General features: G+C 35.0%; 2 protein-coding genes across 3 annotated transcripts; both read left to right on the top strand.

Moving 5' to 3' along the window:
• Positions 1 to 9,692: 9,692 nt before the first annotated feature.
• On the top strand, positions 9,693 to 51,088 carry LOC143252295 (O-acyltransferase like protein-like). 2 transcript variants are annotated; one of them, XM_076504207.1, is made up of 10 exons: positions 21,959 to 22,123; positions 24,383 to 24,476; positions 25,155 to 25,247; positions 29,483 to 29,648; positions 33,638 to 33,717; positions 35,488 to 35,610; positions 39,877 to 40,003; positions 42,608 to 42,794; positions 49,560 to 49,702; positions 50,640 to 51,088. In XM_076504207.1, exons 1-10 carry the CDS (start codon positions 22,054 to 22,056, stop codon positions 50,940 to 50,942), a joined length of 1,386 nt encoding a protein of 461 aa, XP_076360322.1. In that variant the 5' UTR covers positions 21,959 to 22,053; the 3' UTR covers positions 50,943 to 51,088. The 2 variants fall into 2 exon arrangements, 1 of the variants encoding a protein (XP_076360322.1); XR_013028927.1 differs by lacking the exons at positions 29,483 to 29,648; positions 33,638 to 33,717; positions 35,488 to 35,610; ... (2 more) ...; positions 49,560 to 49,702; positions 50,640 to 51,088 and adding exons at positions 9,693 to 10,915; positions 12,628 to 12,827; positions 14,372 to 14,483; positions 15,663 to 15,750; positions 20,566 to 20,680 and having other exon boundaries at positions 21,953 to 22,123; positions 25,155 to 25,196.
• A 27,107-nt stretch (positions 51,089 to 78,195) lies between these two features.
• Positions 78,196 to 138,072, top strand: LOC143252294 (uncharacterized). The gene is made up of 4 exons (XM_076504206.1): positions 78,196 to 78,353; positions 85,737 to 86,483; positions 122,439 to 122,656; positions 135,845 to 138,072. The coding sequence occupies exons 2-4, from the start codon at positions 85,745 to 85,747 to the stop codon at positions 135,959 to 135,961; spliced, it is 1,074 nt and encodes a 357-aa protein (XP_076360321.1). The 5' UTR covers positions 78,196 to 78,353; positions 85,737 to 85,744; the 3' UTR covers positions 135,962 to 138,072.
• The last annotated feature ends 6,107 nt before the right edge of the window (positions 138,073 to 144,179 follow it).

Raw genomic sequence — 144,179 nt, 5'->3', positions numbered from 1 at the left:
AAATAAATACATTGTTAATGTTTTCGTAAAGGGTTAATTTCCTTCACTTAAATAAAAAAATGATTAAATATAAAAAATAAATGTTTTAAGTAAGATTAGTTGCTATATAATCTTTGTCTGCGCAATAATATGTATTTTATGAACAAATATGATCAGCTTGTTTAAAGTTAAGCACAAAGCTACATAATGGGCTATCTGTGCTCTGCCCAGCACGAGTATCTGAACCCAATTTCTAGAGTTGTAAGTCCGCAAACATTCTGCTGTTATATTGGAGTGCTAAGTGTCATCAGAACAAAGTTTCGAAACTCTTTTGTTTTAAACTTAATAAAATAGACTTTGAAGAAAAAATTGTCTTCGCTTGTGATTAAAGTTGAATATTAATCTGTAAAAGTCCCCCGCTAGTACAGCGGTTAGTCTACGGATTTACAACACTAAAATCAAGGGGTCGATTCTCCTCAGTGGGCTCAGCAGATAACTTAATGTGTCTTTGCTATAAGAAAAACACACGCACTCTAATCTAAGAGGCAGTAAAATCATAGTAATATTAGGAAACGTGACTGTACAACTCAGCAAAGAGTGTCCTCTGTAGGTAACTGTGTATTTTTCGAGTATGTCATTTTATTTTCAAATAAAAAATGCATTAGTGTAATATAAGTTATATTTTAAAATTCAAGTCATCAATAAGTGCTATTGTATAAAACTGTGCATTCTTCTCTACATTTGTCCTTCTATTAAACCAGCAAATCTAACGAGAGGAGATATTTGACAAAATATTGTTCTTTTCTTGCACTAATTTGTGTGAAATTATATTTGGAGATAATTGTGAAAATGGATAAACAATAAGAACAAATGATAATCAAATAATCTCTAAAGGTCGATAATTATGTCCGATGATTATTAGTGCTAAAATAAATATATTTAAAACAAAACAGTGAAATGATTTTTGATTTTCAAATAATATTCGATCTTAAATTCTGCATTAAAAATTAAAGATTGGAGAAAAATTTCTCGAACGTGAACTTATGCAAAATTAATTGTCTTCCGGTGAGTTAGCGATAATTTACGGACTCAGAAAACTAATATCCAAGGTTTGATTCCCCGAGCTGGAGAAGAGCTTTGCGCTGAAAACTGACAACAAGAACGAAATGAATTTCAGTTGTTAAACATTAATGTCAGAGTTTCAAAATGAAATAAAACTAAACGCAAATAGTTGCACAAAATGAGATACGTTGTTTCAGAAAACTCTTCAAATATCTTTATTGTACGCCGTGTTTCGAAGTTGTTTTGGAAAGATTAAGTAATCATTAATGGCCAGGTGGTTGAGGTACTCGACTCGTAATCTGAGGGTCGCGGGTTTGGATCCCCGTCGCACCAAACATGTTCGCCCTTTCAGCCATAGGGGCGTTATAATGTGACAGTCAATCCCACTATTCGTTAGTAAAAATAGCCGAAGAGTTGACGGTGGGTGGTGATTACTAGCTGCATTCCTTCTAGTCTTACACTGCTAAATTAGGGATGGCTAGCGCAGATAGCCCTCTAGTAGCTTTGCGCAAAATTAAAAACAAACAAACAAACAATCTAGTTTGGAGACCATTGAAAGCAGAATCAAGCCTTCTTTGGAATGCTTAACTGAGAATAAGGTGTTTCTGTCCTGCGGGTAAACCACATTTATTAGATAGTATATTGCGAAAATAAAAACCACATGGCCTAGTTAAGCAACAACTAGTAACTGTGTTTCGATATTTGACGATCACCTTCTCTATAGTATTTTGTTTCAACACGATGTGTACACCATAAAGGTGTTCAACATGAGAGCATGGGAACAGCAAGACGCATTATCAAGGTCGCGGGTTCGGACCTCCATCCTACCAAACATGCTCGCCATTTCGTTAGTGGGGGCATTGTAATGTGATGGTCAACCCCACTGTTCCTTGGTAAAGGAGTAGCCTAACAGTTGGCAGTGGATGGAGATGACTAGCTGTCTTCCCTTTAGTCTTTCACTGATAAATTAGAGACGACTAGCGCAGACAGCTCTTGTGTAGCTTTGCGCGAAAATTCGAAACAAATAAATAAACAAGAAATTAAAAAAATGTTTAGACACGTTGGCAGAGAATAACAAAACCAAGTTTATCAAGAAGTGAGAGCACTCTTTAAAACGTTTAGCCACCAAACTTAACGTGGTTAAAACTACTTGTAAATAAATAATTATTCGTACTCTTCTTCCCCTCAACCCCAGTGACACGGCACTATGTCTGCAGGCTTATATGTTAAAAAGTGTGTTCCAGTACCAGTGGTGAGCATGACACAACCCTTCTTCCCCTCAACCCCAGTGACACGGCACTATGTCTGCAGGCTTATATGTTGAAAAGTGTGTTCCAGTACCAGTGGTGAGCATGACACAACCCTTCTTCCCCTCAACCCCAGTGACACGGCACTATGTCTGCAGGCTTATATGTTGAAAAGTATGTTCCAGTACCAGTGGTGAGCACGACACAACCGGTTATCTAATTTTGTGCTCAACTATAAACAAACGAACAAGCCTTACAAAAAAGGGGGATATTCTTCTGAGCTTTTCATTAAATATGCTAATTCATAGATCCAAAAAGAAAGTAATGTAATTGTACTATACATAGAAGATCTTAGTGAAACGCTCGCAAGAATTTCGAGGGTCGCTGATATCAACGTGTTTTTCAAAACAGTTTTGCTTCAAGTTTTGCTACCACTTCCTTTTCCGGTGGTATAAAAGTGTTATATTTGTGAAACATACAGAATTTTAGGCGTAAGAATAATATTTCTCCCACACTAACATCCATTATCGACAACGAATTCCGCTCAATCCTTAGCATTTCAGGGCGTCTGGAGTGCAACAAACACAGTAACGGACGGAATGCTATTTATGTAGGCCAGTTGAAATGAGAACAGTTGTTATGACGTGTACGCCTTTTACACTTTTAATTCGTGAAAATCCCTGAGGAATTAGACTAAGAACACAGGGCTTAAAAAACTTAATAGGACTAATATTAAGGTGTTATGAATTTTGGGAATACTTTTTTATTGCCGTTCCAGTTGTAATTTCATATTATTTTCTATTTCTTTTTAATCATGCCATGTGCAATCTTATACGCATGCGCATGATATGCATACCTTTAAGATGTCGTAGTTATTTTTCATAAACTGGTTGTAAGTGGAGTGCTTTAATTCAAAATTCTCAGTGGCTCAGCGGAATGTTTCCAGATTTACAACACTCAAAACCGGGTTTCGATACTCCTGGTGAATACAGCACAGATAACTCATGTAGTATATGGCCGTATGCTTAATCTTAAACAATTGTAAATTAAGTGTTTGATAAAGTCACTCCTTTTGCACGTTTATCGTATAAAATAATAATAATAGCAATAAACAAAAATAAGTACATTTTCTTATTTATTAAAGTGAGTCAAAGAAAGCTGACATTTCATGCTGAAATGTCTACATGTTTTGCGTTATAGCACTTGGCGAGTTTCCAAGGTCCTAGAGTTCGACCAAGGATATTCATAATTGGGTTTATGCAAATCCACTTGTTAAGGTTGGGAGCTCCTAGAAAGTTACCCCACTGTCTTCAGTACTTGAAAACACAACTAAGATAAAATATTACATTCCCTTAATTTTCTATTCGAGTCACTCTACCTGTTTTGTACATTTGCGTTTAGAAATAAATTTCTCACCTCTCACCCCTTATCAGTGGTACAGCAGTATGTTTGCAGGTTCACGCTGCTAGAAACCGGGTTTCGATACTCTTGGTGGGCAGCGCATAAATAGTTCATGGCGTAGTTTCGTGCTTAGTTCCAAACAAACAGAACATAAATTTTTTTATAAGTCTATGAATACGTTGATTGAGTGTGATTCCGAGATTACAAACAGTATTCTTTAGAGATCGAGTTATATGTAATGTAAGAGCATTAATGAAAAGAAATGAAAAATGATTGAATCTTCATAATGAGATGTAAAAAGACATCATCCAGTACAACAGAACTTCTACTGATAACGTACAAGTTACACATGTGCCATTAAAACTTCCAGAACATAGATCTATTAGTTGTGTAAGATTATATTAAACCACATATGTTCGAATAAACATATATAAAATGTCGTTTTCTTTCTAAAAATATATTTAACTACAACTATTATATGTTATTAGTGTTAGTAATCATACTAATATGAATGGGAATGGGGTGAGGCTATTTGTGCTTAAGGTACGGCCACCATATTGTTTATGTTAGGCTTAACCATAATCTCCAAGCCTCAAACCAGGACAGTTTTCAATCTATATTATAGGTACCGACTTGGTATAATAAAGATGTGTTTTCATAACCTAACTTCCCTTAAGCTTTAATCCTGCCACAAATAAAGTAATACTGATAGTTTATATCTCTAACATTTATTTAAATTCAGCGAGGCAAGAAACATCAAAATTTTATTAATTTTTCACTGAACACTTTTTTTTGTGACCATTCATATTTTTCACTTGAATGAACTTCCTAGGCCTTCCTCTACCCATAAACTAATAAAACGAAAACTTAAATATTATTTTTTGTCGACACCAAGTCAGGACTCTATGTAGATTTTAACGTTTTACTTTTGTCCTTTTTGGAGTTTATGTCTTTTCATCAAAAACTGGAACATTTCGAGACAATTCAGTCAATCAGGACAAATTAGTAAACCGGACGGGACAGACTCCTCAAACCGGGACGTATGGTAAGTCTTTTTATGTATGAGGTTGACTGTGCCTTAAGTTTTCGCTTCGACCCTGGTGTGGTTACAACGAAGTAAGTTAAACGTAAGTAATGGGTCTATATTTTTGAGTGTTGAATTTCATACTGGTGTTGCTATAGTAATGGTGTGGATATAATAGGGTTATCTTCACTTTAACTGTTAAATACCATACTGGTGTGGATAGAATGAGGCTTCCTGTGTTTTAAGTTTTGGTTGTTATACCATTGCGAATACATATTGAAGTAATACTCGATTTTGAAGGATATACAAACTCTTATGTAGACGATATAGACGTGTAACATCTATAGAACAGACGATTAACTTATTTACTAAGACATTTTATTCACGGACAAACATCACAACGACTCTAGAAAACACTGCAGTAATGTCCAACAACACTTAACTGTTGTTAAATTACACATCACCAATTTACACAAGTCCACTTCGTAACAGTTGTCATCAAGTGTTTGTTTTTTGTAAAGTAACGCCTCCTCGACTACCATGTCTGTTGCATAGCAACCGGCGTCAGAAGACTCATGGTGTTGATGAAAGGCCAAGAGGGCATTGATTATAGATGATACAGTATGGTTGACATGTCATTTTACTGTTTTCTTTAGTTTCTATCCGTAGTAGTTATTAATGACTTCTTTTTGGAAGTAAATCTGCAATATTTGACGATAGAAATGAATTTAAAACAGAGAAAAAAATCAAATAAAAATATTTGCACAAATAACAGAAAGCAAAAAATATAGAGGTTTTCACCCATCACAAGAAATAAAATTATTATTTCTCATTTTAAAAATAATCCTAGAAAGTCCACTTCAGTACTCAGTTGCAGCCAAATAACAGAACAAGAACACAGAAAAGAATATTAGCGGACATTAGAGAAATGTTGCATTCTTAATATATTAAGGTGGGCGTTTATAGGCAGGTTATTTCTGGAAATATTGAATGATATAAAACCAGTAAATGCAAATAAGTTATTTTTTTTTAGCCAGGACTACCGCGCACGTAAAGCTACGAAATATTGCGGTTTGTCTGATGAGACTGAGAAATGGACAAACACTATTAATTTCCATCTGCCAAATATTTAAACACATAAGCTATTTTTTCGTGAAGTGGCTTCACACCTCTCTAAAACAAAGCAGAATGTAGTGATATTTAATGAAATCATTTTACATGTACAAAAACAACCTATTCAGAATAAAGAATTGATAACCTTATATAGATGTATTACGAAAGAAGATAAGTTAAATATTACAAAATGAGTGAGGACTTCTTGTCCACCATATTTTATTACAACTGGTACAAGCAGCAACATATAACAATAACATATAACATTAATATAACAAAAAACCAAGTTTCCTCTTTAATTTACTCACATTTATACATTTGCGTGATTTATATGGTCCGGCATGACCATGCAGTTAAGGCACAATTATTGTTGAACAATAATGTCAGATTTTCAAAATAAAATAGAAATAAACACAAATAGTTGTACAATATGGGACACCTTGTTTTATAAAACACTTCAAATTTTTTTATTGTACGCTGTGTTTCGAAGTTGTTTTGGAAATATTAAGTAATCTATTAATGGTCTGGGGGTTAAGGTGCTCGACTCGTAATCCGAGGGTCGCGGGTTTGAATCCCCGTCGCACCAAACATGCTCGCACTTTCAGCCACATCGGCGTTATAATGTTACGGTCAATCCCAGTATTCGTTGGTAAAAGAATAGCCCAAAGGTTGGCGGTAGGTGGTGAGGACTAGCTGCTTTTCCACTAGTCTTACACTGTGAAATTAGGGACGGCTAGCGCAGATAGCCCACGAGTAGCTTTGCACGAAATTCCAAAACAAACAAACAAACCTTTTATATATTTTGGTTGTTTTTTGACATCAAATCTTTTCATGGCTGACGTCGTTACTGATATAAATAACAGAATAAATCAGAGACTCGTCCGAGATAAAGTATAATACTTATAATAAAGTATCCTACAGAAATATATTTTCCTTTAACTTATAAATAGATTTTTCACTAAAGCAACAGCACTCAGCGACATTTCCGCTGTATTTGGCTTTTTATTTGTATCTACATCTATATATATATATAATTGAAAAACATACGTTGTAACTGTGTTCATCTGATCCACTTAAATTATACATTACACATAAACATCACACCAACTCGCTAAAACGGTCAAACACATCAAAATAAGATAAGTCGATAACTCTTCAAGGTAGAAACAGTGGTGTGTTTTTTGAATTTCGCACAAAGCTACTCGAGGGCTATCTGTGCTAGCCGTCCCTAATTTAGCAGTGTAAGACTAGAGGGAGAGCAGCTAGTCATCACCACCCATCGCCAACTCTTGGGCTACTCTTTTACCAACGAATAGTGGGATTGATCGTCACATTATAACGCCCCCACGGCTGAAAGGGCAAGCATGTTTGGTGTTACGGGGATGCGAACCCGCGACCCTCGGATTACGAGTCGCTTGGCCATGCCGGACCACCTCGAAGAGATATAAGTAAAATTAATTTTACCATACAGGGTTACTTGATATATAATTATAATAAACCTATCAGGCGAAAAACGGTGAGAGGTGACCTACATTGCTCAAGATTTGTGTCGCAAAGCGAGAATACTTAGTACTGATTTATGGGAGACCTTGAGTAAAGGGTCACCTTATATATACAAGAATCACGTCACTTTTCTAGCGATTAAAGTTTCGCTTCGTCGAACTTTTCAAGAAGATAATACCTCAGGAAAGCTGACGAGGACATTTGATAATTTCCGTTGTCCTTTGCTTGTTTGTTTGTTTGTTTGTTTGTTTGTTTTTGAAATTTCGAGCAAAACTACCCAAGGGCTATCTGCGCTAGCTGTCCATAATTTAGCAGTGTAAAACTAGAGTGAAGGCAACTAGTCGTCATCACCCACTGCCAACTCTTGGACTATTCTTTTACCAACGAATAACGGGACTGACCGTGACATAATAACGTCTCCACGAGTGAAAGGGCGAGCATGTTTGGCGTGACGGGGATTCGAACCTGTGACCCTCAGATTACGAGTCAAGTGCCCTAACCACCTGTCTATGCTTGGGCCACCATTTGTCATTACCAGCTGTTTCAGTTCTCGTGTTAGTTTGCATTGGGTTAAATTCTTTCACGTTATTTTCAGCCGCGGCACATCGGCTCATAAAATGGCTCTGAGTTATTTTGCAAGTACAAACCTTTACCTCACAGCTTCACCTCTTATCCGATTTGAAATATTGTTATAGCCGCAAATACTGAGGATTGCCTCTTGTTAAATAATCATTGATTCAATGAAAATTATCTAAGTAATCTCTTGCTTCCAGTTATTGAACACAAATATCCTTTCTGAAACAGGAGTATAAGCCAATAAATAATATGATTTCACAAGAACAGTCTTTAATAGGTGTGTTAAATATGGAAAATTAGGTTGTTTGAGTATCATTTTACTGGGACAGGAGTATAATTATTCGAATAATGCATACCAAATTTGTTGGTTTATCAGTAGTTTTTTTCAGATATGATATACAGTAAATATTATGATATACAGTAAATATCTTTTATAATTTCTCGGTAGTTGCTTTCTTAATAGTATATTCCCAGCTTTTTTTTACTGTTTTATATTACAGTTAAATCAAGTGGTTTCGATTTGTTTGTTTGTTATTTGTTTCAGTGATTTGACTCAAAAGTGCACAAAGAACTGCGCATAACAGTTCGTAATTTCGAATTTAATCAAAACTCGATCAAAATAGATGAATTTTACAGCGTATTCACTTTTCCAACGTGAATCACACGTGTTTGTGATAACAACATATGAACCATGAATCCTTGAATTCACAGTCCAAGCACGGTGGTCACTAGTCCATGACCAGCTCGGTCCAGCTGCACTGAGAAGGAACGACTAGCTGTTAGGGGCAATTGTGCACACCAATAATCATCGTATCATACTTGCAAGAGAAAATGAAATTTGAATAAAAATTAAGTGATATGATACATTACTATAACACCAGAGATATTCTGAATCGCAGACCTGAGTAGCACATCTATTGGTATCAATAATAATAATCTGAAATTGTAATAAATATGCACACCATGGTATTTTGCTAAGTACTGAAGCTCGACAGACAAATTATGAGAAAAGTATTGGAAAATCACCAGCTGGTTACGTATGCTTATTGATTTCACTCTTACGTGTTGTATAATCTATGTTGTCATGACGATGTCGATATCAAAGATTTGTTTTGATTTGTTTTGAATTTCGTGCAAAGCTACATGAGGGCTATCTGCGCTAGCCGTCTTTAATTTAACAGTGTAAGGCTAGAGGGAAGGCATTTAGTCATCACCACCCCTCGCCAACTCTTGGGCTACTCTTTTACTAACGAATAGCGCGATTGAACCTCACATTATAAACGCCCCCACGGCTGAAAGGGCGAGTATGTTTGGTGTGATGGGGATTCGAACCCGCGACCCTATGATTACGAGTCGAGCGCCTTAACCACCGCCTGGTCATGCCCGGCTGATATAAAAGGACTAACACTTGAATTCGGCGTATAAAGTAGAACAAAATACAAAATATTTTGTTTGATGTAGAGGAAAAAGATCGGTATTAAAATGTGAGAAAGCTGTAAAAAATTCATAGGAAATTATGTCAAACTTTGTTTCATGTGTTCTTGGGAAGGACTCAGTGCAGAGTTGCCGTGTATACCAGTCGGCTGTGATAGGCTGATACTGAGTATGTGATTTATACCAGCCATCTTGTTTCCCTTTATACGTACTTATAAATCTCTTGGATATGATATAGGTCGCGTCTACGACAATTGTGAGGTGGTCGGAGTTAGATTTCGTTCAGAATGTCTTGTTGTGTTGCATGAGGATGCTCGAATCCTTTCAGATTGGGAATGTTCAAGAAACGTCGATCTGCTCAAACTATGGAAAATAAAGTTTGGCAGGTTGATTGATATTCTACAGACAATTTTTATTTCATTAATTTGTGTGTGGGGGAACTAGCTAGCATAAAGTTAGATCTAACGTTATTGCAATGTAGTTTGTCTTTTACGCTAGGATGTATGATAAATCTAAGCTAGTGAAAGGCTCACACTCGAGGCCAGTAGCATCAGTTTGATCTATTTAAAGAAGCTTAGTCTGATAAATTCATCAGTTGTGAATGTCATACATATATGTTTACTCAGCGAAAACATTAGCGGTATTCAAGGATATGCACAAACATGTCTCAGTAAAAATACCCTCGAGGGTTATAGTTTTCTCCACACTGAATGGTTAGTTCTCAAGGTCTGGTTCCAAGCCTTTTAGCTACATTTCGTGCTCGTCTAAACGTTGACTCTACAATCTGAATGAAAAACGTTAAATCATACATGGAGCTGTAAAATGTGGGGCTTGTGTGTAATCTTCTGTGTATGTTTTTATGTTTTGGAGATACGGGCAGAAAGAGGAAAGGAGATATTACCACTAGGGATAAGTTCTAATCGACACAAGACACTGCTAACAAAAAGCACATGGAATGGGACAGACAAAGATTTTTTTGTGAAAGGGCAGAACTTTTCAAATACTTCATTCATTCTGCAAGATGGTTTCATAAAGAACACTTCAACAGAAGAGGAATGGTTTCACGCAGAAATTTCCCCCACGGAATTGTTATTTATCGATGCTCCTAGTAGTTCAACAAACGGTTATCTAACAAATATGTCTAAACCTAACATACCAATAAGTACAGCTTCAACAAACATGCTGTCAACCATTAAAACAGTGGCATTAGATTATCTTAAAGTTGAAGATCAGACAGCTAATCCATTAAAGGTAAAGACTAAAAATGTAACGATTAAAATTTCAACGCAACTACCAAACGCAACCATTAATATCACAGAAATCCCAACATTTCACCCTATGAAAACATCCACCGATCTCCCAGTGAAGACAGTAACCCCTAATGCTATTCAGAAAGTTTCTAGAATTTTCAACGACTACAGAAAAAGAGGTCGTCAACTGGTTTCCGCCGCCATGAAGCAGGTTTTACCTTCGTTAATCCGGTACAGTTCTCAGGTTAAGTTATCAGGTGGTTGCTCTTCAAGTATTTTCCATATCATTTTAGGTTTACGAAAGTTAGAGGACTGGGCCTTAAAACGTAAGTACTTTATTTTAATGTGTGTTATACATACTATCAGTTTGTTTTTTCTTACCATTCGGCAAGAGTTTAGAGGAGTGATTCATTTAAATAGTTCAATGTTTGCGTTAATGATTTCACAAAACATCAATGTATTTATTCTATTATTTATAAACATGAATTTATTTCTGTATTGGTTTTACTACCCATGAATAGGAGATTCGCATAGAGCAAATTATTTGGTTTATGCTCAGTTAAATAAAAATAGTGATCCCCCCCCCAACAAACCTTATCATTGTTTGATGCTTATGATAAGTCAGGTAGGTTTAGAAATTGTAAATGAAATACTTTATAATTTAATATAAACAACATTGGTGGAAATATATTGGTATAACTCTTAATGTCATCCAAAGATAAATTATTTTTACCCACACTGGTTTGGTTTGAATTTCATGCAAAGCTACTCGATGGCTATCTGCTCTAGCCGTCCCTAACCTAGCAGTGTAAGACTAGAGAGAAGGTAGCTCGTCATCACCACCCCACGCCAACTCTTAGGCTACTCTTTTACCATCGAAAAGTGGGATTGACCGTTACATTATATCGCCCCCACGGCTGGGAGGGCGAACATGTTTGGCGCGACCGGGATGTGAACCCGCGATTACGAGTCGAGTACCTTAACCACCTGGCCATGCCGGGCCTACCCAAACTGTTTAAATAAAATTGATATGTCAGTCGTGTAGGGAGAGTTTAAGACCAAGCCTAGTTATCAGAGTCTTAGATATCAAAATAATTATTAACATTACTGACTCCACTGACTCACACCACAAGAAATTGGGTTTACGAGTCGCACGCCTTAACACGCTTGGCCATGCCGGGCCATGAAATAAATCGAAAAATAAATTTACTGAATATTTTGACAACTGAACCACATTAAAAATTGCGTTAGAAACAGAGAAGGATACGAACTAATCTGTCGTATCTCCCTCCTAGAGGGAGGGCAACTATTCATCACCACCCACCCCAACTCTTGGACTACTCTTTTACCAACGAATAGTGATTGACCGTCACATTATAACGCTCCCACGGCTGAAATGGCAAGCATGTTTGGTGCGACGGGGATTCGAACCCGCGATTACGAGTCGAGTACCTTAACCACCTGGCCATGCCGGGCCTACCCAAACTGTTTAAATAAAATTGATATGTCAGTCGTGTAGGGAGAGTTTAAGACCAAGCCTAGTTATCAGAGTCTTAGATATCAAAATAATTATTAAAATTACTGACCCCACTGACTCACACCACAAGAAATTGGGTTTCGATACCCGTGGCGGGCAGAGCACAGATAGCCCATTGTTTAGCTTTGTGCTTACTTCAAAACAAACAAATAGTCTTAAACACTGACCACAAAGGTCACAATGTGTAACAACTTAAATATTATATATACATATATCTACAGTATTGAAAACACCTATCTAAACTTTTACTAAAATGTGTATAAAATGCACATTTCATGTAAATATATCTTCCTATAGTAGATACACGAAAACGAATTGCTACAGTTTACAATCACATGCTGACAGTTTACATTGTGAATGGCTGCCATTTAACTAATCAGATAATACCATATTAACATGATATCGTAATTATCCTAGCACTACTGTGCACAGGTCAGATAGAATATTAAGCGTTACTTTTACGTAAATATAAAGACATGGGACTGGATATTTCTTTCCTAGTTTTAGACGCCTCTGGTAAGGTCCCTAGTGGTATGCTACATGGAACAGTCTCAGAAATGGGAGATTATGAAGAGTGCCTTGACATCATGGCGACGAACACTAGAGGGAGAGAGCTGTTTCAAGGGCAGTATTGTTCTGTCAATGTTCAGCCTCTTCTATCAGATCACTTTGAGTACCATGTCTACACAACCAACAAATCGGTGAGAGCTCTTGCGTAGTATTTATGTTTAAACATGCAAAAAAAAAACAACATAGACGTGAAAATATAGCAAAAACAAAAACTGGTTCTGTTACCATACATAGCTTATGGATTTTTTCGTTAACATATTGTGATTTTTTATTTGAAAGTATTAATAATACCCTTGTTTGTTACCATAGATAACACGTTCCTAAGAGCTTAAAAGTATGGATAATTATATCTAATCATATATTTCAAGGTAATCATAGCTCAGTTCTTTGGTTTATTAATAGTTGGTTCTAAAAGATCTGGTTTTTTATATATGCTATTATTAAACTATGGTGATTTTTATAACAAAATCGAACCACCTTTATGATTACTTTAGAAAATAATAAATTTTGTTAGCCACTTCTATATATGTATTAAAAAAAATAGAAAGTTTTTGAGGTTAATAGCCCTGTATTACAACGCTTTGTGTGAGATAGATCGACTCTATAATTCCGTAAATTTTAAGTTTTAATTTTTTTCTACATAAAGCTGAGAAAAAATTAAAATGTTATACATTTTGGGATTATTCAACTCGTGTAACACAGAGGCATGAATATGTTACACTGAAACGATTTTTACTGCAAATCAGCAATTCACGTAATATCCACATTCTGATATAGTGTTGCAGTGGAATACCATGAATAAGAAATACATCTTTACATTATTTGGCCTAGTAGGTAGCATGATGGTACCGAAAATAGATCACTTTTGAGAAAGGTATATAATAGACTCTTCACTCTCGCTTCCCAGTACACACATACATTCGAAATATTCGTATGTTCAAATGAGAAAGATGATTTCATATTTCTTCTATTTTATTGTATTGGAAACAAAATCACATGGATCAACTTGGGGTACCTGAACCATGAAAAAAGCCTTGAGACAAGTCATACTCCAACTATTATCTGAGAATTCACAAACACAAATATCAGTGGCAAGAAACGTTCAGATGTCTGAGGCGATATCATCGAGTATTATCTCGGTCTGGAAATGCGATAGAAGTGCTTACAAGTTGCTTTCACGACATTTCATATCCGTTCAATCTTCTTGTACCTCAAATAGCTGTAGAACGAAAACATATCGGTCATGCCATCTGGTGCGGCACTTCTAAATTTCTATGCGATCGAACTGTTGAAACAGGTGTCGGGAAACAATTGTTCTTATGCACTAGGTGGATTATGAAAAGCAGCAGAAAGTAAGGGTTGCTTTTGGCATGACAGTTGTACAACGGAGCCTCTTGAATTGAAAACTTCGTTGACAAGTTCTAATCTATTCAAAATAACTATAAACAAAAGCTTAGTAACAACAACAACAAATTATTGAGCTAAACAAATTATTGGACATGGGTAATGACGTCTAATTACAAAGCCTTGCAACGTAATTTGAATATTTGCATTACTTTCTACAATAATATTTCAGTGCTAGTATATACACAAAAAGAAAAAGACATCATTTTGAGTTTCGATTCTATGTTGTATACACTTGATGGGATGAGTGATGTTTGTTGTGTTTCTGTAGCTTCACGAAATGGAGGAGCTGCTTGTTCGTATGTACCGTATTAAATTTCGTTTTGGGTTTTGTGTTCCCTCCAAGTGTACAATAGATGACATTCGTAAAATTGCAAAAAAAGGTGAGTTTCCAGATTTTTATTTCCTTAAATGACCATCTTGTAATATCACAACACAACATTTTGATTCGTTAACACGGACATGTTTTTTACTCTGTTATAAGCGGTTAAATTTCCCACAGTATATTACAGATTATTATTACCGTTGAAACATACAGGAACTTGGAGATATGTCTTATTTTCATAGTATGTTGGAATAAACGCACTTATATGTAATATAGAGTATAAAATATTAGCAAAAAACACAGACATAAATAGAAAATAAAATTAATAGCAACCCAAACAAACTTCTTGATGTATTTCACTGCCTGTTAGCCTTTACCTGTATAAAAGTATTACCACACGTTTACTGTCTTGAGATTCCTGTCAAGTAAAATGTCACAGCTACAAGCAGAAACTATTCGGAAATTTAGATAAAATATTCCGTAAATACACTTGAATAAAGGTGTAATTCATACTAATTATGGAAGGGGGAATGAAGTTCATGAGTACCTTAGTCATTAGACAAAAAATACTTTCCCAAAGTTCCAGAGTAATGGGCTTTTTTATATTGTGATTTGTCCACTTCTTAACTTATTATTATTATTAAAAAGGCGTCATATAATTTGATACAACAGCTATAATTATTAACATTTTGGTTTTGATGTGTAAATAGAGATAAAGTTAAAATTTTTTGTTTTTGTTGCGTAAATAGGGGTAAAATTTAAAACGTTTTGTTTTTGATATATAAACAGAGATAAAATTTAAAGCGTTTTGTTTTTGATGTGTACATATATATAAAATTTAAAACGTTTTGTTTTTGATATGTAAATAGATATAAAACTAAATTTTTGTGTTTGATATGTAAATAGAGATGAAATTTAAAATGTTTTGTTTTTTTATATGTAAATATATATAAAAGTTAAAACGTTTTGTTTTTGATATGTAAATAGATATAAAACTAAAAAATTGTGTTTGATATGTAAATAGAGATAAAATTTAAAACGTTTTATTTTTATATGTAAATAGATATAAAACTAAAAAAATTGTGTTTGATATGCAAATAGAGATAAAATTTAAAACGTTTTGTTTTTGATATGTAAATAGAGATAAAATTTCTTAATGGTAAATGGTATTTTTTTATCTACCTAAAAGGAACCTTTCAATGATATACGTTATCTAATGTGTTTTTTTTATCTCAAGTGCAAGAAGAGATTCAGTTGAAGGTAACTGTTCCCTGGTGTGACGTTAAGCAACCATGGAACTGGGATAACGTTGAAAGGAGTGTTCTGTAAGTCTACTTACTTATTGTTTGGGGCCCGGCATAGCCAAGCGTGTTAAGGCGTGCGACTCGTAATCTGAGGGTCGCGGGTTCGCATCCTCTTCGCGCCAAACATGCTCGACCTTTCAGCCGTGGGGCGTTATAATGTGACGGTTAATCCCACTATTCGTTGGTATAAAGAGTAGCCCAAGAATGGTGGTGACTACCTGCCTTCCCTCTAGTCTTACATTGGTAAATTAGGGACGGCTAGCGCTGATAGCCCATGTGTAGCTTTGCGCGAAATTCAAAAACCAAACCGTACGTAGTTTGTCCAAATTTTCAATTAGTGTTTTTTGAGTTTAAAACTAAACTTTTGCAAGTAAATTTAAAAGTCGATTTTGTTGTGACAATTTAATTTTTTCGTAACTGTTTTAATGTAATCTATAATATGTTAAAAATCGGGTTTTATATATGTGTAGGAATATATTTAATGCTATAAAAGCAGGAAACTAAATGTTTGAAAACTTAAGAACCACTGATTTGAACAAACTGATAAGTAACTATTTTCTTAGTACAAATACTGGAGCAAAAGGAAATCTGTTAAATGATTAAATAAATGAATAGAAATAATAAATAAAACTGAACTTGAAATGAATAGTGCATTGAAGTGTGTTATAAGGAGAAGGTTATTTACAAGGGGATTTCCATCACAATAACAGCTGATGAGGTGGACTGAAGCCTTAAAGAAAATAATAACATGGCGATTTTATTCAGGTGGAAAAGGCTTAAGTCACGTGTATTTGTGCGTAATATTCATAAAATTAAAAATAACTATTCAATGTTTTTTTTAATATTTTGTAATTTATCTCAAGATAACCAATACTGCTTAATGAGTTGTCCCCCACAAGTACAGCGTTATGTCTCCGGATTTACACCGGTAAAATCAGGGGTTCGATTCCTCTCGGTGGGTTGAGCAGATAGTCCGATGTGGCTTTGCTATAAGAAAAACACACACTCTTAATGAGCATTTTATTTGTTTTAACACTGAAAGGCTTAAACAACAAAATTATTTATAATTTAAGAAAATAAATACGTTGGCAATTTCTAGCTGAATTGTTGTCTCAAACTGGCTATACTGAATACAATGTTTTACAAAATATCGGTCATTGACTAAAATACTTTCAAATTAAATGATTTATTTGTTTGAAGTTTGCGCAAAGATACATGAGAATTATTTACGCTAGCCGTCCCTAATTTAGCAGTGGGTTTGTTTGTTTGTTTGTTTGTTTTGAATTTCGTGCAAAGCTACTCGAGGGCTGTTTGCGCTAGTCGTCCCTAATTTAGCAGTGTAAGACTAGAGGGAAGGCAGCTAGTCATCACCACCCACCGCCAACTCTTGGGCTATTCTTTTACCAACGAATAGTGGAACTGACCGTCACATTATAACGCCCCCAAGACTGAAAGGGCGAGCATATTTGGTGCGACGGGGATTCAAACCCGCGACCCTCGGATTACGCGTCGAACGCCTTAACACACTTGACCACGCCGGGCCTTTAGCAGTGGGAAGGCCGCTAGTCATTATCACCCATTACCAACTCTTGGTCTACTCTTATACCAACGAAGGTTTGGAGTGCCGGTCACGCAATAATGCCCTCGCGGGTGAAACGGCGAACATGGTTTATACGACAGTTGTTCGAACCCGCGACCCCTCAGATTACGAGTCAAGCACCTTAAATGCATGGCTAGGATGGGTTCCAGATTAAGAGATAAAATGAGATCTAACAAGTGACTTTCACTGGTAAAGTTTTATTCTGTTTTATAATAATAGTAAAATTATTATTGGATGGGTCCGCTGAATATCAGATTTGACAACGTATTATTATTGGATGGGTCCGCTGAATATCAGATTTGACAACATATTTACTACAGAGTAATACTGTGTTTCTTTAAATACCTGAGATAAGGTCACTGAAATAAAGCAACTGGATACAGTTTAAGAAAGAATGGCTCAGTGTTTACTAAATCAGAGACACAAATGCAGTGTGTGATTATCTCTTGTAGTTGATCAGAAACTACTTTCTCTAATCGATGTGGCCGAGATAATCTGTCAGATTGTTTAAATACAACGTTCCTTACTTCACTACCTCACTTATACTATCTGATTTATCTGGTGACTAATGGTATTCACGTGACTGACCTTTCTTTTCCAGCATAAGGTTGGGAGGTTCTAATCTCGAAATACAATCAGATCTACTGAGGATAGACACTGCTGTTGTCATTCATGTACAATGTACATCATTATAACCATCCTCCCAAGGAGTAACAAATGCTACCTCTATAGAATGACAAGAAACAAAGCAGATAAAATGAAATAAGCTTGATGTCTTTCTTGACCATGTGTTATGTGCGTTATTAACATAATTGATAAACTGAGAGCCATAACATACTAAAAAAAAAAAAAAAAAAACATTTGATAAGTTTATATACTGCTTTAATTAAAGGATATTATTATATATATACTTCTCAGATAATTATGTTAGTTTCAAGGTGAGGGGGGGGGATGGATGTCTTTAGTATTTTACTTGACATGCAAACCCGGATGATAAACTCATGTTGGTACAGTTACATTGAGCGAATGACCTCTAGTTCCTGGTGCTTAGGGGCACTTTGTATCCAAATACCCATGTTGTGTTAATTACTTATTAACAAATACATTTGATTAGTACAGTTTAAATAACTTAACGTATGTTAATAAAAGAAGCCTTCAAATGTCAAAACTCATGTGTCGTTTCTAATTGGATTTTTATGTTCATAGGAAGGTCCACCATAACTTAAGTTAAATACACCATGAATCAGGAATGGTTCCTCTCTTACAGTTGCACCAATTTAATTGCCAGGCCAAGGCATCACTCATGTTTTGGAATGGTTATTCTAAATATTATTTTATTCTACCGATGGTGCTCGGAGTAACATTACATCGAGAGAAGTAAAAGATCTGATGAAGATTATAACCTTCAGAATAAAAAATATAATGACGTAAGTAATAGGGGAGAAATGGTAATACAAAGCTATTTTCTAGTTTGACTTGCATTTTTATGTTCAAGCTGTGATACTGGAAAATCAGCGACAAAAATTTTCAAGCTGGTATTCGTGAAAAATTTACTAAATAAAGCCAAACATTCGGCACATGTGGTGAATATTGCAAACTAATTGAATAAAACATTTAGACAAGAATATTTATAGAAATTATAAAATATTCTAGCAACAACTCAACTCAAGCATGATTTCGTACATGAATCCGTCTTACTAATGCAAATTAATGGATGGATATAAGTTTCAAGAAACTCTGAGAAAGAGTAAACATTCACTACAACAAATGATGATGCATTTGGTAATAAATACAATATAAAACTAATATAGGTTAAGTGATGGAAGTTTAAAATCTCTGGCAATGATGAAGACCCATTCCACCTTTATCACTTACTGTCTATTTCAAAATATTTTTACTTTCAAACTAACACTAAATAACGCAGGAACTGATTTACCATACCATTAGACTTACTGTGTGTTTAAACAGAACTCATACAACAGCGACTGATAAGTATTTTGTAATTAATTATATACTTACTGAGCACTAAAACAAGTTGTAATACATAGGGACTTGTTTAAGTAACATAGAATGTTAAACATATTTATCATGAATTATTATTTAAAGTGTAAAGAATCAATATTATCAGTTTTATCAAGTTAGTAACAAAACATGAAACGTTGGCTATAAACTGACTAAAGAATTTAGATCATTCAATTTGGCTGCTTCTGGAGGTTGTAATCTTCGGTCAGAACTCAAACACATCTATTTTCACCACGTCTTCTTGTCTCATCAAACATTTTTCTTTATCGTCCTTATAAGTATCAGACCTGAGCTAAACTTACTTTGAAGTGATATTAACGTATATTCTGTCCAGGTCTACTTCTATCACCAAACATTCTTCTCGATATTCATTATAAGATGTAGACTAGACTTGAAACTTGTTACGAAGTATAATTATACAAGAACTCTCTTTATACAGTGAATAGAAATACAAAAGTGAAAGAACGTTAATTTAACATGTAACTTAGTGTTAAAACTTTAGTTTTTATGAAGCATTACAAGACATTACTGGAGCTTTTAAAGTAAATTACGTCATATCTTAAAAGTTTTACAGTTGTATATGTGTGTGTGTATGAAGTACTAATATATGAGATGCAACTAAAGCAATAGACACTCACATCTTTCAGTGATTTGTTTTGTGTGTTTTTTGCTCGAATATCCTTTCTGCAGACTGAATCTTTATGACTCTACAACCCATCTACATCAAATTGCATCATTCAGGCCTATTTGCTGCTAGTGCGTCCTGAATTCCATGTTAAGAAAATGTACTTAACGCATTGAAACTCAATTGAAGCTATTGGTGTTACCGTCCTTGTTTGCAAATATCTTTTCCGCTTACCATGTACTGGTCAAAACAAATTTTTATTCCAAATGTATTGAAACTTTACATCGAAATTTATTGTGTAAAGTATACGAAGATGAAAGGCGAAAGACTTTCGAAACGTCGTCCTCTACACTTGTGTCTCCACAAAAGGCTGTTGCCGTCCATTCTACGTTTCATCAGTTGGTTTCCAATTCCATATGTCACTTGAAAGATAACTAATATTTATACAGTTTTTAATTGAATTTTTATTCTCAAAAGAGAGAAGAATCTTTTTCATTCATTTATAAAAATAGCTAACATGATAATTTCAACGATAAGTTTCCTGTTTCTCACAATGACGTAATTCACTTTTTAAATTTCAAATTCCTAGATGGTTCAACTTGTTTCTTTTCTCTGTGGTTGTTCTGGCAACTTTGGTGGAGGTTGTTCATAGACATTTCGAACATCATGGGTTGAAGAACTTTTGTCCAAACATCACAGTTTAAGTGAGTATAGAACAGGCACCTTTACTAAATTGTTTAAAGTTTATTATACGTTTTAGTTGCATTTAAATATTTTGGTCGAGGCATGGCATGCATTGTGGGAAGGAAATTTCTCATGACAAGCGTTTAGGGTTATAAGGATAACGTAATGCGATAGATAATATGTGTTGGTATGTGCCATAAACAGGACGTTCTGAACGTTTTGGATTTCTTAGGATACACTCACTGCAAGATAGACGCTTCATTACAGATCTAACCATTAACCTGGCTTTCAAGTATAGATGTATAAGTCATTACGAGGACAATAAGAAAAAACAATATTCGCTGTAGAGAGACACTCAAAAAGAAAGTTGAAAAGGGTAGTGGTAACAAAACAGTAGGACCAACAGGTCTGACACAGGAAACTGTGTATTAGTGAGTCCACTGAGGACAATAACACTGCAACAGCTTTAAAGAAACTTGGAAGTGAATCTATGCAGGTTAAGGACATACATGACAGCAAAGAAATACAGATCTCAGGATACAACACGTCTAACTGGTCATGGGTTTGTGTTTCAAAAGCCTAGCGGCTCTGAGTAAGTGATAAATATGGTGAAACAGGTAGTTGGAACAAAGGCCATACTAACTAGATTAAAGTTCAGATCTGAACATCACTGAGGGATAAATAAGAGCTGAATAGGTAACCAATCAACATATGGTGTTGTGTAACATGTTACAGTGGACATGAAAAAGAAGTAAATTATCAACAAGTGGTATGGTACTATGTGACATGCTACAGTGTACTTAAAGGAACGTTCCATCCACTTTCATAAATAAATTTAAAATAACATATTGACCAGATGTTCTGCTTTGGAAAAAACAAAGAGCTTACACATTAAGTAATAACATACATAGATAGATATCTGTCTTATTCAGCCTATTGTAAGTTTGAAATTAAGCTTATATTCTCATAAGAAACGAGTCTTCTCTTGGTAGGTATTTCCGTGTTAATTTCCTTTCTTGTAGTATATATTATTTATCTTTTACACATAACTGTCTACGTAGAACTGAATTTGATGATTCACAATTAAAACTATTGCGTATTAATTAAATAACTGTTATATGTTTCACGTAAGTAACTATTTATTAGATTAAACTTCGATATTTTATCAAAATCCTAAACGATGTCACATGCACTTGGTTTAGCTCTTTGCGTACAACTAACTTATAAATATTTTTTTTTCTTTGTTATGAACGGATCATGAAAAGGAAACTGTTTTTGTTTGTTTCACTCAGGTGGATTTTTAGAATTCACTAGATGTTTCTCTTTATACACCAACGTGGGAATCACGTTAACCACAAAATCTGGAAATCACGATCTTCCTGTGGTCCATGGAATGAGGGTTTTTAGCATCAATTGGATAATTCTCGGGAATACCTTTTATCTTTTATCTTATAATCAAATGGGTGAGTATGTTGTCTTTTACAGACCCATTTAAAGTATATCATTCTTTACAGACTGATTTAAGGTATTTCATCCTTTACAGGCTGATTTTTCCCCCGGTGGGACAGCGGTAAATCTTCGGATTTACAACGCTAAAATCAGGGGCTCGATTCCCCTCGGTGGATACACCAGATAGCCTGATGTGGCTTTGCTATAAGAACGCACACACACATACAGATTGATTTAAAGTATATCATCCTTTGCAGACCGATTTAAAGTGGGGGCGTTTTAATATGACGGTCAATCACAGTATTCGTTAGTGAAAGAGTAGCCCAAGAGTGGATGGTGTGTGGTGATGACTAGCTGCACTCCTTCTTGTCTTTCTCTGCAAAATTAGGAACGACTATCGCAAATAGCCCTTGTGTGGCTTTGCGCGAAATGCAACTAAATTGTTTTAATTTATATCCAAGTTGATAATAAAATTGAAATTACTTCATTTCTTGTATATATACAGACGAATATTCTAAAAGAAAACTTTCTAATCCTTAATGTTGGATATAATTGTGAAATAAATAAACCGGTGGGGTACCCAACTGCTATCTACACTGTTGTCATTTAACTATGAGATGATAAACTAGGAGGAAGAGAGCGAGTGAACACCCCCTTGTGTCAAGTCTTATACTATTATTTTACCAACGGTTAAAAGGGCAAGTATGTTTGATGAGAGGATTTGAGCTCACAACCCTCAGTTTACTAGTCGTGTGCCTTAACTAGCTTGTCATGTCAGTATTTACATCACAAAAGGTAGAAACAATTTGCTCTTGTGTATCTATAACTGAACTTTATTTCACTATGTAATTCTCCGCTGGAACAACTGTAAGTCTACAGATTTACGACGCTAAAATCAGGGACTCGTTTCCCCTCGGCGGAATGTAAAGCCCGACATGGCTTTACTATAAGAGAAAAACACAAACGCACTCGCATATTTCATTATAAATGACTCACAATTTTAGTGTAACCATTGTTTAACTCAATGGGATGATTCAGTGCAGATATTGTAACTTGGCAATCAACAATTTGTAAACTGTGTGTAAATTATCTTCCAAAATTTCAAGACTTAAGCTTTTTAGAAGCGACAATTTATTTAGTTAATAACATTTACAATAATGAATATTCTATAGTGTTAATTTCATTCATTGCGAGAGTTACTGTTTTATTATCCAAATTTTATTATCTCAAAATTCTACCGGTGCGCCCTCTAGTGGCAAGCAGTATCTCTGCTGACTTTCAGTGCTAGAAACCGGGTTTCGATACCTGTGGTAGGCAAAACAGAGATAGTCCATTGTGTATCTTTGTGGTTAACTACAAACAAATAAATAAACAAACCTCCAGGTGCTCAAATACCAGTCATAATGGAGTAAATAAAAGATGACTTAATATACTTGAAGGTTTGATTTTTTCATAGGAACCTTTCATTGTGTAAAACATTAATTAAAATAGCACGTGACAACTATGTTTTTCTGAATGTTCAGTTTTACAGCAGTGTTAATGACGTTTGTTTGTACATAGTTAAGCAAAAAGCCAAACAATGGGCTATCTTTGCTATACCCACCACTGGTATCTAAACGTGGTTTTTTTAGAGTAACAGTTCGCGGACATATCGTTGTGCCGCTGGGGAAGTTTTTTTTTTTTAATTTCCCACAAAGCTACTCGAGGGCTATCTGTGCTAGCCGTCCCTAATTTAGCAATGTAAGATTAGAGGGAAGGCAGCTAGTCATCACCAACCACCGCCAACTCTTGGGCTACTCTTTTACCAACAAATAGTGGGATTGACCGTAACGTTATAACGCGCCCACGGCTGAAAGGGCGAGCATGTTTGGCGCGACGGGGATGCCAACCCGCGACCCTCGGATTACGAGTCGCACGCCTTAACACGCTTGGCCATGCCGGGCCCGCTGGGGAAGGGAGCATTAGCTACGAATTATAATGTTACAACTTATGTATATTTAACTTCGTTTAAAATTCATGGCTTATTTTAGGAGTGGTAGTCATTGTAAATAATATTGAAAACTAAATAGAAATAACGAATTTACCTGTTAATTGAATGCTGTTAAAGTAAAAAAACTCGTTATTTTTCATTTACTTTAATAAAAACTAAAATTAATACCACAGTTACAAACATTTCAAATGTGTTTCAGTTTACACCTTATGTATGCTACAATAAATAAGCCAACATGTTAGTGGACAATTCTGCACTCATATTGTTAACTTGCATATTCCAGGTGCTCTGACAAAAGTTTTGGATTTAGGAAAAGACTTAGCCTTCCAGTTAGTTATTCAAACTACATTTGCTGTGGACACGTTTTTCTTCATTAGGTTAGTTCTGTATGAATAATTTCATTAAAAACTATAATTATTACATTGAACTGCAATCATACATATTAGTTACTTATAATTATAAACACTAAAATACGATACAAATATTAATGGTTGTGGTAATTAAGATACGTTATACGTGGATGACATATTAATGATATATTTGCACTTTTTCTTCTTCTTTAAATGCTTGGGCGTTTAAGTAAAGTCTACATAAACATCAATAACCTAATAAATAATTTATCCAGTTAATAGGGGAAGTGTATCTTAGTTTTCGAGGTAACTAAAAAATGCATTTTTCTTCTGATTTTTCAGTTGTGAGTCATTGTATATTAAGGAAAAGAAACTTACAGAAAGTAATAGGGGTTGTTAATGGTCAAAACTATTGATATATATATATATATATATATATATGTTGCTGTTTTCTCTCACATCAAAAGGACCAAATATGATAAACATTACTTCTTAATATACGCTAATAAGTGATTAATTAACCATCTGTTACTTTCTAAATTAGTTTTAAATGTATGTTATGAATCTATGGTCAAAACCTAAACATATCTTGTTTTCTCGGACAGTTCATATCTGATTACAATAAATACGTCTGAGATCTGGAACGACATGTTATATTTATTTATTAAATATTTTGTTTGGTTTTAATTATGTACAACATGACAGTGGCTTGTTAGTTACTCACCGAACACTGAGAAAGCTTGGAGAAAACCAAGACCACTTGAATTTACTGAAATTCTACATCCACCGTTATTGGAGGTAAGTGCGGTTTGAAAATATGGAAAAGCACATTTGAGCATAACCGTGTAAGATATATACTTTTTTTAAGCGTACATTAAAAGGTAATTTTATTATTATTCATAGCTAAACAATGGTAATCTTTGTTCTACCAAATGCAGATATCGACATACCATTTTTAACCTTATAATCCTCGAGGTTTATTGCCAGTTCCCTAGTGGGTAAGTTTACGGAGTGAGATCTCTAACATTAAAGGTTCGATTCCTTGCGATGGACAGAGCAGATAGCCCAATGTGGCTTTGTTCTAAAACAAGCAAACAAACAAATTTATCCCTGATCCACCGATAACTATTCTCAGCATTACCTGGTGAACAACGGTTACAAAGAAAACGGGTGATCTTCCTCTTGTGGTAGCTCTGACTTTCTATATCAGAGGTGAGCACAGCAGAGATAGTCCATTGTGCAGCTTTGTGCTTAACAATGAACAAAACATTTACATAACTTCACCGGCAATTTATATTCCTAATGTCTCACAACATTTCTTTCTCTTGTGGTCTTGCATTTATTTTTCCGCTTTCTTTTCCCTTTAAACTCGATTAAATTATTTTTATTGTTTTCCTTGACCAGTCGTCTCAAGACTTTTAAAAAGGGCAATTGAGGCTGTATTTTTTTCTAAGACTGCTAATAGATAGCAACTTCCAACAGTTTTCCACTCAGCAACAATCCCTTTCAACATTTATCAATATTAAGAGGCTTATTTCCTATTTTCTAATTAAAATTCTAAGTTTAGCAGTCAGTGGTTCTCAACCTGGGTTCGGTGAGTCAGTCTGAGGGGTTCAGCGGAGGTGTGTTTTTGTGTGAAATTCATGTTTTGTTGGTTTTGTTTTTTGAACACAGTGATATTGTGTGCAACTGATGCATGGTTCATTTTGTGCACCAATAAAATATCTACTTATAATTTTGAATTTGAAAAAAATCATATTTTATTTTTGCGATTACGAAGGGTTCAGTGAATGCAAGTACGAAACTTCCGGGGTTCAGTACCTCCAACAAGGTTAAGAACCACTGGTCTAGCTAGTCCTATTACATAGTTCCAAATATGTTCCTCTGTTTCAGTGATGACGAGAAAATCCACTTATAGAGAAAAATATATATGTTAAAACGGCTGGTTTGGGTTGAGAAAATTTTTTATGTAGAGGAGAGAACAACGTTTCGACCTTCTTCGGTCATCGTCAGGTTCACAAAGAAAGAAAGAGGTAACTGACCGATAGATGACCACATGTTTGAAGGGGGTTTTGTAACTGAGTGTAGGAATGTAGAGGGCGTGATTAGATGTTTGATTATATTTATTAATATAGGTATAAAGGTGTTCCTTTGTATTGGTTTATTTTGGGCTTGAGTTGTTGTATAAGTAAGGCTTCTTTAATTTGGCGTTTGTTTATGTTTGTTTCTTTATTTAGTATTTGGGTGTTTTTGGAACTCTATATTCGAGACCCTAACCCATCAGCAGACATTCCCAGGAACCAATTAGCAACTCTCATAAAATTCACCACGATGAAGACAAACTTCATGTTCAACAACCACAACTACATACAAACAAATGGCCTAAACATGGGTAATCCAGTATCACCAGTTTTATCCAATATTTTTATGACACAAGATAAAACACAAGCAATTAACACAGCATTACATCCACCACTATACTGGTACAGATATGTAGATGACACGATTGAGGGATTCATATCTACAGAACATACACTTAATTTTTTCAATCACATTAACTCTATATATCCCAACATTAACTTCACATGTGAACAGGAAGAAAGCAATCAAATATCATTTCTTAACCTCAAAATTACAAGGACCGTTACAATTTAAAACAGAAATCCACCGAAAAATCACCCATATTGGACTATACATTCCTTGGGACTCAGCACATGAAACAAAACAAAAACTCAACATACTAAGAAACCAAATAAACACAGCCATAAAACTATGCTTACCAGATAAAATTAACGATGAATTAGACAAAATAAAACAATACTTCATCAACATCAATAAGTTTCCTCCACAAACCGTAAGAAATATTACACGCACACACCTAGACAAAAAGCAAAATCAACTAACAAAAGTAAATATATCCCACTAATTAAAAAATCATGAAACCATATACTGCTGCATACCATATATTCTCGACATCAGCAGAAAAATAACCAACATTTGGCAAAAACTAGTGACAAAATATGACATTCCAGTTAATAATAAATTTATTCAAAAACCTGGCACAAAACAAAGGTCTATACTGTGTAAAAACTACACTGACAAACACCACACTAACATTATTTATTAAATACAATGTGATAAGTGCCACGACTTCTGTATTGGAGAAACAAGTAAAAAAATGAAAACCAGATTCAAAGAACACAAAAAGTCACCTTCACACGTTTTCGAACACTGCAACTCAAATAAACACAACATAACCATAGAAAACACCCAAATACTAAATAAAGAAACAAACATAAACAAGCGCCAAATTAAAGAAGCCTTACTTATACAACAACTCAAGCCCAAAATAAACCAATACAAAGGAACACCTTTATACCTGTATTAATAGATATAATCAAACATATAATCACGTTCTCTACATTCCTACACACAGTTACACAACCCCCTTCAAACATGTGATCAACTATCGGTCAGTTACCTCTTTCTTTCTTTGTGAACCTAACGATGACCGAAGAAGGTCGAAACGTTGTTCTCTCCTCTACATAAAAAATTTTCTCAACCCAAACAAGCCGTTTTTACATATATATGTTCCTCTGTTTGGTTAGGATTGCATTCAGATGTTGTAGAACATTCACAGTTTTCAATACTATTCTGTTTATGTATCCTTATTCACTCCAATATTCTATATTTTTCACAAGATATAAGAGGACAGATGATTCCTTTCTGAATTTCATCGTTTTACACCTAAGTTTGTGCTACAGAATGCACACTCTAACAAACATTACCTAATGAAAGATTGTTGTCATCTTAGTGAAAAGCTACACTGCTTGCATTCTGTGCACCGTGTGTGTGTGTGTGGGGGGAACTGAACGATTTTAGCGCTGTAAGTTCGCCAACTACTTACTCACGGAAGGACCTTAACGAAAGACTTACTTAAAGTTTTAGTATTTATATGCAAATTACCGAGGCAAGTTTTACCATTCTCAACCTTGTACAACTTAGGTACTTCAGTTTGAGTTACGGAACAGTCCAATCATTTAGTTATGTACAAATGTTAGTAACAGCTTCATTGCATCTTTTTATTTTAAGTATCTTTACTATCCCTCTATAAGAAATAGCAGCGGCCAAAACTGAGCATCCTTGAGTTTGTACGTGCAAAAAATTTTCTTTTTGATGATGCTAGTAACCATGGTTGTGGAACAGTAAACAAACTGTTGAACAGTGTTCTAAATGTGGTACATTCTGAAACACGATTTTGGTATAGCACATATCATACACGTGTCCACGTGGATCAACAATATATAGACATCAGCCAAATTTTAGTTGTTTTGATAGCAATATTACATTGGCATATTTGCTGTGTATACTGCATGGAATCAAACCCCGGATTACAGCTTTGTAAGTCCGTAAACTTACATCTGCCAAACCGAGTGACTTGGCCTATTTCTAGTAAAGTAATAGAAAAGAGTCACAACGAGTTGAAAATATTTCAGTTGTGTTTTTAAGTCATTGCCAGTCTTACTGAATAATAGCGATATTTTTCTCATTATTACGGAACAGCATAAGTAAAAATCCAAGATTCACCGACTTAAATTTCTAAAAATTGGGATTCGATTCGACAGCTAGACCAAAGTAACTTCACTACGAAACAAAAGATAAAGCTGATATACCAGAATGTTCAGATTTAGAGATGAGGTTTCACTTTCGATGCTGGAATGTTGTTGTTGCTCAGCAGGTTTTAAACACATTGAATGGGTTGTGCACCGTTTGTAATGCATGAAAAATGTTACAATGTTTGTCACAACGTGATTTTCTGTGTATGTTTTATTACTGCAAAAAATCCTTTGTTTTGATTATTTTAGTAACTGCAGAATTAATCGTTAAAGTACCCAATTATTATAATTAAAAAAAAAACACTTGTGAAGTTTACACAAAATAATTTCTTTTATTTTTTCTGAAAATATTAACAGACAAAGTCTCTCATTCTCGAGAGTGGCTTATAACAATACTCATATTTTATATATATATAGGTTAACACCGGCTTTCATTCTAATATCAGCACTTATTATAATTGCGCCAAACTTTGGAAGTGGACCTCTCTGGCACGATAAACTGGACTCTTCAGCAAAAGTATGCCGCAAAAACTGGTGGACGAACCTACTGTACATAAGTAACTTTTTAAAGCCTGAGGAAATCGTAAGTGAAAACTCTTACACGTAAAACCAATAACGTGCTGAGTAATACCATCACCACATCACAAGCTTACTTAATTTGGTAACCTACAAAAGCAGTGGTAAAATAACTCGCTTATTTATATCCTTAACTAACTTGACAAACTAGAAATAAGTTCAAAGACGAGAATATGTTAATATATATTTGACTAATCACAAATATTCAATGGTTTGATTTACCTAAAGTGGTAATTTTTTGAAGTATATATAGGCAGACAGCCATAACAAAATATTGTGCACATAAAAAATATAGTGTACTGAAACCAATAAGTATCCACACTAATACTGAAAGAGGTAGCAATACAGAAAAGAGAACCTTCAACTAGTCCAGAAACCTCTGAGTCTGAAACACATTGACATCAGGAGCCACCTGACAGCAGTGGAAACTATAGATACCCTTAATAATAGTTTATTTACTGGAGTGAATATTTTAAATATTAACAGAAGTACCAGCCTGATATCGATCAATATTAAAGATACTGAAAATAACAAGTACTAGTCTGATTTACTAGTTTCTGAGATCCATATTTACCAATAATTCTTATAACGGCAACGCCTTTAAAACTGGTTCATAGTCTTAAAAATACAATAACCAGTGACACCATACATATCAATGTGAGTGGGAGTGTGTATAAAGACATATGTTAAAGTTTCTGAAAATCAGAGAATTCCATACGTGTTTTATTACGAAATCATTTATAATTATCATTTTACTTCATGTCGAAGTAATGTATACAAACATCAGTGTGTGTTTCTTACAGCAAAGAAACATTGAGCTATCTGCTGAGCCCACCGAGGGGAATCGAACCTCTGATTTTAGCGTTGTAAATCCGTAGACTTACCGCTGTATTAGCGGTGGGCTACAAACATCAAATTCTGAACTTTGTAACTTATATCTGCATTTAAAATTTTAATATCAAAGTTCATAAAATATCAACATAATTTAATATAAAACTTTGTTCATTTTCTGTATATTCTATAATAAAGCATCGTGAAAATTTTGCTCCAAATACAGGGTGTTCGGAAAGTCACTGTGCACTTATATATTTATTAACAGACATGTTTCAATATAGAATACAGGAGGTAAATATGAATGACAATTACAAACAATGTTGAAAGTGATCCCCGTTGGCATCAATACAGGCCTGGATCCTTCTTATTTTGTTTCTAAACACTGCTATCAGTTGCTGGCTTGAAATAGACTGAATAGACATATGATTACAAAACTGCACAGTGACTTTCCAAACACCCTGTATATCATCAGTGGCGCCCCCAGTTGAAATACCAGTAAGTTTTCGGGCTTAAAACGCTAAAATCATGGGCTCGATTCCTCTCGCTGGACTCAGCAGATAACCCGATGTGGCTTTACTATAAGAAAACAAACACATACACATCATCTTCAGTGCCTTCATACCTGATAGTACACAATACGTGAATATCTACATGTAGGAGGTATTCATTGTCAATGTTATTGTAAGACAAAAAAGCTAATTTTCTTAAATTGTGAAATAGCCAATCGTGTTAGTTTCTTATTTTTTATTTTACTCGTACTTACGATAATTTTCTCAAGTTTACACTTACCTGGGAGTAAAGTGATCGTTTCGCTTTCTGTGTGTAAATTACAATTCAACTTATCTTATACTCTTTGAGTCATACACGTTACGTAATTTCTATAGATATTCCCATTAGTTTTCGATTATTTATTTTATGACCAGAATTACTATATATATTGATAGTTATTGTCAACAAATGTTGTTGTACAATATAAGATAAAACAGTTAAATATACATTGGCATCAAACTTGGAAGGAAAAGGAGCTTTTTAAAGTCCTAACAGTGGAGCGTTTCTGATAAAATACGAACAGTAGCACGTTTCTGAAATACACGAAACTTGGAAATTTTTACACCAGACGGGATAAAATGGTATAGAAACTGGAATTTAAAATAAGTGCTGCATTTTCTAACTATACCTAATTGACTTAAACTTAGCTTGGTACAGATCAGACCTCAAGAAAGCATGTAGTATGTTCCACCATTAATAAAACTTTACCTTATGCTGATAAATTGTTATTTGTTTACCTGTCATTATATTAGTATAGTATACTATCTTACTCAAGTAGGAAACTAATACAAAATAACGTGTGCAATAGTGTGGGGTAATTACGTAAAACGTGACCGAAGCCTATGGCTGAAATACGTACCTTTGGTGTGGGGTAAAACGATTAACGAAAGGGATGTGCCTCTGAGTCGCTTATCGTAAAGCAATTACACGTTTTAAGAAAAAGAATAATTAGCTGTTTATAAATCCTTATTGTTTTAAATCAAGAAAGTTCCCTGAAATATATACTTCGTAAATATATATAAAACCCATTTCTCACTTTATGTTAAGACTGCTCAAAAACAAAATAAAGTCGCGCTTTACCATTCATACACATCGCATTCTTACTTCCATGTCGTGGCCCGGCATAGCCAGGGGGTTAAGACGTTCTACGCGTAATCTGAGGGTCGCGGGTTCGAATCCCGATCGTACCAAACATGATCGCCCTTTCAGCCGTGGGGGCGTTATAATGTGACGGTCAATAGTGATTCGTTGGTAAAAGAATCGCCCAAGAGTTGGCTGTAGGTGGTGATGACTAGCTGCCTTCCCTCTAGTTTTACACTGCAAAATTAGGGGCGGCTAGCGCAGATAGCCCTCGAGTAGCTTTGCGCGAAATAAAAAAACAACAAAACAAAAAATACTTCAATGTGTTTATACGTGGGGTCATGAGAACAAAGTTGCCTATAATTACGTCGAGATGGTAGCACATTGCAGTCGAACATACAGAGTCTGGCCTTTTAACTCGACTTTTCTTTACTGAAAGCGTATAGTGTAAAAGTATAAGGTAATGAAACATGTTAGTAAGAAAAATACACGAACGCAGTAAAGATCACATCTGCAGATATTATTAGCTTTCTTTGGTCATTAGGCGCGAACTTTATGGGATTAGTAACAATCATAAACATGTTATCATTACAAGTGTACGATTAATTAATGTTCTGAAACATTTGATTTATTAGATGATATAGTGCTTTTCCTAAAGTGAAAGTGATATATACAAAACAGTTGTTTAAGAACCTACAATGTTATCAAGTTGCAGTTTATATATAACGGGAGATTTATGCCTGACAGTGATTTCCTTTTAACCCAGCTTAGAAACACAGTGTGTTTCGGTTCACATAATAATGATGATATGACACTTCATTCAAGTAAAGTACATAAAAAAAGGTAAATAATTAAATATAAGCATGTTACTTTTGTTAAGAATTATAAACATTTCTCGTTCCATTTTTAGAACGAAGTTTTTCGTTAGAATTATAGATTTTGGAGCTTGCTCTGCGTCAGAACTATGATTTTGGAGCTTGCTCTGCGTTAGAACTATAGATTTTGGAGCTTGCTCTGCGTTAGAACTATAGATTTTGGAGTTTGCTCTGCGTTAGAACTATGGATTTTGGAGCTTGCTCTGCGTTAGAACTATGGATTTTGGAGCTTGCGAATCGGGTTCGAATCTGAGCGATATCAAAATATTTTCTGTACTTGGTTTTGAGTGCGTTGAAAATGATGACAGTCATTCCCGAAGCATGCAAAGCGGGTACTGGGATTCTGGTGTCTAGCTACCATCTCTTTGGTCAGAAGTTGAAAATCAGGGTTTCTTTTGTTTGTTTAGAATTTGGCATAACGCTACGCCGTGGGTTATATGTGTCAAAATTAGGGACGACAATAGACAGCTTTATTAGTTTTGTAGTAAATATAAAATACAAGTACTTTATGTTTTTCAAGGCACTTATTGCATAAATAATGACACTGGTGTTTCAGTAAGACTTTGTTTTCGTCTTTGAACAGACAACTGGTTTAGCAGTAACACTAAATTAGTGCATCATTCTAACTGAACAATTATAATTTTTTTCTTTTTTTCAGTGCGTTTCACACGGATTCTACCTGGCCTGTGAAATGCAGTTTTTTCTCTTGTCTCCCGTCTTTATAATGACGTTATATAGGTAAGTTTGGATAAAACAACATTTACTGCTAGGAATATTTATTTCGTATTATATTACGTCACAATAAAACTGATAGTAACGATTGGATTCTTTTTACTGGGAAGCAGCATAGAAACCTCTCTGTATCATAGTTGTTTTCACTGATTCTAGGTCAAAAAATAAAATATTTTTTTTTGTATAGACTTAAATATATGGTTACGTGATTTTTTAAAGTAAATGTACCCGACGATTTAAAACTATTTTTCTGCTGCATACCATATATTCCCAACATCAGCATAAAAATAACCAACATTTGGCAAAAAACTAGTAACAAGATATGACATTCCCGTCAATACCAAATTTATTCAAAAACCAGGCACAAAACTGAGGTCTATACAATGTAAAATCTACACTGACAAACACCATACCAACATTATTTATAAAATACAATGTGATAACTGCCACGACTTCTATATTGGAGAAACAAGTAGAAAAATGGAAACCAGAGTCAAAGAACATAAAAAGTCACCTTCACACGTTTTCGAACACTGCAAGTCAAATAAACACAACATAACCATAGAAAACACCCAAATACTAAACAAAGAAAGAAACTTAAACAGACGCAAAATTAAAGAAGCCTTACTTATACAACAACTCAAGCCCAAAATAAACCAATACAAAGGAACACCTTTATACATATATTAATAAATATAATTAAACATCTAAGCACGTTTTCTTCTTCCCATATAATTTGTGTGGATCACAACAAAACACTAAAATTCCATTGCTCCCTTTTATGAATAGAAGGTGGACCCCCATCCATAAAGAACACAGCTTTATACAGCACACATAGAGACCATAGATTGGCTATACTGAAGATACGCTCTTTAAATCCACATTTTGGCCAATGCTGAGAATAAATAATATTAAATTAATACACTCACCAAACATATGGAAGAAAAGGGAAGCTGAACTGTTCGTATTAGGGGTGATACAGATTTTAGGAGGGGCAAATTGCTGTCAACTCCAATGACATTTATTTGAGGCTGAGTCAAATGAAAGACTGCTGCATTTAAAATAAAAATGTGGAACATTCGGCAAACAGAATTCATGCTTGAAAAGAATACCTGCTGTTGTTCATTTACAACATTAAAGAAGTTCGTTCATATTGGGACTGTCAGAGCAATATACAATTGTTTTATAACATATATCAAACAAGGGAACACTGTACTGTAGCTATAAATGATTTCAATCTCGCGTTCATTTCTCCGCTGACGTAATAGCCTATCGTCTCTTATACCACAATCTTCTCTTTAACTGTCGTTTATTTCTCTTGTTGAGAGAAGTTTGTTTATTAATTAAACTTGATAATAAATATTTTCAGTTTCGAATTGTCAGGCAAAATTTTTATTTTTTTTAAACTTAAGATTCCATTCTACGCTCTATTAACAACGAATTTTACATTGACTTTTGGCGTGCTGCACTTCTGACTAATGATAACATACGACTAGAAAGCTTTTATTAAATACTTACTTTGAAGACTCTTGCACAAGATTTGTGATTTCAAGGTTCAGTTATTTTACTGTAAATTTTATCTTTTAATTTTGTTATATCTCATTTATTTGTAGCTTTATTTTACATAAGCGTGTTAAAATGTTGTAAGTACCTTCTTGGATATTTCATGACTGTTAACAGTGGTCATTTTAATTACCAAATATTAAATTTTTTTTGTATTTGTGTTTTAACACCTCAATAAATAAATTGTGATCTTTTTTTCTTCACTTGTACTAGAAAAGCGATTGTTGGGAAACTGCTGCTTGCCCTAGGAATTTTTGGTTCAATGATTACCGTGGGTATTCTTACACCTTTGTTCAACCAGATGCCAACTTTACTTTTCTCTATAACTGAACCGAAGTAAGTGTATCATTAGTGACTAAGGGTGTGAACTCAGAAAAGTTAAATTATTTCGTACTAAGATGGCCTGGCATGGCCAAGCGGGTAAGGCGTGCGACTCCTAATCCGACGGTCGCGGGTTCGTGCCCGCGTCGCGCTAAACATGCTCGCCCTCCCAGCCGTGGGGGCGTATAATGTGACAGTCAATCCAACTATTCGTTGGTAAAAGAGTAGCCCAAGAGTTGGTGGTGGGTGGTGATGACTAGCTGCCTTCCCTCTAGTCTTACACTGCTAAATTAGGGACGGCTAGCACAGATAGCCCTCGAGTAGCTTTGTGCGAAATTCGAAACAACAACAATCGTACTAAGACGCCCTCTATTTGGTAAAGTAGCAAGTCTTCGGTCTTACAACGCTAGAAACCGGGTTTTGATACACGTGGTGGGCAGAGCACATATAGCTCATTATGTACTGCTGTGTTGAACTTCAAACAAACCTCCTAAAACTTAAGATTCTTGATGAATAAAACAACATAAAATAAATTGTTTTTTGTCTCATAGCATAAGATATGTTAATTTATATTACGTTCAAGTAATTAGAACATATACTTACGTATGTTATAAAACAGGACATCGATAGAAGTAAAGACGTGACATCCTGTAGAAAAAGAAATTAACAAATATCTTGTAGTAAAATATACAGACATAAGTAAATAAGTAATGCTCTAGAGAGAATTCCATGATAACGAAACCAAAAGTATCACGTGGAGAAAAGATGCTGAAATGTGAAACAAATATAAGTTTTAGAACACAATGTCAAAGCAAATAAGTAAGTAACTTACAGAATAATGTGTGAAATAACAGCAGCATTTAGAATAATATAACAAAACAAGGAGTGAAACACTACCGCATCAAATAAGTAAATGAGGCATTTATGTTTTATAAAACTAATAATAAAACTAAGTTATACATGATTACTCTAGAACAAAAGCTATGAATTCGATAAAACTTAGTATCATGTAAAATAGTAAAATAGTGAATTTAATTACCGATGGAAAACAATGTTGAGTACTGTCGCATGTCAGTTGGTAATGCAGCTTATAAAACATCTTTATCATGTGTAACAAAAACTTCAAGTAGAAATTAAACCAAAATATCTCAGCATAAAATACAAATATTTATATTTTAAGACCAACATTGCATTTTGTAAGCTACTGAATCAAAACTAATAGCTTTCTTTCTACGGAGAATAACTCTGAACATGTAACAGTGAAAACTCTACAGATGTGCCATCTGACACATTGATCCAAACTGTCCAATCTTAGTATGTTAAAGAATTTTGTATTATTAATTGTTTAGATTTTTAAGACACTAATTTCTTTAGGGTTACATACTAAATAATTTCAGTTATATATATATATATATATATATATATATATATATATTTGGGTGTGTTTTACGTAAATTCCTTGGAGTGTTCGAAAGTTAGCAAAATGAATACTGTTTGTCACAGAATTACAACTCTTTTGGGACATAGCAATAAGACCATGGAAAACGCGAGTCGTAATTACTGGAAAGGTCCAGAATGGCCAGATGGTTAAGACTTTCGACTCACAACCTGAGAGTCGTGGGTTCGATTCCCCATCACACCAAACATGCTCGCCCTTTCAGCCGTGGAGGAGTTATAAAGTTACAGTTCATCCCACATTTCGTTGGTAAAAGAGTAGCCCAAGAGTTGGCAGTTGATGGTGATGACTAGTTGCCTTCTCTCTAGTGTTTCACGGCTAAATTAGAAACGGCTAGCGCAGATAATCCTCGTGTAGCTTTGCGAGAAATTCCAAAGAAACCAAACCAACCTGAATCACGTTCAATTTGTCTGGCCACTTATTCTGCCATCTATATTCATTAATCATTATCTCACCTGCTGCCCAAATTCACGAACCTCCTGTCATGATGAGAGGTTTAACTACGTTCTTTTACACGTCTAAATATAAATTATTAAAATTATACATGTTATAATTTAAGCAAAATAAAATTATGTAGATTCATGCGAAATTCAAACTAAACCAAACCAAGTTACCGGAATTAGTCAATAAAGAACATTCGCTACATCTGTCCCACGTGACCGTCAAAGATGGCCTGCATCGAAGAGATGATTTAGTAAACAGTTGAGGTAAGTTGTACTAGATTCAATATGGCTATATGCTACCAGATGACTTTTGGAAACAGTGATGTTTCAAGTCAGTCGAGAATCATGGGGCTCCTGCTACACTGACGGACTTGGCAGTGGCCATTTGACAACATGTGGCCATGCTGAATATCGATCAACTACATTCAGCGGTCCACCATTTTATCCTAAGAATTTGACCCTCGTTTACTTAAATAATGATCAGAAGTAGCGCCCTCTGGTGAACATCAGTGGTGATCGCGGATTCGTCTTCCCATGTCATTTTCGGTATATCTGCTAATAATTATTGCCTTATGATAAATAGTATTCATTTTATTAGTGCTGGAACTCGCCAATAATTTCTTATAATAACCCTAATTACTATAAAATATTTAATATACAAGTGGAAACTCACAAAACCTTTGCAGTTGAGTTATTACCCTTATTGCTTTAGTCTTCTATTAAATACAGGATTTCTAGAATAATAGAAAATAATTCTAATCACAGAAACCAAAATCTATAAGTTTACTTTCTCACGCTTAACATCAGTTAAATCTTTATTAAGTACGGTCGGTATTCGTTAAAGAAATAAATTAACACTGTAAACTGTGTACATTTTTGGTTTAATTTAGTTAAGGCTTACTTTACCGTACTTAATACTATCAATGTTATTATACGACGTAACGTTAGACCTTTTTCAAAACTTTGATCCTCCACTAGTACAGCGGTAAGTATACGCATCTACATCTCGGTGGACTCAGCAGGTAGCCCGATGTGGCTACACACAAACTTTGATGAGCGTTTAATATACTGTTGTACAAAATATCTGCAAAAATGTATTTATATCTGCCTTTATATATATATATATATCCTTTGAAGTGAAGTGAATATACATACGCGTTTTCACAGTAAGGACCGCGTGCATTTTCAGGACAGGCAGAAACTTAGTATTATTATAATAAATAATATGGGTGTCGTTGATCCATCCATTTAGCACAACATGCTGACAATGTATCATTAAATTTCTTAAGTAGGCTAATATTTATGAATTATTTTACCAGTTCGTTAGGACATCTTGAATTATGTATGCCTTTAAAATATTTGTGGCACTAATTTTTCGTTTAAATTGAAATATAACATTACAATATGTGATGATACGAATATACATGGCGGCCCAGAAGTAGGCACACGGCTGTTAATTTATAATGTATTTAAAGTACTTAAATTTAAATTAACATATACAGTTGATAATTGATAATTTATTTAACGACACTTTTACACCTGATATCCTGCGCGTGTTTAAACCGAAACCTGTCGCTGTTCACATAAAACCTGGAGTCTGCCTGCTACACTTCTGTAAACTTTATGACACACGTAGGCCCGGCATGGCCAGGTGGTTAAAGCACTCGACTCGTAACCCTAGAGTCGCGGGTTCTAATCCCCGTTGCACTAAATATGCTCGCCCTTTCAACCGTGGGAGCGTTATATTGTGACGATCAATTCCACTATTCGTTGGTAAAAGAGTAGCTTAATAATTGGCGGTGGATGGTGATGACTAGCTACCTTCCCTCTAGTCTTACACGCTAAATTAGGAACGTCTAGTGCAAATAGCTCTCATGCAGCTTTGCGCGAAATTCAAAAACAAACCAACCAACACACGTTTGTCTGCCTGTCCATGAAGTTCTAAAAAATGTGTCTGTGATGAACCCTTTCATTTTGTCGACATTCGACGATTTCCTACGGTATTCAATTTAATAGATCGAACATATATAACTCCATACCTATTTATGGACCATACTGTATATATTCAATGAACGGCGCTCACGCTCTTCGTTCCACAGTCCCCGTGAACCAGAAAAAAAATGCAGAGCGAGGCAGAGGTAGATTTGCTAGTAATATCTATTTCTTAGCGTTACATGGACGTTTTCTTTTAAAAAGTAAATAAAATATATAGGAAAATATACCGATCAGATACAAACAGTTTTACCTCTTGCTTTTGTAAACATATACTGATTTCAAGTGGTACCTGAAAGAAACAGACTTATGTATACACACAAATACATACATTTCTACTGTTATTCCATAGTTATCTTTATACTGTTTACCGTTTTCCTTCTAAACTAGCATTCAAGACGAGTTTGCACGTTTAATTTTCTTCATGCCGTACACCCATTTCGCTCCGTATTGTGTTGGAATTGCAACAGGATACATTTTGTTTGTTTACCGCCACAAGAAGATAAGCATACATCCGGTAAGATTTTGTAAAAATTACAATATTTAAATAGAAATAAAGATAAGAAGATAAGCATACATCCAGTAAGATGTTGTAAAAAATTACAATATTTAAATAGAAATAAAGATAAGATAACCATACATCCGGTAAGATGTTGTAAAAATTACAATATTTAAATAGATGTAAAGATAAAAAGATAAGCATACATCTGGTAAGATGTTGTAAAAAATACAATACTTAAATAGATATAAAGATAAGAAGATAAACATACATCCGGTAAGATGTTGTAAAAAATTACAATATTTAAATAGAAATAAAGATAAGAAGATAAGCATACATCCAGTAAGATGTTGTAAAAAAATACAATATTTAAATAGATGTAAAGATAAGAAGATAAGCATGCATCCGGTAAGATGTTGTAAAAAATTACAATATTTAAATAGATATAAAGATAAGAAGATAAGCATACATCCGGTAAGATGTTGTAAAAAATTACAATATTTAAATAGAAATAAAGATAAGAAGATAAGCATGCATTCAGTAAGATGTTGTAAAAATTACAATATTTAAATAGATGTAAAGATAAGAAGATAAGCATGCATCCGGTAAGATGTTGTAAAAAATTACAATATTTAAATAGATATAAAGATAAGAAGATAAGCATACATCCAGTAAGATGTTGTAAAAAAATACAATATTTAAATAGATGTAAAGATAAGAAGATAAGCATGCATCCGGTAAGATGTTGTAAAAAATTACAATATTTAAATAGATATAAAGATAAGAAGATAAGCATACATCCAGTAAGATGTTGTAAAAAAATACAATATTTAAATAGATGTAAAGATAAGAAGATAAGCATGCATCCGGTAAGATGTTGTAAAAAAATACAATATTTAAATAGATGTAAAGATAAGAAGATAAGCATACATCCAGTAAGATGTTGTAAAAAAATACAATATTTAAATAGATATAAAGATAAGAAGATAAGCATACATCCAGTAAGATGTTGTAAAAAAATACAATATTTAAATAGATGTAAAGATAAGAAGATAAGCATACATCCAGTAAGATGTTGTAAAAAATTACAATATTTAAATAGATGTAAAGATAAGAAGATAAGCATGCATCCGGTAAGATGTTGTAAAAAATTACAATATTTAAATAGATGTAAAGATAAGAAGATAAGCATGCATCCGGTAAGATGTTGTAAAAAAATACAATATTTAAATAGATGTAAAGATAAGAAGATAAGCATACATCCAGTAAGATGTTGTAAAAAAATACAATATTTAAATAGATGTAAAGATAAGAAGATAAGCATACATCCGGTAAGATGTTGTAAAAAATTACAATATTTAAATAGAAATAAAGATAAGAAGATAAGCATACATCCGGTAAGATGTTGTAAAAAATTACAATATTTAGATAGAAATAAAGATAAGAAGATAAGCATACATCCAGTAAGATGTTGTAAAACATTACAATATTTAAATAGAAATAAAGAGCCTTTGTGAGAGGCAGATTAAATTGCTTGTTAAAATCTCTAATACTGATCATATCCGAACCAACTTTGTTTGTTTATTGTAAGTACGTTTATTGGAATATTTCTTGTTTACAAACAAGTTTAAGTGTAAAAACTTATGTATATCGTTAAGATGATTGACAAAAGAAGATAAACTATAATATAGGTCGTTTGATTTTTTTCCTCTTATGAGTGAATAAAGATAAAAAACAATAAACTGTTATTTCTACAATAACTATGGTAAGAATAAATGTAAAATTACTTTATAATAAACTAAATTGAAGGATGATTTGGTATGTCATATGTGGCATCAATAATGTGGGGGCGTTATAAAGTGAAGATTTATCTCACTATTCGTTGTTAAGAGAGTAACCCAAGAGTTGGCAGTGGGTAGTGTTGACTGTCTTCTTCTTCCTTAGTCTGTCACTGCTAAATTGGGTGCTGCTATCGCAGATAACCCTGGAGTAGCTTTGAGTGAAATTTAACAAACAAATAAATAATCATTTTCTAGCGACGTCCGTTACTTCTTATTGTATATAAGTCATTCAATTCAACTTGATTATTCAAATGTATCAAATATTTTAAGTTCGAAACGAAGTTAAGAAACAGAAACATTTCTGTGAAGGATAGCTTTTAATGCATTTTCCTTAAGAGGGCTTTCCTTTAGTTAAGGAAAGTTAAAAATAAATTAATATATCAAAACATACAAAGGCTATCAGAATATAAAAATACAATTTTTTTAGCTTTATGTGTCTCTAACTATACGTGTGGGTGAAAGAGAACTGTTACCAGTAAGATATGGTTTCATAGTAACTTCTCATGTCGAGATGACGCGTAGAATCTGGTGTTAAACTCCGGATTAATTGGCACAAACGCCGAGGGCTAACATATCGTACCCTCCTAGAGGATAAAGCATCTTTCTCAAGAATATAATAGTGCGACGAGAACCAGTTTCAATCTCGCAACAGTCCAAGTTTTCTTCCAAAACTTGAAACCAGAGTTATTCTTCCGTCATCGTGTGCCGTCACGTCTTTAAAGAAATATTCAAAACATATGTTCTATATGCTTTGTTTTCTATCCTTATCCATATTAAATAGATTGTTGCCTTGCTGGGCTGGACCGTAGCTTTCACCTGCAACCTGGCGGTTGTTTTTGGAGTTTACGCATGGAATCGTGGGTATTTACCTGGTCTGGTGACAGGAGCATTGTATGCTTGCATAAGTCGGTTTGTTTGGACGCTAGGCCTTTCCTGGGTTGTTGTAGCTTGTATGAACGGATATGGAGGTAAGTTTGTCCATTCGTACTGTTGCTATTTTTAATATACATGTTTGTTTGTATTGTGCTATTGTTATTTCAATAGTATACAAATAATAGATTGTTTAGAGTTCTAAAAAGAAAGAAAACAAAACAAAAACTTTGACCGCAACTAACCTTAAAGTTGATGATATTCTAAGGTTTTGAATATAAACACACAAGCACTAAGCGGAGAGGCAACGATTTACTTGTTGCTAAGTGAAGTGAAAGAAATAAAACTAACTGTTTTTAGACCTTAGTTACTTTTGTCACACAAAACTAAATCACGGGAACAAATATTAAAATACAACTAGATTTAAAGGTGAATTTTACAGAAAAAAGAAAACTTTGCAGTCAAAAGAACTACTCATACTGATCAATTTTGCAGGTTCACATTTTTTATAAAAAATATGTGCTAATAAATGAAACATAGAACTTGGTGCAGAAAGAGCCCTTTCTGAGCGGCAATATGAACGTTTTAGTTTTTACGTTTGCCGCTAGGAAAAGTACTGTGACGTAATAGTTGCCAAACAAACCGCCAACACCAGCGCGTTGAATATAAATAAACATGGCCAGTGCATACGGAGAAACAGAGGCGGAGTCTGTTTTGACTTTGTGTTCTGAACATTGTCGAGTAGCGCCATATCAATTCGAACCTACTCTGAACGAACCTAGAACAGTTACTTTTGACACAGATCTGACAAGTTCTAGTGATGAGGACAGTTCCACGAGTGAGAGTAGCGGAACTGTGAGTGATACTGATAGCGCCCAGGCCGGTTTCGAGTCGGTCATACCTCCAGATGAAGAATGGTAAGCCTAAGTCATGACATTAAATATGGTCTGTATTATTTCACGTGCAATTTTAAGCATCTCGAAACCTGTCTGGTGTTTATAAATTATTGGTATCACAGACTGGTTGCTGGGTTTTATTTGTTTATACTTTGCCGACTGTGGTAACTAATACTCGGTCCTTCCACAACCATTGTACCGTGTATTTATGACTCGTAACAAAATGAATTTCAATTATAGATGTAGCAGTCTGAATAGTTAATTTATCTTGAAATGTTAAATTTGAAAAATGTAATTCTTCAAACTTTTCCATATTTAAAAATGATAAAAAACATCTTCAGAATGATCTTCCAGCTTTTAAACTTGGAATATACTCTATTTGAGATAGATTTGTCCACTGTCTAGACTAAGAAATCAAGGTTTCACTGACTTTCAGGTGCCATAAATGCAAAACACGCTCATAAATGTGAAATGTGTATGTCTAGTTACATTCTTCAAAAACTTGTACTTTTTAAATTATTATATTATACTAGTTATTGTTTATCGCTTTATACTTCACACATACCTTTAAGTTTATTCTTCAGAGGGTGGAACCTGTACGTTGCATTAAACCATGTTATCATAAAACAAACATAAAGTAGCAATATCAAGGCAAAAATAGTCTCACAAAGTATGTAATCCGAAAAAAAGCACCGATAGATTTACGTAAAACACCAGCACTGAAATGAACAAAATGGTCGGCGCGCAACGAAGTGTGTTTGGCAACTATTACGTCACAGTTGTAAAACGTTACGGAAACAGACTGACTTGGATTATCTTTTCAGCTTCTGAGGGTTTTCTAGAAAAACAAAATGACATCAGTGCATTACTTACTTTGCATTGATGTCTATCAGGATGGTGACCAAGCTCTCTTCTCATAGTTTTTGGGTTACAAATAATCTAACCAATAATCTTATGTGACTTATAATGAAACAATGGAGGATACCAGATGACACATTGTCACTTGATTTGTAAATATAATTTTCTTCACCAGGTAGAACGTCTTACCAAGAACTTTCAAAAGCCATTTAGCTGTTCTTCTGCTTAGCATCTATTTTTGCTTTGTTTTTATTTGTAAAATATGATCCCGTCAAAGGCGAGCCCAAAATTTATTTTGCTATATGCGTTGCTTTTAGTTTGTTATTGTTCAATATAATTTTTATGTCCCATGCAATTAATAGGTGAACTACAGCTTCTTTCACCAAAGCATCTCATGTTCTACCTTCTCTCAGAAGATGGAAAGTAAGGATAAGCAAGGGCTAACCCATATCAATCAGCAAAATAATTAAAGGTGTAGATACTGAACTCTAGCACAGCTTCCATGTTCCTACAATGGAAAACCACAAATCGATGGTTGAAAACAGTGTTGAGGTTTTTCGTGATGACGAGAAAACCCATTTGTAGAGAAATATATATTTAAAACGGCTGGTATGGGTTGAGAATTTTTTTTAATGTAGAGGAGAAGCGAAGGTCCAAACGTTGTTCGCTCCTCTACATAAAAAAAAATTCTGAACCCATACCAGCCGTTTTTAAATATATAGTGTTGAGATTTTATTTATTGAAGAACAGCAAATGGGATCAGTACTAATTTACCCTAATCAGGAATCTGTGTTTCAACATCTGCTTTGAAAGTTCATTAAATAGAGAATTAAGTTCATTATGGTGTTTCCTCTGATTCGTTAATTTAAAATAGTTTGCAAAGCTTTACATTTCAAACCCGCAGGCAGATTTCTCTGCTACACGAAGTGCTCTCAGATCGTAAAGCTCTTACTGTGTTCAGTGATAAAACAAAGTATTTAATTGCTGTTTTAATAAGAAGCAACATAGCTTGATACTCAGGTACTTTGAGAAAGAGCAGTTAATATGCCATACCACCTACGTGATACATAAAAGTCAAAATCTGTACTTACTAACCATCAATTTACAACTTGTTTCTGCTTCAGTAGTAAAACAACAACATCTTAATTCGACCACATGAGGTTAATGCCTGGTTAAATAAGTAACTTCACAACTGACCAAACATTCTCCAAATTTCTATGTATTTAGTAGTGTCTAAGGCTTAGTCATTGTTTTCTGTTACATATGTAGGTAAGATACAGTATAATATTACACTCTCAAGTCTTAAATATATAATCTATTCACATACTAGTTATATTCTTGGTGCTCTAAAGGAGTCTACAAGGTTAGATACTCCATAGAACCATGTCTTCAACACCTATGTGTTGAAGTAGTGTTTCTTCCTTCTAAACAATCATTTGGCAAACTTCACCAGTAGCTTTCCGAACTCTCTTTATAGTCTATACTTCCATTATTTCAACGTCTTCAACCAGTGATCTGAGGAGTTTCAGACATCATGAATTTGCACACAGAAATTATGCTACCGATTTACACTATTTCTACAACTAGTTTCAGATACTTCATCCTTCTCAGACTGGGACCATACTTTACCTGAGACTCAGCACCTGAATTCAGCACATCATATCGTGTTATTATAAACAGAGCTATAGTTAGAAAAATAATGCATAAATTATGTTGTATTGATTTACTTTAAAACTTAGTGATGACAATATCCCTAGAAGCAATTGGCTACCTGATGAAATCACTCAAACAAGTGATTTAAGATCTCTGATGAGTTAGATGATGGGAATGAAACCTGTTTCATGTCACTACCTTTCTGTTCGTTAGGGCAATCATCCATCATCTATTTAAACTAATCTTATTATATAGAGTTAAAAGATTATTAGTGCCAAAAGTTATGTTATTGCTTCGTATTGGTTCAAATCCTGAAGTGTTTACGAATGGGGTTTTAACTTGAGTTCTCACAAGTCACACGTTTTTATTGCAATCACACCTTTGTATTAAATTGCAAGCTTCTAATTGATGTATAATATGAGTATTTCTTGTTTCCTGGCTGTTCTAGGATACGTCACACTCATGAAACAATGAGGTGTGGAAATAATTTGCCCAAAATCTTAAAGATTTATAAATCACTGGCCCCTTAGATGCTGGAAAATGACAGATATTTCTTGCTACAGAGTCTCAGTACAATTGTTACAAAAATTCTTCTGGAATTATATCTTATTTGGTATCTCTTCCACCTGATCATCCAAAGTATTACTAACTTTATAAATGACTCCCTGGATCAGAGCTCAGTTTTCTTGTTAATTGTCCTAGTATGATGATATTATGAGCAGTGTGAGAAGTACAGTGCAGCAAAAATTAGCATTGATGAAATATTATCTGTTTCCATTAATGGTATAGACAACATAATGACCTTATATCCCTTTGTGCTGTTGTATTCTTGTACAATTCATTGAAATTTCTAGCTAGCTCCTAACCATTATAAATTGGATTTTACGTTCCTTGAAGAAAGGAAAACTTACTGAATGAAGCGATCTGCAAGCCCTTTAGAGTTAAATCATTTTAAGCATGAATGAAATCCTCTTTAAAGATTATAGTATCCCATAACGCTACTCAGGAAAACAAAGATATATCTGGCAACATTACTTCGATTTTAAGAAAGTAAAATATTGCTAGGTGGCTCTTGCTGTCTGATAACAATATTCCACATTGAATGTTTTGAATTATCTTTGTAGGTGTGGGGATAAGTTAGCTGATTGAATAGAAAATTGGCTGGATGGAAGAAAGCTGAGGGTTGTTATAAATGGAGTTCAGTCAAATTGTATTAATGTTACAAGTGGAGTACCTCGGACTCAGTGTTAGACCTATGCTTTTTTTAATTTACATCGATGACATAGATGAAGGAATCGTCAATAAATTACTTGAATTTTTAGATGATATCAAGGTCTTGGATGTTGTCAGCTGTGAAAATGATGCTACTGATTTAGAAAAATATTTAGATAATTTAGTTAGTTGAGCAAATAAATGGCAGATGGATTTAAATTATAATAAATTCAAGATAATGTTTATGGGTTATCATAATTTGAATTATAAGTATAATGTGGATTGGAATAACCTTAATAACATCATGAAAGAAGGGATATTGGTGTAATGGTTTATCAGTCTCTTAAGCCATGCAAGTAGTATGCTATTGCTAGTAGTAGGACAAATAGGATTTTAGGTTGTTGAATATACAGAGATATTGAATACATGACTTAAGTGGTTATAATTCCGTTGTATATGCCATTGGTTAAGCCACATTTGGGGTACTATGTTCAGTTTGGGCTACTTACCTTAGAAAAGACATTGAATTGTTGGAAAGGGTCCAGTGAAGGACTATTAGGATAGTGCCTGTAATAAAAGGGTTATCAAATGAGGAGGGATTGAGATCTCTCAAATTGTTTTCTTATGGAAATAGAAGAGTAAGATAGAATCTAGTTGAGGTGTTTAAGATTGTAAAGAGAACTGTCAGCATTGATGCGAGAAAATAGTAGAACTAGGGGACACAAATATAAGTACATTTTGGCAGGATAAGAGTCATCTTCAGCCATGACAGTTTTATTTTTCTAAGAGGGTTGGTTGCCTTTGAAATGGGTTGCATTCGTATGTTGTGGGTAACCGTAACCTTAAGTGAGTTTAAGATAAAGCTTAATAAGTGTATGAATGATAAGAGCTGGCTTTAAGATTTTTTAAATTTATTTATTTAATAGTTTTAGTTTACTTTAGAGTATGGGACAGCTGACAAAGGTCAATGGGCACCTTGTTAATCCTAAACATTCTTTTGTTACAAAATGATAAAACTGCAAAACTATAAGTTAGCTTAGGTTTAATAGTTAATCATTAGTAACACATTGGATCATCTTATGACTGTGTACATGGAAATATTAACTCAGGAGGATGGTGATTGACATTATTCTATTACATTTGTGCTATAGAAAGGAACTCTTTATTGATGAATAAAATTTCGAACTTATATGGCAAAAATCAATAACAATCTGTTTGATGGCAGAGAAGTGAATGGTGTGGTGGTCATCATACATCATCTAAAGTAAAGCATTCTGGAGGACCAACACAAATATGGGATGGATCTCAGCCAATGAAATTATAAATGTACGCAATACTGATGACACCCTAACTGCCGAAATGTACATGCATATTATTATCCATTATGCTATTCCCTTAGGAACAAAACATGTTTCACGTGGATTTCTCTTCTAATAAGACAGTTATCTAAAACATGCAGAAAATTTAGTGAAATTATATCTGTAAAGAGAAGAAACACGAGAATCATTCTGGTTGCAGAAAGGTTCATTTTGAACTTTCACATACCTGTATAAGCTTACGTAGAAACTAAGAAGGTCATGTGTCATTCAAACAACTTGATTGAATTGTAGAACTATACGTTTCACTATCATATATTGAATAATGTATGATAACAAAAACAAGGTGTAAAGTTTAAAGCAAGTAAAACATACAATCATACTGTACAATTAATTTGATTTTCTTTTGCATAATAATAGCCTCCCACCCAGTGGTATAGCGGTATGTCTGTGGACTCATACCGTTAGGAACCAGATTTCGATACCAGTGGTGGGCAGATCATGGATATCCCATTGTGTATCTTAGTGCTTAATTCTAAATAAACAAACAAGCATAATAATAATGAGTTGGTTTAAAGATAAATTGATCTGCTGGGTCATCGGTAAGTTTGTAGGCTTATAATGTTAAAATCCTAGGTTTGACGACTGACATAGCGCAGATAGCCCAACGTATGTCTTTCCATTAAAACAGTGAAAGGAACCGTTTACTGCTATTTCTCATTCTTTGTAACTCCTATATTTGCATTACCTGTGCGTTTCTATAACAATTTCCAATATTATAGCTATTATGTAAAGTTGTGATTTAAATACATACCGATACACAAATGTTGTGCTAGAAAAGTACAAGAAATGTGTTATTGATTTTGAGATAATAGTATAATAGCCCTTGAGTTTCTACTACAGTAACTTTTGTCTCTTTTTGACACAGGCACTATCAACTCGCTACTCAGCTGGAAGTTTTACGTCCCTCTAAGCCGAGTGTCTTACCTGGTATTTCTTATCCACCCAGCTTGCATTATTTTCTTCTTTGGTCACTACCGTTCAACTCTTTATTACTCCAGCTGCCTTGTGGTAAACTTTATATGTATATATAGAAACTAGTCGAACCATACCTTATTCCTATATATTTGGTTAAGAGTTAACTACGTACTATTTTCTGTGAGTATAAATTTAATTTTACAAAAGCGCATTAATATTTGAGGTAAATCACTGTTTTAGTTTATAAAGTACGTTAAGTTTGACTTTCGCGATAATGTATTAACTAGTTTGTAGTTTGTGGTGACGTTCATTTACCAGTGGTCCAAAGTAGCCAAAGGATAAAAAAAAAACCTTTAAAACTGTAACATTTGTAAACCAATATAGACTCACTTGAAGAAATACTTCAAAATATATAACATTATGTGCACTGTATGACTATCATGAGTTTATTTCTGAATACGATTGACCCGATCCGGCATTGCCAGGAGGACTAGGGGAATCGACTCATAACCTGAGAGTTGCGGGTTCGAATCTCCGTCACACCAAACATGCTCACCCTTTCAGCCGTAGGGTCGTTATAATGTTTCGATCAATCCCACTATTCGTTAATAAAAGAATAGCTCAAGTGTTGGCGGTGGTGGTGAGGACTAGCTAGCTGCTTTCCCTTTAATCTTACACTGCTAAATTATAGACGAATAGCGCAGATAGCCCTTGTGTAGCTTTGCATGAAGCTTCATAAAACAAACAAGGTTGACTCTTTCTTTTTTTCATCAATATTTTAACCATTTCTAGTTTTATAAATGTAAATTTATTTGTTTTTAAGTTTTCCTTATCAAATATTCCTTTCTTATTCGAAAGTCCTTTTTTGTGTGGATATTTTCAGTGTTGCAAAATGAAAGGGTTGTTTTTAGCAAAACTTCATTCGTTAGCTAATCAAGAATTTTAAGTAAACCTTGAGAATTATCAGTTAAAAAATCATTCAATTTTTCTCTACTTGTTCACATATTTTCTTTGCTCTTTTTTATTATAGTTTTATCTGTTCCTCGCATATACTAGTGTATCTTACTTGGGAGGTTTCCTCTGTTCGTTATTCTACCAAACTCCGTTTTGGAGTCTGGAGAGGTTTATCGTCACTTTAATGTATAAGAATTCGTCGTCAACGAATGATGACCTCAACAGAGACAGTTCACAAAATGTTCCAGAAGATGGTCATCGGTTAACTATGAACAAGAAAGAATTGGATCTGAATGAAGCCGGAATAACAAGTAAAGATTCCAACTCAAGCTTGCGTGAATTTAGTATTCAAAATCAAGCATACATGGAAAAAGAATGAGTGGGTAACTCGAAGAAATATAGAATAATATTCCACTAGTATAGTAACTAAGAATTGTTAATTCCAAACATAAAATCAAAATCGATGATAACACATTTAATATTTATCTATAAATAAAATAACATCAAAATATTTCTTCCTCTTCACAGGTTTGTTTTCTAATCATTCAGTTTAATAATGTCTGATTGTGCATTATTTTTTTGGTATTTCTTTTGTTTGACGCCAAAGAAAAGAAACGTGGTTATCTTGTTTGTTGATTGGCAGTGTGCTAGCTGATTTAGGAGGAAATCCTGGAAGCGAAGCAGCTGTACAGACACTAGTGATCCTAGATTAAAATAACCTGCATTAAAAATTCTAATTTCGGATTTATCTTTGTAAATACGGGTCTTTAATAGTTGAATGAAAGAAGTTAATAGACTCAGACTAGCATCTAGTCTAAATTATGTCATAACATATAGATAATACACCCTTGAGACAGACTGACACTTGACCTTCCTGAACTTGGACTTGTTTTACAGGACAAAAACTGGCTTGAACGTTTCTCTTTTAAGACATTTGTAAGAAACCGAGACTGAATTGTACTGGACAGTTGCTAAGATGAGACGAAACTGAGAGAATAAATCCGAAGATCAAGATAGATAAGTTGAGTTAAAGAACGAAAAACACTTTCTAATTTCCTTTTATCATATAAAGTATTACAAACATGACAACGTATTCAGTATTAAGAGCCTCAGAGATTTCTAGCCAAACTATGTATGAATACGTATAGTGGTAGCTGATAGGTTGGTAGTTCCAACAATAAAACAATATTATTAGAAATAACTAAACTCAGGACGTAATACATGATACAGCTAAACTTAAGACGTAATGAGTGAGACAATCAAACTCAGGACGTAATACATGATACAGCTAAACTTAAGACGTAATAAGTGAGACAGTTAAACTCAGGAACTAAATTTAGGACGTAATAAGTGATACAACTAAACCCACGACCTAATTAACGAATGTTCAGTATTCTACACATGAAATTGTGACTAGAATTTTTTATATTCTCATGCTATAATTATTATTACATCATTTACGCAATCCTTGTTCATTCCCTTATCTAAGTCTAGAGATTTACAATGCTAAAATCAGGGGTTCGATTCCCCTCGGTGGGCTCAGCAGATAGTCCGACGTGGCTTTGATATAAGAAAAACACACACACACACACATTCCCTTATCATCTCAGTATTTTTTCCTTTATTGTTTGAGAAGAAATTATACATGGAATTGTAGCCAACCAGAGACTTGATAAGTGATTGTTATTTTGTTTCTTAGTCAGCCAATAACACACTTGAGAAGTTATGATTATTTTGTTTTTAATCAGCCAATCACAGATTCAAAACGTTATAAGTATTTTGTAGCAAAAAAACAACAACTTAGATACATTTTATGGAATGTCACTTGCTTTCAAACAAGTTATAAGATAAAACTTTGAGAAAAAATAAGCTAATTGTATATATGTAAAAACGGCTCGTTTGGGTTGAGAAATTTTTTTACATAAAGAAGCGAAAAACGTTTCGACCTTCTTCGGTCATCGTCAGGTTCACCGAAGAAGGTCGAAACGTTGTTCGCTTCTCTACGTAAAAAAACTTTCTCAACCAAAAGAGCCGTTTTTACATATATATTTTTCTCTACAAGTGGGTTTTCTAGTCATCACTGATTATAAACTAATTGTGTTTTACTTTGCTTAATTTTGTAGATTTTAAAGTTTTCTGGCTTATTTTCGTATTTATCAAACGAGTCTTTATTATTATAAGTTGATTCTTAGCGATTTTAATTTCATAAATAGCACACAAGTAATCTGCATACTACCACAACAGCGAATAGTTTTTTTTTTAATTTATATTTACATAAAAACTACCTAAAATCTCATTTTTATTTTAGCAATTCCGTAAATGTCTAACTTGTATTTTTAAGCGTTTCTCTTTGTATGATAACAGCTATAGTTATTTTTATTTGTCAAGCATTACCGAATACCTACCTCTTTTTAACTTTGACCTTAGGTCAGGTCCTAGTGATACAAGATTAAACTCTTCGAGTCAAAAATCCCAACAATCTTTATAATAAAGTTAAACGAATCGTACTATTTTAACGGTAATTTTACGCTTATTTGCGACTTAACATATCAAACATTTAATCGTCAAATTATTTCACAAATCTATCTGTTATTCTGGTTTTTAATATTTCAGAAGTGATATGAAATTAACCTGTCTAAACAAAATCGCGTCTAACTCCGAGGGTAAGAAGGTTAAGATACATTTCAAACCATTCTTACTTCCAGCGTTATAGAACAGAAGTGTTTTCATCTTAGAATTATTTGAATCTTAACGATGATTTGTTGCTGTGGCGTTAATTTATGCCCATATATAGTAAGTAGTTTGTATGCCTTCATTATCTTAGTAGGTATGATATAATTTATTAATTAATTTCAATAAACATTAACTTTTTTACTTATCAAGAAGAATTAGCGTTATGTTAGCTTTAAAGTTTAATAATAAGGTTTTTTTTTGAGTAACTGAATAACCAGTTATATCAGTTGAACCAACTTTAAACGGCCAGTATCCACATAACTGGAGGTGTATGATGTCGTTAATTAACGCATTATCTGATTCGTCACACAGTTCAGCTCTCTAGCAGAGTTATAAGAAGTAAGGCTGTACACGTGAAGCTTATTTAACCTTCCGGACATATTTTTTGAATTTTACATTTAAAAGTAATAAGTTGGCTTTCAGAGAAACTTTCTGCTTTTCAGTTTTAATTCCATACACGGCAATAGTTCGATAAAGTAATAACTCACGTTAATAGGTGGTCAAAATTATGGAAATCAAAGTGTTACTGGGTATTTATCATTTACTTTTTGGAAGAACGAATAACTGGTTTTATGTGCATTTCCCATTCACGTTTATATAATTCTCAATGTTAGAAAGAATAAGTCTATGTAATAAGTTTCAGTGTCTGTGTCTCACTCAACTCCTTTTAAACCACTGGCCACACTGAGCTATGATTGATATCAAACAATTCGTCACGGTCCAGAAGTTTGCACAAATGTAAAAAATTACACCCCATGCCTTTGGGGAACTCAGAGATTCCCCCAACCGCCATCTCTACAACTAATTGGCTCACAAATATGAATGACCGACACTTGTGTACTGTCTAAAATATAATAAATATCTACAACCAACGTTTCATATTTACACAATATTAAAAACTTAATTGAATGCGTCAACGACTTCCAATTTCAAAATAAACTCTACACGAACAAATGTTTCAATGTCCTCTAAGTCGTATTTAAAAGTTACCAGCAAGACATACTAATTTGTTTGTTGTTTTTTCTACCACGTGATATTTCATTGCTTTTTGTATCTACAAAATTCCTTAGCTAACTTATATTATATCACAATAAATGTAAATTTTTCTACTTGATGGTTCCCTTCACTTCTGTCCGACTCTTCTTTTTCAGTTTTGAATTTTATAACAGTTATTCTTCGACACTTATAACTGTAAAGCTACGAGGTGACCTAAAATTATAGTTTTTTAAAAATTGTTCTCCTATAGCCGAGGCTTATATTTTATTTTTTACGTAACACTTATGCTTTTGTAATCTGTATTTTAATTTCCTTTTAGTTTAACCAATACCAACAGTCCCACATTCGTATTCTATTTTGTAAATCTCGTTTTTATTTTTCAATTTATTTTTAATTCTTTGTGCTTGCCAACATTTCTTTAATATTATTGATAGTGTTGTTGCTTCTTAGAAGTTTTAAATAATTGAATTGCTAAGCCTGGAATATAAGATAGTTTTTCTTCTCAAACAAGGCTAAAGGTAGTATTTTAAAGAAACATTAAGCCTTTGTTAATTTAAATAGTCTCTCTACTATCCTTGGTCCAAATCCTCTTTCATCAGCTACTTAATTAATAATAATTCATTATATACACCTGTTTGTCTTGTACGTAATGGTAAAATAAAAATATATATCACCTATATAGTTTTATATGACATGATTCCAGGTGTAATGACATGACAACAGGAAACGTTTTTCTGTTAACTGATGTTTCCATGTTACCATTTATTTTTCTTTCAACTAGTACGTCTACAAAATGTAAGTTATTAATAATTATTTCAATTTCATATGTGATTTATATTTACGGTTCTTTACTCTTCAAATAAATAGAAAATTCTTTTAGGTTACCGTTGCCATCAGGCTACACCAAGATTATATTATCCACGCACCTTACACTAACTTCTGACTTAAGCCTAGCTTTACAGAAAACTCAGTTTCAAATACATTCGCGTGTTAGTCACATAACAATGGTGGCCTCGTAAATAATTTACACATATATAATCAGGCCAACTATTTACCTTTCGTAACTTGGTTTTAAAAAAAAAAGCTTTACGGCGATCCTGTAAAGGTGGGACACAGACCCACAGATCCAATATTATTGACTATAATATTTAATATTTGTGTATGATATCGTTTTGATATGACTTATAACAACTGTTTGTTTACTATGCATATAAAAAGAAAACCTTGTAAATATTACAACTAAAATAATTAAGATCGAAATATATTTTGATTCATTTAACGTGATTAAAATTTATAATAAACAAATAACGAACCTTGAATGCTATAAATATAATTTACATATTCAAATAAATTAAATTCGTTATTATTATAATTTATTACGAGAAGTAAGTTTTATTTTTAAGTAATAGCGTGACTGAGATCACGTGCTCTCGTATAAATCTCGTTTTACGTACCCTCAACAGACATGAGTTTTGATCAAAATAATTAGTTACCTTGTCAATTCATTTTTGCTTCGTCATCCAACCTTACGAAGCTAGCATGTACTTGAGTCAAATATTAATAAAGGTAAATATATTACTTAGGATAGTAATAATAATTTTAACTGGCCTATGTTCCTTCAGAGTACTTTCACACGTGATGACTTGATAAAGTTATGCAACTTAAGATGAGTGGTTAAAAGTGGCGAAAGAGGTTTTAATCATGATATGTATCGTGCTTCTACTGTCACAACACACATGTCACGAAGCACAGAATAAAAGCCAATTTTTCGCAGAAACGCGTGTGTATATTACTACCACTTGGTAATAGAAATTGGGTCCATGTTATTTAAAGAAAACAACAAAACAGAAAGTATCTTCTAAAGGCAGTTTTAATTTCCTTCATGTGCCAATACTAGACTCGTTATACGTTTTTGTTAATTTCAGAATTCACTTAGATCGGGAAAAGTATCTACAGTGCAAAATGATTTCATTAAAATTAATTATTTTCTACTTGAAATGGCGCTTTTCAGTAAAACTATTTGATTGTTGGTAAAAAGAAATCTTTACAAATATAATGATAAACAATCAAATAATTAACCTAAAGAAAACCAACTTCAGATTTGCAATAATTTCCTTTCCAAGACAAATTAGAAAATAGTTTGTTTTAGAGCAAAGCGACACTAGGCCATCTGCTGTGGAATTGAACCTTGAATATTAGTGTTATAAGTTTGTAAACTAATCGCTATTCCAATGGTAAGTTCAAGAGTAGCACAACACTATATCTGCGAAATTACAATGCTAGAAACCGGGTTTCGATACCCATAGTGGACAGAACACAGATATCCCATCGTGTAGTTTTCTAATTAATTACAAACAAACAAAACCATGAAATAAAATGGACAACAGAGCAACTATATGACCGGTTATATAAAATATATTGTTTGTTATCACGGGTTCCACAATAGTTCTCACTCTGCTGATCGGTTTGTTTTCATCGAGTCATGATTGGTCATTCGTTCCCGGTTTTCAAGATAATATGTTATAATTTTTCTTTGTTATAGGACCATTATTTCATTTGACTTTGATAATTGAATATTGTTATTAATGTTGTTGTTTGTTTCAAAACTTTACAAGCACATTATAACAGTAACATATATTTTGTGTCTGCACAACTATTTAATTTTGAGCCTATTAAATTGTTTTAAAAGATCGTTTCAAATCATTCAGATGTAGGTGGAAGCGAATTGTGACGACTGTTTTTCAAAATAACCGCTAATTTTTAAATTTCCGATGTCATATTAGCGTACTATACATGCTTCCAATAACACAGTGGTATGTATGCGGACTTACACTGCTAGAAACTAAGTTCTGGTACCCGTGACGGACAGAGCACAGATAGACCTTTGTGTAGCCGCGCATAACAAAAGAAAACAAACAATCCTACTATACACGATATGCAATTCGCGTCTGTGACGGGTATTTTAATGGGAGGACTTTTAATTTCCTTGGTCAGTGATGTCGAGAAACCTTATTGGTTTTAGAACTGTGGCCTTGAACAATATTTGTTTTTGCATTTTTTCATTAACGCTCTAATTGCTACCACAGTTTTGTTCTATATCGAAATTTGTATCAATGTATTTATTATCTTGAACGTTTGTACACCTAAGCAATTAATGAAAGTTTTAGAAAACAAGACACGAGCCAAACAAACATTCGTTAATCATCTTAGCCTTCCTTACGCTTCTGCTTCACCAGTTGAAGCTTCCTTCAGCCTATTGTGCCATTATCATATCATAGAATAAGTGATGGTCGTGTATTGGCGTTTTGTGATTGGTTGTTGCCGAGAATATTCGGAGATAATAGTATTTTATTGTTTAATACAAAACTACCACAATAAAGTAATGGTTATTATAACTTTCTGCCTTATACTTTCATTCAAATGTTTCGGATTCGGTTCTCTCCGGTGGGTCAGCAGTAAGCTAAAATCGAGGTTCATTTATACACGGTGAACAGAAACTAATGTTGCTTTGTGCTAAAAGAATAAAAAAATCAAATTCTGTAGACATTTTATGATAGGAATCTCAATATTGATAGTAGTACTGATTAACTACTGGATTGGCCAGCCGCACTAGTGACAACTGTTTGTTTGTTATGAATTTCACGCTAGTCGTCCTTAATTTAGCAGTGTAAGACTAGAGGGAAGGCAACTAGTCATCACCATCTACTGTCAACTCTTGAGCTACTCTTTTACCAACGAATAATTGGACTGACTGTCACGTTGTAACCCTCCCTCCAACAGCTGAAAGGACGAACATGTTCGGTGAGGGGAATTCGAACCCGTAATCTTCAGGTTGCGAGTTTAGCGCCTTAACCATCAGGACATGCAGGGTCACATACTGAAAGGGAATTACTTAGCTGTTCGGGAAAGATAACAAATGTACGAAGTTAAGATTTGAATGAAAAAATATTATTATTCTCCTTACATAAGTTAACACAGCAAATGTTTGAGTCTCTTTACGATCATGGAGCAATAATATACATAATGTATTATTTAGAGCTTGAATTACAGGAAGTGTTTCTCTGAATATCTTTAGTAGTCTAGTAGTTCCATGTTAAGTACGGTTAGGTGTGTATGTTTTCTTATAACATCGGCTTATCTGTTGTATCTACCGAGAGTGATGGAGCCCATGATTTTAGCGTTTTGAGTCCAAAACTCAGCGCTGCTCCATCAGGGGACTACTCTTTTACCAACGAATAGTGGGATCGACCGTCATATTATAATGCCTCCACGGGTGAAAGGGCGAGCATGTTTGGTGCGATTGGGTTTCGAACTCGCGACCCTCTGATGACGAGTCGAGTGCCTTAACCACTTGGCCATGCCGGGCTAGGTGTTTGTTAAAGGATATGGAAAGGCAAAGCTTTCTCTGCTGTATTTTGTCAGCAGTATTTATGAAAATCGTAAACGACATACGATCTAATTTGTAATGACCTTCTAAGACATTCTCAATACAGTAATTTGTTTCTTAAGTCTGAGTTTGTTTGTTTTCATTTCTATATCACTTATTGAGATAACCTAGTGGTCAGGGTGCTTAACTATGGATCTAAGCATCTATTGTTCATGTCCCAATACTGCAAAGAAATGCGCTACGCACTTTAAGGTCGTTTTTATAAGGACGACAGTCAAATCCAACCAATCGATCAGAGAAGCGTAGTCTAAGAGTTAGCGATGGATTGAGTTCACCTTTTCTTTATCACTTGCAGATTAGGGACGGTTAGCACAGATAATCCTTGAGTAGCCTTGCGCAAAGACCTTAACACAAACCTTTATTTAGTAGCAATCTCCAAACGTTCTCTGTTGACCAGTCTAATAGTGCATTTCTATACACAAATGAACGTCATATGAAAATTATGGCAAACCACACAGATGTTTTACCATCTCTTTGCCAGTGTTTTTTTTTGAGACTTTAATGTAGGTATTGAAATGGTCTACTTGATAGCTGACACACGTGGATGTTGTTTTCAGGTTCAGAGTGTAATTAGTAAAGGCTCGCTGTAAAGTTGTGTAAAGTGTCCGGACTTGATGCTCATGGATTAATGTTATTTGATACGTTGTCCCAAAAACGCACTCTGCACTTTGAGACGCTATAAGAATGACTTGTGAAACCGCACTGACAAGAGTAGCTCAAGAATGTACGACTAGTACTGTTGAATAGTTGCTTTATCTCTGATCTGACAGTTCAAAATCTTATACTGCATGGCCTGGCATGGCCAGGTGATTAGAGGACTCAACTCGCTATCTGCCTGTGGATGGTTCGAATCCCTGTCCCACCAAACATGCTCGCCCTTTTAGCCGTGAGAGCGTTATAAAGCGACGATCAATCCAACTATTCGTTGGTAAGAGAGTAGCTCAAGAGTTGGCGGTGGACGGTGATGACGAGGCTTACACTGCTAAATTAGGGACGGCTAGTGCTAATAGCCGTCGTGTAACTTTGAGCGAAATTTAAACCTTAAAATACGGCGTAGAGAGTACTTTTGTAGTTTTGTGAGAAACTTTTGAAGCAAAAAAACATAAACAAACAAACAAAGCAAACCAGAACACTTTGATAATTTTGCCAGAAACAGAAACATACATCTAAGACGTAAACTTTACAATGGTATATTTAAATGTTATGTAGTTTATAGTAAATGTTGTTTGTAATACGATATGCCTACTTAGACTGTCTCATTCCATTAGAATAATGAACTATGCATATTGTTTACTCAATTCTAGTGAAGAAGAAGGAAAACACGTATTAAAGCTAATATAACTGATTGTATATTCCATCATACCACGCTATGAAGAAATTATAGCTTTCAACAACAAATAAGCGAAACAGTATATGACACTTAATAAGTATCAGATCTGCGGTTCCTACACTGTATAATTAAGTAGGTCAAAAGTACTAACGTAACACTTAGAGATGTGTACAAAACATTAAAGGTTTTTTAAATATTTTCCTCGTGAAATCTGCTATTAATTTCCGCATTATAAGCCTTCGCCAACTTCCTGTTCGCTAACGTCACCAAGAACTAGTTTTCAGTTACATCGCAATGACTTTTGGGTCAGAAGGCTCTGCTTCGTAGCTGAACTTTACATTATATTCCTCGGGACAACATCGACATTAGCTGGGAAAAGGTATCTAATTTACATACGGTTTTTTAACTTGTAAATGCCTCTCTTGCATTTGTTAATTTGTTTTCTTGTTTGAAATTAAATAGATAGTTACACAAAGGGCAATGTGCTCTTACTACCATGGCTATCGAATCCCGGGATTTTAGTGTTGTAAGTTTTCAGACATATCGTTGTTCTAATGGGGGTGAGCTGCGTTTGATGAAGATAAGTTTTGCTATCTAGGTGTTACTCTGGGTAAATTATAAAAACGAAACGCCCATAACTAAAAATGTGAGAAGTACAGCACTGGTCGCTATTTTTATTCAATAAGTGACTCTAAAAAAACAACAAAAAACAAAAAAATATTTTTTTCGTATTTATTTAACCAGATATTTGCATTATAAAAAACTGAATTTCTACAATAACCGGTGGAGCTTTTTGAAATGGAAACTAAAAAACGTTCACTGATTACACTAAAGGAATAACACAAAAACACTGATTACACTAAAGGAATAACACAAAAACACTGATTATACTAAAGGAATAACACAAAAACACTGATTACACTAAAGGAATAACACAAAAAGTGGTAGAAAGCAATAATTACTTTGTCGCCAATTTGTAGAGCTACTTGAACGTGGCGTTAAAAATTTAACCATCAAAAATTAATAAGTATTAATTACTTTAAAAATGACAGTACAATAATAATTATGGTGGTTTTATCGTATTAGAAACATAATTTTTTTGTATTTGAATAATTTTACGCTTAGCTGTGTGACTTACTCTAAATGCGAGACTAAAGATAAAAAAAACTAAGGAAATTTTGTAGAATAACATATATATGTATATATTGAACTATGCTGCTCTTTGTAAATATACATATTTAGATGTTTCAACTTAATTGTCTAATAACAGGAAATTATGGAAGTTTTTAATTAGGCTGGCAAGAGAAATACAATTTTGTTTTGCGTGGTATGACAAACAGGTTGGAAAATAATAAGTTTTCTTTTTCCACTTTCCTTCCTTTTTAAAAGTGATCGCAAAACCGTTAAAATTATATTGGTTTTCTTGATCTGTACAATCATAAAAACCTACGAAATAAATTACTAGTGTTACTAGTGCCATCTGGTACCAAACTTTGAAATAACTAATGATTACTGGAAGGAGCTTTCAGATAATGTTTCAGAAATATTAGTAAAGCAACGTAGATTACGAATTTTATTTTATTTTTGAACCTGTTTTACAATTAAGAGTTTTAAACAATTCAAAACGATTTTATGAACATCTAAAGTACCGCCTAGTAGAAGCCATTTTGTCTCGAAAAATATAATAAGGGTACGCGGAAATTATATTAACAAATTATAAAAAAAATATTTCTGAAAGTGTTTAAGCCTTTACAGGGTTCGTGTGATGCTATGATAATATTACTCCACGTATGCTGCAATATATCAGTGATGGAACTAATTTAAGCCCTTGTAACCGTTCTTTGGTGCTCGTTAAACACAACAAAATAGTTCCATTAATGTAATTTCTTGGCATTTTTTATTAAAATTTACCTTTCTGTATGGAAATATTACATAGAATTAAACTGTTATTTTTTTTGTTTGATTAACGAGAAAGCTGCATGATTTTTAGTAATATAAGCCCTCAGACTTACCGCTGAGCTACTGAGGGACAAGATAATTACACGCATCATTACTGTTATTATCATTAACTATTCAAATCATTTTCATTAAACGTCTTCATATATAAATATCTTTAAACAGGGTACTGTTTAATAGTAAGAATCGTGATGAAAGAAAATGGCGGGCCAAAAATCTCTCGTTTAAAATCACTTTTAAAATGTCTGTACATTAACAATGACTACTTCACTGTATTTGCTGAGCAAAAGTAAAACTTATTCATTGTACTTATAAAGCTTCCGTAATCACTATATACGTGTTTATGTAGTGTATAGAAATTTCGCTATTTCAACGAATTTTCATCCAAGCAAGTGAGAAAGTAAGTGATTTTTCCAGACAAGAGTACAAAAAAAAAAGAAAAAAAAAGACGAATCTTATCGCTCTAATTATTTCAGACAACTATTCTGTTCGGGTCTCAGATGATTCCTTTATTGTGTCGAAGACGGATGATGTGTTACTTTGGGCATGTAATTAGATTTGAGGGTAACCTCATAGAAATACTGATGAGTAATAAAATCGAATCAGGTATATGCGCGCCCCACGCTTGGTGGCCCAGCATGGCCCAGTGTTTAAGGCACTCGACTTGTAATCCGATGGTCACGGTTTCAAATCCCTGTCACACCAAACATGTTCACTCTTTCGAACATGATAATGTTACGGCCAATCCCACTATTCGCTGGTAAAAGAGTCGCCCAAGAGTTTGCAGTAGGTGGTGATGACTAACTGCCTTCCCTGTAGTCTTACACTGCTAAATTAGGGATGGCTAGAGCAGATAGCCCTCGTGTAGCTTTGTGCGAAATTCAAAACAAACCACGCTTGGTATTGCTGGAGCATAAAATATAGCCACTAAAAAGGAAACAAATATATCGTTATCTATATAAAACTCTTTAGGTTGTGATTATTCTTATCTATATAAAACTATTCAGGTTGTAATTAGCTAATGACAATAAAGTTACGTATTTCATTGCAAAGAATAAACGCATACTAATTACGAAATAAACTTAAAATAACATATGAAGTATAGTATATTAAAATAAGTTTTATCGTATAATTTTAATATTTTCAAAACGAAGAATTATGATCAGAATATAATAAGTTTTAATTTGTGTTATTTTCGTAACCAAACAGACTTCACAAAGAATATTTCAAAAAGTTATTTTAATCTCTCAATTTCATATAAATAAATATTTCAATATGTTTTTGTTCCTATTTTTTTGTCGAGTTGGTTTCCAAATCTTTCTCAAACTGATTTTGAGGGCAAGCAATTGGAATTCGAAAGTTTGACGAGTTAGGTGAATACTGGTATTCTTTATCATACAGTGCAGTAAGCAATTATCCAAACTAAACATTCAATTGAATTTGTTAATTAGTTTTCGTGTGATAAAGTTTATATCCTGACATATGAATGAAAGTAATCATTTGAAAGTTTCTACTCTAGTAATAAATCAGTTATCTCGGTTTTTGTCTTTTTTCTTGTTCTGTATTTAAGAAGTAATACTTATATAAACTATCTCTTACTTTCTCAAACCAATAAAACAGAAAATCACATTATACGTTATTTTCTGTGTCTGAATAATAAGGAAAATCTTAGCTGTATACCGATTGTTCATAAAACACTCTCACTAAAAAATAATAAAAAAAACTTTTTTTTTCGTCAATAGTACTGGTATGGTATATTACAAGGCTACTTTCTGTAAGTTTAGCAGGCCTCGCATGACCTTGTGGTTAGGGCACTTGAATGACTCGTAATATGAGGGTCGCAGATGCGAATCCAGTAATACTAAACATGCTCACGCTTTCAGCCATAAGGACATTATTACATTACGATCAATCCCACTATTCATTGGTAAAATAGTTGCCCAAGAGTTAGTAGTAGGTGGTGATAACTAGTTGCCTTCTCTCTAGTCTTACACTGCTCAATTAGGGACGGCTAGCGTAGATAGTTCTCGTGCCACTTTGCTCGCAATTCAAAAACAAACAAAATTTTAAAGAAAATGACGAAAGAACTTCCGAATAAGCGTGACATAATTTATCTAAATCTTAAGCTACTGTTTTTACCAACAAATAGTGGGATGGATTGTCACTATATAACGTCTCCACGACTAAGAGGGTTAAGATGGATGATAGGAATTCGAACCTGCAAGGGTAAGATTTCGAGTAGAGCACCCTACCCACTTTGCCATACGGGTCCTGGCTTATACTTTTATGGAGTACACTCTATATGTACATCAGTGAGCCTATATATCTTTCTCTTTCTCCTTTGTTTAGATAATAAATTGATTTACCTGAATTTTGTACTGGAGATAGGGTTCCTCCATAGAACAGTTCTCCCAATATTTTGCTCGTATCAGTATAATGGAAGTATTGAGCATTTTCTCAGTATGTTGAAAATTACTGTATACAAAGTTATCGGAATAGGACCAAATTTCATCCGCACATTGAAAACAACAACAACAAAATTTAGCGGCAGGGCTAGGGTATACAATCTCGCTGATTACTCCCTCTCTTTCTGCGTCGGGATTTGGTCGTTACCTGGAAAGGTCAAGTGTATTTAACCTCTTCCTCCATTTTTGAGTGTTCTTGTTTAGTTTAGTTTATTTTTAATTTCGTACAAAGCTACTCGAACACTAACTAACTGCGTTAGCCATTCCTAATCGAAGCAGTGATAGACTACAGAAAAGGTAGCTAGTCAACACCACCCAACGTCAAATCTTGGGCTACTCTTTATCACCAAATACTGGGATTTACATTATATTATAACATTCCCACGGCTAAAAAGGTGAGCATGTTCGTTGACAAGGATTGGAACCCGATAACAGCAAATTATCAAGTGAAGTGTATCTGTGCATCAACATAAAATTAATTCGCTCGTTGTGGACCTGGACCGTCAACAAAATATTCAGTTCCAGATAGAAGACTGAATATTGTTTGTGAATTTGTAAAATGTTTGTATATCGATAATTATTTGTAATAACCGTTATTATAAATTGTATTGTGTTTTGTAAATTGGAATATATTTGTGTTAAGAAAGAAAACTGTGTGCATCAATCTTGTTGACAAATGTCATAAATTTAATACATATCAACATTTAAATAATTTCGAAATTAAAATTGCAGGCTGTTCGAAATCGCAATACGTAACACACGTAACATAATAACCCGAAAAGTCGTTCGGCATAAATATCCCCTTGGGACAGCGGTAAGTCTACGGATTTACAACCTTAAAATCAAGGGTACGATTCTCTGAGGTATGTGTGTGTTTTTCTCTTATAGCAAAGCCACAAAAGGTTATCTGCTGTGTCTACCGAGGGGAATCAAACCTCTAATTTTAGCGTTGTAAATCTGGGGGACTCTCCACTGTGGATACAGAAGATAGCTTGATATGGTTTATCTGTTAGAAAACACACACACACATGTTGGGGATAAATTATAATATGTAACGGTAACTTGCATAATGCTCACCCTTTCAGCCGTGGGGACGTTATAAAGTTTACGGTCAATCCCACTATTCGTTAGTAAAAGAGTAGCCCAAGAGTTGGCGGTAGGTGGTGTGGGCTAGCTGCGTACCCTCTAGCCTTACACTGCTAAATTAGGGACGTCTAGCGCAGATAGCCCTCTTGTAACTTTGCGAAAAATTCAAAAACAAACAAAAAAACCTAAATAATGACTGTATTAAACTCATAACAGTCACATCATTTTTAATGGATTGTTCTGCAGAACAAAAGAGGTATGTTCAGTTTACCACTTTTGTGTTCGTACTTATAAATGCATGTACTAGCTAGTAGCACCTTACTTGTGTTCTACTTGTGGTACTTGTTTAAATGTACCATGCTTCGTAATACAACATTACTATTGTTATGAAACAAGGAAGCGTGATATATTCTACTGGAATATATATATATATATATATATATATATACAGAAACATAATTTCATGTTTAAAATTCCATCAGATAGCTATCAACAATGAGAGTAGAAATTTCACATTGTAACATATGTGTATTGTTTTATTATTAGCAATCTATTTACAGTTGTTTCTTTAAGATAAAGCGTCAAGAGTTATTGTTGTTATATTCACAATGAAGTCTTTAGTTCGATGAACACTTTGTTCATGTCTTATTCTAAACTCGTTATTCCAATGTTCTTTGTTGATTGTTCTTGACTGTAATTTCTTAACTGCGTGTTTGTTCAACCGTGCTCTACTATTTTAACGCGTGATGTTTAGAACAATGATTACTGTCCATTGAAAGACGGGTTAAGTGTGGTTTTAATGGGCCGTTTAATTATAGAGAATAGGTATTAGTAGTACAAGTATATTCAAATCTTTTTGTGCTTTTCAAGGAAGTGTCATTAAACCCAAAGACGTTAAACTAACATATTACGTGATATAGATTTATTAAACAACTCTTCTATGCGTTATCGTAGTTTATTGTAAATTTACTTTCCTTTTGCATGATCCCCAATGGCACAGCAGCTATAAACCAGATTTCAATACCCGTAGCTCATTGTGTAGCTTTGTACTTAATTCCAAACAAACAAACAAGCCTTTCGAGTCTTAACACACCACTCGAAGTAAGCGCCATCTACAGGTAAAACAATCTATATGGCTTAAGCAAACTTGTCAGTATATTAAGAGGTAAAAGTATGAGTTAATCTGCTCCACAACCTTTCGATGAAGACATTCATATGTTAGACGTGACTCACAACTGTTCAGTGTTTAAGCTTTCTGGACGATGTCTTGTCTGAAATTGAGTAATTTTGGTTAAAGAAAGAAGCTGTGTATTTTTTTTATTCTTATTTGTAAAATAGTAGTTAATGAAATAGTCAATCGAGTTAGAGTAAAACATAACTCTGCGGTGACACAGCAACAAATAACTCATTATTTAGCTTTACGCTAAAATAAACATGTCCTTTAATCTTTTAGCTACACGATATAGATATTAATTAATTAAAACGTTAATAAAATTGTTAAAAGACTTGTAACTTTCTAAGACACAAGTGTAATCTACGTCTTTCTGAAACGCACCTCTGTTTAAACAATTTATGCCAGTGACGTTCGCAAATATATTTGTTTGTTTGTTTGTTTGGAATTTCGCACAAAGCTACTCGAGGGCTATCTGTGCTAGCCGTCCCTAATTTAGCAGTGTAAGACTAGAGGGAAGGCAGCTAGTCATCACCACCCACCGCCAACTCTTGGGCTACTCTTTTACCAACGAAGAGTGGGATTGACCGTCACATTATAACGCCCCCACGTCTGGGAGGGCGAGCATGTTTAGTGCGACGCGGGCGCGAACCCGCGACCCTCAGATTACGAGTCGCGCGCCTTACGCGCTTGGCCATGCCGGGCCTTTCGCAAATATAACTGCTCTTCCCGTGCGTTATAAAACCGATAAGTAAAAGTTAATTTACATGCTTTTCGATTGTATGTACTTGTAAAATATTGAATAGTGAGCTCTCGGAAATAACCACAACGTTACTACTGAGCAAATTAGTAACCAATGAACACTAAATAGACCGGGTGAAGCTCCGAGTTAACATTGAAAATATTTGTTGCCCCCCAGTGGCTCAGCGGTATGTCTGCGGATTAACAATGCTAAAAGCCGGGTTTCGATACCTGTGGTGGACAGAGCACAGATAGCCCATTGTGTAGCTTTGTGCTTAATTCAAAACAACAACAGATATTTGTTTTTGAATTAATTATTGGTCCATCTGGGTTAATTAATTTCATAAATTAGATTGCAGATACAAAGTAGGTGTCATGTGGTTTATATAGTTTAGACCTTCTATAAGAATATTTTTGGGTTAAAAGTGCTGAATTATGGATCAGTGGATCCATGGTTCGTGTCTCATTTCCGCGAAAGAGACAATACGTTCAGCACTATGGCGCCAAAAGTGACTTATAAGAATGTCTGTTGAATCCCGCGATTCAATTAGAGAAACCAAGGAGTTGGCAGTGAATGTGATAAGATGTATTCTCTCTAGTTTATGAGTTCAAAGTTAGGGATAGTTATTGCAGATAATTCCCGTATAGTTTTGTTTGTTTCAGATATTCACACAAAACTCCACCAGTAGAGAAGATTCAGTTTACTGTGGTGCTTAGCAATATCTCAATTCGGTACAAAAATATTGTAAGTGTATTGAAAACGTTACTTACTGTAAACACTAATTTCAATAAATTGACCGAAATATGAGGTATTTTTAGTTAAGATTTCGTGAAGAGGCTTCTCCTATGAAGAAATGCCACTCAAAGAAATATTTTATTGAGTTATAATTTGTATTTTCGTTAACCAAACAAACCTTACAAAAAATATTTCAAAAAGTCCTTTTAACCTCTGAATTACATATGAATAAATATTTCAATATATTTCTGTTTCTATTTTTTTGAGTTGGTTTCCAATCTTTCTAAAACTTATTTTGAGGACAACTGTTTTGTTTGTTTGTTTGTTTTGTAATTTCGCATAAAGCTACACGATGGCTATCTGCGCTAGTCGTTCCTAATTTAGCAGTGTAAGACTAGAGGGAAGGCAGCTAGACATCACCTCCCACGGCCAACTCTTGGGCTACTCTTTTTACCAACGAATAGTGGAATTGATGGTCACATTATAATAACCTCACGGCTGAAAGGACGAGCGTGTTTGGTATAACGGGGATTCGAACTCGCGATCCTTGGATTACGAGTCGAACGCCTTAAACGCCTGGCCATGCCATGCCTGGTACTGTTTTAACAGCAATAGGTGAACTTCGTACAAAGTTCAGAACGACGGTAGCTATGCTTAGCTCAGCCAGCATCTGTTTTATGTTTAGGCTTAGCGTAATATCCTAACAGCAACAGGTGATATCGTTATAAACCCTTAAAGCGCTACAGACCAAGAAGTCTTAATAACATAGCAATCTTTCATTAAGTATTGCAATGCCTTGAGATTCAGTTAATGTCATTTTATTTCGTATTAGTTTTATTTATTTATTTTCTAACTGCTACGAGCAAACTAGGGTCCAATTAATTCAAGGATTTATTTTAACATCGTGCAGAGAAATCCGTATCAGTATGAAAGTCCACGATAACATGAAAGATAAAGCATGACACATTGACTTTAAACTTGTATCCTTTTCGCTCTTTGTGTTTTTATCAGTTAATGTACACACAAAACAGATAATAATATGTGTATTAACTATAAGTAAAGTGTTTCTATCATCTCTTTTTATGCACATGCTGGTAACGAGACGTGCACGTTCTCAAGTCTTTCCACAACTATACTATTAATGTAGTATGCATTGTTTCTTTGTTCAAAATGTTTATTACACCTACTGAAGAACAAGTAGTGAAATATAGATTATCTAGGGATGGAACAGGTGACTTCTGAAAACAATGACGATTCTTAATTCCTTGACTTTAGTTTAATACGAGGACAAGCGAAAGTTCAAGGCTAATATGTTCTTTACGAAAGGTGAAAGGCCTATGCAAGATAACGCTATATATACACGCGACCTGCACGCGATATCAGATAGAATCTGACGTGTTACGGGCGACTGAGCAGTTACACCTTTCGCGTGACTATACTGAGTTTGAGCATCTCTGAGTCACCATGTGTTGCAATAATGATAAATACCGAAAGCGCGACGTCAGTAAGCTACTCTCAATATTACACTTACATCACGAAAGATGATTTAATGTTTTATGGCACAAAGTAGCTAGGCTATCTATCACGAAAGTTGTGAATGTACGTGTGTTATGTAACATTTTGCGCATGCTCTCTACGCTTATCATTCTCTGTTAATACGATCCTGTCAAACTACATATATCTTTAATTACTTTATGTAGATTATTGGAAACATTCGCGTACATCAATAATGTTTAAGCAAAAACAAATAACAACAAGCAACCGAGCGGCCGAAATACTGATTTCACGACAAAATTTTATTTGCTTCAGAATTTTTGGGCAAAGATAAACATAGGGCAATCTTCGCTTGAACAGTTCCAATTATGAATTTGTAGGCTACCAGTTAGCATCTTCCACCACCTACTCTTAAGTTACAGTAATCTGACCGTATATGGGATTTTTTGTTTATTTTTGAAATTCGCGCATAGCTACACGAGCTATTCGAACCGGCGACCCTCAGATTATGAGTCGACGCCTTAACGCGCTTGGCCATGCCGGGCCTATATGCAACGTAAGCTGCGCTTTTGGTTTTGTATATATTGGTTTATACCTATGAAAACAAACTGCATTACGCGTGTACACCTTCTCACTGGACCAAATGTGGATTGTATAATCTGAAAGCATTACAACAGTGTAACATGTCAAGGCTATAGAATTATATTTGTCGCTTAATTTTAAAAAATGCTGAACAGAGCGTTTTTATTTCTTTTGAAAATCATAATGTCCATAATATTGCATCGTAACTGAATCCTAGGGTTCGACTCTGTATCCCCAAAAACGGATTCCGCAATATGGAACTGTGAGCGCGTTATAAGAGTTACCATCTATTCCTATTCCTCTATACGAGAGCCCGGCCTGGCCCAGTGGTTAAGGCAAACGACTCGTAATCCGATAGCCGCCGGTTTGAATCCCCGTCACACCAAACATGCTCGCCCTTTCAGCCGTGGGGACGTAATAATGTTCGGTCAATCCCACTGTTTGTTGGTAAAAGAGTAGCCCAAGAGGTGGCGGTGAGTGGTGATGACTAACTTGTCTTCCCTCTAGTCTTACACTGCTAAATTAGGGACGGCTAGCACAGATAGCCCTCGAGTAGCTTTATGCGAAATTCAAAACAAACAAACAAACGTTGCATATATGAATGACCAAGTTTCACTAACAGCTTTCAGCTGCTAGCATTTATAGTATGCTAACATTACCAACTACGTTTTTTAAATGAGTAAAAGAGTTAATTGATGAGATATAATACATCGTTAAAAACTAAAATACCATATCTGTTGTAGAAACTACTTACTGTTTTCATTAATAAAAATATATTAAAATGATTAATTTTACATTATAGGCTCTACCCTAATTTCTCGCGCTCGCTCCACACTTTGAGAAACGATACATTGTTGTGCTCTTCCTCATCACTTACTACAAACCTGACGGGCACAGCACAGGTAGCCCACTGTGTAGCCTTGGGACTGACAACAAACGAAACCAGAGTGAGAACTAATTAATATCTTATTTTCATTTCTACAATACCTGTTATTTTGCTCCTCGCTACTGCAAAATTAAGCCTGACATAGCCTATTGGTTAGATAAAATTTAGGATGTTGAACTTTTCTTAAGCAAACGTACTATGGTTTTTAAAGTAAAGCATGTAATATTGCATGCATTATGCATCATACATCATAAATCGCTGCAATTAAACATTACAAAGTATACTGCTGATATCGAAAGGTTAGAATGAATAAGTGATAGTTTAGAAACTGCAAAATCATTGTGATGAGTGGTAAACTATAAAGTTAATCACCAGTTTTGAGCTATTTTATGAAAGATATTTAATCCAGTAACCCGGTTTATATGGTTGTAGATTTGTTTCTACTAAGTGGTTGCCATTTTGGTCTGTAGCACAAAATTAGAGGCATATTTTATGCTATTAAGCATAAAGCTTGACAAATATCACAAATATCATACCTAAAGCTGCTAAACAAAGGCTTATCAGCCTATATTTAGTTAAAGCCATTTAGTTAAAGAATTTATAAAAATTCATTTTTATAATCCATAACAGAATCAAACATTAGATACACAAAAAGATTGTTTGTTTGCTTAGAATTAACCTTTTCAGCATGGGCTTAGTCCCTGGGACCGACCTCGTAACCACAGTGTGGTTGTTATAGTTTTCATGCTATTACTTCCAAATTAGTAAACCATTTGTAATTTTTATCAACATAATATTCTTAAATTTGTTTTTTTGCATGCTCTGTAAACATAATAAATAAGTTTGTTCAGGAAAATTATAGGATTTTCTTTAGTTTGTAATGAAACACAAAGCTATACAATCAATGCTCAGTCCAACACCGGTGACAAAACTCGGATTTTACGTCATAATCCTTTAGAATCACCGCTGTGTCAGTGGAGATTTAGGCCATTTGTTTGGACCTGAAAGGTCAAATCTAATCATTATCTCTTCCTCACGTATCATGGATGTTATTTATAATTTTTCAACATCGGTGTTAAGCACTGTCCAATGTTGAATTTGATATAAAAAAGGCATTGCTCTCACAAATGTTTATCTTATGAATTCAATTCTCCTATCAGGGCTTTGTTCATTTATAACGTTCATCATTTACACTGGGATGCACTCGCTATTTATAATCCATGTATTCCAATGTCGTTTATATTCTGGTTTATTTTATGTGCATTTACATAATTATCATACTTTTCTGATACACTATATTATAAATAGTATAAAATGATAAGTTAAGTAGATTTAATAATAGATGCATATTACTAAACTTATAATACATGTCGTGAAGAGGTATTTAGGCTCATTTCCATCACGTCTGATAAAGCGATCTAATACGTGTAACATTTCGTATTTATAGAGTTTGTTTTGAATTTCGCGCAAAGCTACACGAGGGCTATCTGCGCTAGCCGTCCCTAATTTAGCACTGTAAGAGTAGAGGTAAGGCAGCTAGTCATCACCACCCACCGCCAACTCTTGGGCTACTCTTTTACCAACGAATAGTGGGATTGACCATCACATTATAACGCTCCACGGTTGAAAGGGCGAGCATGTTTGGTGCGACGGGGATTCGAACCCGCGACCCTCGGATATACGAGTTGAAAGCCTTAACACGCTGGCCATGCTTGGTATATTTATAGAGATTTATCTAGAAGTAAGTGAATGATTTACTTAGAAATCTGTCATGACGTGGTTGTATATCTGTGTAAAAAGTTAGAATTTATTGAAAGAGGAAATTTATATGCACAAATGCACTATCTGTGCTCTGCCCACCACGGATATCGAAATCCGGATTTTTAGCGTTTTAAGTGCGCAGACATACCGTTGGGGGTTAGTTGTTTTGTAGTCTAATTTTAATTTTCTTAGATACAACATTAATCCATACTGGACAAGCATATTCTATAACTGGCCGAAGGTATGGTTTGTATATATTTTTAATATATTAGTTGGTGTTGTTTCTGTATTATTTCCTGACACACTTCCAAGTTGAGATATTCTTTGCCAGATTTTGTTTGAAATGTCTTTTATATTTTTTTGCCAAGTTAATTTTATATCATATGTGAGACCAATAAAATTTGCTGATGTAGCTATCTGTAGGAGTATTCAGTTAAGATATACTTTGGAGATTGATTTTGATTAGTTTCTTTAGTTTTTGCAAATACTAAGCCTTGTATTTCTCGTGTATCAATTTGTATTTCTGAATGAGGACTGTAGATATGTTATATGGCGTTTCATAACTCTTCCAGATAGCTACATCGTCTACAATTGCGAGGTGAAGCAAATCTTTTGGTCGTCTAATGTTATTTCACTCAGAATCATGATGAAGAGTATGGGACTAACTACCCCTACGCCAGAAACAAAAATACATCGAGTAACTGCTCTCTATATTTAATCCAACATTTCCTATTTTCTATAGCGTTTGATAACCAGCGAATGGTTTCTCGCGGTAGTCACATATCTAGTATTCGGAACCTTAGACTTGAGTGCTTGTGGTGTGTGAGGTGGTTTGCTTTTTTCAGTTTCACGCAAAGCTACGCCACAGCTATCTGCATTAGCCATCCTTAGTTTAGCAGTGCTAGACTAGAGAGAAGGCAGCTAGTCTACACCATTAACCGCCAACTCTTGGGCTACTCTTCTGCCAACGAATAGTGGGATTGACCATACATTATAGCGTCCTTATGGCTAAAGCAAAAGACATTTCAGTTTTGTGAGAAGATCTTCCCATCAGTATCCGTCGATACTTTCCGTACTCTTGGGATACGCAATAACTAAAAATTTGAAATTAATTACAATTTTCTATTGAACAAAAAGAACTACCCGTAATAAAATAATGACAGCCATAGCAACTTTACCCCTTCTACCGTAATGATTATAAGATCCATTTCTTCCATACAATGTGTGCGATCAACTAAAACAAAACAAAACCAGATGGCCACTGTGTTAGTTGCAGTTTGCTTTTCTTCTTGCGTGCATGCACTTGTGAAAACCGAAAATGGAAACCTTAATGCAATTAATGCACATCTGTAGAGTTTGCAGTTCAATCTACCTTTTCATATGTGTTTTTTTGTCTATAGCGCAAAGCAATAACACTTGCTGAACTATATCTATAATGTAGAACAGTGCAGGAAAAGAGACGGAGAAATGTAAGTCTCGTGATAGAACAAACAGGTGCGAGTGAAAATGTTTTCTTTTTCTATTTATTTTTTGTTAAAATTATTTTTTTACGTCAAGGCAATATATAGTTTTTTAAATATCTCCTGTTGACGCTAAGAAGCTATCATTCACTCAATGATAATGTATTTAAAGCACAAAATGAACTAATAAACTTTGTTATTTCCTAAACTTACTTTTCTTTTCATTAATCGAGTTAATTAATTATATTCAAGAGAAAAAATCGAAAGTATTTAAAGACGATTTTAAGGCGATAGCACTTAACCCTATTTAGTTAATAGCTCTGTATGGAGTTTAATTATTCTTTTGAACACATAATCTTAGATTCAGTAGCAGACAGATGAAATCCTGCAATATTTGGTGAGAGTATTTTCATAGATATAAACCCCCTTTTTTTTATGATGAGGTTTACACTTTAGATTATATACACAACTTGAAGTTTCTAACCCATTTTGAAACACGTCTGCACTTGTAATGGTGCCCGTAACTTCGTCGGTTGTTGATGTAATTATTATATATTCTGAAACTATATAGCTTTTATATATATAACTTAGTAACTTGTACTTACCTTGTATATCTTAAATTTCCCAAAACGGTAGTGCCTTGTGACGTTGCCGATTTTCTGTGTGTTAAATGATTTCTAGTGATAATTAAAACTAAGTATCGGTGTTTGTACTATTAATACTAGAGGGCAGTAATTAAGGTCCAATAACATAGGAATTGTAATACTTCATAGTAAACACCGTTTCGTCTTTTATAGCACTTTCCTTGTTGAAAATTCGTGCTTGTCATGTTCTAAAATTGTATGTTCATTTTCTTTGAACGTATTTATCCAAAATTTCCAAATTCCACTTTTCAAACAATAGTCCAAAGCTGATAACTACCTTTGTATTTTATCATTCCTCACATTGATAGTATTTTGTAGTTTCTAAAATACTTCTAATTTTAACCTTTTGAGATCAGTAACGTATTTTGTACTGTATAATTGCAGCAACTTATGATGTTTGATGCATACTGCATGCAGTATTATATGTTTTACTTCAAAAACCATCGTACTTTTGTCTTAGAAAAGTTCAACATCATAACTTTTATTCGATGCTTTCAACACGGACTCGGTCTCTTGGCCCGACCTCGTAATCATTTTTTGCCTGTTATAGTTTCATGTTTACGATATTTGGCAGATTATCAAGGCTTTCACACGAAAATATCAGATTTTTTTGTAAAGTATTACAATTCCTATGTTATTGGACCTTAATTACTGCCCTCTAGTATTAATAGTACAAACACCGATACTTAGTTTTATATTTTACATTGCTTATCCAATATGGAAAGTAATTTTCATTTTAAGATTAAAATTGTTTTATGTATTACAAAGTCTTCAAATTCCACATACGAAGTCATTATCGTGTTTAAATAATTTTGTCAATCTTTTCTTGAGAAAAACGTTATGTTTTGTGTTATTTTCACTAACAAATGTCTCTGTGTATTCGGTCAAGTTGTCCGATTTCGCAGTAATCATATAAAGTTAAGAAATGAATACAAATTATGCCTTTTCGTTCTAGAATGATGCAGATTCATCATGAAAACAGAGATGTTTAGGCTAAATAGCTTAAATCTCACAACATTATACATGTATATAAATTTATTATTTATATTATATTGACCTTTCAGCTGTGCCTGGCTAACAATACACAAGTTACAATGACGTAGCTCACTTGCACTCATGTCACGTACCCAGTATTATTAAACTAACCTTTAGAATTTTACAAAATTACCTATCTAGGTTGTGTTTTAATGGACTAGTATTTGGCAAAATACAGGCACATTTTAATTATTATAAATTGTTTTTTATATATAGATTATTACTATATACAGACAAGTTCCTAATCTTATTTATCTTAAAACATAGAACAGTTAATAAAGAAATAAAGCAGACAATTATCTCTTCTAGTTGTAATTTTTGTACACGTTGTGGTTTAGTCTTAAGAAATTTCGCACATGGAGAATGTGAAACTAAATAGTTTTTTCAAGTTTTATATTTATATTTGAATAACGAAAATATCGTAAATTATTTCGTTGATACTACAGAATTCCATTATAATTTATTATATTTAACAACCAAGCTGTATTTCTATATGAAGAAAATACGAAATCTCGAATAGACTAAAGACTTCATTTACCAGCACGAAGTTTGTATCTAAGGCAAAGCAAGTCCATGATAGGGATTTCGATTCGAAGCAGTTTTACTCAAAACAGAGATTTGGGGGCAGTGTCTCGAAAGAATGAGATTACGTCATTATATTTCAAAATGGTGGAGAAAAATTACTAAGGGGATATTCTGAGCTACCGATTGGTTATTCACATGCCATATTAAGAATAGTGTTTTTAAAGGACCGTTTCCAAAATTGGAAAGAGTTGAGCGGGGACCACTGTGTTTGATTCACTAAATATAGTGATAGCTTAATATATAAAAAACATAAAAGGTTTTTATTTTATATTCTAGCTTGTCAATACCGATAGTTTAATTTGTTTTGAATTTCGTGCAAAGCTACTTGAGGGCTATCTGCGCTAGCCGTCCCTAACGAATAGTGTGACTGACCGTCACTTTATTACGCCCTCACGGCTGAAAGGGCAGCTAAGTTTGGTGTGATAGGGAATCGAACCCGCAAATTACGAATCGAGTACCTTAACCACCTGGACATGCCGGGCCTTGATAGTTTGAGCTCCTAATTTGTACAAAATTAGTCTTTGTATCATGACATCACAAAGATCTCATTTGAAACAGTGCTGCATTCAACATACCACGTGACACACAAAAATCAATGTTTAGATGTGTTTGTTTAATATTCACTTTTAAATTCGAAATTAAATGATGTATCATATGAAAATTTGAATTATAATGTACACTAGCACCACCTGTCTCTTGACAAGAACTGATTAATTTAAAGTTCGTAGTTTATTTAATTTTATAATACACATTGCTTTGTTTATTTGTTTTTTGAATTTCGCACAATGCTACTTGAGGGCTATCTGTGCTAGCCTTCCGTAATTTAGCAGTGTAAGACTAGAGGGAAGGCAGCTAGTCATCACCACCCACCGCCAACTCTTGGGCTACTCTTTTACCAACGAATTGTGGTAAAATTGTATAATGTGGGATTGACCGTCACATTATAACGTCCCCACGGCTGAAAAAGCGGCCATGTTTGGCGCGACTGGGATGCGAACCCGCGACCTTCAGATTATGAGTCGCACGCCTTAACGCGCTTGGCCATGCCAGGCCCCTATACAAGTCGTGAATAAATACTTTACTTCTTGTCATATAAACTGTTAACTTACCCGTGCTTCTGGTTGCTCTGAATTGGAGGCTCTATATACGTTAAATGCCATTGTGTTTCGTAGCATCAACCTACCATTTCCTCTTTATTGTATTCAGCTTTACCTTATGTTTTATTCATCACACATCTGTGTGTTGGTATTAAGAATAAGAATAATTTTTTCGATATTTTATTTAAAACCATATATGTTTAAGTTACGTATACGCGATAACATACTTGTTCATTTCGTGAAGTTCGCTTAGCAACAGAGGAAACGTCCGTAACTAAGTGGTTTGCGATCGTTCTTTGCTTTAGCTCTGAAAACACACAATGAGCTTAGACATGATGATCGCATCTCCTTCCTCATTGGCTGATCTGTGCCACGTCGGGTGACGTAACCAGAGTAAACAAACCCATGCTCTGCCCTGGCGTGTAAAGAAATTCAAGCACATCTGAGGAAACATCGAAAGAGACTGACTAGCTCTTTAAGAGTACTATAAATCAATTTCGATAAAGATAGTTTGAGCTCCTAATTAAGGTGATCAGCGATTATCGAGACCTAATACTAATGATTCACAGTCGCTCCTAAATTCAGGTAAGAATAAACTGTAGATTTTATCAGATTAGTGTATCCGAAAGTTTAGTGATATAAAAAATAACAGCGTAATAAAAAGTGCTAGAAAATTATTAAAACTATTCTATGTTTGACCGCCCAGTCAAATTATATAAGTGTATCCCTGGTAAATTGTTAGACGTCATAGATAGGGGAGATTATAATATTTGACCAAATCGCGATATCCACGAGCTTATGGATAAGTGCAGTTAAAACAGTGTTTTGTTTGTAATTATAGGTAAGCCTAGCACCTTCCGTACATACATAAACCATTGTATACACTTGTTTGTTATTATAGGTAAGCCTAGCACCTTCCGTACATACATAAACCATTGTATACACTAGTTTGTTATTATAGGCAAGCCTAGCATCTTCCGTACATACATAAACCACTGTATACATTAGTTTGTTATTATAGGTAAGCCTAGCACCTTCCGTAGATACATAAACCATTGTATACACCAAATCATGTTTAGCTAATGAAGGTGTGAATACAATCATCATCCTTGTTATGATATAACAATAATTATCTAAATTATCTGGTTTCGCCAGTTTAGGCGTTAATACGTCGTAAGGCCTAGTATTTCTTAAATAGTCGACGTTTATAAATATAACATCAACTGATGTTTCACGTGACGTAATCTAACCTACTTGGTGAACTCCGGTATTAGAGAAAGATTGTAGTACAGTTATAATATAATTACTTGTATTGGAAACCCAGATAGGATCGCTAAAATTACCATTGTTATGGAAACCCAGATGAGATCGCTAGGGAAAGGTGTGAATAAGATTACCATTGTTATTGTTATTACTTAACATACACCAAACTACTTTTCCCACAGTATATGCCGTATATAGTACACGGCTAAAATTTTCAGCTTTAAAATTCAACACTGATTTTATAAGTTTCATTGAGGCAGTTTGTATTTCATAATTAAAATAAATCCTTAGTGTGCTTTACGACCATTCACGAGAAGTTTTAGCACATTCATATGCCTTGAGTGTCAGTTATGGAGTTTTTTTTAATATTAGGTACAGCGAATATTTCCCGTATTAGACTTTTAGAGTACAATACCTTATACAGATTTTGTCTGCGTAAATTGCTATTAAAATAATAGTTTATTTTTACACTGGTAATAAACAATTATAAATTGATAGTGTTAGGATATTTCAATAGTTCTGTAACGTTTGCTTTTAGTGGAGTAGTATAACTGGACTCTGAAGTATAGAACAGATTTTAATAACTAAGGACTTGAATAAAGTTTTGGGATGTTTTATTTAGATTTTAATCAGTTATAAAGTGTTTGTCAACACATTTACAATGCAATTGTGCGTACATATTTTGTGTAATATTTTTCGTTTGTTTTTGAATATCGTGCAAACAGCGTGTGGGTGTTTTCTTATAGCTAAGCCACATTGGGCTATCTGTTGAGTCTATCGAGGGGAATCGAACCCCTGATTTTAGCGTTATAAATCTGTAGACGTACCGCTGTACTGAAGAGCGCTAGTCGTTCCTCAGTTAGCAGTGTAAAACTAGAGGGAAGGCCTTTAGTTATCAACACCCACCGCCAACTCATGGGTTACTCTTTTACCAACGAATAGTGAGATTGACCGTCGCATTATAATGCCCCAACGCCCGAAAGGGCGAGCATATTTGGTGTGACGAGCATTCGAACCTGCGACCCTCAGATGATGAGTGGAACGTCCTAACCACCTGGCTATGCCGTGCCTGTAAGATTTCTTCCTTTTCTCTTTGTTGTTCGTATATCAACTTAATAATAACCATATTTTTCTTGGACGAAATATTACCATATGATTTACTTTCACAAGGTATGTGAAGTATAACATTTGTGATTTCTGTTTCGATATCAAAAACTGAAAGCAAACTTTGTAACTATCGTCGCAAATGTGAAACCACTAGGTTGTATTTTTATGATTTAAATATAATAATTAGGATAACTAATGCTTTAATGTGTATTGTTTACATGTACACATGTAAGCAGTCTTATGTTGTTTACATTAAGTGAAGATAAAAGAGCATTTTTTATCTTCAGCATGTACTGTCATTAAACGTTAACTTTATTTACTGGTTTCTTTTGAAATATATTGTTTTTATTATTCGTTCTATTTGTTTACAATTCTAAAAACGTGTATATATCTACAAGTTCGATACACTTAGTTAATAATAACGTAATAACACTGCATCGTTTTCACCTAAATAAGTTTGTAGTTTACATATAGTGTTTAAGTATAAATGTTCATAATATTTACGTGTTCTATTTTAACTTTATATGTGACGAAGTTTCTTGTAAAAACAAGGATCTTGTAGGTACTGATCAATTTGTTTTTTCCAAAATATTTTAAAAGAATAATGGGAAAACGTAGTAGATATGTTGAATAAATAGGCTGTTTTGTAATTCTTAAATATTGGACTTTATGTGCGTCCTACTTATTCAGTGTCCAAGATAACTTAATCTCTTAATAGCGGCCCTGCATGCCCAAGCGTGTTAAGGCGTCGACTCGTAATCTCAGGGTCGCGGGTTCGCTTCCCCGTCGCGCCAAAGATGCTCGCCATTTCAGCCGTGGGGGCGTTATAATGTCACTGTCAATCCCACTATTCATTGGTAAAAGAGTAGCTCAAGAGTTGGTGGTGGATGGTGATGACTAGCTGCCTTCTCTCTAGTCTTACACTACTAAATTAGGGACGGCTAGCACAGATAGCCCTCGAGTAGCTTTTTGCGAAATTCTAAAAACAAACAAACTTAATAGCTCTGTGTAACGTGACGAGTCTCCGCTTTCCTTTACGTTGTGATAAAAATTTTGGTTTTGTTTTCAGAAACAACAGTTAGCATTCAGAGAACTGTTTTAAAGGTAAAAGTCAGTGTTTTGGAAAGTTGACAATCGGTTTAAGTATGTAATCTGAATTTCATACAGCGCTGATGCCAAGTTGGGAATGAAAAACAGGATACTGTCCACGCGGGCCAACGATGTAGAGGTCCAGAGTTATTTTAGGTATATCTATATATCTCAATTTGACAGAGATGTCTCAGAAATTCGGAGAATATTACATAAGCTGGATTCTTCTGTCTCTAGTGTGTAACATTTAGTGCTAGTTGTAGGTTTTGGTTGAGTAGCTGTTATCCGCCACGATTTTTATATCAGCTCAAAAGGTTTAAAACTAACCCGGTAAGTAACTGTTCTTTTTGTTTCCAATTAAGTTCTTATTCATGGATAGATTGGTCTTTATAAGAGGTTAAGTTGTGTTTTATGCTTTTACTGAGGTGATTAATACTGACCAGAAGCAGAAAGCGTTGTTTAGTGAAGGAATAGTAACCGCTAACAGATAAATTCAAATATTGTAACAAGATGACTGAATAGACAGACACACAGAGATACTACACAGACAGACTTTCCATTAAAAGGTATTTTTACATAAAATTGTTCAAGTTGTCATATTCATCTAAAATGACCGTTATATAAAACAGCGAATCAGAATCCCTAAACACCAAATTTGGTTTATTTGATACGATTGAGTATCAATAGATACAATACCGTTAAGTTTATACATCTCAGGTATTTGTTATGATTAATTATTAACATTAGAGTACCGTTCATGTTGATACAACAACTCGGGTATTTTGTATGACTAATTATCAAGATTTCAAGCTCTGTTAAAGTTTGTACGGAAAGTCTGGTATTTGTTAGGACTAACTATCAACATTTATAGAGCACCGTTTGAATTGATACAACAACTCAGGTATTTATTAGGACTAACTGTCAACATTTGGAGTACAGTTTACGTTGACAGAACAACTCAAGTATTTTTCATGGCTAATTATCAAGATTTATAGAATATCATTCAAGTTTATACAATAACACAGGTATTTGTTAGGACTAATTATCAACATTTATAGTGGCGTTGAAGGTTATAAAATCACTCGGGTATTTGTTTGGACTAAGCATCAACGTTTAGTGTACTGTTTTAAACACCACAACGAACGAATAAATCAGCTTATATCAGTTTCAATCTTCAGAAATTTTGTTTCTTATATTTACCCTTCGCTGTATCGTATGAAATGTTTTACTTCTATATTTCATACAAGTAAGTCAGAGGGTAGAAATACTGGAGTCTATTTAATAATGTAAGATAGTACAAATACAACAATCTACACAGTGTTAGAGAGTATAAATACATAGTCTACTCAATGTATGAGAGCATAAATACAGGACTCTACTTAACTTTTGAGATTATAAATGTAAAAGTCTACTTTGTGTTTGAAAGATGGATACAAGAATCTATTTCATATTGGGATTAGAAACGTAAAATTATATTTCATGTTTGAGATTAAAAATAAAGGAGTCCATGTAATGTTTGAGATTATAAATAGAGACGTTTACTTAGTGTTTGAAAGTGCATATACAAGTGTTTACTCAATGATTAAAAGTACAAATGTAAGAATCTACTCAATTGAGAGTGCAAATACAGGAGTCTGTTTACTCAGTGATTGATAGTACAAATACAAGAATCTACTTAATATTTGAGTGTACAAATACAGAAGTAAACTTATGTTTAAGAATACAAATATGGGAGACTACTTAATGTTTAACAGTACAAATACAGAAGATTACTTAATGTTTGACAGTACAAATACAGAAGTCTGCTTAATGTTTGACAATACAAATACAGAAGACTACTTAATGTTTGACAGTAAAAATACAGGCTTCTACTGAATGTTACACAGAACAAATACATGAGTCTACTTAATGTTTGACAGTAAAAATACAAGAGTCTACTTATCTTTGATAGTAAAAATACAGGAGACTATTTAATGTTTATAATAAAAATACAGAAGTCTATTTAATGTCTGTCAGTACAAATACAGAAGCCTACTTAAAGCTTGTAAACAGCGTGGAAATAAAAGCCACATAATATGAGATATTTTAAAATAATTCAATAATAATACGTTCATCATTCTATTTCCTACAGTCTCTTACGTCTAAAACACAGAAGTCTAGACTCTTTGTATAGTTCCGAACTGTTGGAACAAGAAATTATACATATGTAATTGACAAATATATTAAATTATATTATATTATATTATATCATATTATATTATAATTATATATATTATTCTATATTATAAGAACATGAAAAAATTACACAGTTGACTGGTGAATTGTTTAGGTTATTGTTATCTTACAGGCCCCATGCTGGAACAGTTGTAAGTTTACGGAGTTACAACTCTAAAATTAAAGGTTCGATTCCCTTTGGTGGACACAGCAGATAGCCTCATGTGATTATCTATAAGAAAAATACAAATTTTTGTTTAGGGAAAAAAAATTAAATTATTTAGAGAATAAAATTGTGTGACGTCTGGTGAAATGTTCAGTAAATTATAAATAACATTTGATATTATATCAAATACGTTGTGGCCCGGCAGAGCCAGGTGGTTAAGGCACTCGACTCGTAATCTGAGGGTCGCGGGTTCGAATCCTCGTCACACCAAACATGTTCGCCCTTTAAGCCGTGGGAGCGTTATAATGTGACGGTCAATCCCACTATTCATTGGTAAAGGAGTAGCACAAGAGTTGGCGGTGGGTGGAGAAGACTAGCTGCCTTCCCTCTAGTCCTACATTGCTAAATTAGGGACGGCTAGCAGAGATAGCCCTTGTGTCACTTTGCGCGAAATTCAAAAATAAACCAATCAAAAACTCTGTAAAGATGTTCTTGATTATAATCGAACTAGCCATATTCCTTGGTCACTGCGGTATTTTGCTTCTGTGTGTTACTATATAAGTTACAAAATGGTTCTTCACCTATAACGTTCTGCTGTTTAAACGATTATATTTTTACTTTGTTTTTAAGGTTGACAAAATCAGCCGCTGAAATAACTTTACGTGGTAAAATATTCAGAATCTGTTCCTTAAACCTTTTCTGTTTATTGTTGGCCCTAAAATATCGAATACTGATAACAAAAGTATTAGAAAATAACACCATGGTTAAGCATTATTGTTGAAGTGCTGTCATCTTTAAACGCACTGGTACGATACGTTCAATAGCGTCCATCAGGCAGTATGCGGTAACTTGACGGATGGAGATTAAATCCAGGGTTCGATTCTCAACGATGGCCACAGGCGATAGCCCAATTTGGTTTTATTCTAAAGAAAAGAAACATTCGAAATATTTCTCGTTGAATAATACCAGATGGGTATTTGTTTTAGTGAAGCATTTGGAAGAGTACGTTTATATGTAATAACACTATGTAACACAAATTTTGATCCTGGATAGTATGCTTTATTTCTTAATTGCTTATGTTGTAAAAGCACAGAAAATGGCCATTATTCTCTTGAAACTTTGCTTTTGTGACCTGGATAATGAAATTTAGAAATTAACCTATTTTCTATGTAAAAATGGGCAAATTTGCACATTTTCATTTACATAAGGTCTGAATAAAACAACATATGAATCAAGATTTACATGTATTTATACAAAAATGTTTAGAAGTGACTAGTTTTTGTAGATTTGCGACTGTAAAGTAAGTCACATTCTAACATGTTTTTCGTAATAAGACATGTATTTGTTATTACGTGATTGTTATTGTTAATTTTGAAACGAAATAATCTATCTGTTTGTAGTAACTCATTGATTGGTGAAGTCGATTCTGTACAACAAACTAATTGACGGAACATAATAGTATACGTCAATACACACAGAAATAAAATCCGTAGGATGCATTGCATCATTAGCCGTTATCCGAGTACTTTATCATGAGCCCTCATCTGGTACTAAGATACCAATACGAACTATATTTCTATGCAAAAAATATACTAACTTAGCATTTACCGGTAGTTATTTATTCGAAAATAATATTATTATGCCTCACATAATTTACAATTGTAAAACATACGTGTCATTTCTAATTTAGGTCAACTTGGGGTCATAGTTGTTTCTTTTATTTTGTCGCAAAAAGTCACGAGAAGGCATAAAAATGGACGATGTGAGTTTCAGAAATATAAACTGCTAGATGTAAATTTAAAACATTACTCAGAACAGCTATTCGAAAGTTAAAGTAGAAGACAGCGGATTTAATTTTATGTGCTCCTAAGTGGCTTAGCGAAAATTCTGAAGATCTGGTACTCTCAAAACCGGGTTAACCGTAGCGGGCATAGCATACGTAGCTCATTCTGTAACTTTGCGTTTAACAACAAACAAACAAATTACCCTTATGCAATAGTTACTGTAGTATTTTTTTGTTGTTTCTTCATACAGAAAGGTTGGCACTGGAGACGATTTTGTTACCATTAATATAATTTCCTCTAGTCCATGTTATGCTTTTCTTACTACCTTTGTGTTGTGCTTTACAGACGTAGTAATGGATGGAGATGAGGACTCCTCTTTTTTTGAATATCCACCTGTATTTGAGGACGACTGCTCTATGATAACTAGTATGGATCGATCTGAACGACCACGCCTTCAGGAATCTCTAGACAGTGGTTACGAGGCCTCACCTTCTCGCAGCAACTGTCAAGAAATATTCATTTTCGGTACAGATAGTACCACAGAAGAGCCACTTGAAGTCGTAGATTCACAAGACAAACAACAACTAGGAAGCAAGGCAGAATTAGAAACCCATGAAAGTGACCCTTGTGAAATAAGTGGTCATTCTTGTCTTTGTGTTTGTGGAGAAAACCAGAATTGTTGCTTATCGTCTTCCTGTACAGTTCAGTCCACATATGGAGATGAAGATAGTGGTTCTCCTAGTTCTGTTAGCCATTCCCTTCCAATTTCTATCAGTCCTCACTCTTCTAGAAATCTTCAGACCAGAAATGTTTTTTTATCTTCCTTCAACACTATCGTACGACGCAGCTCCATCCCTCATGCCAGTCCTTCACATGCTTTCTTCATGTCTTCTTCGGCTTCGTGCCACTATGGTCCAACCTATCGCTCCATCCAGTCCGAAAATACTATTGATCTCACCCGTTGTGATTGGACAATTGGTGGAGATTCGCTTCCACTGGCAGGAAGCCAAACTACTTCTGTTGCAACCCAGACGATATTCGAGAACCTAGTTCAAGGAAATAATTCGAACGGGGCTGTTGCACCATCAAGAAGTGAGTAGAAAACTTAGTATGTTAATAAGGATTCTTTTTTAGTAAATCGGTAAAAGTTAATTATATTATAAGTCAGTAAGGCATGTTGCACGTTTTTACATACGTCCATGAAATGCTATATTTGACGCAGGTATCAAAGTAATAATGTGTACTTGAAGAGTGGCCCAGTACTGTATGATAAGTCGAGTTCTTGAATATAGATGAACAATAAAAATTAGCAGTACATATTTGGAGTATTTCGGTTGCTTCGTTACGAATAAATACTTCACGGTAGGGGTTCCTTATAATCGGATAACTGAATTATAGTGTACAGTTGTATGAACTCTTAAAGACTGGTGAATAACTCAGAATTCATATTGTAACATTTTATACTCGGAGATACCTAGATTAAGCGTTTCTAACGAAGTATGTTATTCGTTGGTTTCTAACTGACACTTCATTATAGAAGTTACAAGTTGGCATTGATGGTAAAGTTTTGAAAATAGATAAACAAATCAGTGACTGGATGATAATTTCTTGAAGTTTTAGGTAATTAGGTGTTTGGAAGAAAATTTGAACATTGTGCATTATAGGATCGGGTTAAAGTTATTATGCTGTGATGTGCATATTTTTCGGGCATATTTTTAGTTGTTATTCTTAACGCAAACTGAAGTTTATTATGATACATTTCTGTAAAAATAAATAATATCACGACCTAATTCTTTCTTGTATCTTAAGCTGTCCCACAAAATATATCTTTGTAAGATTTATTGTGGTATAAACTATAATGAATAAAGTACGTTTGTAATCTTTTTACACCTCAGACTATCACACATAATATATGTTAATAGACTTTATATATGTTAAGCTGTTTTACACAATGTATGCTCGTAGACCTTGTACGTTTTAAACTATCGTACATAATGTAGCTTTGCAAACCTTGTATGCTATTTAATCCCTTAAACAATATATATTTGTATACCTTGTAAATTTTAAAATGTATTTTTTTTATAAATGGACGTTTGAAGACCTTGTATGTTATTTTAAATTTATTGTTAACTTTTAAAATATAGAAATGATTGAAAAGGTGGAAATTGCGGGAACATATAGGTGCAAGTGATAATTGCTGTATTAGGTTCAATGTTTTCCTGCATATGTAAGTAAGAAATAATGTTTTTTTTTTGTTTGAATTTCTCACAAAGCTATACAAGGGCTATCTGCGCTAGCCGTCCCTAATTTAATAATGCAAGACTAAAGGGAAGGCAGCTCGTCATCACTACCCACTGCCAGCTCTTGGGCTACTCTTTTACCAACGCACAATGGAATTGATCTTCATTTTATAATAACCCCACGGCTGAAAGGGCGAACATGTTTGGTGTGACGGAGATTTGACCGCGCGACCCTCGGATTACAAGTCGAGTGCCTTAACCACCTGACCATGCCTTGAAAGAAATAACGATCTTCTAATTACAGTTTTCAAAAAAGCAAAGTTTGAAAGGACGCGACCAGAATTATCTGTTGTGAATTGAGCAACTGAGTTACTTGGAGCTACTGATAAGATGTGGAAACGAGTGAAGATGAATTTTGAAATATTCAAGATAAACATATTTCTTTAGGAAAGAAAATGGTTGCTGCAGTAAAAACCAGATTGGCTTACAAAGAGTTGAACAGATAAAATTAACGTAAAGGATCATAAATGTAATACATTTAAATTGATTGGTATAACAGGAGAATTGGAAAATTGTAGAATTTCTATAAATTTGGTGAAACAGGAAATTAGGAAAATGTTGTATGAGAAAGGGTTGGCTGAAAATGTAAAATTTAACAGTAAGGATTACTTTATACACTAAGAGAGTGTATCTGGATTTTCAGAAAGCATTTGACAAGTAAAAGGCTTGTTTCTATTGGTAAGGGGGATAAGTTAGCTGGATGGAAGAAAGCAGAGGGTTGTTACAAATGGTATTCAGTCAAACTGAATTAATGTCACAAGTGGGCATTGTAATACCTCAAAGAAGACATCATTTTATCTTTTATAGCACTTTCCTTGTTGAAAAGTCGTGCGTGTCATGTTATCTCTGTTGGTATGGTGAATAAGTTACCAAACTGGATAGAAGAGTAGCTGGGTGGAAGAAAGCAGAGGGTTGTTACAAATGACGTTCAGTCAAACTGGATTAATATTACAAGTGGGATACCTCAAGACTCAGTCTTAGGACCTTTGTTCCTTTTGATTTACATCAGTGACATAGATGAGGAAATAGTCAATAAATTACTTAAATTTGCAGATGATATTAAGGTCTTGAGTGTTGCTAACTGTGAAAAGGATGTTGCTGATTTACAAAAAGATTTAGATAATTTAGTTAGTTGGGCAAGAAAATCGCAGATGGAGTTTAATTATAACAGATGCAAAATAATGCACGTGGATTATCATAATTTGAATGGGAATAACCTGAACAAAGTTATGTAATAGTTGATCAGTCTCTTAAGCCATCCAAGCAGTGTGTTGTTGGTATTGGTATGGTAAATAGGGTTTTAGGTTGTATCTACAAAAATATAAAATATAAATCTAAAGAGGTTATAATTTCATTGTACATGTCAATGGTTAGGCCATATTTGGAATATTGTGTTCAGCCTTGGGCTCCTTATCTTAGTAAGAACATTAAATAAGTAGAAAGGGTTCAGAGAAGAATTACTAGAATGGTGCCTTGGAGGACTGGATTATCATATGAGGAGAGGTTAAAATATCTCTTTTGAAAAAAGAAGAGTTAGAGGGGATGTGATTTAGATATTTAATATTTTAAAGGGAATTGATGCATCATTTTTTGTCATATTTAACAGTGAAAATAGTAGGACTAGGGGATACACATACAAATTTTGGTAGGACAGGAGTCATCTTCAACTAAAACAGTTTCACTTTTCTATCAGGATGATTAGCCTTTGGAATGGGTTGGGATCGGTTGCTGTAGGGGCAGTAAACTTAAATAAGCTTAAGAAAGGCTTGATAAGTAGATGAATAAGGCCTGGTTTTTAAGTTTTTTGTTTAAGTTAATTGTGTTTACAATGTGGAACAACCAAGATGAACCAATAGGTCTTATGTTGTCCGAAAACGTTATGTTATATTATGCTGTTTTACACAATGTAAGTGTTATACCTTATTAAGCCTTAACAGTCTTATATAATGTAGGTTTGCAGACCTTGTATATCTTATATTGTCTAACACAATGTAGTTTTGTAGCTCAATTTTTAGGCCTCTTATGTATTAAACACAACGTTCTTTCTTGATTTTTATCTGAAATGTCTCAAATAGTGTAAGTTTTTCGTGTGTATTGCTTAAATTCGAATTCCCTACTGTATTATTGTTTGATGGTGTATTTATCCTGTATTTATCCAAAGCACTTAATGTCTATTTGTTGATATGTTATTAATTTGAACTAAACAACAGGTCTTTATCCCATTTTAATCCAGATTGCAAGAGGCATTTTCGTAGAAAGTCTGTTAATCCAAGTAGCAGGGTATATGTTTAATGCTATTCTATTAATCCGGACCACGTAATGGCCTTTGTTCTATTCTTTAACAATATAGATCCCACAGCGTATATTTGATAATATTCGTTTAAGCCAGCTCATACATCGTTTATTTGATGATATTCTATTAACCCAGGTGTGGGTGTTTCAATAGCAAACATCTTACAGTGTATCTACAAGTGTTCTGTTAGTTGACGTGAAATAATGTGTTACGTATGTTTTTTGTTTTCAAATTTTCGTACAGTGATAAAAAGCAGAAATACAGAGTAGATTTAAACCCGTTTTCACGATATCATCACGCAGACTATTTTCATTCACGTGCCACTTCTTAATATACTTAATAAACGGTTGTTTTTCTATCATGTCTCATAATACAAAAGTGTAGATCTTTTCCTCATTAAGGTCTGAGAAGAAATTATGTACAGTTAAATGAAGGTCGTATTTTTATTGAAGAAAATACAACACTTTTTGCACTTTTGTAAATAATGCACGATTAAAGCCACGATTATGGGTAATAAAAATGATAAATTTCTAGTTAAACGCATACAGTTTTTAATTCTATACTAATCATTATTGGTATTATCCTGTGATGAGGGACATTTGTGGTATAGTTTAAAGAAGAAACTTACCCTAACATGGAGAGTAAAGACGGTTTGATTTAGTATTCTTATCTTTATCTTAATAATAGGATTAAATCAAAACATAAGAATGGGAGATATGACGTTGAATAAGCAAAATCATTTGATCGTGAAAATTTTCGCCCATATGTCATATTTTTCTTTCCATAAAACCTTATATGAACTTGTGTAGAGGTTTGTTTTTCAGACGCTGTGCCCCCCCTCAAAATATATATCAATAAACTCTTATTTCTAACTAAACACGTCGCGTTTTCTTTATTATGTTGTTTTTTGCGTAGAGATCACCATCGTGCATCGATACTACCATATAGAGCACGACTCTCTTTCTATTGATCTCCAATATTTTACATTTAATCTTAAAAACAAGTTTTTGCCAACAGAGAATTTTGAACTTTGAAAGCGAACTTTCCGATACGATGCCAGTATTTCAGGTTTCAGTTCGTTTCTAAACAGGAAAAAGAAAATGCGTCAAACGTGTCCTGTATCTCAGTGCCTGAAACATGAGTCATTCGGATTTGTTATTGTAACAGCAATGTTTCACTACCGTAGTTCTCGTCAGATGAGATACAATAGACGTCTTTGTTCAAAAACAGCGTTAATGACAGTTTTACGAAAATAGTTTGCGAACGCAGTGTTTCATTTGAAGAGCCAGTCATGTGTCATTACCAACGCGGTCAAACGTTTACGTTAAGTATATATATACATATATAAACACAAGTAAAACGGGAGACCTGAGAACAGTGAAACGTACTGTAGAAATCCGTACTTTCCCTTTTAATTTAAGATTTGAATTACAGGCCAAGCATTCTTTACATCTTCTAATAGACAAACGTTAAACAGAAACTTTTACCACTATTCGTTGGTAAAAGAGTAGCCCAAGTGTTGGCGGTGGGTTGTGATTACTAGCTATCTTCCCTTTAGTCTTATACTGCTCAATTAGGGACGGCTAGCGCAGATAGCCCTCGTGTAGCTTTGCGCGATGTTCAAAAACTAAATCAAACCAATCTCTTAAGGCTTATACTACAGTGTGAAAACCGATTGTTTAAAGGAAGTTCTTAAACAGCGCTATCGTATGACACCAGATGCAAATTTATACGTACAGGGAAAATTGCTAGAAGCACGCATGCGTAATAGATTTATTAATATTCTATATAAGTGATATAAGTTTTAGCTGCATATTCGTTACCATATGTCAAATATACATGTTAATAAAACAATCTGAATCATTCACCTAACACTTTTTCACTTTTTGTTTTCCGGCTTATAACAGGCTGTTTCTTTGTACTTTATAAAGGCAATTCGGTAAAACTCGATTTTTAAGTGTATGGTACCAGTTGTTTTATTCTTGTTTTATATTTTAAATATTTTATTCATCTTTGTACTTTAGAGAAATTAAAAGTGTTAAAGTGTAAAATCAAAGAAAGGTTTGCCTCTTACTTATTTTAATCACAAGGTCATGAGATCATATTTTTGGACTTTTAGATTATGTTTCTATCACAATACACATAACAAAACAACTAAAGAATTACGGATCTACACCAGTATGATATTATACTTAGTGACTGGTTAAACTTGAAAAATCAGGTACAAGTTTTAACCTTTTAAACTTTTTTTTTTATGTTAGCCCCCACCCCAGTGACACAGTGGAATATATGGGGGTTTATACCACTAGAAACCGGGTTTCGAAACCCATGGTGGGAAGAGCACAGATAGCCCATTGTGTAGTTTTAGGCTTAACTCAATAAAAACATACACACCTTTTTATATGAAGTATTTCAGTGAAATGTGTACTTTAAACTAGAATTGCTATGAGTCAGTCACTGAGCTGAATCAGTTCATTCTATCAGCTAGGTGTATTAGTATTTACATTTTGCTTTGTAAAAGAACATCAAAAAATAAACAGATCAAAGTTCTGGCATGATGCCAAGTGTGGTATCTGTATAGTGTTAGTTACTCATGTTTATGCTTATGTGGTGTTTCAAGTTATGACTGTCAGTCAGTCGCCCGGGCAAATCCCGGGCCTTATAACTTCCGCGCTTTCTGCTCGTGAGGCCCAAAAATAACTTGACAATTAAGTCAACTGCTTTTTGTTTTAAATAGTAAAAGTGTCGAATAAGGAAAAAAGCAATAAAGAAAAAAATGATAAGGCTTAAACGTGTGAAAAAAGATATTATTAAAACTCGTTACTAGTTCGTTAGGTTTTCTGGTTGTTTCTTTATCGCCTTTCCACAGTCAGAATGTTTCAAGCCAGCGCTACAATGTCTATGTGATGCTTGGTTATTTTTTAAAATCAAACCAAATTATTTTAAATACTACGAACTGTGACGCACCAGTAACCACGGCTACCTCGACGTCAACACTTCAACTTAGATCATCCATGGTCTAGTCATAATAGTAACGAGTTAGACTTTTTCATCTCCCTGAACATGAAAATTAGTTTAGTATTATATCGCAAAAAAAGACAAATTTTAAATAACTGACATCCTGAAAATTACTGAGCTTGTTTTAGCGTTAGAGGAATAAGGTAATAAGATTCAATATTTTTAATTTCTTTTTCTTAGTACACATGTGTGAAGAAAGAAAACACATTAAGTGTTGAAATGCAATTGGATTTTGATTCTATGTCCTTGACATTCGTTCTTAGACTTGGAGTTTCAGCTTTTCTGTGTTTTTCTTGTAATTTTGCTTAGCAGTCGAAGAGATAATTTTGAGCATCTTTTTCGACGTACAGTGTTGTCACAATTTTAGGTAAATTTCTATAAAGTAAATTCGAAGTAAACAGAAACTAGTCATTTTTTTAATATCAATCAAATTAACCGAAACATTAAATGTTAAACGACATGGACAGTTAGGAGTAAGCCTTGCAAAGGAATAATGCTGTTCCTAACCACTGGCAGTGGCGTAGTTAAGTTTCACACTTATGAGAAGGGGAAACGAGAAAAATTGGAAGGGAGCCAACAATTAAAAAGAAACTGAAACTGATCAAATCAACTCAAATGTAATAGAGGTCACACAAGATATATTTTTAATTACATGGTACGAAACGAGTATATTACATACAAAAGCTGAAAATAATATGTGATAAATATGCCTAGATTTTTAGGGGGCTTAGTCCACTTGTCTACGCCTCTGCAAACCAGCTGTTTAATAGCCTCGCCCATTGTGCGCCCGCTACTGAGCGTTTGATACCCTAGTACGTCCATCACACTAGAACTAATGATGGGTAAGGACCGGGAATTTTCTAGTATGGTAATGCCCCATTAACCTTAACTTATGAATAATAAACACACTTAAAAGTATTGCATATTCGTGTACTAATTTTATAATTCATCAGTCAGTTACCCGTGGTGCTAGTGCACTAAATTCGCCCGTGATTTATTCAAGACGTCATATCTGCATCATGAGTAAAATAAAGTTCTCCTTGACGGGAAACGAAGGGGAAACAGGAAATTTGTGACCCCTATTGCAAATCTTCATTTACACAGGATAAGAATTTCGCGAAGTTGGGGGCTGTACATTAAGTAAGAAAAAGGTTTTTTCAGTATCATATAAGCAAGAGTTCCATTATAGTATGATGATATGAAATATAATAACGAAGTAGCTGAACTGATTGTATCATTTACCGTGTTACGAATGTTCACGCAAAGCTACATAGGGCATATCTACGCATTTCGTCTCTAAATCTCAGCCGAAAGACTAGAAGGAAGACATTAGTCAACAGCAACCACCGCCAACTCTTGAGCTTCCCTAATTAAATAATGGAACTGATAGTCCCTCATAAAATATACTCACGACTCCATAGTGCAGAGAATGTTATAGTTAAATGTATGTACTTTTTATAGTAATGAAACGTGAAACTAAGATTCACTGTTGGGCACGCTAATTCCTGCCCTGCAATTGGCCCTGTTGATGATTAAAATCTAACTTGCCAAGTCTAACTCGTACGTTGTTTCAGATAATTCCTGAACTTTTGTAAGATCTCAAAGGAGATAGCTGGAAGTCTTACTCGTCCGGAAAACCGCCACTGATTAGTTTGTTATAAAAATTCTACACAATGGGCTAGTTGTGCTTAACCATTAGCAGGTACACAAACCTGAGTTTTAGCGTTATAAGCTCATTGTCTTACCGCTTATCCACCGGGATGGGATGGGGGTCGTTTATCAGAAGCTGCCCCATCACAGTAGACTGTTCCAAATAGGTTCCGGTTACAAATTAATGTTGTTGTTACTCTGATTTTCACACAGAACAAATCATCCTCCACAAAGCAAACAGTAGAGCTCTGTCTGCCACAATTTGGTTTGTGGCGTAGGTTACCTTTTTCGAGACTGTATTTGATTATCACAGTCACAATTAGACATGTGGCCGTTTTAGTATAGTTAAAGTTTAGTAACAAATTTTATTTGGCTTGTCTATACGCAAGCTATGTTTTCGCATTACAAGACACAAACCAGCTTGCCCGCAATGGTGTCAAAAAAATATCAAGTGAGCCAAAAGCATGCGTAACAATATACTTCAGTTTGTTTTATATATGAGTCATGCTTTATTTGACAGCCAGCTAACAGTCATTTAGAGATAACGTAGAGCTAGGTCGAACTTTATTGTCATAAGAAAGCACACCGTCATGATGAGAATAATATGTGGGTAGGACTAAGCATTAGTGGACATGTTTAATTCTGTTCCCTGTGGAATAGTACCAGTAATTCCACACGTGATAGGGCCCACCTTTTTACGAGGCTTTATGACGACAAATGCTTATACAAGTGACTTACCCGTCCCCATTTTCCTAAACTGGTTGATGTACATTACTTTAAGAAAACGGACAGCCCCCCGCTAGTACAGCGGTAAGTCTACAGATTTACAACGCTAAAATCAGGGGTTCGATTCTCCTCGGTGGGCTCAGCAAATTGCCAGATGTGGCTTTGCTATAAGAAAAAAAAAAACACTTTGAGCCCGGCATGGCCAAATGTGTTAAGGCGTTCGACTCGTAATCCGAGGGTCGCGGGTTCGAATCCCGGTCGCACCAAACATGCTCGCTCTCCCAGCTGTGGGGGCGTTATAATGTTACGATCAATTTCATTATTCACTGGTAAAAAGAGTAGCTCAAGAGTCGGCGGTAGGTGATGATGACTAGCTGCCTTCCCTCTAGCCTTACAGTGCTAAATTAGGGACGGCTAGCGCATATAGCCCTCAAGTAGCTTTGCGCGAAATTCAAAAAACAAACAAGAAAACGGAACTGATTAAGTGTTCGCTCCTTTCAGGATACCCCAGAACCCCATCAACAATGATTTCAGAGCTTCAGCCTCTAATGTAAGTTACTGTTTATCAATATCACACTTCATGCTGGAGTGAAACGAACTGTGAAAAAAGCGAAGTCACTTCTTTTAAATATTCATTTACAAGTACAGACTCAATAATCAATCATATGCATATCAGATCACAGTTAAGGTGGATCACCATTTCCATATTTTGTTTCAACTGGTTAAAATGTGTCGTTGCCTAACTTCCAATCACCCTTTGTAGGGTAATTACATAATTACATTTATCTGAAACTGTTTTCACTTTCTTTGTTCAATGATTTGGTAGATCCAAAGTAGAGAACATGAGTGCTGGAGCAGATCCTGCAAACCGGACAGCAGCCGAACCACTATTTTGCTAACTATAACTGTAGGACTTTTTTAAACCCTAACTTGCACTTCAAAAATTGTTTCTAGCTACTTGAGTAGTATGTGTGAATCAATATAACAAGAATAACAAATTACGTTTGTAATCTTCAAGTGTACATGCTTGAGCTTGCTTACATCTATGGTGATTGTAAATGCCAGTGACCACCTGTTTTTGTGAATCATAACGAGCTGCTTGCAAGTGAGTAACACTATTAATAAATTACTGTAACACTTGCACAAAACTCAATCTCAGAGCATCTATTCTTAAGAAATTATTCTATGGAGCATGTCCTCAGAACCCCCCCCCTCTAGCACTAGCGTGCCAAAGTGTGCTTTACACACCATTCTAGGTTTCCTGACCAATCCAAAAAGAACAAATAAAATTGGTGTATATCGCGTAATCTAACTGCACGTGAGCAGTGTTTATCTACAGAAACACGCGTGCTTCATGTACATACAAAGCCCGGCATGGCCAAGCGCGTAAGGCGCGCCACTCGTAATCCGAGGGTCGCGGGTTCGCGCCCGCGTCGCGCTAAACATGCTCGCCCTCCCAGCCGTGGGTGCGTTATAATGTGACGGTCAATCCCACTATTCGTTGGTAAAAGAGTAGCCCAAGTGTTGGCGGTGGGTGGTGATGACTAGCTGCCTTCCCTCTAGTCTTACACTGCTAAATTAGGGACGGCTAGCACAGATAGCCCTCGAGTAGCTTTGTGCGAAATTCCAAAAAACAAACAAACAGTTTCATGTACAATGGTGTTCAGTTGTTTGTGTTTGTATGGAAGGTGATATACAAAGTGAATACTGACCCCTATCTTGCTTTTTTTCCAGAAAATCAAAACGTTGTCAAGATAAGTATACTCTGACCTGTAATAAGAGTACAGAGATATTATTCAACGTCTTTCATAACTTTATATCAGTTTTTTTTAATTTCTATAAAACAACGATGCACTCATTACACGACATATGATAGACTCGTATCTTACAGGTGTACCTACAATGTGTGTAGTATAGTAATGTTCCAGTACCTTGCACTGAAACACACGGCTGCAGTGTTTCCCAGTACATGAAACTGGATACACAGAGAACTTTTCGTCCTTGTTATTCTGCTTGTTTCTTTCTTTGTAAGCGTGGGTATTATCGAACCCATGATTTTAAGCATTATAAGCCCAAAAGTTTATCGCGAAAGCCAACGGACATTAGATACAGTGAAGGACTGCACAGATACAGATATAAAACTGTCGGTGCGATAAAGTAGACACCAGGTGTCAGCACAAGTTCTTATCCATTATATGTGTAATTGAAGTTGAACAGCAAAGAAGGAAGTCGAATTAAGTCACAATCTTGTAGACGATAGTTTCTGTTTATTAGGTGACGTAACAGTCAGTGTAACGTTTTCTGCTTATTAGGTAACGTAATATTCAAGTGAAACGTTTTTGTTTATTAGGTGACGTAGCAGTCAAATGTAACTTTTTCTGTTTATTAGGTAACGTAACAGACAAGTGTGACCTTCTTCTGTTTATTAGGTGACATAACAGCCAAGTGTAACCGTCTTCTGTTTATTAGGTGACACAATAGTCAAGTGTAACCTTTTTCTGTTTATTAGGTGACACAATAGTCAAGTGTAACCTTTTTCTGTTTATTAGGTGACATAATAGTCAAGTGTAACCTTCTTCTGTTTATTAGGTGACATAATAGTCAAATGTAACCTTCTTCTGTTTATTAGGTCACATAACAGTCAAGTGAATTTTTTGGGTACTTCAACAATTCGGAACGTCCTAGTTTTACAGTAGTAATAAATAATATATCAGTAAAGTATAGCTGTATTTTATGTTAAAGGTGACATAATAGTCAAAATATTATTTCCGTTTATTTAGTTATGTAGTAAGTAAAATTAGCTCAAAGATTCAAGGCATGGAATTAATGTGAACTCATTATTTTTTTTATACTAATAGGATTTGGCTAAAACGTAAAATTATATTTTACGCAATCTTGCTGACAAAATCACCAGAATCTTTCGCATAGAAATGTGGGTGATAAATAAACTACTATAACAGAGTAGAATAATACATTATTTTGAAACACGTATGATGCATATATATACATTCATTTCAAGTGATAATTTGAGGCTTATAGACTATATTGTAGTTTTAAATCTGTGTGACCTGATCTTGTTTTTGTGTCTGTAAGGAGTCGATATGTCACACGCCCGGTATGTGTATAGTGAATCCTTCAGCAGCCAAGCTGATCTTCCCTGTCCAAGTTTAAGTGGCTACCGCTAAGTATAAAGAATAGAGACCCAATTGGTTTAGATAAGGAACAAATACAGGGGGAGGTCCTGCGCCCAGCCTGGGAGCCTTCCATACATGTTCTTGTACTGTTGACCTTGACGATATATTATCATGTTTACCACCGGGACTTTTGTCCTCTAGTTTCTTCTTAATCAAACTTAATCAGCTTTAAACACACATAAAAGTTTGAATCTATGCATTTAAAACTGTTGGCAGAAATACAATGTTTCCCCCTGCTGTTTTAACACAACTTACACATTATCTAAATCATGTGTTAGTAGCGGACAACAGGAAAACATACTTATGAAAATCACACTAAGGCTATTTAAGATACACTTAAAAGTTTACATGTAGCAACGAAACAACAGAACAAACATACGTAAGGAAAGACATTGTTGTGTTCAGAATAGGTTTGTTTGTTTTGGAATTTCGCACAAAGCTACTCGAGGGCTATCTGTGCTAGCTGTCCCTAATTTAGCAGTGTAAGATTAGAGGAAAGGCAGCTAGTCATCACCACCCACCGCCAACTCTTGGGCTACTCTTTTACCAACGAATAGTGGAATTTAACGCCACATTATAACACCCCCACGGCTGAAAGGGCAAGCATGTTTGGCGCGACCGGGATGCGAACCCACCACCCTCAGATTACGAGTCGCACGCCTTAACACGCTTGGCCATGCCGGGTCGTTCAGAATAGGTTACACTGCACAACAAAGTTTTTGCTTCTTGAACACTGTTGGATGTTTCTTATAGATTTTTGGCTGTTGATCACGAAAATCACATCCAAAGTTACCCATCACGTACCGTTTCATCGAAATCTTCAGTTTTGTCATGTTTTTTTCTCATATTTGTGTCCATAAAATTTAATTTCTGTAAGAGACCTATGAACAATGTTTTGTGCAGTCTCGGCATGTCCAGGCATGAAGCTATTCTGTGGAAGTATGCAGCCCGGGCATGCCTGGGGAGACCAGAGTCAGCTTGACACTGTCTCAGCAGGCTATAAAAGTGGCTTGCATACACAGATGCTACTCATGGATTAATATAGACCTTATAGTGTGTACGTATTGTTTCAGAATATACCATTACCTTAGTTGCACTGTAACAAGTTAGTTAGATGTTATAGATGTTTTACAGGACGATTGGTGTTGGTCAATATGTCTCCTCAATGTCGTAACAGCCGCGATACATTCTGCTATATTTGTGACGAATATACACTTGTTCATCAGAGACGCTCAATGACTGCTCTTGTGAAGAAAGCATATCATCTGTACTTTGGCTGTAAAATTGATGATCAAGACCAGGAATGGGCGCCTCACATTTGTTGTGCAACATGTGCTGTCTGTCTGAGAGCTTGGCTCAGAGCCACTCGAAAGACAATGCCCTTTGGTGTCCCGATGATATGGCGAGAACAGAAAGACCATGTGACGGACTGTTACTTCTGTTTGACTAATATGTCTGGTTTTTCTGCCAAAAACAAGAAGTCAATTGAATACCCTAATCTGCCTTCAGCAATTAGACCCGTGCCACGTGACGACAGTCACCCAATTTCGAAACCATCAGAGGAATGGACCTAAGACGAACCAGATGAAGAAACTGCAATGCAGGGAACTGGCAGTGACATTGATCCGGATTTTGAACCGTGCTCCTCAGGCGATCCACATCTTACAATACACTCAGAATTAAACGATTTGATCAGAGATTTGGGTCTGTCAAAAGCAAAAGCCAAATTGCTGGGTTCGAGACTGCAGGAATGATGTTTGCTGTCACCAGGTAAGAAAATTTCTGTGTTTCGAAGCCGCCAAGATGATATAACCAAATTCGTTGCACAATTTGACAGTCTCTGTTTTTGTGTTGACATCAAAGAATTGTTCTCTGCTTTTGGTTATGACCGTGACCCGCAAGAGTGGCGTCTCTTTATTGATTTATCAATGTTAAGCCTCAAAGCTGTTCTGTTATACAATGGCAACGTTCACCCTTCAATACCTGTCGGCTATGCAGCACACATGAAAGAAACCTACGAGAACATGAAAATGTTGCTGAAGCACATCCAGTACAGCAAGTACAACTGTAATATGTGTTGAGATATGAAAGTCGTTGCTCTGTTTCTGGGACTGCAGCTCGGCTATACAAAGTACTGTTGTTTCTTCTGTGAATGGGACAGTCGTGCCAAAGAGTCACATTATTCTAGACAGAGCTGGCCACTCCATAAAACGTTAGTTCCAGGACAGAAAAATGTGGCGCATGAACCGCTTGTCGACCCGGCAAAGATTTTTTTTGCCTCCTCTTCACATAAAATTGGGACTTATGAAGAAGTTCGTGAAAGCAATGAACAAAGAAGGCGAAGGTTTTCATTACTTAAGACAGATGTTCCCAAGAATAACTGATACCAAGATCAAAGAGGGCATTTTTTTTGGCCCTCAGATCAGACATGTTATGAGTGACAAGTGGTTCGAAGATCTGTTAGTTGAGCCGGAAAAGATTGCCTGGAAAGCCTTCAAAGACGTTGTTAACAATTAATTGTCTTGGCAATTACAGAGTCCCACAATACATTCAGCTGGTAGACAAACTTCTCAAAGCATACAAAACAATGAAGTGCAACATATCACTCAAGATTCATTTCCACCACTCACACTTGGACTTCTTCCCCGCAAATTTCGGTGCTGTTAGTGACGAACATGGTGAAAGGTTTCACCAGAGCATTGCTACAATTAAAAAACGATATCAGGGCAACTGGAATCCATCAATGCTTGTTGACTACTGTTGGACACTGCAACGTGATGCACCAGACATTGAATACAAACGAAAATTAAGAGCAAAACACTTTTAATTATGTTGAACCTAATAGCGTATTAGAAACATAAACGCAATTAAATACGTTATTGCCGGTGAACAGTTAACTGTCTATTTCTCAGAGTTCCTACGTGATGAAGCAAAACCAAAACTATATTTGTGCATACCCAACAGGAACCTGTCACAATAAGCAAAAAACTTTTCAGGAAGCAAACATTTTCAAAAAAATTGTTGTGCAGTGTTATTAGTTCTTACAGTAAACAAATATATTAAATTACATTCTACCTGGTGATTGTGAAACTGTACTCTGATATTTGTCTAGTATTTTATCACGAACTGTGCATGGGAGAGCGACATTTCTGTAAGCGAATCTTTCTACAACGTTTTGTTAGGCTATTCTTATGTGTAGCTTAATTGGCTTTACTACTGTTCTTATATATATTTGATACTACGAGTCTTTGAATTAAATTGTTTAAGTTATAAATAAAAAAACTACGTATAAAATTATGAAAGCACGAAAGAAGATAAAATATTTCAAAAATCTACCTTCAAGCTTTTTTATTTTCTCGGAAATACAAGATTACTCAAACTAAACATATCTTTTAAACCCCATGTCCCAGTTCGGTTTTAAGAGGACTGAAAATGACAAACGTCATATAGTTTCCTGTATAATTAAACGGCGTGTGTTGTTATCATGCAGAGTTTTTGTTGTTTCTTATGGTTGAACGGTGACTCGTACGTTTGCAAGATAAACGTTTCGTGATTCATTGCACAGTTTAAACTCTAAACATTGTATCTTCATTTCACAAGCATTTCTGTGATCCAAGATAAAACCGAGCGAATTTTCGCTTTTCTTCTCGGTTTTACAAAACACGCCAATTGTCCGAACAGAACTATCATACTGTACAGGGCCTAATTAAAATATATGATTTAATAACACCGATTTAAACGTATATTATGTAATTCGTTGAAAGAATAAATTAGGATATTAATTCTCTTTCGTGGTCTGTAAAATGAATTCATACCATCATGAAAGTTATCACAACTAAGAGCCATAAAAACAAAAGTTGTTTGTTAAACTGTTTTCGTGCAGGTATCACAATCTGCTTTTCTCGGGTGTATAAACTTCAGGTAGTAACAAAAGAAAATATAATTATGGAGAAATGCTGATGTCTTCAAAGAATGAAATCATTAGATCTACAATATTAGCATATTCTTTGCATGTTTCCTATAATAACGTTTTAGTATGAGATAATCAGACATTGCGATAGCCCATGTTTTTGGATATTTAATGGGTCTTGGAATAAAAACTCGTTTCAATTCAAGTGTCAAAGCAGACAATGACCCCAGGTCTGCGTGCGCTTCTAATTCTATCTAAGATAGATCATGAATAACAGGTTAAGATAAAAGGGGAGTAAATGAACATCCTAGAGGTCATTGAATACATTTGTTTTACCAGATTACTTATAATGAACAATCTATATAAACTGGTTACAAGTAATACTTTGGGTGTGGCAGAGTCATAAGACTTGAAGAGGACGATCCCCCCCGTTGTAAAATGCCTTTCGTAAAATATATATATGTATATATATATACAGAACTTAAATAGGTGCGATTTTATGCTGTTGTTTGTAATTAACCACAAAGCTGCACAATGAGCCATCGAAAACCCTAGTTTATAGCGTTGTAAGTCTGCAGACATATCACTGTGCCACTGGGGTTCGATTTTTTGAATGAAAGATAATACATAAATGCAGAAATGTGTAATTGAGTATTAAATAAGTTTGTTTTGAATTCTGTGTAAAGCTACCCGTGGGCTATCTGCGCTAGCAGTCCCTAATTTATCATTGAAAGACTAGAGAGGGAGGTAAGCTAATCAACGCCACCTACCGTCAACTCTTGGACTACTCTTTTATCAACGAATAGTGGGAGTGACCGTAACTTTATAACGCTATCAAGGCTGAAAGGGCAAACACGTTTGGCGTGACGGGGATTTGAACCTGCGACCCTCAGATTACGAGTTAAGCGCCCTTATCACCTGGCCATATTAAATAAGCAAGTTAAAAAGTGGATGAAGTTCGTGAGTTTTATTTTATTAAAAAGTGCATAGAGCAAATACTAAATTAACTTTATCAAGTACTCGTATTTCAAAAATCTTTGTTTCTCGGCCATCACGGAATTCCTCAAATTCGTGAATGATGAACCAGTCTTAGAATAAAAGATTGTGGATTTTCATAACCTAAGAATAGTAAGTAGGTGCATGGTAGCGCGATTATTTCGCAATCTTGACGCCTAGTTGGATGGTTATAAGTTCGTGGTTGGTTTTTACCCCATTTCTTTCATCTACCTTGCTGTATGAGGGATGTTACCTGATGGTTAGTTAACATACGACTGACTGATATACCGTCCAGAGAGAAGGGGTCATCATTTTCATCCGTTTTTTGCCATTTGAAACCAGACTACGAAAGCCCTGTGTGCGGCAAGAATTTTACATTTTACGTAAAATTCTTAAAAAAAACAAAAACTTTATATATTTTTGTATACTCCAATGTTGTTCCCCGATGGGACAGCGGTAAGTCTATGGACACTTTAAAATCATGGGTTCGATTCATCTCGGTGGATAGAGTAGATAACCTGATGCAGCTTTTTTCCCTAAAAATACACACATTTAATTGTTATACGAAATAAAATGAGATGAAAAAGGGGGAACTGGATCATTGTTTTAAAATACTGAGAAAATAAATCAGTCTAAAACCTGAGTAGGTAAAAAATACAAAAAAACAGTAAAAACTGTATTTAGTCTATTTAATTTTCAGATTTACAAAACTCGGAAAAATCTCTTACCAATAATTAAAATTGCGAATTATCATATATCAGACTGATATGGTTGTTACTGTTAGGGACGTAATAGTTAATGGTCACTCTTGTTGAGAAACAAATGACATTCCTGTAACCGAACTACCAAAATACTTTTATCACTTGTCAAAAAATATTTATCTATTAAGGCTCACTCTGGGAAAGAGTTATTTTACTACAAAGAAAACAAGTTATCTGGTTTATCTTTAACCAAGTAAGTTGAATACTTACTTGATTTACTTACAGAAAGTTTACTTTCATACTAAAAGTAAACTTCCTGTTTCCATATAAAAAGATTACAAATACGTATGTTATAGTATCTATTGATTACAGCTTATATGACGTAATATCTCGGCCTTTTCAAAACTCCCATGCCAACAATTTAATTTCTTAAACAAATTATAAATGAACTACTGTAGTTTAGCGCCTATGGTTTAACCATGTTAGTTTAATCTCTTACTTAGTTAATACAAACTCAATAACATTTTCCCATGCAGTATAAGATTACGTTATTAGTTAAGTTACATTAGTTTATGCTAATTATTTTATCAAGTTGAACATTCTTGTTACTTCTTCCTCAGAGACGTATTATTGTTATCAGTTTCTTCGAAACTCTTCACGTTCTTTATTTAATATTATTGGTTAGCTTACTTAACAGATGTCTTATTAATATTTTTGATTGTTTGGTTTCATTGTTGTTAAGACTAAAGGTACACAATATGATATCTGTGCTCTGCTTATCACGGAGCTCGAAACTTTAATTTAGCGCCATAAACATACTTATTGCTGAGACACTTGGGACGTTTTCATTGTTAATATTATAAATTTTAATATTATTTGGAATTATTAGCTTAGTATGTGCATTTACAGCAAACCTGAATCTTTTTAACTAGCCGAACCTATTTAGTTATTATTGGAATTATGGCCGAAAACCTCGACAACAGTGAGGTTGCCCAGATGATGATTCAATACATTCTAAGCATTATAAGTTTGCATGCCAGATCAGTATATTTAATTAGTTATATTAATTATTGGAATAGTTATTAGCTCATTATCGTAAGAGCCGTAACTTAAGATGCTTCAGTGTGAAATTTGGGCAAGTAAAGACAGTTCACGTTTTTTTTTACAAAATTATGAGGGTTCAACAGCACGTTAAACATTGTAGATGGTGTAGCTTCACAAATATTGATTCTATGACAATCTGGTAATACAAAAACGGCCAACTTTACTTAGTCCGTCTATATCGTTACATGCAGTTTTAGTTTCACAAGCTTTTCAATTGTGTATTGAAGGTATATACCAAACCCTATCTATACCAGTTGTCACATTTCTAAGTTCCCGTATGTTGAATATTTTGAATTATTTTAACATTCATTTATACTATTTGCAACAGTTTTCTTCTCCAGTTGCTATTTTGACGCTTATATGTTTCACATGACTTTCATAGAATTTTGTAGTTTACTGTTATTAACATAATATAATATATTGTAAAGACAACAAGTTGTGAGAAATCATTTATGTTGTATAAATAACAGAATAAAAATGTTTTTCTAAAATTAGACAACCACATATATTTATGAAATTAAACGACCTTCAGTTCTTATCTCTCGTGTAACGAGACATGGCCTCTTTTTACGGCCTCGTACATAAGAACAATGGAAGATATTTATTATCAAGGATGCTTGGACATCCGTAAACAATTAAAATATAATCACCAAGCAACACCAAGGTTGATAAATATACCGTTAAAACAGTTATATTTGTTGCTGACACAATGAGGTGGCTTTATTATTCATTCAAAACATGACTTAGGGTTGGCACCTCGTTACATTATCAACTTATATATTAATATTAAAAAAAAGGTTAAAGGCTTAGTTTCTATGATGAAATTCATATTAGCAGATTGTTTCCCACATATTCCTCTTAATATTTATTAATTATTTGAAATCAAATAGATCTATAATGCATCTGATGTGGGAGTTTTAATGGACACGTTAAAAATAATGTGAACAGCAACAAAAACTACTGTATAACATGTTTTTACCATAAGTGTTAGGCCCATCGATTTTTACCTTTCCCCAACTTTCGCCTCAAAAAGTACTGATTACCGGCTGAGAAAAAAATGTTTTATTTTCCTGGTTTTATTTTTGTGTGTTTAAACTGTTGCAACTGAATGGGGCCAATATGTCTTAATATTAAAAAAATATATATTTTTTTGTCTTAACCGGCTAGATGCAGGAAAACTTGATTTTTTTTTTCGAATTATACGTGCCACTGCATAATTTTGTTTATAAATGTATACTACGTGGTTCTGCACACTTGAAAGGGTTAATCTTATAGGTACATTTTTTGAGCAGAGGTAGGAAAGTTTGTTTTTTGTTTTTGAATTTCGCGCAAAACTTCACGAGGGCTATCCGCGCTAGCCGTCCCTAATTTAGTAGTGTAAGACTAGAGAGAAGGCAGCTAGTCATCACCACACACCGCCAACTCTTGGGCTACTCTTTTACCAACGAATAATGGGATTGGCCGTAACATTATAACGCACTTACAGCTGAAAGGGCGAGCATATTTGGTGCGACGGGGATTCGAACCCGTGACCCTTATATTAGGAGTCGAATGCCTTAACCCACCTGGCCATGCCTGGCAGGTAGGGAAGTAAAAGTATTTTTAGGTTGGTTATTCTTGTACTAACATTTTTTGTCCTTTTAATCTTTCATTGATTAAGTTTTAGAAATTAAGAGGATACACAGAAATGGAGTTCTATTTTAAATAAAATAATTCTTTATCTAGTTATATCGATAATGTGAACCATCTAAATGAAATAAAACAAAAATCATCATTGTATTTCCAAGACGGCTAGTATGGGTATTAGCACTTCAAATAAAATATAGAACAGCCATCTTGAGAATACATTTTTACTTCAACTGAGTTACCCCCAGTAGCTCAGCGGCATGTCTGCAGACTTACAATGTTAAAATCCGGCTTTCGATACTTATGGTGGGCAGAGCACAGATAGCCCATTCTGTAGCTTTGTGCTTAATTCGAAACAACAACAACAACAACATCAACTGGGTTTCTCGTCATCACAAAAAATCATAATTACCAAATAGCGCCTATAGATGTCGCATAGATAGCGCTCAACCAAATCAAATGTTACTCGACAAATCATATAAAGAATCTTGGAAGCAGTCTTGAGGTATTGAAAAAGATAATAATGATTGGTAATAAAATGCTGTATTTTACTCTTTGTGAAAATATAGAAACATTATTAAGTGTTGACTCTCTCACATGTGCAACTAATACGTACTTCATTATGCGTGTATGTTTGTGTGTTTTTCGTATAGCAAAGCCACAAAGGGCTATCTGCTCAGCCCACCGAGGGGAATCGAACCCCTGATTTTAGCGTTGTAAATCCGGAGACATTCCGCTGTACTAGCGGGGGGCCCTTCATTATGCAACAAGAGAAAAGAGAGAACAAATCAACACTGTACTTCAATATAAAACAAGGACAATAGGAGGACAAATCAACACTGTACTTCTCTCTACAACAAGAGAAAGAGAAGAACGTTTATTGTAATCAAACCAAATCACTATTTTCCTGCTCAACTCACTAAATGATTTTAATTCTTTTGTAAATCAGCAGTATTATTTTTACAGATAAAAACACCCTAGACTTTAATATCGTCTATAAATTTCAGTAATTTATTGACTATTCGTCCATCTAAGCCATTGATGTAAATCAAATAGAGCAAAGGTCCTAACACTGAGCTCTGAGGTAACCCTACTTCTGACGCTAACTAATCCAGTTAGGTTGAACTCCATTTGAAGCAACCCTCTACTTTCTTCTATCCAGTCATAAGTTAAATTGTCTCTCACACCTACAAAGATGATTTTGATACGTCTTTTACGTGGCACATTCTCAAATACTTTTTGAAAACCTTTGTTTGCCAAATCTACAAACTTACCGTCATCTGAATAAGCAGTGTCCTTTTCAAATAATGTAAAAAGATTTGTAAGGCGTGTTTTACCTCTAGTGAAACCATGTTGACTATTAATATAATACTAAACTTTGTAAATTGGCTTTGAAAGGTATCTTTTATTAAATTTTCAATTTTTTTTAAGAACTGGTATGAGTCTAATGGATCAATAATAGTTTTTATCATTTTTCTGGAAAAAAGGAGTGACTTTAGCTATCTTACAATTCTTTGGTACCTTCAAGGACTTACAAAAAATAGTAGCAAGTGGCTCACATATCCAATCCTTCTCAGTAATACAGGAATTGTAAATGTTTGTCTGAGTGATGATTCTGTTTTGGAATATGTTGTTGTTTTGGAATTTCGCACAAAGCTACTCGAGGGCTATTTGTGCTAGCCGTCCCTAATTTAGCAGTGTAAGACTAGAGGGAAGGCAGCTAGTCATCACCATCCACCGCCAACTCTTGGGCTACTCTTTTACTAACGAATAGTGGGATTGACCGTCACATTATACGCCCTCACGGCTGGGAGGGCGAGCATGTTTAGCGCGACGCGGGCGCGAACCCGCGGATTACGAGTCGCACGCCTTACGCGCTTGGCCATGCCAGGCCTTTGGAAGACGAGAGTAGTACTTACAACAAGTACAACAAAACACATTATTTCTTTTCATTTTGTCTACAGTATCGCCTTACATCGAATAATAGTAAATAATTTTACTTGGAACTATCATAGTTTCAGAAGTACGTTTGTTTTAATTATTTCTTCGTTATTATTGACGTTATAAATTACTTTTAAACGCTTTTCAAACAGCCACAGCAAATATAAAGATGGAGTCAACGTGTCATTTAACAGATGATTGGAGCTTGTATTTCCATTTAGGTGAAACGTTAAAACCATGAAATTTTAGTAGGTACAGTATTTCTTTATGTTAGAAACACCGCTTCCGCAGTCGTAGCATACAATGTAAACAAAATATTTGTATTTAAATAAACAAAAACTATTTGTGAGGACACTTCTTGCTGCCACCAAAGTTTGGTTACATTCATAGTATTATTAAATAACATATACTTTAAAAGTAACATTTACTTTAAAAATGTAACTAAATTATTGTTTGGAAAGATACGTACATTTCATACTAATATTCCTACTTCTATGTTAAAATAGAACTGTTGACACTTCAAGATTATGGACTGTCTGAGAAATATCAGTAAGTGTCCTTAGCTTCCTGGCCCGGCATGGTCAAGCGTGTTAAGGCGTGCGACTCGTAATCTGAGGGTCGCGAGTTCGAATCCCTATTGCACCAAACATGCTTGCATTATCAGCCGTGGAGGCGTTATAAGTGACAGACAATCTCGCTATTCGTTGTCACAAAGTAGCCCAAGGGTTGGAGGTGGGTGGTGATGACTAACTGCCTTCCCTCTAGTCTTACACTGCTAAATTAGGGTTGGCTAGCACAGATAGCCCTCGAGTAGCTTTGTGCGAAATTCAAAAATAAACAAACAAACAATTGTACCCACACTTAATTTTTAAACTGGACCTGTTGATCATTTTCTACTACAGAAGATAGTGAAAGCCTTACTATCTGAAGGTTAAACCACCCTCCATAAAACTGTCATGGTATTTGAGTTGCAACAATATCATTTTTTAGAATTATATGATTGGTGACTAAATGTTCTTTTAATACACGCTTGACTTCAGCTATCATATGATTCTGAAGTGTGAGGGGTTGGATAAAGTGGATGATTGTTATACAAAAAGAATAATCAGTAATAATTATGATAGTAAAATATAACCTTTTTACCGTCTGGTGTTAACCTGAAGAACGAAATACACGAATTAAAAATTAATTTAATACCTGCTTTCGAACGTCATTACAAATTAGTCTCCGAAAAAGAGAAATCGAACAAATAAGAAATGTTTTATGGGCACTAATTATGTGGTGATATTACATCGGCCCGTATAATGTTTTCTGATCAATACTGTGTTTGAGACACCAATTTTACAAAGGTATAGAACAGTGTACTAAATAATATCAATCAGAATTATCAAAGCTGAACAAATATAATACAATATCCTAAATCCTAAATGATATAACAATCAGACTTAACGAGGCTAAGCACATATAATTAGAAGATTTTGTTCATACCGGTTTCTATAAAGATCGAGCTCGGCATAGCTAGGTGGTGAGGGCGCTCGACTAGTAGTCTCAGCGTCTCGGGTTCGAATTACCATCCCACCAAACATGCCGGCCCTTTCAGTATTAGGGGAGCTATAATGTGATGGTCAATCCCACTATTCGATCGTAAAAGAGTAGCCCAAGAGTTGGCGGTGGATGATGATGATAAGCTGCCTTTCCTCTAGTTTCAAATTGCTAAATTAGGGCCGTCTAGCACAAATAGCCCTCGTGTAGCTTTGCGCCGAATTAAAAAAAAGCAACTCTATAAAGACCAATAACATATATTTTCGAATTCAGTTTTGCTGTTTCTATTATTGCTTTTGCTGTAATGAAGCTTTAATATGAAAGATATACGTATATAAAAATAGTTGTTTAGCTCAAACTACCTGACAGATTTACTGTACTTCGTCCACAGTGAGGAATTTGATTCGGGATTTTACCATTTTAAATCTTACAAATTTACCATTGATCCATGGGGGACCATATGAAAAGTAATGTAATTCAGCCCTAAACTGAACACAGTCTGTCAGTTGGAGCAATGTTCTAAAACAGAGGAACAAGGTGTTTAAAAAAGCCATCATCAGCCAAGTTGGAAAGATGCAACAGTAAATAAATGCTTCATCAGATGTGAGGCATTTATTATAGATATGTGTTATAACTGTACGTTAAGATAAACTTCATAAATAAAATGTGTAGGTTCTTTGAATTCCCAATTCAACCATCTGTGGAAAAATAACAAACAGAAAAACACGCAAAAACAAACACACACAACAGATATTGAACATAGACTAAGTACAACGAAGGCAGTAAAATACTGTTTGGACTGAACATGTGCAACTAAGAGTGCAATAGTATATACGTCAAACGTAAAGATTATAACAATACATAAGCTTCTTTTTGGTATCTGGAGCTAGATTTCAATGGCGTAACACCATCTGCTAATAAAAAAAAAGGTATTGTTCTTCGGAGCCACCTGTAAGAAGAAATATATGATAGGTTTCAGATGATTTAGTTAAAAACCAACAGAGTTAAATTACATATGTAATTCAATCTCCCCTTTGTTTGCTAAGACATATAACGTTTATCATTAAGTTGCTGAAAATAGCTTTAATCAAATGAAATATATATATTTCAGAAATATGCCGTTAAATATCTACATTTGGAGTTTGAAATCTTAAGAATATTAAGGCTTCTTTAAGTAAAAATTGTATAAATTAACAAGTTTCTGCACAAACATTATTTTAAGACAATTTTTGACGTAAAACGATGTCTATCAGTATAATACATTTTATTTTGAAATTTCAATTTTTAACCCTTAAAGCATTTTGCGCGAAAGATTTTGAATCTCTCTCGCACGCTCTGACCAATTATACTGCTAGAAACCGGGTTTCGATGCCCGTGGTGGGCAAAACATAGATAGCCCACTTTGTAGCTTTGCGCTTAGTAACACACAACGTTAACAGGCTGTGTACTATAATCTGTATGTAGGAGAAATTAAGATAAATATGGATACAACCACATCTATATTAGTAAAACATATCTGCAGGCGTAGTTATTTTTATTTCAATAATGTGTTAAATAGGACGTTAATACATAGACTTTTGTTGTTATTAGAACACTATAGTGTAGAGATGCTGTTATTTTGAATTTTATATTCTATTAAACCAATAACTTTATTATAATCAATACTTAACTTGAATTGGTTTGAAATATTTTGTAGTTACACGGCCATAAAGGAATAATAACACATATAACAGACGTTCCACGTTTGTTTTTTTATTTACCAATACAAATAACGTCCTTCTGACACAAAGTACTTTTGACAGTATTGTATAATTCTGTAAGATACACACACCACAGCGTGTCTTATATATTGTCGCATACTCGAACGACGTAATGAACGTTAATTTCTTCGACTGACAAACGAACAAAATGTTTTAAATATAACTCGGAATTCTACCTCAGCTTAAAATCAGTTTTCGTAGGTTGGAGAACGTTTAAAATATTTCACTTGTGGATACTGTTAACATTCTGGGATAGCTATACGTAAAGAATATTCAAACCCTTTAAAGCATATGTTGCATATTATTTTTTCACATACACCCCTATAGGTGGGAATTTACGCCCTCTTTAATTTTTGTTCCTTAAAATTAAGATGTAAGGCTTCAAATAACATCAAATAACGTATTTGTTTTTTGTATACAATGTAGCTAGATGAAATGAACTAATCACTTGAGACTCTTTCAGCAGCATTATTTATCTTACCGATATGAATCACATATCTAACATACAGTAATGTGGTGTAGCTTATCACATTAAAACAGACGTAAACGTACAGTGATAAAAAAGAGAGCCATATTACATTTGTGATAGAGAAACTAAGAACAGCAACACGTATTACGTAAACGTTACGTAGCAGTGAGTTACACTTCAATGTACACGAGTCAGAATACGTTTCACGAGTGAGGTTGTGTAAAGGTACAACATTAATATAGTTTTGTTACGCATATTTTGATACAAGCCCTCCATGACTCCTGTCTACAATATACCGGCGAAATCAGAAGAGCTATTTATTAAAATCTGTTATACTTCGAATAAGAATGTCCAGAGAAGTTCATAGTAAGTGAACCATTAAGAACCTTTCAGTTTCCTATGAAATCACTCTGTTATAATTCTATGTAACGTTCACTGGGCTATGAAATACTGTAATACTCATACAGCCATTGTCGAGAAGTTGAGGTTACATAGAAGATTTGGTTGGTTTGTTTAGGCTATATGCGCTAGTCGTCGTTAATTTAGCAGTGATAGACTAGAGGAAAGACAGCTAGTCAACACTACCCACCGCCAAACTCTTGGGGTACAATTTTATCAACGTACGTCACGTTATAACCCCCCTCCCTTACACGGCGAAGTGGTAGAGCATGTTCGGTGAAGGGGATTCAAATCTGCGACCCTCAGGTAGTGAGCAATGAGCCCGATTCACCAGCCATGCTAGGCCTAAAATGTTTGGAAATACAATTGTTTACTTTTTTTGTGTACTAATGAGTTGCTTTTTACATGTATGAAAATTTTCTTAATTAGATATAAACTGATTTTCAGAACATTCACTAGACTGACTTAATATTGTCAGTTTAATTGAAATGAGTGTCACGAAAATGTATTTATAACCTGATTTTCAGAACATTCACTAGACTGACTTAATATTGTCAGTTTAATTGAAATGAGTGTCACGAAAATGTATTTATAACCTTTGTTTTATACTTTGTTCTCTACTTGTGGAGTCTATTATTAGTTTAAAATTAATTAAACAATTATAACAAAATTAAACGTACAAGAAAGGCAGATTAATGGGTTGGGACTGTGGATCCGACGGTTCATCATGAATCGTTGTCCTTCTTTTGATCTCCGGTTCCAAGTTACCAAAGTTAATGAGAACGGTAACCCATTCTTTTTGTACAGAATGTGGGCTACCCCAGCTGAAGCAAGTGGACTAAAGTGTCTTGCTGAAAAACACAAAAACATATCACGGGACAGCCTGGAAGTCTAAATAATACCATTACAAGTCGAAAGAACGGAGTACTGAACCAGCTGTTCTGGTTACTGTGTGAGTGACAGGCGATATACGTTATTAGATCGGACAAGCGTAGTATGCGGGTGGGCATGGTCGCTGTAGATAAGCTGACTCCTGCCTAGACCATGAGTTCGAAATCAGAAACGACTTTGTATAGATCGCCCTTTGCGTAAGTCTGGGTTAATACGTTGAAAACATTTGAATACAAATGGGATTTGTTTTTCTTATTTCGGCTCACATAAAATATATTGTTTTTTTATATTTCAAACAACAAGTTATTCTTATGGAAGGTGTAAGGTGTAACGTATTCACCGTTATACGTTTATTTCATTATCTACGCATGTTTCATTATAGTTTTCTTTTTTGCCTGTGACGTATATTGTTGGATATGTATTGCTCAAATTCCGCTGGTTTTCGAAACGTGTAGGAGATTCTTGAGGGTAAAAATCAACAATATTTGTTTTTCGAAAACATTGGCTCGTAATCGAACATTAATGAAAGTTCAAGAAACCCACGTGATTCATATAAAACATGATAGAAGTATTATTGTTCCTGGACAGCTACAAATATTGTGCTGTAGCCCTTGGAAACTATAACTGTTATTAACGCCCATTAATCGGAAAACTACAAAATTTGACCGCGAACGTTTATATTTTTCGAACATAACAACCCATTTAACTTTAGTGAATTAGCTTCGGACATTAGTATTTCTACGAGAACATTAAATATCTTCGCCGGAAAAAGTCAGTTTGTAAGGGTGTGATACCGCCTATTCTAAGGCTACTCTTCACCAACGAATAATGGTACTAAGCCTAACATAATGACGCCTTTACGGCGGAAAAGATGGGCAAATTTAGGGATGGAATTGAAGCTTAAGTGTTATTTGGATTTTTTTTAGTAGGTTAGTGAACTAAGAAAAACATATCAACAAAACATTTTGTATTATGTGTTCTAACTGGTCCGGCATGGCCAGATGGTTAAGACATTCCCCTCGTAATCTGAGAGTCGTGAGATCGAATCCATGTCGCACCAACTATGCTCGCCTTTCAGCTATGGGGGCGTTATAATGTGACGGTCAGTCCCTCTATTCGTTGGTAAAAGAGTAGCCCAAGAGTTGGCGGCGGGTGGTGCATTCCATCTAGCCTTACACTGCTGAATTAGGAAGAGCGAGCGCAGATAGCCCTCGTGTAGCTTTGAGCGAAATTCGAAAACAAACCGAATCTTTTCTAACTGTACTCTCTTTGGTTAACTGTGTTAGCTAGAGTCTCATGACTGTGTTAGCTAGAGTCTCATGACTGTGTATTTTTGCGATTAAAATATATTTGCATCGTTCTGCACCGTTTGTGCTTTCATGTTTCGAGATTATTTACGTTAAAAAGACGAATTTATTTTGTACATAATCTTTTCCACAATAAGTTTTATTTTTAAATCTCTTGAGAGTTAAGAGCCACATATAAGAAACCTTGTAAACTTTTTCAGGGTTGGCCATATTTACTTAACGTAAGAACCACATACGATAAACGCATGGCCATGGGGGTTAAGGCGCTGGACTCGTAATCCGAGAGTCTCGTGTTCAAATCCCCATCACACCAAACATGCTCGCCCTTTCTGCCATCAGTGGCGGCGCCAGGATATTTTCGTTGGGGAGGGCTGAGGTAAACTATGGAGGGGCTTTCCAAAATGCCATCAATATGAAATATAGATGTTGAATTATAATAATGTAAATACCAAGGTACATTTCAGAAAGGTGTGCTATTTTGAACTGCAATTTCAATTCAGTTTTCATTGGAAACTCATACTCTGATTAATAATTCATTATTACAAATAGGGCATGTTGTAAAACTGTAGGCAGCTAATGGGAGTGAGCGGGGGTGTGTGGCGTGCAGGTGGCATGTGGATCTCGATCGGGCTGAGCCGATCGTTAGCCGTACGTAGTGCGTACACCATGGTAAGCGGATCGGTGATCATACGCTTAAGGCGTTCGAGGCGGGAATCGCGCGCTCGAACAAAGCAAATCCGCGGCCTGGATATTGAATGGTCATAGTAGCACCAAAACAAAATGTCTAAATTGCAGTTGACCTTCACAGAAAGGCTGGTTTCATCATAAGTTCACATTATTCATACAGGCCAAACTGTGATTATGATATTGTTCTTATTATCATAAGTGTGACAAGCACCTGTTACAATAATGTAACTACTACATTACATTAAATTAGGCACTTCTAAATAGCCCAATGACTATTTCAAAATTCATTCTTGAGTTGTTTAGAAATATTATTTGGTCAGTTAACATGTAAGGTTATTATTTAATTATAAGTATAACATTAATTGGATTGTAAGTTACAATTTTAAGTGTATGCCACAATCATCAGTACAATTTTGGATGGCTGATACACAATGCAAAATGATCTTACAGAGGACACAACACCGATTAAATGCTTCATAGCTTTTCAGTAAAAGATAAATGAAATTAATGGGTAAATACCTGTGAAACCTTTGGTTTATCAAGTAAAATCCCTGATGATCTGTTGTAACTTGAAATCAACGTGGTTGTCTAATTTTCGTCAAAGCTCAAGATAGAATGGCATTACACAGGGAGCAGCAATACAGCGCATGAGTTTCAGTGCATTCAATACGTTGCTATGGGACGCTTGACACATACTTCCGTCTTAATGAAGACGTTGAGCTCTACAGATCTGTGTCTCTTTGATGTTAATTGTTAAGCAACAACGACGATTGTGTTTTCCATATTTTATGAATATATGTAAGTAACAATATTGGGGGCTGAGGGGGGCTTGGCTCATTTGGGGGGCTGGAGCTCCCAAGACCCCATTGGCGCTGCCACTTTCTACCATAGGGACGTTATAATGTGACAGTCAATCCCACTATTTGTTGGTAAAAGAGTAGCCCAAGAGTTGGAGGTGGGTGGTGATAACTCGTTGCCTTCCCTCTAGTCTTACACTGCTAAATTAGGGATTGCTAGCACAGATATCCCTCGAGTAGCTTTGCGCGAAATTCAAAAACAAACGAACATACCATAAACTTCAGATGTTTGAGAGCCCTAAGACATGAACAAATATTACACACGTTTTTATTGTCACATGCATATTGTGTAACATAAATTTTATATAAATATTAATAAATAGATGTACATAATAATATTTATTCATGCATGTAGTTTCAAAACTGTTTATTTGTATTCGTTTCAATGATCACAAAGTACACATATATATATGAAATATTTTCAAAATCCTGGCTCATTATTGTTTTAAGTATATTGAGGGTATTTAATACAGTAATGAACTATGGAAATGTCTAAGAAAAATATACAAATTTGCATTTCATTAACATTAAATGAGATTTCCAAAAAATAAAAATAAAAGGGGTAAAACAGATATTTTTAATGATATTTATTTGTCTTAGTAAATATCCGGTCAAAACATGAGGAAAATATGTAAAACAATAAAATTCGAGATATTTTAATCAGATACACCTTACAAAATTTTAGTCTTATCACGATACTGACACAAACAGACATTGATACAATTATCAGGCTATTTACTGCTAGTAGAGGTCTTGTGAGTTTCCATCTTGGTTGTGATTCGTTGAAGTTCCGGATAATATGTACGAATTAGTTCCGTCAGGTGTTGATTTGTGAGGATTGCATGACGCTTCGACTTCGCAAACTTCATTACAGAATACAATGATTCAGAGCAGTATGTTGTGCTGAACATTGAGATGAGTCGCAAACTGGTTTTCTTTAGTTCAGAATATTTTATTTCTGGAACTTGCTTCCAGACCTCAATTGTGGAATGGAATTTATGGATCATCTTTAGACCTAGGTTCTCCAGCAGTTCTATTAGTTCCAATTTCACACCAGATGATTCTGTAACCAGAGGTTCGAGAATTGGACAACCATCATCGATCACATTAACCATGAATGGATTTACGAGGAAGGCGAAGCAGGGCTTCAGCTCCTGCAAGTCCTCAAACCTGTCTAGGAAATTATCAAGCAATCCTTGTAATTTATCTTTGTATTATTCCAATTTGTAGTCTTTTATTTCAATATCAGGGAATGTATTTACTCTCCTTTTGAGACTGGAAAAGTAACTGAAGTTTCTTGACAATATGTCTCTTTGAAAAAGTTTTATTTTATTTTAAAAGCTGAAAATTGTCTGAGTAAGATCAGAAACAATTTTATTCTTCTCATGAAGTGCCAAGTTGAGAGTTTGTGGATCATTCAGTATATCAGTAAGGAACATCAGATCTTGTATTCATTCATCATTTCCCAATTAAGGATAGATTTATTTTATTTTATTCAAGAGGCCCGGCATGGCCAAGCGTGTTAAGGCGTGCGACTCGTAATCTGAGGGTCGCGGGTTCGCATCCCGGTCGCGCCAAACATACTCGCCCTTTCAGCCGTTGGGCGTTATAATGTGACGGTCAATCCCACTATTCGTTGGTAAAAGAGTAGCCCAAGAGTTGGCGGTGGGTGGTGATGACTAGCTGCCTTCCCTCTAGTCTTACACTGCTAGGTTAGGGACGGCTAGCACAGATAGCTCTCGTGTAGCTTTGCGCGAAATTCAAAACAAAACAACTTCAAGTTTTCAGGGTAAAAACAGTATTTCTACTAATGATTTTCCAGAAAACTTAACGTTTCAATGTTACTCGTCACAAAATATGCTTGTTTTTAAATAACCACATTTGTCTAAATTGATTTTGTGAATTAGCTTGATGTTTTAAACGATAAAATAACTTGAGATGGGTTTTTGGTTTGTAGTTAAATAACCATATCTGTTTAAAATGGTTCTTTAGAGTAGCTTGATGTTTTAGATTATAAAAAATATAGTTTTTTAGATGTTCTAAAAGTGTTTAAATAATATATGCTTTGATTTCCATTAACTCGAAATCTGACTCTCTAAAGGTAGTCAAACGACTCGTCATCTAATTAGTGACGCGCATAAATGGATTAACGAGATTTCCACTGTCTCTATCTACTGTATATCGAAACCAGAGCCAAGCGCCGAACCGGCGAGGAGAAATGTGTGTGGTCAACATTTAGTTTTATTCAACTCTTCGTTCAGTGTTTTAACAATCACAAGTTTCTCTTCTTTCTGTTGTTTAAATAACCACAGAATATATACTCCTCAAAACAAGAAACGCAAAAAAGATATTTTTGTTATTTTAAAGAGGAATATGTGTAATAACGTTACAAGCTCAGAGTATGTGATGTTACACGTGTTAAGGCACTGATTGTCAGACCAAAATGACAATAAAAGTTGTGCACTTTGAAAACGGAGGAAAACATCGGATTTTTCGCCAAAACGCATGCGTGTCCAATAAATTTGTTTGAGAGATCTGCATGTTCTACAAGTGCAACATGTGCAAAATCCCTATAAAAGTGACGGGTTCTCGGTTTCCATAGCTCAGTGTTAAGCCACCGACACGCAATACAGTTACGCCAAAACTGACTGAAGCACAACGTAACAACGCCATTGGTCGCTTGGAAGCAGGCGAATCTCGATCAGATGTTGCCAGAGCTGTGAATGTCCACCCAAGCACCATCACAAGGCTATGGAATCGTCACCAACAACATGGATCAACTTGTGACCGTCCACGATCTGGCAGACCTCGTGTGACCACGCCCGCATAAGATCGCTACATCCGGTTCCGTCACCTTCGGGATGTGACCACCACTGCGACGTCTACTGCCTCAACCATACCAGGGCTGCGTAGGATTTCCGATCAGACCGTACGCAACCGTCTACTAGATGCAGGAATCCGACCTCGAATTCCAGTCAGAGGCGTCATCCTCACCCAGCAACATCGTCAAGCACGGCTGCAGTGGACTCGGGCACATCGGGTATGGCCTCATCGACGATGGAGGCATGTTTGGTTCAGCGACGAATCACGTTTTATGCTTCGTAGGCAGGATGGAAGGACCCGTGTTTACCTTCGCCGAGGTGAACGTTTCGCAGCAAACTGTGTGCAGGATGTTGACAGATTTGGTGGTGGCAGCGTCATGATGTGGGCTGCCATCGCCTACAATGCCAGAACAGACCTTTTGCACATTCGAGGGAATCTTACGGCTCAACGATACGTCGACGAGATTCTTAGGCCCCATGTGCAACCCATCATGGTGAACGTCAACGACGTTTTTCAGCATGACAACGCCCGTCCTCACTCAGCCCGACTCACCACTGTCTTCTTGAGACACCACAACATCAACGTTCTTCCCTGGCCCTCCAGATCACCAGATTTAATCCCCATCGAACATCTTTGGGACGAGTTGGACCGACGTCTGCGACGGCGACAACCTCAACCGCAGACTCTACCTCAGCTTGCAGCAGCTTTGCAGGCTGAGTGGACAGCCATTCCACAGGATGTGATTCATCATCTCATCGCTTCCATGGGCAGGAGATGCCATGCAGTTATTGATGCTCACGGGGGGCATACTCGTTATTGACGTTGAGTGACGTTAAACTTCACCTAGTGAGCGTGGACTTCGCCTTTGCAGACTTTGGATGTTCAGCAGTGAATGTGCAATGTTTCACACATGTCATACAGAACTACCCGGAATAAACTTGTTAACAATTTGTCTCATATTTTGCCTTTTGCGTTTTTTTTTTTGAAGAGTATATTATAGAACATCTTTATTTTAGTACTTTATATATCACACCGTGGTTTACTGAACGTTGTTTTCTTGAAAGGATGATTATAGAACATCTTTATTTTAGTACTTTATGTATCACACCATGGTTTACTGAACATTGTTTTCTTGAAAGGATGATTATAGAACATCTCTATTTTAGTACTTTATATATCACACCATGGTTTACTGAACATTGTTTTCTTGAAAAGATGGTTAATAAACAGTCCTTATTCATTGATTAAATAACCAACAACATGTTCTGCTGAATAAATCTGTTTGGTGACATCATAGGTTTCCGATCACTACATAAAATATTAATTTCCAACTTAACTGACAGAATCTTCAGATCACATTTGGAGGCAGAATACCTAACCAAACACATGTTCAGTGTTTATAGTTTAGCAGAAATGTTTTGCTGAATGCCTTTTGTGACAGAATAGTGTAAGATGGATTAGATAGGCTTAATAAACGAAATTAAAGCATAAATTTCCCAACTATTTATATTCTGTGATAGTTGAAGAATTACAAATAATTAGCTTCCCCAAAAGGCACTAAAGTTTTTGGTTTGTTTTGAATTTCGCCCAAAGCTACACAAGGGCTATCTGCACTAGCCGTCCATAATTTAGCAGTGTAAGACTAGAGGGAAGGCAACTAATTATTACCACCCACCGCCAACTTTTGGGGTACTCCTTTACCAACCTTAGAAAGACACTAGTTTTTAAATACTTTCAGCAGATTCTTGCTTGCTTCTAATTAAGCACAAAACTACACAAGGGAGTATCTGTGCTCTGTCCACCATGGGTATATCGAAACCCGGTTTCTAACATTGTAAGTCCACAGACATACCGCTGTGCTGCTGGGAGGCCAGCGAATTTTAATAAACAGTACCGGTGACGAATAAATTAAACAGACATCCAAATTTATCTCTATGAGAGGTAGTTTATAATAGAAGTGATAATAAGGTACAAATATCGTCCTAAGTTATTTTTGTGTGGTGATTTCGAGCCTCTCAGCCAAAAGTATTCACAGAACGGCTTTTCAAATCATTAACGTTGATAATATCTCAAGTTCCACCAATGAGGAGTTTCTTTGTGGTGTCATAATACATCAAGCTAACTTAGTTGTAAAGACACAAGTGAATGTTCACGTATAAACAGTCATAATATAAAAAAAACGTGAGACGTACGAAACCCAACGATACTGTTTTAAACTTCGTGGTTTCTTGTGATGTCTGGCATGTTGTAAAACACTCTAAACACTGACATATTTTTAATGTTAAACCTAAGTATTAGTTGATCAATTTAACAACTTTTATTGTTAAATATCTAGTGACAAAATTATTTAAGAAATTGTTTGTTTGATGAAGGTTAGTTTATTCAAGGGTTTTAGTTCGATGTTCAATGAGAGTTTAATCTTACCGTTTATTAGGTAATTGTAGTTGTTAAGTCTCCGTGACATTATGGTATTTTTTGGTGTTTAGAGTTTTTATGGACATCTGCCGTTTCTCCATGTGTTGAGAAACGTTTCGGGCTGCACATTGAGCACTAACATAAATTATAGATATCCATAAGATGTCTGTCTGTCAGCTAACGAGTTACAAACACTGTCAGGAATCGGCCTGAAAGAAGATGATAATTTGTTGAGTTAAATATATGTATATACAAAATCTGAAGAAGGCGCCCAGTGTTATGTCTATGTGGTAACAGAAGGTTCTGTGTAACAAGTGTTTTTATTGTTTTTGTTAAATAAAAATATTTAACAGTTTACTTTTTAACACAACTTGTGTTGATTTTTTTTATCGCTGTCTAAATGACGACTCAGTGAATTATTCCAAAATTTCTGTTTAGGTGATCCAGTCTTCCACTTACCGGATCAAGACACCAGTTCTCCGGCATCTACAGACAACCAGGCTGCCGACAGAACTCTCCCAGATGTGGTCCAAGCTCCACTAGCCCAAACACGTGGCCGGTCTTCTTCTGTTCCCTTGTCGTTTGAAGAACGGGTACGTGAAGCTGGATCCATTTTGAGGAGAGTCAGTAGAGAATTTGAAAATTTTTCTGTTCAGGTAAAGAAAATAATGTTGATTCTATGAACAAGAAGATATGTAACAATGTTATCAATATAATGTGATCATGAACGTGACCAGCCAAGAGCCATCAGGCAAGAACGTGTTGTTTATTGAACCGAACCTTATTGCACGTTGTGTTTTATATCTATAAATTTAGTTAGACATTCGAGTTCTGAAGTAAATAATACATTACTTGTATTTTAAAGGGTGGTCTTGATTATTTGAAGAAGAAAACTAAAAGCAGAGAAAGTTTCACTTACGTGAATAATTCAATCGTAAAAATATATTAAAAGTTAAGTTTTCCAACCGTCTTTCTGTAGTTACCTATTATACTTATTGGCCACGTAATTAGGGACATTTCTCAAATATTTATAGAGCACTTTATTTATTTGAATGTCCAAATTATAATGTATTTGTACATGTAAAATCTGACTATTTTTACGGCAGATGATAACAGTGATGTGGGTATATCATGTTACGCTGCGATACAACTGATAGATTTGTTTGTTTGTTTGTTGTTTTTGAATTTCGCGCAACACTACAAGAGGGCTATCTGCGCTAGCCGTCCATAATTTAGCAGCGTAAGACTAGAGGGAAGGCAGCTAGTCATCATCACCCACCGCTGACTCTTGGGTTACTTTTTACCAACGAATAGTGGGATTGACTGTCACATTATAACGCTCCCACGGCTGTAAGGGCGATCATATTTGGTGTGATAGGGATTCAAACTCACGATTCTCAGCTTACATGTCGAACACCTTAACAACCTGGCCATGCCAGACCTACAACTGATAGAAACTAAGATTTCCTCTGACAATCAGAGGGGTAATATCCCTTAGTACCGAGGGCCATTAACAAAATGAAGAGTTATTTGTCAATTGATCAGTGTCAATCTAAGGAAAACGTGTGTCAGTAGTAAAACGATTAGACAGTCTTGTATGTCATGCAGTTGTTGAGAAAACGTTTAGACTACGTCTAAACTATATGACGGATTTACTATTATATATCTATTTTAATATCGATGTTTAAGTTAAACATATATTTAGAAACGTATGTATATTATACTGTTAAATTTGTTTTGCGAAATTCCCACCTATTCACTAAAGTTGTAGAAGATTCTCGAATATAAGAATCATCACGCCTATAATATATAATTGTAACCAACGCGACGCACCGAGAGATAGTATATATTATTGGTTCATTACAATTGTTGTACTACGAAACCTCGAAAGCTGTAAGTGTGATTATCCCTTACTAATCGGAAACCTCCAGGTCAGTAACGTTTATAGATTTCTAACTTTGGTGGCTTCACATCGGATACTAGTATTTTTACGAAAACATAAATATAACTTCATTGGTGGAAAACTCGACGCAGAACTAACTAGTTCCCTTTCAAGTGAATTGTGCATATATTAACTCAAAATTAGTTCGCTCTTCGTAGACTCTCGCTAAAATATCCAGTTCCAGAACAAATAGAAAACACAATACGAGGTCTGTTCAAAAAATACGCGGACTGACGTCATAAAACAAAATGTACTTTATTTAGAAGTTACAGGTCTGGGACCCTTTCAAAGTACTCTCATCCCCAACTCACACACTTATCCCAACGGTGTTTCCACTTGTTGAAACAGTCCTGGTACGCTTCTTTTGTAATGTCCTCCAGCTCCTTCGTCGCATTTGCCTTAATCTCGGGAATCGCCTCAAATCTTCTTCCTTTCAAGGGTCTTTTGAGTTTGGGGAACAAGAAAAAATCGCAAGGAGCAAGGTCAGGTGAGTAGGGGGGTGGGGAAGAACAGTGATCGAGTGTTTGGCAAAAAACTCACGAGTTATGAGGGCTGAATTTCGCAGCAACGCGGTGCATCTTCAATTTTTCGGTCAAAATATCGTAACAAGATCCAACTGATATCCCACACTCTTCAGCAAGCTCCCTGACAGTCAGACGTCGATTTGCCCGCACCAGAGTGTTGATTTTGTCGACGTGTGGGTCGTCAGTTGACGTGGAAGGACGTCCAGGACGCTCATCATCTTCAATGGACTGTCGACCATCCTTAAAACGTTCATGCCACTTGAAACATGCCGTACACTTCATAGCAACATCACCATAAGCCGTGTTAAGCATAGCAAAAGTTTCAATCGCAGATTTTCCAAGTTTAGCACAAAACTTCACAGCAAGTCGTTGCTCCTTCAGGTCATTCATTCTGAAATCCGCCAAACGAAAAAATCGCACTTCACTTAAAACCGCGTAGCTAATACACAAATGAAGATATCTGCAATCGGGAAATGGCGTCGTAATCAGCTGATCTGTGCGAACCTAGCGACACCAAGCGGTTTCTCCTGGAACCAACTGGAGCCGCGCAATTCAAACAGTCCGCGTATTTTTTGAACAGCCCTCGTAGGAGGAAGAGGTCAAATGTACCTGACTCTCCTGGGTATTTAACATCAATACCCAAATACCGACACAGTGAACAGCCCTCGTATTGTACCTCCCACTGGCTCAGCGGTATGTCTGCGCACTTACTATGCTAAAAACCGGGTTTCTATACCTGTTGTGGGCAGAGCACAGATAGCCCATTGTGCAGCTTTGTGATTAATTCAAAACAACAACAACAACAACACAATATTGTTTGTAAGTTTGTAAAACGTTTGTATATAAATCATTATTTAAAATATTCATTTGTAATAATCGTTATTATAAATTGTATTATTGTTTGTACATTAACATATATTTGTATTTACAAAAATTGTGTATATTAATCTTGTTGGTAGATATAATAAATTTAATACGTATCGACATTTAATGAACTTCTAAATTTAAATTATTATTTAATTCAGTTTCACACTATCTCAACTTGTAACATAGGTTAGACAGGTATCTCGCAGACTATTAGATAGTCTCGTAAGCTAGATGCTACACAGTGTCTCCCAGACTATCAGATAGTCTCGTAAGCTAGAAGTTATACAGTGTCTCACAGACTATTAGATTGTCTCGTAAGTTTGAAGTTATACAGTGTCTCACAGACTATTAGATAGGCTCGTAAGCTAGAACAGATTTTGAGAAAACGAGTAGAGTGTGTACTGTATGTCACACAGTTGTCTTACAAGCAATAGATGATCCAGGAAGATGATTAACTAGTCTTGTAAGTTAAACAGACGTCATATTTGCTCCAACTGATCCATTCTTTCAACAAGAGAAAATAATCTGTTATTTCCACAGTAACTTAAAAATACTTTGCTAAACTTGTCATATGACATCCAACAGCTGGTTGATAAACATTTTTATCTCTTATGCAAGAAGGAAAACACAACTTGAGGGGCTTAAAATATAACTCTGTACCAGGGGTGACTGGGAACGTGCGACGTCATCTACGAAGTTATTTCACCATATTCTAACTGACGTCCCTCATTGGCTCAGTAAGTGCTTATAATGCTGGCTGGTGGTTATAGCACAGGCTACTCATTGCATAGATATGTCCTTAACAGGAAACAAACTGACGTTAAATCCTAGAAAAAATCTCATCGGGAACTTTTATCTGCTTGTGTTGTTTCAACAGAGTTAGTACCAAAATGGTGTAAGGAACGTGCTTTTATCTGGTTGTGTTGTTCCAACAGTGTTAGTACCATAATGGTGTAAGGAACGTTATTTTATCTGCTGTGTTGTTTCAACAGTGTTAGTACCATAATGGTGTAAGGAACGTCCTTTTCTCTGCTTGTGTTGTTTTAGCATTGTTAGTATCATCATGATGATGTAAGGAACGTCCTTTTATCTGCTTGTGTTGTTTCAACAGTGTTAGTACCATAATGATTTAAGGAACGTTCTTTTATTTGTTTGTGTTGTTCCGACAGTGTTTGTACCATAATGATGTAAGGAACGTGCTTTTATCTGTTTGTGTTGTTCCAACATTGCTAGTATTATAATGGTGAAAAGAACATTTTTTTCTTATGTTGTTCCAACGTTACCAGTATCATAAAAGTGTAATGAACGTTCTTTAATCCGCTTATGTTGTTCCAACAGTGTTAGTATCATAAAGGTGTAATGAACGTTCTTTAATCCGCTTATGTTGTTCCAACAGTGTTAGTATCATAAAGGTGTAATGAACGTTCTTTAATCCGCTTATGTTGTTCCAACAGTGTTAGTATCATAAAGGTGTAATGAACGTTCTTTAATCCGCTTATGTTGTTCCAACAGTGTTAGTATCATAAAGGTGTAATGAACGTTCTTTAATCCGCTTATGTTGTTCCAACAGTGCTAGTATCATAAAGGTGTAATGAACGTTCTTTAATCCGCTTATGTTGTTCCAACAGTGTTAGTATCATAAAGGTGTAATGAACGTTCTTTAATCCGCTTATGTTGTTCCAACAGTGTTAGTATCATAAAGGTGTAATGAACGTTCTTTAATCCGCTTATGTTGTTCCAACAGTGCTAGTATCATAAAGGTGTAATGAACGTTCTTTAATCCGCTTATGTTGTTCCAACAGTGTTAGTATCATAAAGGTGTAATGAACGTTCTTTAATCCGCTTATGTTGTTCCAACAGTGCTAGTATCATAAAGGTGTAATGAACGTTCTTTAATCCGCTTATGTTGTTCCAACAGTGTTAGTATCATAAAGGTGTAATGAACGTTCTTTAATCCGCTTATGTTGTTCCAACAGTGTTAGTATCATAAAGGTGTAATGAACGTTCTTTAATCCGCTTATGTTGTTCCAACAGTGCTAGTATCATAAAGGTGTAATGAACGTTCTTTAATCCGCTTATGTTGTTCCAACAGTGTTAGTATCATAAAGGTGTAATGAACGTTCTTTAATCCGCTTATGTTGTTCCAACAGTGCTAGTATCATAAAGGTGTAATGAACGTTCTTTAATCCGCTTATGTTGTTCCAACAGTGTTAGTATCATAAAGGTGTAATGAACGTTCTTTAATCCGCTTATGTTGTTCCAACAGTGCTAGTATCATAAAGGTGTAATGAACGTTCTTTAATCCGCTTATGTTGTTCCAACAGTGTTAGTATCATAAAGGTGTAATGAACGTTCTTTAATCCGCTTATGTTGTTCCAACAGTGTTAGTATCATAAAGGTGTAATGAACGTTCTTTAATCCGCTTATGTTGTTCCAACAGTGTTAGTATCATAAAGGTGTAATGAACGTTCTTTAATCCGCTTATGTTGTTCCAACAGTGCTAGTATCATAAAGGTGTAATGAACGTTCTTTAATCCGCTTATGTTGTTCCAACAGTGTTAGTATCATAAAGGTGTAATGAACGTTCTTTAATCCGCTTATGTTGTTCCAACAGTGTTAGTATCATAAAGGTGTAATGAACGTTCTTTTTGCGGAATTGGGTCCTTTGATTTCTTTTCAAAACGTCAGATAAGGCTTAGAGGATATCTAAACGTTGCTAACGACCATTGCCAATCAATGTTGTTAAAATTTCACCCTTTAGCAGCAGAAGTTTCCAAAAGGTAATACAACAGGATTGTATTTTACAAAATTAGTTCGACGAGAACCACAATCAATCAGTTCGTCTTTCATTGTCACGACAAGTATTCAAATAATAAATCTCGTTAATTTGACCTCCGTCTTCGTCACGGTAATCCCGTTCCAACACTCACAAATTAATTACAGTTTATATTTCTCGGACAAGCGCGTAAGGCGTGCGACTCGTAATCCGAGGGTCGCGGGTTAGCGCCTGCGTCGCGCCAAACATGCTTGCCCTCCCAGCTGTGGGGGCTTTATAATGTAACGGTCAATCCCACTATTCGTTGATAAAAGAGTAGTCCAAGAGTTGGCGGTGGGTGGTGGTGACTGGCTACCTTCCCTCTAGTCTTACACTGCTAAATTAGGGACGGCTAGCACAAATAGCCCTCGAGTAGCTTTGTGCGAAATTTCAAAACAAACAATTATATTTCTTGATGAATGAACTAAAACGAGCAGGGCTTTTCAGCATCACAAGAAAAGAATGGTAGGTTTATGGTCTTAATGAAACAAAATATTATCCAAACCATTGCGTGCAGTTGTAAGGATATGGCTGTTCAGTGTACACATAAGCAGCCAGAACTTCTCACTAGATTGTGCAATTTTAACTGATCTTCATAAGCTGTTAAGGATAATAACTAATTAAAATAGAAAATAAACCAAAAATATTAAAACAGATGAATGCTTCATTTGTACATAAACAATGAAATAAAACAACACATTTTTAAAATGGATAATAAAATAAGTATATTTGTAAAAAACTATAAAACATGTAGAATGATATAAGACATAGAATGTTCAATTATAAATTAAATCTTATAAAATATAATGTATATTAATAATATAGGATGTAGAATAATATAAAAGTTAGAATCTTCAGTCAGAAAGTAAATATTATAAAGCGTAATCTATGTTACTAACCAATAATTAAATTTCCTCTTAAATTATCGAATAAAAGGTTCTTTGAAGCAAAGCCTAACCTGTAATTCATCATATTTCCCCAAAGAGTTAAAAGTAAACAGATATTTAAAGAGCTACGAAAATATTAAAGAACTTATATTTGGATACCTTACACAAGCGATTTGTATTAATTTATTCTGATTTAAAATCTGTATATTTTCTACAAGGTTCGAGCTACAATATGTCGCATGATAAGAGTGAAATCAATTCATCTATCTGACTTAGAGTAGATAGGTGAAGAGTGGCTGGTGTTCGCTGGTTTCTTTCTATCTGACTTAGAGTAGATAGGTGAAGAGTGGCTGGTGTTTGCTGGTTTCTTTCTATTTGGCTTAGAGTAGATAGGTGAAGAGTGGCTGGTGTTCGCTGGTTTCTTTCTATCTGACTTAGAGTAGATAGGTGAAGAGTGGCTGGTGTTCGCTGGTTTCTTTCTATTTGGCTTAGAGTAGATAGGTGAAGAGTGGCTGGTGTTCGCTGGTTTCTTTCTATTTGGCTTAGAGTAGATAGGTGAAGAGTGGCTGGTGTTCGCTGGTTTCTTTCTATTTGGCTTAGAGTAGATAGGTGAAGAGTGGCTGGTGTTCGCTGGTTTCTTTCTATTTGGCTTAGAGTAGATAGGTGAAGAGTGGCTGGTGTTCGCTGGTTTCTTTCTATTTGGCTTAGAGTAGATTTGAAGAGTGGTTGGGCTTCGCTGATTTTTTTCTATTTGGCTGTAGATAGGTGAAGAGTGGCTGGTGTTCGCTGGTTTCTTTCTATTTGGCTTAGAGTAGATAGGTGAAGAGTGGCTGGTGTTCGCTGGTTTCTTTCTATCTGACTTAGAGTAGATAGGTGAAGAGTGGCTGGTGTTCGCTGGTTTCTTTCTATTTGGCTTAGAGTAGATAGGTGAAGAGTGGCTGGTGTTCGCTGGTTTCTTTCTATTTGGCTTAGAGTAGATAGGTGAAGAGTGGCTGGTGTTCGCTGGTTTCTTTCTATTTGGCTTAGAGTAGATGAAGAGTGGCTGGTGAAGAGTTTCTTTCTATTTGGTTAGAGTAGATAGCTGGTGTTCTGGTTCTATTTGGCTTAGAGTAGATAGGTGAAAAGTGGCTGGTGTTCGCTGGTTTCTTTCTATTTGGCTTAGAGTAGATAGGTGAAGAGTGGCTGGTGTTTGGTTTCTGGTTTGAAGAGTGGCTGGTGTTCGCTTTCTATTTGGCTTAGAGTAGATAGGTGAAGAGTGGTGGTCTTCGCTGTTTTCTATTTGGCTTAGAGTAGATAGGTGAAGAGTGGCTGGTGTTCGCTGGTTTCTTTCTATTTGGCTTAGAGTAGATAGGTGAAGAGTGGCTGGTGTTCGCTGGTTTCTTTCTATTTGGCTTAGAGTAGATAGGTGAAGAGTGGCTGGTGTTCGCTGGTTTCTTTCTATTTGGCTTAGAGTAGATAGGTGAAGAGTGGCTGGTGTTCTGGTTTCTTTCTATTTGGCTTAGAGTAGATAGGTGAAGAGTGGCTGGTGTTCGCTGGTTTCTTTCTATTTGGCTTTGGCTTAGAGTAGATAGGTGAAGAATGGCTGGTGTTCGCTGGTTTCTTTCTATTTGGCTTAGAGTAGATAGGTGAAGAGTGGCTGGTGTTCTATTTGGCTTAGAGTAGATAGGTGAAGAGTGGCTGGTGTTCGCTGGTTTCTTTCTATTTGGCTTAGAGTACATAGGTGAAGAGTGGCTGGTGTTCGCTGGTTTCTTTCTATTTGGCTTAGAGTAGATAGGTGAAGAGTGGCTGGTGTTCGCTGGTTTCTTTCTATTTGGTTTAGAGTAGATAGGTGAAGAGTGACTGGTGTTCGCTTGTTTCTTTCTATTTGGCTTAGAGTAGATAGGTGAAGAGTGGCTGGTGTTTGCTGGTTTCTTTCTATTTGGCTTAGAGTAGATAGGTGAAGAGTGGCTGGTTTCTGGTTTTCTATTTGGCTTAGAGTAGATAGGTGAAGAGTGGCTGGTGTTCGCTGGTTTCTTTCTATTTGGCTTAGAGTAGATAGGTGAAGAGTGGCTGGTGTTCGCTGGTTTCTTTCTATTTGGCTTAGAGTAGATAGGTGAAGAGTGGCTGGTGTTCGCTGGTTTCTTTCTATTTGGCTTAGAGTAGATAGGTGAAGAGTGGCTGGTGTTCGCTGGTTTCTTTCTATTTGGCTTAGAGTAGATAGGTGAAGAGTGGTTGGTCTTCGCTGGTTTTTTCTATTTGGCTTAGATAGAGTAGATAGGTGAAGAGTGGCTGGTGTTCGCTGGTTTCTTTCTATTTGGCTTAGAGTAGATAGGTGAAGAGTTGTTGGTCTTCGCTGGTTTTTTCTATTTGGCTTAGATAGAGTAGATAGGTGAAGAGTGGCTGGTGTTCGATGGTTTCTTTCTATTTGGCTTAGAGTAGATAGGTGAAGAGTGGCTGGTGTTCGCTGGTTTCTTTCTATTTGGCTTAGAGTAGATAGGTGAAGAGTGGCTGGTGTTCGCTGGTTTCTTTCTATTTGGCTTAGAGTAGATAGGTGAAGAGTGGCTGGTGTTCGCTGGTTTCTTTCTATTTGGCTTAGAGTAGATAGGTGAAGAGTGGCTGGTGTTCGCTGGTTTCTTTCTATTTGGCTTAGAGTAGATAGGTGAAGAGTGGCTGGTGTTCGCTGGTTTCTTTCTATTTGGCTTAGAGTAGATACGTGAAGAGTGGCTGGTGTTCGATGGTTTCTTTCTATTTGGCTTAGAGTAGATAGGTGAAGAGTGGCTGGTGTTCGCTGGTTTCTTTCTATTTGGCTTAGAGTAGATAGGTGAAGAGTGGCTGGTGTTCGCTGGTTTCTTTCTATTTGGCTTAGAGTAGATAGGTGAAGAGTGGCTGGTGTTCGCTGGTTTCTTTCTATTTGGCTTAGAGTAGATAGGTGAAGAGTGGCTGGTGTTCGATGGTTTCTTTCTATTTGGCTTAGAGTAGATACGTGAAGAGTGGCTGGTGTTCGCTGGTTTCTTTCTATTTGGCTTAGAGTAGATAGGTGAAGAGTGGCTGGTGTTCGCTGGTTTCTTTCTATTTGGTTTAGAGTAGATACGTGATGAGTGGCTGGTGTTCGATGGTTTCTTTCTATTTGGCTTAGAGTAGATAGGTGAAGAGTGGTTGGTCTTCGCTGGTTTTTTTCTATTTGGCTTAGAGTAGATAGGTGAAGAGTGGCTGGTGTTCGCTGGTTTCTTTCTATTTGGCTTAGAGTAGATAGGTGAAGAGTGGTTGGTCTTCGCTGATTTTTTTTTATTTGGCTTAGAGTAGATAGGTGAAGAGTGGCTGGTGTTCGCTGGTTTCTTTCTATTTGGCTTAGAGTAGATAGGTGAAGAGTGGCTGGTGTTCGCTGGTTTCTTTCTATTTGGCTTAGAGTAGATAGGTGAAGAGTGGCTGGTGTTCGCTGGTTTCTTTCTATTTGGCTTAGAGTAGATAGGTGAAGAGTGGCTGGTGTTCGCTGGTTTCTTTCTATTTGGTTTAGAGTAGATAGGTGAAGAGTGGCTGGTGTTCGCTCGTTTTTTTCTATTTGGCTTAGAGTAGATAGGTGAAGAGTGGTTGGTCTTCGCTGGTTTCTTTCTATTTGGCTTAGAGTAGATAGGTGAAGAGTGGCTGGTGTTTGCTGGTTTCTTTCTATTTGGCTTAGAGTAGATAGGTGAAGAGTGGTTGGTTTTTGCTGGTTTTTTTTATTTGGCTTAGAGTAGATAGGTGAAGAGTGGCTGGTGTTCGCTGGTTTCTTTCTATTTGGCTTAGAGTAGATAGGTGAAGAGTGGCTAGTGTTCGCTGGTTTCTTTTTATTTGGCTTAGAGTAGATAGGTGAAGAGTGGCTGGTCTTCGCTGTTTTTTCTATTTGGCTTAGATAGAGTAGATAGGTGAAGAGTGGCTGGTGTTCGCTGGTTTCTTTTTATTTGGCTTAGAGTAGATAGGTGAAGAATGACTGGTGTTCGCTATATTCTTTCTATTTGGCTTAGAATAGATAGGTGAAGAGTGGCTGGTGTTCGCTGGTTTCTTCTTATTTGGCTTAGAGTAGATAGGTGAAGAGTGGTTGGTGTTCGCTGTTTTTTTCTATTTGGCTTAGAGTAGATAGGTGAAGAGTGGCTGGTGTTCGCTGGTTTCTTTCTATTTGGCTTAGAGTAGATAGGTGAAGAGTGGCTGGTGTTCGCTGGTTTCTTTCTATTTGGCTTAGAGTAGATAGGTGAAGAGTGGCTGATGTTCGCTGGTTTCTTTCTATTTGGTTTAGAGTAGATAGGTGAAGAGTGACTGGTGTTCGCTTGTTTCTTTCTATTTGGCTTAGAGTAGATAGGTGAAGAGTGGCTGGTGTTTGCTGGTTTCTTTCTATTTGGCTTAGAGTAGATAGGTGAAGAGTGGTTGGTCTTTGCTGGTTTTTTCTATTTGGCTTAGAGTAGATAGGTGAAGAGTGGCTGGTGTTCGCTGGTTTCTTTCTATTTGGCTTAGAGTAGATAGGTGAAGAGTGGCTAGTGTTCGCTGGTTTCTTTCTATTTGGTTTAGAGTAGATACGTGAAGAGTGGCTGGTGTTCGATGGTTTCTTTCTATTTGGCTTAGAGTAGATAGGTGAAGAGTGGTTGGTGTTCGCTTGTTTTTTTCTATTTGGCTTAGAGTAGATAGGTGAAGAGTGGCTGGTGTTCGCTGGTTTCTTTCTATTTGGCTTAGAGTAGATAGGTGAAGAGTGGTTGGTCTTCGCTGATTTTTTTTCTAATTGGCTTAAAGTAGATAGGTGAAGAGTGGCTGGTGTTCGCTGGTTTCTTTCTATTTGGCTTAGAGTAGATAGGTGAAGAGTGGCTGGTGTTCGCTGGTTTCTTTCTATTTGGCTTAGAGTAGATAGGTGAAGAGTGGCTGGTGTTCGCTGGTTTCTTTCTATTTGGCTTAGAGTAGATAGGTGAAGAGTGGCTGGTGTTCGCTGGTTTCTTTCTATTTGGCTTAGAGTAGATAGGTGAAGAGTGGCTGGTGTTCGCTGGTTTCTTTCTATTTGGCTTAGAGTAGATAGGTGAAGAGTGGCTGGTGTTCACTGGTTTCTTTCTATTTGGTTTAGAGTAGATAGGTGAAGAGTGGCTGGTGTTCGCTGGTTTCTTTCCTTTTGGTCAGCAGTTTTAAATTACATATGAATATATTTGATACTTTAAAGTATCTGACCTGGTCGTTAAACCTATGAGCTACATTAAGTACTTTGTAGATTGAAAATAGGTACTGTAAAAGGAAGGAAGATGGATCATCTAGGAACATCAGAAGCATTTCGATAGAGATAGGTAAGAAAGATCTCCGTAGTGAATATTGACACAAACATGAACGACATAATAAGGCTTGTTTATTTTATGTAAAGTTAGAACAACGTCATTTGTTGTTAATTTTAATATTTTTTAAAATTTCGTTTTAATGACTATACCACATAAACCAATGATAAAGTGGAACAATGTTTAAATATTTGAATTCTTTTATCATCATTCTCTGGCCATTCACAAAACTCTTTGAGAAAATTTGTGACATTGTAAACGTTATTGTACTCTAGAACATTTGCCAAAATATGTGAAATATGAAATATGGAAATTTCAACAATAATTAGTGGATTAATTTCAACAGTTATACATATTATTTCTTGTGACTTGTATTTTAATAGGAATCTTATAACCAACGAAGTCATGGATCCAGAAGTAAGTCGGTGGATATATTATTTTAAAAAGCCAATATGGACTTCACCGCTAAATCTATGGATTATAAGAAAATATTTGTTTTCGGTATCACTCAGAAATATTACGGAAATAAAATTTCTTATTTTTTTCACGATGCCTGTAGATAACACTGCACAACAGTTTTTTTTAAATGTTTTGCTTCCTGAAATGTTTTTGCTGATTGTGACAGGTACCTGGTGGGTATTCACAAATATAGTTTTGGTTTTGCTTCATCACGTAGAAATTCTGAGAAATAGACGATTAACTGTTTGCCGGCAATAACGTATTTAATTGCGTTTATGTTTCTAATACGCTATTAAGTTCAACATAAGTAAAAGTGTTTTGCTCCTGATTTTCGTTTGTATTCAATGTCCGGTGCATCACGTTGCAGTGTACAACAGTATTCAGCATATTGTTTTTCCATTGTAGCAATTTCCTGGTGAAACAGAACATTTCGATGAAACGGTACGTAATGTGCAAATTTGGATGTGATTTTCGTGATCAGCAGCCACAAATCTATAAGGAACACCAAACAGTGTTCAAGAAGCAAAATCTTTGTTGTGCAGTGTAATACTTTGTTGTGCAGTGTAATTGTAGTAAGTGGAAGGTTGTTAAAATGAACAACCTTACTGGAAACAGGTGCCTTGAACGACGTTTCGATCTACTTCTGTGTATTTTCATCGGGTTTATGTATATTGTTATTTGTCGTTGGCATACTTAAAACAGAGCTTAATGTATCTTTTAAGGATGTAACCGCAGCTTATTCAAACAGATGATCATTCTTAACAAATAAATCATATTATATGATTAAAGGAACTTATGGCCTCAGGAAGACAATATAAGAAAAGCTAAATCTTTAAAGTGGATCCACTGATAAAAGAATGACTAGTTAGGAACCATGATCGCTACACAGACATGTTGCATTCTGGCTGAGAAATGAGTAGTGTACGTATGTGTCTTCAAGTTCGAAAAAGATTTTTTTTAAACAAACTTTTAAATAAATTTGTAATACAGATTTTCTTTTGAACGTAAAATGTTTCAACACAAATAGACTTGAGTCTCAAATTGTTTTTTTTTTCAATCAGTGATTTAACGTTTGTGTTCCTTTTTCCCTAGAGCTCAGTATCACAAGATAGAACAGAAACGCTAGTGATACAAGTCAACACAGAAGAACATCAAACAGTTAGACAACGACGCTTCTCCACTAGTGACAGTTTCTTCCGTCATCAGTGACTTTCGTCTCGACTATAAAAGTCCTCGCGTAGAATTCTGAAGTCAACTCTACCTTTCATATATTCTCCCATCTTAATACATACTTAGAAATAAGTTAGTGTTATGTCATTAAAGGAACGTATACGTTGCTGAAAGCTCACAGATTCGATACGTTCAGTGAAAAAAAAGTTATGTTTTCTCACTCTTTCTATTTTCTTGCTCAATCGACAATAAAAAAAAGCTTCATGAATCTTGCCAAAGATACTGCCATAAACAATATGGCAGGTATATGAATTGATTATATTAGTGAAACCGATGGAAGGTTGTACAGATGTATCTCGAGACTCTGGACGGTCATGATGAAGTTATCAGTTAGCAAATAAACAAGCATTACAAATTAAAGTTTGAGCCCCTGCAATATTAACATCATGTCAGAGTACTGAGGCAAGAAGTAGATATACACGACGTTTCCCTGTATTACATTCTCTTTCGGCAAATTATGATTATATGAAACTGAGTTAATTATGTATGAGACAGTGGGAGTGGTTTATCTTTACGGTCTATAGAACTTAAGAGGATGTGCTTCTGAAAAGTCATTGTGTAATCACATCACTACCTGGTGTCGTTTCTACGTATTAAAATTGATAACAAATAGGGTTATACTATTTATACAAACTAGTTCTTGTGTAAGATGTTCATTAACAAAAAATCAGATATGCTTAAAGATAGTATCTTAATTTAGTCATTATGTTAACTCTTACTTTGTTTATATTGTTATAACCAATCTCGTGTTTATGATATTTTAAAGATTTAATTAAGAACGTCGTGAATGTATCTCAGAACGGCTGGTATGGGTATTAACACTTTTATTGATAAGGAGAGAACAACGTTTAGACCTTCCTAGGTTGTATTCAGGTTAAGAAAGAGAGAGTTTGCAAGTGACCATTGCCGGGTACGGTAGTGTAGGGGGCGTTATAGGTGGATATTAGGTCATTACTTAGCATAGGTATAAAGCTGTTCCTTTATATTAGATTAATTTTGGTTTTAGTTGCTGTATAAGTAGGGCTTCTTTGATTTTGCGTTTGTTTATATTTGTTTCCCTACTTAGTATCTGGATGTTTTCTATAGTTATACTGTGTTTGTTTGATTTGCAGTGATCAAAAACGTGTGAAGGTGGTTTCTTTTTTTTAATCTAGTTTTTATTTTTTTTGCTTTTTCTCAATATAGAAGTTGTGGCAGTTGTTGCATTGTATATTATAAATAATGTTGGTGTTGTGTTAGTCAATGTAGTTTTTACATTGTATAGACTTTAGTTTTGTTCGTGGTTTTTGAATAAATTTGGTGTTTACTGGAATGTTGTGTTTTGTTATAAGATTTTTTTTCAAATGTTGGTTATTTTTTCGCTGATGTCAAGAACATATGGTATGCAGCAGTATAAGGTATTGTAGTTTGTTGTATCTTGGGGTTTATTGTTATTGGTCTAGGTGTGTGTGTATAATTTTTTCCATGGTTGTTTGAGGAAATTTGTTGATGTTGATGAAATGTTGTTTTATTTTGTTAATTTCATCATTACTTTTGTCAGGTGAACATAGTTTTGTAGCTGTGTTTATTTGGTTTCTTAATATGTTTAGTTTTTGTTTTGTTTCATGTGCTGAGTCCCAAGGAATGTATAATCCAGTATGGGTGATTTTTCTGTAGATTTCTGTTTTGAATTGTGTATCAGTTCTAGTGATCTTCAGGTTAAGAAATGCTTTGTGGTTAGTTTTTTTCCTGCTCACAGGTGAACTTAATGTTTTGGCGTATCGAGCTAATGTGATTGATAAAACTAAGTGTGTGTTCTGTAGATGTGAATCCAGCAACTGTATCATCAACATACCTGTATCAGTATAGTTGTGGGTGTAAGGTTGAATTGATCAAAGAAGTCCTACTTATACAGCAACTAAAACCAAAATTAAAACCAATATAAAGGAACACATTTATACCTATACTTATTAATAACCTAACATCCAACTGCAACGCTACCTACAATTCCGTACCCGTTTAGACTCTCGTCACTAAGACATGTATGTGTCCCACAACGGTCACTTGCAAACTCTCTCTTTTTTAACCTGAAGATGGCCTAGGAAGGTCGAAACGTTGTTCTATCCTTATCAGTAAAAGTGTTAATACCCACACTAGTCGTTCTGAGATATACTTTTTATTTCAAGTGGGTTTCTCGTTATCAAGAAGGTCTTGAATGCTCTATAGTTAAACAAGAGAACTAGTGTTGAAGTTATAAGCTTGTATCTAGTCCTCTGGTTATTGAACAAGGTAGCTGTTATTGTCAAGAACAATAATGATTGCCCTCCTGGTATATTTTATTTGTCTAATGTTCGTGCAGTAATACCTCATTTGCTCAGTTGAAAAAGTGCATTTTCACATATGACATATTTCATGTTCAAGTGTTTTCTTGAAGCTTTACAGAGAGATCTTAAAATCGTGTTTTTCACAGATATTCATCAGTGGCTATTAATATTACGTATTTGTATATAAAGTGTAATTAACAACAACATTACATTAAGTTGAACTATTGTGTAAAATGTAACTAACATAGGCAAACAGTTAAGAATATTTAATCAAATTATGTAATGAAAAATATTTGTTTTAAATGTAAACCAAAGAACTGCTTGTATTCATTACTACTGAAATATATTGTAAAGTTTTAGGCTTAAGCTAAATGATGAACATAAGTTACTAGGTATGTTGTACGTAGGTGATTTTAATGTATCAATAATTATGAAAGAAAAAATATTCTTCAACAAAAATCGTTACTAAGCCTTCTCTAGGCATGTTTACTACGAGCGTATATAGAAACGCTCTTTACAAGATGAAACAATCAATTAAAAAGGTATGTTATTAAAAATGATAGTGAACAAATATGGAATTTATAACACATAAGATAGCGGGAATGACCTCTAACCTTATTTCTTTTATGTGCTATAATGTTCAATATAATTTAGAAACACATGATGTCCGGTAAAAAATCAATGTCTTTCATATCTTTTACTTCTCTCCATGGATGATAATAAAGATCACGGTCCACGTGTAACTAACTATTAACTCTCTTCAACTAATCATCGTCTGTAACTTATTTTTTCGTAGGTCTTCATTATTATTGTTGAAACAAATTTTATCGTAAAGATCATCAGAAGCTAAGATATTATTTATTGAAAAGTTTCTCAGATCTTGTGATATAAACCATAATAAAGGTGTAATATTCATCAATGTAACATATCATCTTCAGTGTAAAAAAGGTTCTGTGTTTCGCTGGACAAAAATGAGTTCCAAAAAATTAAAGAAACTTCCCTGTGTAATTTAATTCACTTAGGTTTAGTCATTTTGTTTAATTTTACTAGAATTGTAATAATCTGTTCCTTGATGGGGCGGGTGAGGCCCAATGATTAGCACATGCACAGAATGTGCTGTTCGAATTGGCGATTCTAATTCTCTGTTTACTGCTTCCAGAAATATCTTAAAAAATTACTTTATGGAGCCAGTTTAGCTTTGACAGACATCTTCTGAAAAGCACTGTAAAAGAAAGAATGATTTATAGGATATTGTCATGAAAAATATCAAGTCCGCCATTTATAATCTTGTCTTCCTTCTGAAATATAGTTTGTAAAATTACCACGTAACACCACTTAGCACCACCTATTTGATGTTAGTTTAAACAAAGCGTTCCAAAGTTTATTGAGAGCATGTAATAAAATTCATTAAGTTGAATAATTACACTGAAGAGAAAAATTGTATCATATCTATATAGAACATAACGCGGAGAGCTGATATGCTTGCCGATAGTTGTTATAATTCGTATTTATTTGTATATTTAGTGCTATTTGGATGTTTTAAAACAAATTAGTGTTCCATTGGTTCATAAACTAAGCAAATGTAATCTCACTAATAATCATTTTATTATTGTACGTTTAGGTTTAAGAAATTCAATGTAACAGTTCAAACAAAGACATAAAGTGGTAAAATTATTTTGTTTCTGTTTTTATTTTTCATATTGGAAACCAGATAATAGTAGTAATCAATTGTCCAAAGCACAGGGTGTTCGGAAAGTCACTGTGCAGTTTTGTCTGTTAATAGATATATAAGTGCACAGTGACTTTCCGAACACCCTGTATAATGCTTCATAACGTACACACACACACACACACACACACACACACACACACACACACATATATATATATATACAACATTATTGTTTTCTATTCAGTATTAAATATTTTAAATAATAGTAATAGAACTTTTATTTTGTACCCAGCCTCCCTCTTCTCAGTATTTTTAACTTTCGGGGTTAAACTTAGTGTTAACACCTTATTGCTGTTGTTTGGATTATTTGTTTCTGTATAATAACTTGTTCTTTTAATCTCGCTTTCCGTTAATACAGCCAAACGTGACTTTTATGTGTAGTTATGACTAGATATTCTAATGTTAATTTTTATATGAAGCAAATAAATATTGATACAAACATGTTGAATGATGATGTCATTTTGAGTGAATGTTATGTGGACCATATGAAAAGATACAAAAACGAACGTAGATAGGAGTAATTTAAGTGGGGCTGTGCGTTTCATGATTCAGTATCATACGCAGCCAAACAATAATAAAAATATTTTTAACTAGAAGTAGTTTTAGGAATTTCAGATTCAACACAACAGTTACACATCTTGTGAGTCCTTAATGCAGATGTTTTATTTTCTATGTTCTTCTTTCAGTGCAAACCTAGCTAAAAATGTTCATTTCTTAGTTCCAGGTAATCAGAATTGTTGTTGTTCTGAATTAAGCACGAAGCTACACAATGGATATCAAAACCTGGGTTTTAGCGTTGTAAGTCCGCAGTCATACCGCTGAGCCACTGGGAGGCAATCAGAATTGTAATTCCTAGGTAACGATTTTTAACGAATTAGGTGAAATAGAAAGCTTCATCTATCTAATGTTCAAATATTTACAGTAATCTGTTGCTCAAAAATAAATTGTTTGACTAGTTTAGCAGTTCATAGGCTATTGGAAGTTATTGTTTGCAGTTAAACTAGTAAAATATTTCTATCTATAGTGACACGTATTACCTATATGGAATATTCAACAAACATATTACAAAAATTGAATAATTAAGAAACGTGTTACAGAGATTACAGAAATGGAATATTTAACAAACAAGTTTTAGAACATTTAACATGGATATTAAAAAAAATATTAGAAAGTAAGGAAATGTTTGTGAAAATATTTAATTAGCAGTGTATCTGTTGTCTAGACCAGGAAATAGTGAGTGTGTGTAGGTGTGTTTTCTTATAGCAAAGCAACATCAAGCTATCTCCTGAGTCCGCCTAGGAGAATCGAACCCCTGATTTTAACAGAAATAAAGAAAGATATTGATGGTATTAATATCTTGTTTTAGGATACAATTAAATTTCAAATAATGTGATTAACTATTATTTTATTTTTGATAAAGATGACACAACAAATTAAAGTATTGGGTGCCTGTTTATGAGTAGTTTTCTTGGTGGCAGGACCAGATGAAACAAATGTACCAGAACAGAAATCTTACCATTATAATATATAGGTCTTAAGATAGTTAACTATTTGATACAATTACAGTGAGATTTACATAAAACGTATCCATGTCATACATAAAGTCAGAAATAAGGTTTAAAAATGTTTTGATCGTGCATGTTTAGAGAATGGTTTATAAATGAACAACATTTATTCTTTCTATTTTATTGGTGTCCCCAGTGGCTCAGCAGTAAGTTTTAAGAACTACAACGCTAAAAACCGGATTTCGATACCTTTGAGAGGCACAGCACATTGTCTGGCGTTGTGTTTAGCAGCAAATATACTTTTATTCTCCATCAAATCAACTTTAGCTTTTGTTTTCGTTCAACTCTTTTATTTGGATTCAGTATTTTGTATTTTTATTACTAACGTTATTGAACGTTATGTTTGCGCGCCACTCATACTTACTCTAAGTAGGACACCAGGTGGGGCGTCAACCGTATGGTTGAGTGCATTTGTAGCTGCTTCATTCGCTGCACTTCTGTCTTCTGTGATGACTAGCCGCCTTCCATGAAGTCTCTCATTGCTAAATTATGGAAGGTTAGCACAGATAGTTCTGTGTAGCATTGCCCGAAACTCAAAACAAACAATCTATAGTTTTAGTCCTTTAGAGAAAACTATGCGATTGTTAATCTCTAATCTTTAAAACTATCCACCTAAATCTAATCTAATTCTTAAGATATAACATTGTTTTATTGTCCTTTCGCTAACAGCTAACTATTGCGTTTTCCCAAAAGTTATTTAGTTTGTTTCTTCCATAATATTGTCGTTGACTATAAGCGATTCTGCCATTTGTCAAGACAGTTTCTTCTTTATGTATGACTTATAGTCCAGAAGATAAACACCACGGCTATGGAAGCCAATAAAGGTGCGTAATTGTCAGGATGATAGACTTGTAATCTGAAGGTTACTGGTTCGATTCACTCTACCATCATCACCAAACATGCTTGCCCTTTCAGCCGTAAGCTATTTCTTGGTGAAAGAGTAGCCCAAGAGTTGACGGTGAGTGGTTTTAACTAGCTGTCTTCCCTATAGTTTTTCATTGCTAAATTAGGGACGACTAACGCATCTTATGATGGATTACTTTACATTGTGATTGCCTTCATAATTGCTGTGAATACGTGCTTTATTTGCTGTAGAATATCAAACAAAGACGCATATGTGGTGTTGATCTCTTGAACTATAAGTCTTAAACATGTTCATTTTTAGTAAGCACTGCACGGTTTATATGACCCAGTCAAAATATAATGGCTCAAAACTTTGTCGATTTCTGGGAGTTTTCTGGTCTTGGTCACAAGATAACTTTACTATCCGCTACTACAATACATTCACAGTAACATTCTATCATGGGTACTCTTCTATGCTTTATGTACAAGGCATTGTTTAAAAACATGTATATACAAATTACAAGTGATTATAGGTTTAGGATCTGGCATGGCCAGGTGTGTTAAGACTTTCGACTAGTAATCTGAGGGTCGCGAGTTCGAATTCCCTTGCACCAAACATGCTACATTATCAGCCGTGGGGCGTTAGACAATCCCGCTAATCGTTGTCACAAAGTAGCCCAAGGGTTGGCTGGCGGTGATAGCCCTCGTGTACTCTTACACTGCTAAATTAAGGATGGCTAGCGCAGATAGCCCTCGTGTAGTTTTGCGTGAAATTAAAAAAAACAAACAAACTTCATAAGTTCAGTCTTTGTTTGTTCATTAAGTAATATGATTAATTAATTGTCGGTGTCTATCAGTGGCACAGCGGTGTGTCTGCGGACTTATAACTCTAGAAACTAGGTTTTGATACTCGTGGTGGGCATAGCACAGATAGCCCATTCTGTAGCTTTGTGCTTAACTTCACTCAAACAAATAACTAGCACGTGCGCATGTACAATTACTAATCAACACAACAATGTACTCCTCGCTGCACAAAAGCTATTGTTGTTTGTTATTAAGCACAAACTACACAAAGAGCTATCGGTGTTGTTCCCACCATGGGTACCGAAACTGGGTTTCTAGCAGTGTAAGTCCTTGGACATACTGTTGTGCTACTGGGAGTGAGAGGTTAAACAGAAGAAGATCAGCTGTTAGAATAACTTTGCACTATATATAATCATAATTAGTATTTTTTTCCCACGCCCGGCATGGCCAGGTGGGTTAAGGCGTGCTTCTCGTAATCTGAGGGGCGCGGGTTCGCATCCCCGTCCCATCAAACATGCTCACCTTTTCGGCCTTGGGGGCGTTATAATGTGACGGTCAATTTCACTATTCGTTGGTAAAAGAAGTAGCTGCCTTCCCTCTAGTTTTACACTACTAAATTAGGGATGGTTAGCAGAGATAGCTTTGTGCCAAATTCAAACCAATCAAACATACTTCAAAATTTACGCTTATCGGCCAAGTCATTTACGCACTGTCACTGTAACATATAATCTTAAACAGTAGAAATAAATAGTTATTAATTATTTTTTATGTGTAAATGAACGCTGAGAAGATCCAAACAAATATTTTCAAAATCCAGACGTAGCCTGAAAATATCAACTCCGAAAGACTCTGACAATCGACTGCAGTATAAGAGAACACAAATAACAATGACGTGTAAGAACTGGAAACATGAACGTGTAACACCCAAAGGCTATATGTTTGACCGTGTG

This window comes from Tachypleus tridentatus, chromosome 6 (genome assembly GCF_004210375.1).
Source record: "Tachypleus tridentatus isolate NWPU-2018 chromosome 6, ASM421037v1, whole genome shotgun sequence".
NCBI classification, from domain to species: Eukaryota; Metazoa; Arthropoda; class Merostomata; order Xiphosura; family Limulidae; genus Tachypleus; species Tachypleus tridentatus.
This window is presented reverse-complemented; position numbering and strand designations above follow the sequence as displayed.

What these genes read in the sequence shown, in the direction of transcription:
- LOC143252294 (XM_076504206.1), top strand. Translation starts at nt 85,745, where the DNA reads ATGGATGGAGATGAGGACTCCTCTTTTTTTGAATATCCACCTGTATTT. An exon ending in GGCTGTTGCACCATCAAGAA is followed by an intron (nt 86,484 to 122,438) that starts GTGAGTAGAAAA and finishes ATTTCTGTTTAG; the next exon opens with GTGATCCAGTCTTCCACTTA. An exon ending in TTGAAAATTTTTCTGTTCAG is followed by an intron (nt 122,657 to 135,844) that starts GTAAAGAAAATA and finishes CTTTTTCCCTAG; the next exon opens with AGCTCAGTATCACAAGATAG.
- LOC143252295 (XM_076504207.1), top strand. Translation starts at nt 22,054, where the DNA reads ATGAGGGTTTTTAGCATCAATTGGATAATTCTCGGGAATACCTTTTAT. An exon ending in GACACGTTTTTCTTCATTAG is followed by an intron (nt 24,477 to 25,154) that starts GTTAGTTCTGTA and finishes ACAACATGACAG; the next exon opens with TGGCTTGTTAGTTACTCACC. An exon ending in TTTTAAAGCCTGAGGAAATC is followed by an intron (nt 29,649 to 33,637) that starts GTAAGTGAAAAC and finishes TCTTTTTTTCAG; the next exon opens with TGCGTTTCACACGGATTCTA.